Here is a 121,896-nt window from a genome sequence, read left to right as displayed (position 1 = left end):
AGTCAACAATAATACTTCAAAATCCAATGGTTCCAAATGCTTTTTTTTATTTTTATAATTCCATTGTTGATAATATCAAAATATATTTAATATATATGGCGGCAATACGGCATGTATGTCTGCTCCAAATTCTACCAGCTACCTTCGTTTCTCTCTGTTTTGTGTTTCTGTGTTCACATTTCAAGGCGGTCATGGTGGGGGGGTGTCTTGTTGAACATTCCATGTAGAAATTAATGGCAGACATTCTCTCTTATTTATTGGTAGACATGGTGAGGAAATTAAGCTAGCTTAGCTACTTGCTTAATTCTCTTTTATCATTAACCAAGCTTCAAAGTTATGTCAATATTTTTATTTCTTTTTTGTAAACAAAAGAAACGAGAACTATTAAAAAATGGGAATCATATCTGGAAAAGACATTATATGCATCCATTTTTGACAAATATTTTTCGAATACATACCTTATCTCTTTTCCTCCTTTGTATTTAAAAAAATAATCTCCATATAAATGTCACACTCTATACATATGTATTTTCTCTCCGAGCAATAGTAGTTGGAATAATTTGAAGCAACTTTCATGAGAAAAGAATATTCAACGGTATCGAAACACCGTCACATACTACAATCAATTAATCTCAAATCACTTTCAGATTAAGTTGTCGTTAAATTAATTTGCCTTGTGCAAATTGGAAAGACCATAACATAAACCACAAGCCTCCAACCACGTATATGGTGTTATCCTAGATTCCTGCTTTTACTCTTTGACATGAACTATTTGGCTAAGAGCTGGTTAGGTAGTAAGTCAAGGCTTTCATTTCCTGTCTAATATATTTGTTTAGATACCTACGTCATAATCTAATTGATTCATTTCTAAAAGACCCAAGGCAACTCGTCAGCATATGACCAAATTAAAAAGAAAAATATACAAGTTCAATCAAGAAAATGTTCAAATTTGACAAAATAAACTAAATAAAACAGTCAAACGGAGAAAAAGTTCACTCCACTAACAACGATATTGTCTTCAATTTAACCACCTATATGTTGTAATATATTTAGTCAAGTATCCGATATGGGATATTACATTATTCAACGGCTTTTACCATGTCTTTGCTATGGTCACTGGTACAAAATCCAAATGACAAAAGAAAAAAAAAAATTTAAATATTCATATACCTTTAGTGAGTCAGATCAAAGTTAAGCAAGCTTAGTTAGAATAATAGTATTAATTAATTAATTAGGCTGCTTGAAAAAGGGTCTTGAGCATTGCATGATTGAATGACCATATCTAATCGAAATGGTGATGCCTGCTGCGTATACGTGCCTTCTGAACAATATTTTAGGGTAAGCCATGGAGAAGAAAAAGAAAACAAGTTTTGACTTCACTATCCATCTGACAATTACGAGTGAATTTAAAATAACAATAGGAAAAGTTTTCCGCCATCTAAAGTGTGCCTTGACTTTCATGAACTTCACGCATAATAAAATGATTCTCTTTGTCTTTTGTTCCTTATGAAATAAGAAACTATAATAACAAAAATAGGGTAATGCTAGGCTTACCACATTTTTCATACCACATTCATACATCTCTAATAGAATAGAGGTGGAGCCCACCAATACAATGGGGCCCACCTCTATTAGAGAGGTGGTATGAATATGGTAAGCCTAGCATTTTCCATCTTGAAATGAATGAGAATCGATACTTTTCTCTACTTCTCTTACAGACATTAAATCTTAAACATATTTCTCTACTTCTCTCACGAAAATCATCCGGAAAACCTTTACTCGATGTATTGTGTTGCATTCCTCGTTCCTAAATATTGCTTGTATAAAATTAGCCTAAGTTAATGTTTGATAATTAATATATATATACTAGCCTCTCCGCACGCGCTTCTGCGCTTGCGAGAGGCTTTTTTAAAAAAAATTTAAATTTATTTTAGAAGTAAAAAAGATAATGAGTGGTTGTGTTCCATAAAAATAGGATCTATTATCTGAATTTTCTTTTAATTTTAATTTTTTTTAATATGAAAAAGTATGAATTTACCATATTATCCTCATTTAATTAATAATTTCAATTCTTAATGTTTGCATTAATCAAGGGCATTTTCTGGTATTTTGAATGTTTCACCATTCTCTGCCTTTTGCTTTATATATATAGATAGATATATTAATGTGATAGGTATACAAAATTATTCCAATTCCTTCTTCTCTTGTGTCTCTTACTAACACATGGGTATTGAAATGATTTTAGATTCCTTACTTCCCATGAGTTTACTTTCCCTTATTCTTAAGTTTCCCGATTCATGAATTCCCACATTCCTTGCAAGTAAACATGCCATTATTTTTCTCGCAAAACAAAAAAAAAAGGCCATTATTTCTTTAAAGTTAACAAATAAAATACTTCGTATTCAGTATTTACTTTTTAAAACTTTCCATAATTTATATGGCTTTTACTAAAATAATGATTTGGTAATATAAAACAATATTGTAAACCAGTTATTTCCTAAACTATATGAAAAGTAAACCATAGTCCAAACCAAGACCAAAGAGTAGTTTTACCAAGTAAACTAAAAAGTATTTGAGAGAGAGAGAGAGAGAGAGAGAGAGAGAGAGGCAGGCTGATGTTCATGTAGCCGCTAGTGTAAAAGTATAACGGTATATATGGCAGTCACAGTGCCGTAAGCCAATGAAGCAGGAAAGAGAGAGGAAGAAGCAGAACAAGATGAAGACCAGGTAAGCACTTACAGAACAGACCACACACACAACATTAATATAATTTTTATATTAAAACGCAATTCACAGCCTCACTATTCTTTCTTTTATTTCCAAACCGCGTTTTCAACTCCAACCCTTTTGAAAACCAAAAACAGATTCAAACTCTTGGACATTGATTCTAAGCTGAGAAAGACACACAGACTCTCCTCACAACCCACTTGCCTCTTCCTTTCTTTGCTTTAACTGAGTCTTCTCTCTTCAATAAATATGTTCCCATCTCCCCAATATACACATTTTCACCTGCAAACTCTGTCTTCTTTCAATTTTTTTCCGTATCCTAGAAGCTATCTCTGTTTTTTAAAGCTTTAATTGAAGTTTCCGTTTCTGGGTTTTTGTCTCCTGTGCTTATAAACCCCCTTCTGCTTCGTTTTCATTTATTTTCCAATTTGTTTTCCTTGTTTCGTTGGAATTCAAGTCCTTTATAATTGTTCTGTTTCTGGGGTTTTCTTGTCACAACCACTTGAGAATTCTGAGTTCTGATTTTTTCACATAAAGCCTTGAAATTTCAGTAAAGTTTCAAGCTTTCTGGGTTTGTTTCCAGTTTTTTCTTCTTCTAAAGTTTTCTTCATGTAGGATTTTCAAACAAGAAGAGACGATCAGAATGGTTGCTAAGGCTTCTCTCATACTGGTTCTCCTTGTAATCTTCTCCTGCACTCTAGTTGCGATTGCTGGAATTCACAACCACAACAATCAAACTCCTAATGGCTCCACTCTCGCGGGCATAGAATTGCCAGAGCATATGAACTTCAATGCTGTCTCCTCCTCATCCCACACTGGATGTAGCCTCAGCAGCTCAAAGAAAACCAAGCAATCAGATTCAACCATGGAAAAAGCAGTGTCCGATAATGAAGAATCTGACGACGACGAGGATGAAGTAGATGATGATTCTATGACAAAAATGAAACCCCATAAACAATCTGTGAAGCTCCACCTGAGGCACAGGTCACAGAACAGAGAATCCGAGCGTAAGAGTTCTGTGATTGAGTCCACAGTCAGAGACTTGGTCAGAATTCAGACCCTCCACACAAGGATTGTTGAGAAAAAGAATCAAAATACCATGTCAAGGCTACAGAAAGACAAGAAGATCCTCGAATTCAAGCCAGTTGTTGCTCCGGCAGCGTCGCCGGAGTCTTATACAAGCGAGCTTTCCGGTCAGCTTCAGGCGACTTTGAAGTCCGGGGTCAGCCTGGGTTCTGGAGAGTACTTCATGGATGTTTTTATTGGTACACCTCCCAAACACTTCTCTTTGATACTTGATACTGGTAGTGATCTTAATTGGGTTCAATGTGCACCTTGCTATGCTTGTTTTGAGCAAGATGGACCACATTATGATCCTAAAGATTCCACCTCTTTTCGAGACATAAGCTGCCAGGATCCGCGGTGTCGATTGGTTTCGTCCCCGGATCCTCCTCAGCCTTGCAAGGCTGAGAACCAAACATGTCCCTATTTCTACTGGTATGGGGACAGTTCCAATACCACTGGGGATTTTTCCCTTGAAACCTTTACTGTTAATCTCACATCACATACTGGGAAGGCAGACTTTAAGAGAGTGGAGAATGTGATGTTTGGATGTGGCCATTGGAATAGAGGCCTGTTTCATGGGGCTGCAGGATTGTTAGGACTTGGGAGAGGGCCTCTCTCCTTTGCCTCTCAGCTTCAATCACTTTATGGCCATTCATTCTCTTACTGTCTTGTAGATAGAAATAGTGACACCAATGTTAGCAGCAAGTTGATTTTTGGGGAGGACAAGGAGCTCTTGAGCCACCCAAAGTTGAGGTACACCTCATTGGTTGGTGGCAAAGAAAACCCTGCTGATACATTTTACTATGTCCAGATAAAATCCATCATGGTTGGAGGGGAAGTGGTTGACATACCAGAGGAGACATGGAATTTGACACCAGAAGGTGCTGGAGGCACAATCATTGATTCTGGCACCACACTGAGTTATTTTGCAGATCCTGCATACCAGATTATCAAGGAGGCATTTTCGAAGAAGGTTAAAGGATATCCAGTTGTAAAAGACTTCCCATTTTTAGATCCTTGTTACAATGTGTCTGGTGTTGAGAAGATAGAGCTTCCAGAATTTGCAATTCTGTTTGCTGATGGAGCAGTTTGGGATTTCCCAGTTGAGAATTACTTCATCCAGATCGATCCGCAAGAGGTTGTTTGCTTGGCAGTGCTGGGAACTCCAAAATTTGGTCTTTCAATCATTGGTAACTATCAGCAGCAGAATTTTCACATCCTCTATGACACAAAGAAGTCTAGGCTAGGATATGTACCAATGAAATGTGCTGATGTTTAACAATATTTTGTTGGAAGATCAGGAGGAGGTGAAAAACTGTAAACAATTTTTTTTCTCTCTTTTTTTTTTTTAGTTTTTCCTCCCGACAAGGATCTGAGGTAACGCACAGAAATTAGATTCATTGTTTTTTCATTTTATATTTTTCTGAAGTTCAAGTGATTACATATTGATAGCTAGACAGGGTCATAATCTGTACTGATCAAACAAGCAATCTTATCAATGCATTTTTTCAAATTTTATATTTCCTGGTGTTCTTGTTGACTTCTGATCTCTAAGTTTAATTGAGTGAATCATTCATTCATGATCACTTTATGAGTGTCTTTATGCAAATAGGGGATTTGGAGGGAGGCTGATATTCTATGACCTAATCTAATTTCATTGTTTAAGACCAGAAAGTTTACTCAAACGGCTGGTTTGAGAGTCTTGAGACCTTTGTTTATTGCTCACAGATTATTTCATTTTGGAAGGCTTCTGTGTGTGAGTTTGCACATGAATTTCTAAATCTTTGTTGCCCTTTTTTCTCCATTTGTTTTTGTTTATCCTAATTCCTTATCACTCCTTGGACTATAAATATTTATTTTGTATGCAGGTCGTTGGTTCCTGATATTGAATGTAGATTATAAAACAAAAAGACTGGTCAATTTTTAGGTGCAAGAAACTTAAACATATAGTGTGTGTATACAAACAAAGAACAAGTCAACCCTTTGGGCTGCCACAATTACTTTTTATTTCAATCTCTATATATACAGTTGATGATAAGGTTACTCCATTCAAAGGTGGGCCTAGATTAGCCTCCTAAGAATATGCTTGCTCTGGGTGTAACAAAACAAATGTGTTAAAATCATCAGCCTTTACGTTATATATTTTTTTATAGCACAAATGAAGGTGGTTTCTCACACACACACACAACTAAGATGCCATAAGCGTTCGACTATGAGATATCTGGTCTGCAAGTCAATGCCCTTTTCCATTCGGCTAGACCCTATTGGCCATTAGCCTTTACTTTTGTTCTAGTAATATTATAGTCATTCTGATGCTTTGTAAGCTATCTCATATCTCAACTCTGCTTCACAAGCTGCATATATAAGTTTATAGTTAATTTGGATAGGTTTGAGTAATCTCGTGTCTGTGTAATGTAAACATTTATACACAATGCATGTATATATGTATATGGTTAATTTGGAGTTTGGGACAAGTACTTAAAAGTGGATATGTTTTGTTGTGGACATGAATAGTATTTCTGACGTAAATGAACCACATAAAATCTTGAGACAACCATAGTTTTAATGCTTTGAAATTTCTTCTACATGATGGAAGAAATGACCAGATTCCACATCTAGAGGGGCCATAGCTAGCTCTCACCATAAGAGCCAGCTTTGTTGAAAGAAATTTCCAACATATTGCCTTGCAAGGTGGCTTATTGCAGAATATCTGAAACCAAGACTCATCTGTTTCCAATTCAATTATTCTCGTTCATTCATCCAACCCATTTAATGCACAACTTGCAACCGTATGTTTCACCGATATTATCTCAAACTTAACCAGTCATAGAGTTCGACAAGTCTAGTATATTAGGGAAAATGTTTCTGCTTCAAGGGGTGATAAATATGGATGAACAAACTTCAATGTCTAGCAATAAACTCCAGTAAATGAGCTGATTTAGATGTCTCTCAATCTCAAGTCTTTCTAATGAATCTGATTAAAGTTGATTACATGATATGAGGTGCGCACGTCTCTCTCTCAGAATAGGTAGGACTTGAATTTTCTCACTATTAATTGCAATTTGCCAAGCTTGACAAATACCCATCTGCGTCCGAGAGAACCGTGGTTCAGTGGAAGACTACCGGAATGGAAATGCAATTTGTTATCCTCACCATTCTAATTTCTTCTAACTATTTCAATGTGTTGACCTGCAGTCAAGGTTTTTGTGTGCACAAAATCACAAGTTAGACCTGCTTGTGTGCTTATTGTCACGACCCACGTGGTCAAGTTGGGTTTCTTGCAGGAACCTTTTTTTCCAATCCGACGAGAAGTCAAGAAAGGGAACTAGGAAGATAACTTATGAAGGGAAACTTGTCACAAAATGAAATGGTTTTTTTATTTTAAATAATAGTTTAAACTACAAAGGAATGAGATTTCTCTCACACACATTACCAATATGCCATGAGAGTTCGAAGTCTGCAAGTCAATGCCCTATTTCACTGGACTAGACTCCGTTGGCATTACACATTTGAAGCCCAAACCAAACAAATTCAAATTAAGATGTTTATATAAGGGGCTATGTTGATGGGTTACAATGTGGGGGTCCAATAGCTATTAAGGACCCTCTCCTTGTAACCTCTCAAGGTAGCCTCTTTGTAACATTGGACCATGCTGTTTAGTTCTAAACCGAATCAAATTGGACCGTGCCCACCGGCTTAAAGCCTTAAAAAGTTATTCATGGGCCAAACACTATGCTCTGTTGCAGTTTGAGTTTTATTGGGCTGCTTGAATGACATAGAAGTTCAACAAAATCAGCACCTTCCAGAATTTGTGATCTATCGCCCTTATTTCGTTTTTATTTTGGACTTCTTTAAAACTTTAAAAAAAAAAAAAAAAAAAAAGAAATCTAAAAATTAAAAGATCCAAATTTGTTTTTGGGCTGTATTATTTTGGCCCATAAAATGTTGGGCTTTAGTTGGACTCTTGAGGGCCCATACAGAAAGTAGAAGAAGTAGGGTTTTTAACCTTCACTTGTTAGAGCATTGGAAGAGAACCTGTTTTTGGAGACAGAGCAGCCAGCAGTCAGCAGCGGCCTCTCTCCCACATCCCAAATGGTTACCTTCAGGGTGAGTCTCCATGATATTCTCTTGATCTAGCTACCACAACCCATTATCGGTTGTTAGTTTTTGTTTCCATGGGAAACTTTTGTATGCTTTCATTTCGTTTCTCTGTACATATTTTGTGATTTTACTTTGTTTTCAATTAGTGTTTAGCTTTATGTTTTCTGCAAACATGGATTTAGGGAGCATAGAATGATGGGTTTTGCTTTGTGTAAACAGTTTCATCAGTACCAGGTGGTGGGAAGAGCCCTCCCATCTGAAAAAGATGAGCATCCCAAGATCTACCGTATGAAGCTCTGGGCCACCAATGAGGTCCGTGCCAAATCCAAGTTCTGGTGAGCACTTTTCCATGTACTATTTGCTATATTTCTTTTATTTGGTTCCTGAAAAATGTAGGGGATATGAAAAGAATGAATTTTTAATCTTAGATTCTTGGTCATTTAGGAGTTAGGACCTCAGATAAAATAAGCCCACACTTGACTGTGCGTACCAATGTAACAAATTCATATGTTTAGAATCTTCTTTGATTTCCGGATGGTGCCAATAAAAGTTAAACAAGTATAGAGTTTAGGTTCCATGAAAGAAAGAAATTAATTGCATGATTTTTATGGACCTTTCATGGTTTTCATTGGTCGCGAGTTCTTCAATTTCTGTTGTTATGTTTTCGGGTTCTCGTTCAGATGTTTTTGTCCATTCATTTGTTATGTTTTGGGATCTCGTTCAGATGTTTTACTCCATTCATTTGAACTTCTTTTTATTATTATTTTAAATTAGGTACTTTTTGAGGAAGTTGAAGAAAGTGAAGAAAAGCAATGGACAAGTTTTGGCCATTAATGAGGTAGGCATCTTGCGCGTCTGTTAACGTCTCTCTTCCACTATGAGCCAACATGAGCTGCTAATGTGTTCTTTTACCAATTGTGGATTGGCTTCTTAAGCTGTCCCTGATTCAAATTAAAATAAGGTCTAGTTTGATTGTTCATGCTTAACCAAGAGCTAAATTGAATGTTTACCCACTTTGTAATAATGTTTACTTATATTCTTATGATAAATGCTTGAGGTTTTCTGTTCCTGAAAGATTGGCACTTATAGGTGGAATCAGCATTTTAGATTTAAGGTTCTCTTTCATGTATGATTTTAGATTTTTATGTATAGATTAGATGATGTGAATTTTCTATTGTAGTGTATACAGTATCAGGTGAACACATCGTCACTGCCAAGAACTTTTTTCTTTTTCTCTTTCCAGTCTTACCGGAAAGAGTTGTTTGCTAGTGTTTTTTACTGACTATAGTATTCACAGTATTTGGGTTGAGAAGAAGAATATGATATTTTCTTATTGCAGATATTTGAGAAAAGTCCAACAACGATCAAGAACTACGGAATTTGGCTGCGATATCAGAGCCGAACCGGTTATCACAACATGTACAAGGAATACCGGGACACTACTCTCAACGGTGCTGTAGAAGACATGTACACTGAGATGGCATCTCGTCACAGGGTGAGGTCTCCATGCATCCAAATCATTAAGACAGCTACCATCCCTGCAAAACTTTGCAAGAGGGAGAGCACCAAGCAGTTCCATAACTCCAAGATCAAATTCCCATTGGTGTTCAAGAAGGTTAGGCCCCCAACCAGGAAGCTCAAGACAACATACAAGGCAACCAGGCCCAACATCTTTGTGTAATTTTGTTGCCTTGCGGTTTCCTTTCATCTGAAAGCTTCGCACTTTAATTAGCTAAACTAGTTGAACCTAGGAATGGTGATGAAAGTTTTACTGAATTTTGGTTTCTTTCGAGTATGAACATTCTTTTTCTGTTATCCAGAGTGTTTCAGTTTTGAAGATTGTGGCTTTACAAGTCTATAATGAGCTTGGTACTTTGTTTTATGCTTTTCCTAAACCTTTTGATTATGAAGATTGTGTCCTCCATTCCATCTGTAGGAGTCAAGTTTTAACAGCGAACTACTGCAGGGCTTTCAGGCAACGGTGGCGGAATTAAATTAATGAAGTGACTTTCTACAGGTTATAAAAATCCATATTTTATTTGGTGAGAGAAGTGGCAACTCTTTTTATGTCCTATCTCGAAATGATAACCTATCTCGAAATGATAAACAAGACCTTGATCAAATGGGAAAAACATGTACTATAACCAAAGCTTCTTTATGGGTTTTCTTTTAAGTATCAATGTGGAAGCTTTCGTCCAAAAAAATAATTCAATGTGGAAGCTCCCTTGGCTTCGGTTACACTCAATAATCTAAGAAACGAGAGATCACCAATCCAAGTGGGTGCATCAAAACCCCAGAATTACAATAAAAAGAGAGGTGGTAAGAGTATATGCAGTGATTAGGATGATTGCAAATTTATTGCATAAAATTGAACTAAAAGAGTAAAATTTCACTTGCAATGGTGTGATTTAGTTCATTGCAAATTCAATAGATGCAATTGCAATAGAGGGTGCCATGTGATGAACCTATTGAATCACAATAGGCTAATCATGGGATTCACATGCCAATAAAAAAACCAGCAATTAATGCATTATGCTATTAATGTATAATACCAATTAATGGAGAAATTATAGAATAGTACAATATCACCACGTTAGGTTGTAGTACTTCCATTCAAAATTTGCCATGTGTATTATTTTTTATAAGAAATTAAACTATTGTTCCAGTTGGATTTGCAACTCCAATTTTACCCTTCACAACAAAATTAAAAAAATTGTTAGAAAAACAGAGAAAATGAAAACAACCCCTACCATCGCACTGACACCATCATCCGACGGCCCTCCCTCTCTGTCTTTCCATTACTTGATGTTCATTCAAATGTCTCGGTAAATTAGTAAATTAGTATTTCAATTTGATAATTAATAAATTAGTATTTTGTTTGAATATGGACCCATTTGCAATGATTAGAGATCTTGCAGGTGCTTCCATGGGTTAAAGAGAAGTTGCTGTTTCAGGGAGAGAGACGAAGGGCCCGCGGAGTGACCAAATTCGTAATAATATCTTCATGTCTAACACATACAACGTGATTGAAAGACTTGCTACTATGGGTTTGATGCTTGCAGGACTGGGCAAATTGCTATGCACCTGATTAACAAATTGAAATGGGATTTGGGTCTTCTTCACGGTATTGTTTGTTGAAGAAAGGAGCTTTCTTGGCACAATTGGGGAGAAGGGCAATGATGGGATGTGATTTGATTGCCAAAATACAGAAATAGAGGAATGAAATAAGAGGATGGGGGCGGCAGCCATGGGAGGCAGAGCGACGGCACGATAGTGAGATTGAGGGTGAGCGATTGTTGCTGGAACATTTTCTCTTCTATTTCTTTTAATTTTTTTAATTTAAAGGGTAAATTTGGAGTTTCAAATCTTCTCTCCAACCTTCTCTTTTGAATATTCTCCCTTTTTCACATGACACGTGTCACATTTCTTACACTTAAAACAATGTCATGAATGCATAGATTTTGTTTTCCAAGTTTACCCTTATTAAATATAATTTTTTTTCCCTTATTTGGCTTCCATGTTTCTTTCAATTAATCCAAAATTTTTTTTTACAGCTTTCTTATCACCTTGTTAAAAAAATTAGGGTTATTCGCAACAATGGTCCCCCAACTATACCCGTAGTTATAATTTGGTCACTCAATTCTATTATTAGTTGCAGAGGTCACTCAAGTAGGTGTTGTGTTGCATCATTAGTCCTTCCATCAAACTCTGTTAAATTTTCTATCAAAAGTGAGGGTAAATTTGAAAATTCATCCATAACCCTCCCCTTCATCCGCAATCCTCCATTCTCGCAACCCAATCCTTACTTCTTCTCCCTTATACCAAAATCTGGGCAGAAAAAGGAAAAGAGAAAGACAACTCGATTGCTTCTCCTCCCTTGTACCAAACTCGCCACCAAATCCTTCCTCCCACCCCAACCCATCGCTCACTGTAAACCATCAACCATAAACATCCATAAATGTAGAGAGAGAGAGAGAGAGAGAGAGAGAGAGAGAGAGAGAGAGAGAGAGAGAGTGCTCGCCACTTTCTTCCTATATTACAACTATTAGTATTAGTGAGGGATATGGAGGTGGGTTTGGGAATTGTGTGTGTGTATATAAGGGGTAAGAGATTTTCACAGAAATGGGGGAGCAACAGGCTGTAGGAGTTGCTTGCTAGTTGGGTATCACATATATAAGAGGAAAGGGGTTTCACAGAGAAAGAGAGAGAAGAGAGAGAGAGAGAGAGAGAGAGAGAGAGAGAGAGAGAGAGAGAGAGAGAGAGAGCAGTGAAGGGTTCTCTATGGGTTTCTTTTGTTTTTTCCATTACAAATCTGAAACAGGTTGGGATTTTTATTTTACGATTTAAGACTGAAAAATCTAAGCTCGAAAGCTCAAATTTCAAGCTTGAAATTGTTATTAAAACTCAAGAAAGCTATGGTTTTTCATTATTAGAAGCTCAAATCAAAATCCTAATCTCACTGTTTTTGGGCGATGAAGAAGTTGTGACTCTTTCAGAGGAACAACACAAAAAGCTTTCAACTTTTGCTGAAATGTCTGTGGAGAGGTCCTTCGAAACTTGGGAGGAGGTTTAGCGCCATGGCCAGGACTTAGTGGACCGCCTCGCTGTTGCGTCGATTCAGCTGCACCAAAATGGATTCAGCTGCATCTTCAACTTGTGATACTCACAAGTGCACGAGCCGTTCGGTAGTATAAGATATGTAAGTGCGAGGTCGATTCCACAGGGATTGGTGATTGAATAATCCAATTCAGTTTTCCTACACAAAACAGAATAACAAGAAAGAAAATAAATAAAACAAGAAAGAAAGAAAAGAAAATAACTCAAGTAGATAAGTTCCCAAGTTCAATTAGATTAACGGATTGATTCTAGCTAAAGTATGATTAGGCCATGGTGTTTGGTCCTAACCTTGTGTTCCTAATTCCCTAATTTGATCATTTGTTGTCTAACCTAAAATTAAGCATTAGGAACCCATTAAGCATAGAAGAACAATTTAAACAACCAAGCATGTATCTAATCCCTGTTGTCGAATGTCCATACATACTCTTCCTATTCATAGTTCAATTCGAATTAAAGTATGGTGTCTACTCTTAATTCAAACCAAGATAGCTAACATGCAAGCCTAAATGGTGATCAATCATTCAAACTAGCATATTAACTTATAAGCATAATGAATAAGAACAAAAACCATAATTGAAACTTGGAAACTAATTAAACTTGAATACTTAAGAAAGAATGTACATTACAATAAAAGTAAAGTGGAACTAAGAAAACTTAAGGAGAATTTCAGCACAAATATTTCATTACAACAATTTAAAACTAGAAAGGAAACTAAGAGAATTTGAGGGAGAGAAGGGAATGGAGCTCTAGAGAAGTGTTTGAGAGCTCCCCCCCTTGGGGTGTGATTTATGAAGCTTGAAGGCTTCTCTATTTATAGGGCTAAGAGGGAGGAACAACATGATGGATTCCCACACCATCCTTCATCTTTTGCTGCACCTCAAGCATCTTCACATGGGTTCAAAGGTGATCAGATGTGGCTGCCTTTGCTGCCAACCCATGTGGTTGCCTTTTGGTTGCCAACCCATGTGGTTGCCTTTTGGTTGCTGAAAAACGAGTTTTCTGAACCAGTCTTGGTGTAGGAAGGCCAGAGGTTTCAAAACGTATCCAATGGGGCTCAAATTTGGATATGTTATACTAGACACCCATTGGAACAACTTCTATGAAGAAAGTATTCCTATCGGAGCAGTAGAAGTGTGTGTTTTGGGCCTTGAAAGTTGGCAGCCGAACAGAGACTGGAATTAACTTCATTTCATTTCTTTGCTTTACATGCATGCACATGCTTTCTCTATAATAACTCCAGCATGTACCAACTTGCTCCTTTAGAATTTCATAGCTGGAATGCCTCCCCACTTCACTCATTATGTTGGATCCAAAGTCAGTTGCAGCATGGGTGAGGCACATGGCTTAAAGGAGGAGACAAGGCTCAAAGCTGGCAGCTGCAAATCCTCCTGAGCATGGTTCAGTGTTGGACGGGCTAAGGACTCCACATATGTTCAATTGGGCTGAATTTTGGATATGTTATACTAGACACCCAATTGAACAACTTCTATGAAGAATGTCTCCTCATCCGAGTTGTGCAGATTGCTGAAATGAGACCTGCAAGGTGACTTACGAAACTGGACTGACAAGAAGTGTGGCCCAACTTTGGTTTTGTCTTTAAGCTCTTGCTCTTTGCCAATCAGCCCTTAACATGCATGGATTGCATCAAATGTGATCTCTTGCTATCTTAACCTACAAAACACACAAATAGAGGTAAGTGACTCAAAATAAAGAGAAACTAAGCAAAATCACTAAGTAAAGAAGGCATGCAAGTGTATGAAATTATGGACTTATCAAAACAGAAAATGGATTAAAAGCACAAGTTTAACTCAATAACATAACCAAATCATAAGCTAGAAGGGTACAAATGATATACAATTATGAACCGATCACTCGCGCAGGGCTTCACGGGTTTGATTCAATCCCACATTAGTACGCCGTCGTTCGCTTGGCCTAACCCTAACACGTCGAAGCTCTTCAATCTCGAGTTCTCGAACCAAAGTTTCGGCAAGAGAGACTTTGTTGGGTTGGTGGCCGAGAACTCCGGGATTAATGGGGTTTCCGCGATTCTCAATATTGGTAACAGGATCGGGCAAGTCGGGGCGGATTTCGGGGCGTGCTTGAATGGGATGGTTCAACAGTTCTTTAGGACCTTATCGGTACCGTTTAGGCATGATGAAAATACTGCTATAGTGGCTGTTCAAGTTTGCTCAGAGAGAGAAAGAGAGAGAGAAAGGGAGGGTTGTTGAGGAAGGGGAGGGTTGTGGATGAACTTCCAAAGTTACCCTCACTTTTGACATAAAATTTAACAGAGTTTGACAGAAGGACTAATGGTGCAACACAACACCTACTTGAGTGACTTCTGCAACTAATAATTGAATTGAGTGACCAAACTATAACTATGGGTATAGTTGAGGGACCATTGCTGCAAATAACCCAAAAAATTAAATAAGAAAAGGGTAATGCCATGCCTTTTTTCATAATTAAAAAACAATAAATAAATAAATAAAAATTATTTTTTTAAAAAAACTAAGTCTTTCTCCCTTCGTCTTCCTCTTCCTCTTCCACGTCAAACCCCCACCCCACCACCCCAAAACTGTTGTAGGAAAAAAAAAAAACCTGAGACACCCATCTCATGCGGCCAAGGCTGCCATATAATGAAGAAAAGAACAAATCCAAATCCTAAATTTCATATCATAAAAACAAATTGCACCAAGTAAATCAACTGTTACTGGGTGAGTGTGGCGCGACAAAAGGACTATTTTTTTCATCCAAATTCCAAAGATTATTTGGAAGAGTAAAATTGGGTTTCAATTGTAAAAATATTTGCTGATACATTCCTTCGATAAATCTTGGAATTGATTTTAGTAGTAATAGAGAATCAAAATGGGGCCACGCCTACACTGCGTCGAGGATAGGGTGGGTTTGGGATGAGACAGGTTGGAGAAGAAAAGAAGGCTAAGACAAGTTGGAACAGAGAATAAGGCCTGGGTTTGGTGGTTAGATTAGTTGGGTGTGGGGTAGGGTGGGGTGGGGTGGGGTGGGGTGGGAAGAGGGCGGTTGATGATTAAAGTGGGAGAGACTTGACGGGGAAGTAAAAGATCCATGTGGTCCTTTCAAATCTTATAACTTCTTATGATATAAATCTTTTAAAATCCAAACGTAAAAAATCTTGATTATAAAAATCTTATAAGTCGTTACATTCCTAAATAGTCTTTTAAAATCCACTGGACTTATTTATCTATAAATAGTCTTTTAAAATCTCAATTCAATACACCCTCTTAATGTATTATGTGTAATTAAATATATTATTATATTATTAATACATTTAATAAGGGTAAATTTGGAAAATAAAAAACTAAATTGTCTGGTGCATTAATGACATTGTTTTAAGGGTAAGTAAGTGACACATGTCATGCTAAAAAGGGAGAATGTTCAAAAGAGAAGATTAGAGAGAAGATTGCTAGCATTCCCTTTTTGAATGGAAGTATTACCAGCTCACGTGGTGATACCGTACTATTATATATTTCTCCAATTAATGCATGTGTAGCATGGATACTTGAATCTTTCTTTGCCTATATTTTTGAAGAAAATCCAAATAAACATGTTTGTCACCAAATTAATTTTTTTTTCTCTTTAGATATATTCAAAATTGGTATATTTTTGAAGATCTCTTTGATAATATTTTAATGGTACAATTTTTAGTGTTATTACGTTTATTCATTTTAATCTATTTGAGTAAACTATTAATTATTGATTTGAAGATATAACTATTGATTTGAAACTATTAAACTGTACCATTGTAACTAAAATTGCAATTCAATTCCATAGATGCCAAAATATACATTGAATTATTGAACCATGATTGAGGCATGATTGCGGATGCTTTAAGCGGAGAAATTAATGAAGCGACTTTCTACAGGTTTTGAAAATCCCAAATTTTGTATATTAGCGAGTTAAGTGGCAACTTTTCTTTGTCCTACGTTAAAAAGATGAACAGAGGCTTTTGTTCCTTGTGGGTTTTACGAACGTGGAAGCTTCCATAACTTCGGATAATCTAAGAAACCAGAAGGAAAAATCTGGTTTTGATAAAACTTCCTCATCTACCTTTCCCATAAGTCCAAAAATGAAAAATCTGGCAATCACACTGTAGCTAACCACAGTGGATCAAAACCACGGTATGTTGGTAGTTTAAACATACACGGCAAGACTTGGAGAAATTGCTGGCCATAAAAATAGAGACTTGGACGTGGATGCTCTCTCTCTCTCTCTCTCTCTCTCTCTCTCTCTAACAAACGAGCTACTTAAGTAGCTAGCAAACAGTCAAACAGTCAATAGCCAACGTTAAATACTGCACCATCATCAACCTCTTCACAAACCCACTTTGGTCGCTGCATTTTTTGTACAAGAGCTCCACGGTTCATGTAAGTTCTCACTGCTTCTTTGATCGATTTGCTGTCGAGTTAGCTCAAAAAAATTAAACTGCAATGCTTCTAATTCTACTTTGAAAGATTGGAATGAAATGGGCAAGTTTCTTGGCGGTTGCCCCACAATTCCGGAACTAATTATCTGGGATTAGTTCACTGCTCAAAAAATTCATGTTTTCCTCATTGCCCCTTGTTGTTAATTTGTTTGTGCAGCTTGTTGGCTTCTAATCCACTAGTTAATTGATCATTTAAATGGCACAAGAAGTTGTAAATTCAGATGAGGTAATCTCCTTGTGCAATTGTAATTGCACCAACCTTTCTTTGGATGTTTATATTTTTAGTTTTCTTCTTGCAAATAGTGAACATGATAACTGTCTGCTAATTAGTAATTACCATATGGGTGTTTATGTAATCTTTTAGGTTGTTCTTGGAGAAGAAATAGACCATGTGAGGTTGATCACCTTGAACAGGCCTCGTCATTTGAACGTCATCTCATCAAAAGTGGTATGCTCACAACGTCAACTAGTTTTGTTTAAGTTCTTGGTTTTTTTTTTTTTTTTTTTTGGGGTTCTTAATTCACTTTTTTTTCACTGCACTCAGGTTTCTTTGCTAGCAGAATACTTGGAAAAGTGGGAAAAAGATGATAAAGCTGAGCTTGTAATTATCAAGGTTACTTCCAATTTTTCCTGAAATCTTGAACTAGCATTGGTGGTCGTGGTTTAATAGATCAATGCACAACTTTGATGAAGTTTTCAATCCCATTTAGATATTAGCCACTTGATATGCTTTGGTGTTCTTGTATAGGGATCGGGTCGAGCTTTTTCAGCCGGTGGGGACTTGAAGATGTTCTATGATGGCAAGAACTCAAGTAAATGCTTTCTCTTGTGAAAATATTTAAGTTCTTAATATATACAGAAAGTGAAGTTGCTCTTGAACCTTCTTTGGCAGAGGATTCCTGCCTTGAAGTGGCTTACAGAATGTATTGGCTTGGCTATCACATTCATACTTATAAGAAAACCCAGGTAATGCTTGAAATAAAGTAATCCTATTGCCTGCGTTTCCATTTGAAAATGGGTTCCCTGTAGACTGCATGATTCCAAGTTTATGCCACTATTTAAGGGTATCACTGAAGAATTCATGTTATCAATAGGTGGCTCTGGTCCATGGAATTTCAATGGGTGGAGGCGCATCTTTAATGGTCCCAATGAAGTTCTCGGTAGTCACAGAAAAAACTGTGAGTATGAATATGATCCTAGTGAGATGTTTATAGAAACACCTCTATCTTTAGTGTTTACTGGGTTGATATCTATGTCTGCATAGTGACGTCAAAATTTTCTGTGGCATATTTCATGACAGGTATTTGCCACTCCGGAAGCTAGTATTGGCTTTCATACTGATTGTGGTTTCTCATATATACTATCCCATCTTCCTGGGCATCTCGGTAAGCATGCAAATATAGGGGGAAATAGTTTTTCCTGGATTTTACTGAAATTGATTGGTATCGTGTGGGGAACGCAGGGGAGTTCTTTGCCTTAACAGGAGCAAGACTGAATGGTAAGGAATTGGTTGCTGCTGGATTGGCAACCCATTTTGTCCCTCTTGAGGTGATTTTCTCATTCCTTCACTATAATTTTCTTCCTCCGAAACCAAGTCTCAGAAGTATTAGCTCACAAGATTTGCCCCTCAAGTGATCTGAAAAGCTAAGAGACTGCGTTATACACATCCATCATTATTAGATTCTTTGATATAATTCTTCTTCATAGTTACTATGTCAAACTAAAATTTGCTATTGCACTGTTTTTGTTCATCAGAAATTGTCGGATCTAGAGAAGCGTTTGATAAGCTTAAACTCTGGAGATGAGAATGCAGTCAAAGCTGCGATTGAAGAATTTGCGGTGGAAGTCCAGCCTGATGAAGAAAGTGTTTTAAACAAGTAATAAATCTTAGTTGCTGGTGTTTAATTGTTAATTCCACTTCAATCCTTAACATTAACATGCAAAGCTTCATATCTCGATCTCAGTAACCTTTCCTTACCTTTCAGGCAGTCAATAATTGATGAGTGCTTCTCCAAAGATACAGTGGCTGAGATTATAAAATCATTTGTAAGTTACCTTTTGCTCATTTCTGATGTAACAGAATAATGAACAATTTCTTCGTAAAAATGGAGATTCAGGTATTTGCTCAGGCGTAAATTCTACAAATGTGTGTTTGTTTTTCAGGAAGCAGAGGCAACCAAAGAAGGAAATGGATGGATAGGTCCAGTTCTTAAGGGCTTAAAAAGATCATCCCCTACAGGATTGAGAATAACACTGAGATCGGTATGGTTTCTCGCAGTTTGATCAGTTGCACATTAGGTTTTAAGTCCTAGTGAATACGTTTTCAAAAGGCAGTAGCCATGGTATTGCTTGTTAGTAAAGATGCCATCATCTGTTTTGGTCTGTGTCTCTCTGATTTGAACATGTATGGAAATGCAACCCGTAGATAATTCCTTCTGCCCTTTTCATGCTTAAGCTGCCTCTGACCTTGTATTCTCCAGATTCGCAAAGGCAGGAAGCAAACATTGCCTGAAAGTCTGAAGAAGGAATTTAGACTCACAATCAATATACTAAGAGCCATAATATCTGAGGATGTATATGAGGTAATTGTTGTATACCAATATTAATAACGAGAACATATAAGAATAAACAATCCCATGTTGGAAACACCCTCTTGCTCCCTGCTTCTGAAGTTTACTAATCTTCTATTTTGATATAAAGGGTATTAGAGCTCTCACTATTGACAAGGATAATGCCCCTAAGGTACCATCTTCTCTTTCTATTAAATGTTTCCAATTCTATGTGTTACGGTTTACGATCAAATTAGTTTGAGTACATATCTCTAAAGATTACATAGTCATCTCTCAAGACAAGCAAATCTAAGGAACTCCTGTTGTATTTGGTTGTAGTGGAACCCACCATCTCTTGACAATGTGGGTGATGAGAAGATAGACCAAGTGTTTCAGCTGTTTGAAGAAGATTTGGAGCTCCAGATTCCTGAAAAGGAAAAACACAGGTAAGGGTAGCTTCATAATTTATAATCTGGACAATGTTTTGGCTCAGGATAGAATCATGAACATGCTTTTTATTCAATCAAAATTGCAGGTGGGATGGAAAATATGAGAATTCACCTTATGCATCTTTGAAGGTGACTGACTAAACAAGATGCATTTCTGATCAGCTGTGAGCTTGTTCCTTGAAGTAATGTATTGTTCTCCTATGTTGTATCTCCCCAAGCCGATTTTCGTTAGTTATTCGGTTCGATGAATAAGCTTGTAACTTAAATCAGAGTTTCGGTTCTCATTGTATGCAATTATTTGCTTCAAGTTCTGCCTTTTTTTAAGATCATGTTCATGTGTCAATGTGAAAACATAATGGTGTAATAAACTATTGGGTTATTGTTTTCAAGTACTGTCTAATGTTTTCTAGTTTTATCACATCTAAATCCTTTCTTTCACGTTCTTCCATCTAAATGGAGCCTAAACGTACAAAAGCTTAACTATTTGCTAATTGAAATTACTCACAGTGGCTAGCTAATTGGTTGAATTTATCTCAATTTGGTCACAAATTATCCGTGTCTTGAGAGACCACCAGAAATAGAGGGGGAAATATCAGTAGAAACGACCAAAAAGACCCACACAAAAGATAAAATTCAGATGAGCAGTGGCATGGTGCTATTGCTCAGACAAATAGAAAATCACAAGCATTATTCTTATCTTTCAGAATAATTAAAATAAGGTCTAGTTTGATTGTTCATGCTTAACCAAGAGCTAAATTGAATGTTTACCCACTTTGTAATAATGTTTACTTATATTCTTATGATAAATGCTTGAGGTTTTCTGTACCTGAAAGTTTGGCACTTATAGGTCGAAGCAGCTTGTGGGGTAGATTTTACATTTTAGATTTAAGGTTCTCTTTCATGCATGCATGGTGGATTTTACAAAAATACCATTTTGCCCCTGCATTTAACTAAAAAGTTAACAAAATTGACAGCATGGCCATTTGTCCTAACGAAACTGAAGTTGAAGGATCACGGGAACGATTTTGGAAATTGAGGGACTCAAATGCAAAACGGGTCTAAGTTTAGGGACTAATACAACGATTAACCCTTGATTTAAAATAGTAAAATCTCACTTGCAATGGTGTAATTTAGTTCATTGCAATAGAGAGGGCTATGTGATGAACCTTTTATTGGATCGCAATAGGCTAATCATGGGACCCACATGTCAATAAAAAATATAAAAAATACAGCAATTAATGCATTATGCCATTAATGTATAATACCAATTAATGCATGTGTAGTATGCAACCTTTCTTTGCCTATATTTTTGAAGAAAATCCAAATATACAAGTTTGGCACGAATTTTTTTTTAAAGATCTCTTTGATAATATTTCAGTGGTACAATTTTTAGTGTTATTAAGTTTATCCATTTTATTTTATTTGAGTATGTAAAAAAATATGTAAGAAGATATAACTATTGATTTGAAATTATTGAACTGTACCATTGTAAATAAAATTGCAGTTGAATTCAATAGATGCCAAAACATGCATTGAACTATTTAACCATCATTGCGGAATTAAGGAAGTGACTTTCTACAGGTTTTGAAAATCACAAATTTTGTATAGTAGCGAGTTAAGTGGCAACTTTTCTTTGTCCTATGTTAAAAAGATAAAAAGAGGCTTTTGTTCCTTGTGGGTTTTATGACTGCGGAAGCTTCCATAACTCCGGTTACTCTCAATAATCTAAGAAACTACATTTAAAAGAGAAAAGTAGTAAGAAACCGCAAGGAAAAATCTGGTTTTGATGAAACTTCCTCATCTACCTTTCCCATAAGTCCGAAAATGAAAAATGAAAAAAGAGAGGAGTAAATGATGGGTGGTGTTGGTGGTAAATTGGCAACCACACTCGTAGGCCGTAGCTAATCTCAATGGATCAAAACCATGGTGTAGTTGGTGGTGGTTGGTAGATTAAACGTACACAGCAAGGCTTAGAGAAACAGCTGGACATAAAGATAAAGACTTGGACATGGATGCTCTCTCTCTCTCTCTCTCTCTCTCTCTAACAAACGAGTAGCTATCAAACAGTCAATAGCCAACGTTAAATACTGCACCATCGTCACCCTCTTCACAAACCCACTTTGGTCGCTGCATTTTTTGTACAAGCTCCACGGTTCATGTAAGTTCTCATTGCTTCTTTGATAGATTTGCTGTCGAGTCAGCTCAAAAAAATTGAACTGCAATGCTTCTAATTCTACTTTGAAAGATTGGAATGAAATGGGCAAGTTTCTTGGCGGTTGGCCCCCGATTCTGGAACTAATTATCTGGGATTAGTTCACTGCTCAAAAAATTCATGTTTTCCTCATTGCCCCTTGTTGTTAATTTGTTTGTGCAGCTTGTTGGCTTCTAATCCACTAGTTAATTGATCATTTAAATGGCACAAGAAGTTGTAAATTCAGATGAGGTAATCTCCTTGTGCATTTGTAATTGCACCAACCTTTCTTTTGATGTTTATATTTTCAGTTTTCTTCTTGCAAATAGTGAACATGATAACTGTCTGCTAATTAGTAATTACCATATGGGTGTTTATGTAATCTTTTAGGTTGTTCTTGGAGAAGAAATAGACCATGTGAGGTTGATCACCTTGAACAGGCCTCGTCATTTGAATGTCATCTCATCAAAAGTGGTATGCTCACAAAGTCAACTAGTTTTGTTTAAGTTCTTGGTTTTTTTTTTTTTTTTTTGGGGTTCTTAATTCACTTTTTTTTCACTGCACTCAGGTTTCTTTGCTAGCAGAATACTTGGAAAAGTGGGAAAAAGATGATAAAGCTGAGCTTGTAATTATCAAGGTTACTTCCAATTTTTCCTGAAATCTTGAACTAGCATTGGTGGTCGTGGTTTAATAGATCAATGCACAACTTTGATGAAGTTTTCAATTCCATTTAGATATTAGCCACTTGATATGCTTTGGTGTTCTTGTATAGGGATCTGGTCGAGCTTTTTCAGCCGGTGGGGACTTGAAGATGTTCTATGATGGCAGGAACTCAAGTAAATGCTTTCTCTTGTGAAAATATTTAAGTTCTTAATGTAAGAAGGTTTATTGCCTTAATCCTACTGAAGTGATCTCCTAATCAATAAAGGATTGCAAGAACTTATTATTCATCAAGGACTCAAATTCTATCTCGTTTGGCAGCCTGCTATCAGTATTTAAAGTGGTTTGCAAAGGCTTAAGGATTCCTAATTCTATCAGGATTGAAATACATTAATTCTATAGCATGAATGATATCTCTAAGTGTTCCTTGATGGGCAAGGACACTTAGAGAGATGCACATATAAATAGAAGGCTCCCTCCTAGAACCGATATACCCAAGCTAATCAGAAATTCACCCCATCTAGAATTAAAGCTATAAGGATCGGTTTCTAAAGGAGAAGAGCTTCTAACCTCTCTGCACAATTGGATCTGCACCAGCATCATGTCGGATACAGGTTAGTGTTCAATTTGATATGACTTTCAGAACTTACATGTGGTATCAGAGCATAGTTATATCATGTTCTACCTAACAAATTCAGTGCAGGAAAATTAAAAGAAAATAAACTGACAGTTATTTAAGTTATAAAGCATGAACATGATAACAGTATAAAGTATGAACTTTATCATGTTCTTGACAGTTTTTCAGATCTATGCTTACAGTTCTTGTGTAGTAATTGAGCAAGCCAAAGCGGCTCAATTTTTGCATAATCACTGTATTCAAAGTTTATGATCTAAAAATTTGCATCATGATACAAAACATATTGAAAGGCTTTCTGTCCAAAGATGTAAGCAGTTTGATATGTTTTTATCATGGTGGAACGACATGGGATGTGGATAGATATGGATTAGTGAGAGATCTTCTTCTGTCTAAAGATGTGGAAGTTTTTTTTGCTCAGGAAATTCACATCTATTTATATTTCAGTGTCGATAAACGTACTTAATTTACTGTCCAAAGATGTGAATTGAGTGTGTTTGATTAAAGTTTTTGGGGAAAGATGTTTATAAAGTGTTTTCTTGTTTTAAAAACATGTACAGTCAACCATAACTCGATTCGAACTCTCACTGGCTCCAATTATAAGAAATGGAGAGAAGATGTGGAAATTGCTCTCGGATTTTTGGATTATGAAATGGCTCTCACTGATGAAGCCCTAGCAGTACCTGCAAATGATGCATCTGCCGAGACTAAGGCAAAATATGCAAAGTGGATTAAAGCCAATAAGATGGCAATTCTGATTATGAGGAGGTCTATTTCAGAAGAAATCAGGGGCAGTATCATTGAAACTGAGAATGCTAAGGAGTTCATTGAAGCTATTGCAGAGAATTTTCAAGGATCCAAGAAAGCAGAAATAGGCACACTCATGAGCAAACACACAGACATGAAATATAATGGAGAAGGCTGCATAAGGACTCACATTCTGAACATGGTTGAAATAGGAAACAAACTGAAAGCTTTGAAAGTCAATGTGGATGAAACCATGATGGTGCATTTTGCCATTAACTCTCTGCCTAGCATCTTTAGACAATTGAAAACAACTTACATTGCTCAGAAAGAAATATGGTCAGTTGCTGATCTAATAGGTATATGTGTGCAGGAAGAACAAAGCATAAGAAAGGACAAAGGTAAAGAACAAGTGCATTTTGTGCAGGATATTAAGAGCAAACCTAAGGAATGGACTAAGAACAAATATGCAGGCAAGCAACAAAAGAAAGATGAGACTGCAAAAGGAACAGGTCCAGTAGGATTAAAGTGTTTTTTCTGCAAGAAATTTGGGCACATGAAAAGAGATTGCAGAAGGTACAAACGTTGGTTGGACAAGCAAAAGGCTAAAGGTAAGAGTGAAAAAGTTTCTGTAATTTATGAATCTAATACAGTTGAAGTTTTATCTAATTCATGGTGGTTAGACAGTGGTGCAACAGTTCATGTGACTAATTCATTGCAGGGGTTCAAAACAAAGAGGGTGCCAAACAAGGATGACTTGAAGGTGTTCGTGGGAAATGGAGAAAGAGTTAAAGTAGATTTTGTTGGTTTAGCTAGTCTTGAGTTGGAGTCAGGTTTTATTTTGGAATTAGTTGATGTCGTTTATGTTCCTTCTATGATAAGGAATTTGTTATCAGTTAGCAAGCTTGTAAAATCAAACTTACAGTTTGAGTTTGATGAGTCTGGTTTCTCCATTTTCAGAAATAAAATTTTTATTGGAAAAGGATTGTTGATTGATGGAATGTTTCGTTTGAACTGCAAATTGCCAAATCAAAATACAGAAATGGTAAACGTGATAAGCACAAAGCAGTTAAGTCACACAGAATCATACACACTATGGCATAAGAGACTTGGACACATCTCTAAAGAAAGAATGAACCTCTTGAGCAAGGAATCAATACTTCCTCCACTTAACCACCATGAAAGAGATAAAACTTGCATTGAATGTGCAAAAGGAAAGTTAACAAATCTCAGAAAGAAAGGAGCTATAAGGAGTGAGAAATTGCTTGAAATAATACACACAGATATTTGTGGTCCTTTTCCAGTGGACACTCATGATGGTTACAGATATTTCATCACCTTTACCGATGACTTTTCAAGGTATGGTTATGTATATCTGATAACAGAAAAATCAAAGGCACTAGAAATGTTTAAAATCTACAAAGCAGAAGTTGAAAATCAGTTAGATTTAAAGATAAAGGTAGTGAGATCAGATAGGGGAGGAGAGTTTTATGGCAGGTTCACAGAAAGAGGAAGGAATCCTGGACTTTTTGCAAGTTTTCTGCAACAAGAAGGTATTGTTGCTCAGTATACCAATCCTGGGACACCACAACAGAATGGTGTTTCAGAAAGAAGAAATAGAACCTTAGTAGAGATGGTGAGAAGTATGATGTGCTGCACAAAACTTCCTGTTTTTCTGTGGGGAGAAGCTTTAAAAACTGCCAACTATCTAGTCAATAGAGCACCTACCAAAGCTACAAACCATATACCTTACGAAATCTGGTGCAAAAGGAAGCCTAGCCTAACTCACTTAAGGACCTGGGGGTGTAAGGCAGAAGCAAAGTTATATAATCCAGTACAGAAGAAGCTTGACTCTAAAACTGTGAGTTGTTATTTCATGGGATATCCAGATAGGACAAAAGGTTACAGGTTTTATTGTCCTAAACATAACACTAGATTTGTAGAAACACAAAGAGCAATCTTCATTGAGGAGGAGAAAGAAGAATTAGACAATGCAGATTTTGATTTTGATGAAGTTTTGGAAAATCAAGAGACTGCAGAAGAAAATGAAACAACAGAAGTGACTATTTTACCTTTTGATACCTTGGAAGGAAACCAAGCCTCACCAACACATGAGGACAGAAATCATGAACAAAATCCCGTGACAGAAACTCAGCAAATTGCAGTAGAGGAAAATCCAGTGACAGAAACTCAACCAATTGCAGTAGAAGAAATACAAGTAGAACAGGTAGCACAAAATCCACACTTACAACTCAGGAGATCACAAAGGCATAAGAGATCAGCTTTGTCAAACGATTATTTTGTCTACCTACAAGAATCTGAGTTTGATATCAACACTGAAGAGGATCCTTTAAATTTCAAACAAGCTATGGAAAGTGACAAGTGTTCACAGTGGTCTGCAGCTATGGAATCTGAGCTAGAATCAATGAGCAAAAATGGAGTATGGAAATTAGTTGAATTACCACAAGGTTGTAAACCTATAGTTTACAAAACCAAAAGAAATGCACAAGGCAAGATAGATAGATTTAAAGCCAGACTAGTGGCAAAAGGCTACACACAAGAAGAAGGTGTTGATTACAATGAGACTTTTTCTCCAGTGTCAACAAAAGATTCATTCAGGGTGATTATGGCTTTGGTTGCACATTTCGATTTGCACCTTCATCAGATGGACGTAAAGACAGCCTTCCTAAATGGAAATCTCATGGAAGAAATATATATGAAACAGCCAGATGGTTTTGCCTTAAAAGGGGATGAGAATCTGGTATGCAGGTTGCAAAAATCGATTTATGGCCTGAAACAGGCATCAAGGCAATGGTATCTCAAGTTTGATGAAGTTGTCAAGTCTCAAGGTTTCATTGATAATCCATTAGATGAGTGCATTTATATGAAATTCAATGGAAGGAATTTCATTTTCATGTTGCTATATGTGGATGACATTCTTTTAGCTAGCAGCAATTTGTCCATGTTGCATGACACCAAAAGAATGCTATCAAATCATTTCGATATGAGTGATCTAGGGGAAGCAAATTATGTTTTGGGAATTGAAATCAGCAGGGATAGAGAAAGAAAGATGATAGGTTTGTGCCAAAAAGCTTACATTGAAAAAGTGCTTAAGAGATTCAATATGGACAATTGTACCGGATGCGATGTACCCTTCTCAAAAGGTGATAAGTTAAGCAGTGAGCAATCTCCTAAAACTGAGCAAGAGAGACTAGAGATGAAGGACAAGCCTTATGCTTCATTGGTAGGAAGCCTTATGTACGCACAAGTCTGCACTAGACCAGACTTGGCATTCTGCATTAGTGTTCTTGGCAGATTTCAGTCTAATCCAGGCCAAGCACATTGGATTGCAGGGAAAAAGGTACTAAGGTACTTACAAAGAACTAAAGAATACAAATTGGTTTATAAAAGAGTTGAAAATCTGCAGCTAGAAGGATATGCAGATGCAGACTTTGCAGGGTGCTTGGATACTAAGAAAAGTACATCAGGTGTGGTTTTTCTATTTGCAGGAGCTGCAGTGGCATGGAGAAGTGTGAAACAACAGTATGTGTCCACCTCCACGATGCAAGCAGAATTTCTGGCAGTTTATGAAGCCACTTCAATGGCAATGTGGCTTAAGAATTTCATGTCCATGTTAAGAGTTGTAGATTCAATACAAAGACCAATTCAGTTATGGAATGATAATTCTGCAGCAGTATATTTTGCACAAGGGAACAAGAGGTCAAGTGGAATGAGACATGTACATTTAAAGTTTTTGTCTGCAAAGGAAAAGATCCGAGATGGAGAGACTGCTCTAAGTCATATTGGTACAGATTTTATGATTGCAGATCCCTTAAATAAGGGTTTACCTAATCATGTCTTTCATAGGCATGTGGCTAGTATGGGACTGCAGTTAAGTTTTGATGCCTAAAGTCAGTGGGAGTCAGTGGGAGTTAGAGCCTTACAGTTTTGTTTTGTTTTAAATTTTGTTATCTAATTTTGTTTAGACAAATGTTGTTTTTGCAGACTTAATTGATGGTATTGTTTATTTAAGTTTTGCATATTCTGTTTTACTGAATGACAAATAGAAGAAGGCCAAACTGTGATCATGCTAGCAATTGTTTACAGTTTGAATCTATAATTTGAGTCATTAAAGTTTATTTGAAAAGAGACCTTGGTAGTCTTGAAGGGTGAGCAAGAAACTGTTTTGTTTTATCACACTTACAGAAAATCAAACAGTTTCTCGTTTTTCAATCTAGTTGGAAGCCTTATGTGTTTTGCAGATTCATATATGTGGTTGTATAAGTCTTGGATGTTATATATCCAGTGTACTTCGATAGTCCCTTATGAATTTTCAAAATGACAGTGGCTTGATAAAAGGAATAAGAGAGGATCTGAGTTCCACATGGCCATTAAGTGATGAATAATAAGTCTTAATTGATTATGTGATCAAGTGGGAGAATGTAAGAAGGTTTATTGCCTTAATCCTACTGAAGTGATCTCCTAATCAATAAAGGATTGCAAGAACTTATTATTCATCAAGGACTCAAATTCTATCTCGTTTGGCAGCCTACTATCAGTATTTAAAGTGGTTTGCAAAGGCTTAAGGATTCCTAATTCTATCAGGATTGAAATACATTAATTCTATAGCATGAAGGATATCTCTAAGTGTTCCTTGATGGGCAAGGACACTTAGAGAGATGCACATATAAATAGAAGGCTCCCTCCTAGAACCGATATACCCAAGCTAATCAGAAATTCACCCCATCTAGAATTAAAGCTATAAGGATCGGTTTCTAAAGGAGAAGAGCTTCTAACCTCTCTGCACAATTGGATCTGCACCAGCATCATGTCGGATACAGGTTAGTGTTCAATTTGATATGACTTTCAGAACTTACACTTAATATATACAGAAAGTGAAGTTGCTCTTGAACCTTCTTTGGCAGAGGATTCCTGCCTTGAAGTGGCTTACAGAATGTATTGGCTTGGCTTTCACATTCATACTTATAAGAAAACCCAGGTAATGCTTGAAATAAAGTAATCCTATTGCCTGCGTTTCCATTTGAAAATGGGTTCCCTGTAGACTGCATGATTCCAAGTTTATGCCACTATTTAAGGGTATCACTGAAGAATTCATGTTATCAATAGGTGGCTCTGGTCCATGGAATTTCAATGGGTGGAGGCGCATCTTTAATGGTCCCAATGAAGTTCTCGGTAGTCACAGAAAAAACTGTGAGTATGAATATGATCCTAGTGAGATGTTTATAGAAACATCTCTATCTTTAGTGTTTACTGGGTTGATATCAATGTCTGCATAGTGACATCAAAATTTTCTGTGGCGTATTTCTTGATAGGTATTTGCCACTCCGGAAGCTAGTATTGGCTTTCATACTGATTGTGGTTTCTCATATATACTATCCCATCTTCCTGGGCATCTCGGTAAGCATGCAAATATACTAAGAGCCATAATATCTGAGGATGTATATGAGGTAATTGTTGTATACCAATATTAATAACGAGAACATATAAGAATAAACAATACCATGTTGGAAACACCCTCTTGCTCCCTGCTTTTGAAATGTACTAATCTTCTATTTTGATATAAAGGGTATTAGAGCTCTCACTATTGACAAGGATAATGCCCCTAAGGTACTAATCTCCTGTTTCTATTAAAATGTTTCCAATTCTACGTCTTACGATTTACGATCAAATTAGTTTCAGTACATATCTCTAAAGATTACAGTCATCTCTAAAGATAAGCAAATTTAAGGAACACCTGTTGCGGTTGATTGTAGTGGAACCCACCATCTCTTGACCATGTGGGTGATGAGAAGATAGACCAAGTGTTTCAGCCGTTCGATGAATAAGCTTGTAACTTAAATCAGAGTTTCGGTTCTCATTATATGCAATTATTTGCTTCAAGTACTGCCTTTTTCTAAGATCATGTTCATGTGTCAACGTGAAAACAAAATGGTGTAATAAACTAGTGGGTTACTGTTTTCAAGTACCGCCCAATGTTTTCTAGTTTTGTAACAAATTTAGCTTAATTGTCCCATCTAAACCCTTTCTTTCACGTTCTTCCATCTAAGTGAAGCCTAAACGTACAAAAGCTTAACTATTTGCTAATTCAAATTACTCACAATGGTTAGCTAACTGGATGAATTTCATTCAATTTGGTCACAAATTATGTGTCCTGAGAGACCAGAAATAGAGGGGGAAATATCAGCAGAAACAACCAAAAAGACCCACACACACACCCCAAAATTAAAAAAAAAAAGTTCAGATGAGCAGTGGCATGGTGCTATTGCCCAAACAAGTACAAAATCACAAGCATTATTCTTATTTTTCAGAATAATTTACGCAGCAACCACCAAGATACCTTCGTTTTGCAGAATGATTTACCCAGCAGCAAACTAAACTATGCTCATACATACATGAACTTCAACAATGCTCACAATACATCAAGTATGAAAACAAAACTCATCTGCCTTTACATTCATCCTGCCATGTACAATGTAAAGAAAAATGCACACGATACACAGTTGAAAAAAAAAAAGATTTTTCAAAAAAAGGGGTAGGATGGAGGCAGGAAAACTATGAAACGCCTTGAAAAGATAACCGGTCCCTAAGAGTATCAAAAATTGATGAAGCCGCAGCATTTTGTGAAAAAGTCAATTTTAGTCGACCAAGCAATTCACCATCCTTTGCCTGGGAGGCAGCATCAGCAGCTTCCTTGGCCATGCCAATCCGAGCATAGGACTGTAAAAACATTAAAGGTGGGCTTAATCAATGAGATGTAGCAAAGTATGAAGATTCAAGCGAATGCTAAATTGCAGGGCTAAGGTTTACATTACCTCCGCTCTTTCTCGAGGATCTGTGAGTTTTGGGATATATTTCAAAGCTTCTCCTTTTTCATCTGCTTCGACGCATGCCTCTACAAATGGTCTGTAACCTATCATATGAAAGATAAAAGGGTATCAACTTAGCATGGCTGGCAGACTTCTATGGAATGTCCCCAAAAAGGGAGGAAAATAAGGCAAAAGTAGATTTCGAATGTTGCTTATTCCTCCTCCCTTCTCTCAGCAACAAAAATGTGATTGCTTTAATTAAATGAACACCTTACCAATTGGTGGTCTTTTTTCCTTTGAGAACTTCTCCAAGGCATCCCAATCTCTGATTGTAGCCAAAGCAAAAACTTTTAGCCAATACCATCTCTTCTCAGAAACCTGAGACGATTTCACAATAAAGCAGTCAAAGTCTATATTGCAGTCAATGCGAAAAACCAAATAAGAGTTTGTAAACAATCACAGAACATGCCAACTGTTTTATTTTGCATCAAACGTGAGAATAAACTCAAAGTTTTTACTTCGTTAAAAAACAGAAAAGGAATGAGGTTCGAGGAAAAAGACTTGGAAGGAGGCGCAAGCTTCAGTCTCACAAACCTTGAATTCTGTTTTCACTTTCATTGCAGCTCGATGATTTCCCAGAACAATACATGTTCGAATTGTATCACTGATACTGGAATCAACAAAAATGGCCTGCTTTGTTGACACTTCTAACTCATGCTGCATTCTGTAGAAATACAATGTAATCAAAAAAACAGTAAAAAACAAAACAAAACAAAAATCAAGTTATGAGATTTTACATCTTATACACACAAATCAATGACTAAAGAAAAAAGAAAACATCCAGTCTTGCATATACAATAGCGTCAAACACTAATCTACCATTAATAGGTAGTTATAAATTGGAGTTAATTATTACAATATACTTGTGTAAACTACAATAACATGCTATCCCTTGCAGCCTGGTTAATGCAATGAATGGCATGCACTAGAAATTCAAGAGTTCCCCCAACTAAGAGCGCAGATAAAACTCAAATCTAACCTCAACAACTTTGCATGCTCTTCAGCAGCCTTCGCCTCAAAGGTATATTCCTTCGTTTCTAAGAAAAGATTCTGGGCCTTCTCAATTATTTTTATGCGTGGACCATGAAGGGGAGATCCTCTGCTTGCCATTGGATTTTTTCCAAGCTCCCAAGATTCTTTCCACAAAAGGAAAGCCACCTCCTACAAAATACAAATTTTATATTTATAGTGAATGCTCCATAAGAGATGTTAATATTCATGAAGTGTTACATCAGACATTGGACAATTAGTTACAACACATTTTGTTCAAAGGGTAGCAACTCGAACATGGGATTACAGCTTGAATATACTTATCCCTCCAAATTTCTTGAAGATTTAAAAGAGCAGGCATTTCTATTAGCTCAACACTAGTGCGAAACAAAAGTCATGACAGAAGAGAGGAAACACAAGGGAATGGTTGCTCCAAGGACAAGAAGACTTGACTTTACATTACACCCTCTCCATACTTTAAAATTTTATCATGGGATGACTGGCGCGAATCTGATACTTAAACCTTTACTTATGAAGACTAAAATTTTCAACGTCTAGATAATGGAACATATGCGACCTACTTATGGTTTCCTTCTTTATAAAGCACACTACGTAAGTTTCAAAGTATGTATCTAACGTGCATTATGCATGTCTTTTGTCTTTCCCTAGAAAAATGCATGTCTATTGTCTATATGTATGCATAAGTATGTATACATGTACAACCAAAAGCCAACTGAAACCTACTTGAAGTTGTCCAGTTGATAGGAAAAAGTCCTTCAAGAATTCATGCTTATAGCACCTGAAACAGACACCAAACAGCTTGTTATGCATGCAATATATAGATCACTTTCCTGTGGCTTACTTTCCTTAGGATGCCTCATGGAATGGAAAGATGAAAATATTTCAGACTAGTGTGTCTATGCCTACCGTGCATAAATTATAAACAAATCACGTGCCAGTGCTCTAGCTTGTATCATTCCAAAGAACTCCAATGGTTGTCTCTGCATCAAATGGAGATTTTTTAATTGTTAAAGATGAATATTGTAGCTATGTGGAAACTTGTAACAGACACACTGGAATACATGTTGAGTTTTCTAAATGTATTACCTTTTGCCAGATATGAAAGAGAACAAGATAAACAAGGTCTGTATCACCACTTTCAATTGCCTTCATTAAAGCTGTATCTTCTTCTCCTATGCTCAACAAGAGAGGAACCTGAAGTCAAAGAATCACAACGAAATATAATTGGCTTCTTTCGCTTTTTCATAATGTGACAACATTTTTTTTTTTGTGGCTCAAAAATCAGGAAAAAAAAGTAATAATATCTTTGCATTCCTCTTTATTTTACAACTTCATAATTTTATAAAAAAGAACCTGTTTGGAGGAGCGTGGTTCATGTTCAACAAGCATAGCAGCTAACTTCCGGCGGCCATTCTTATCTGCATGTGCAGCAACTGCTGCATAGGATATTCCTTTGCATAGTTTCAACTGAAAATATATATAAACAAAAAAAATCCTAAAAGATGGGTTGGTTGCACGAAATAGAATGAGAAAACAAAACACAGTAACAAATGAAGATAACCAATCAACCTTATCAAGTAAGATCTCAAGAAGAGTGGCATCAGAAATTGCTAAGGAAGCTGTAATTTTCGAACATGCCCAGTGCATAATCACCATCTCCTACACAAAGCCAACAAGAGAAGAGATAAGTTCAGATATAAGTGGATTAATTCTACATTCAAAATGGAAAGCAGAAACTATATAGATCTTCTGAAGTACGCTAGTATTTAGTCTAAGAACAAGCATGCATAGCGCAGATAGTATCACTTTAAAAAAAAAAAAATCATTTTCCCCACCTCAACGGCATCCTCCTATCAAATTCAGTTAGACCCTGTTTGGTTCATGGGAAAGGAGGCTTGGGGATGGGAAATCAATTGCTTTCCCATGTTTGGTAAGTCCAAGCATGGGAAATGGTTGCCTGGCACATGAGAAAGTAGAGGGGAAAGTGAAGCCCTCCTTCCCCCTTGGGTTTTGTTTTCCCTCCTCATGGGAAAGTTTGGGAAAATGAGCCAACATTAAATGCACATTTTTCATGACTATTTTGTCCCCATTAACAATTTAGAATTACAATATATATCATTCAATGCATTCTTTTTTTTATATGATTTAATATGGGTATAATTGGAAAATTATACAAACTTTGTTTTCCATTCCTACTCAAAACAAACATGGGAAAGGAAATAAAGTGATATCTCCTGGTTACTTTCCCAGCATTACCAAACATGGGAAAGGAATCTTCCATTTCCCATCCCTTGGGAAATGACATGGGAAATGATTTCCCCTCAAATCCGTTCTGTGAACCAATGAAAAAGGAGCAAAACAATCACCAATGATGTAAACACTGTCAATAAATAGACTTACTTGATTCATTCCCAGGTACTCTGATACCCGTAGTGCAAGAAAGTGCTTGTAGGCATTGATCAAACGACCGATCAGAACAGATGGCGTAAGCAACTGAAAGCAACAACCTTATTCAGTATTATGTAACGAAAATAACATGCATATGCAGCAAGTTGGAAAATGAGAAAAGTTAGCTTCAAAAACCTTGTATTGTTGAATACTAAGAGGCATTCCAACGTCAGGATGCCGCACAGCATTTAAAACTCGCAAAGTTTTACACATCTCTTGAATATGATCCCGTTGAAAATTGCTGCCAAAGCCAACTGGATATCATTACCGAGACCAGAAATCAGAAAGAATGTTCTTTCAAGACCATGGAAACTAAGAACTATGTAGTTAGCATGCACTGAACGAGAATATGGACAATTAATAGGAATGAAAGTTACTGCAACAAATATATATATATATATCAAAGTCCAGTCGATGAAATGTTCGAAATGGTTAACTCTATCCTCTGGGGACATCAAATGAGAATGAAGTATGGGGAAAAGAAGATTATAGAAATCTTCTTGTGCAAAATGGACTTCATATTTAACAAACACAAACTCAACAAAGCCATAAATCCAAAACACTTGGAATACTCTGGATACAAAAGGGAAAATGTAGGAATAACTTATATACGTTTCTCCACTCATATTCACAGAAAAGTTGGATCTCCCAAATTGTATGCATTTTTTATGCACCAAGATACAAAATGGTAGCAAAAGTCCCTTTCAGTTATTGCAACTAGGTTTCAGGTTTTAATACAACCAGATAACAAGGAAGCACAATTTCCACAGCAAAGAAATTATCAGCGAGAGCTCAACATTATTCAGGCATGGAAAGCTAACTAAAATATCAGCACTGTTGCCTGACTCAAACTTGGAAATCCTACTTTCCCCAAACCATTCGCGGCAGAAGCACATAAAGGAAAGGTAAAGAGGTTAAATAATTGATAACGCAAAATGCTAACAACTTAACACGGGCGAGTTCAAATTCTACAGCAATATCAAGCCAGACAAACCTGCAAAAGGCTTGGCCATAGCTTGCAGCTCTTAGGAGCGTCCGTTGACGTAGAACATCAAATTCATGGCCAGCAGCATCAATACATGCTTCAACAGCCTCCGGCAAGGATGGGCGTATTAGTCGCAAATTCTCATCTGCCTGGTGAAACATGAAATTAGAATACTAAGAACAATTTAACCTTGTCGTTTAACTCATGAGTTTTACAGGTATAAAAAGCTGGGGTGTTTCAATAATTTCTTCTTGACTTTCTTTTGTTATGTTGCAGGGATTTGCACTTCGTTTTGATAATCCAGTGGAGGTTATCTATTTCTGTCTGATTAAGAAACAAAAAAAGAGTAACCTACCTTGGCACTTTGTCTGTCAAAATGATCCAAAGCATCATACAACAATGCTGCAGGTGACGTACTTCCAATCTTGAAGATGGATTCAGTGGAATCGGGCACCCGTTGTAGAAACTCCATGCTCGAGTTAGATAATATCCTTACTCCATCGCACTCAGGAATAAGAATTATCGGTTCATCATAAAAGTAGCGCACCGGATCTCCTCTAGGACCCATCATCAAAAGCATATCATCCCAATAGAGCAACACTGTGTCCATTCCACACCACGCTAGCTGTTCAGGAGGAAGCGCTGACTACAACACACAAAATACAAATATGCACATTACAATCTGCTATAGTGCCATAATGGACATGAAAACAACTGAGCAATTTTTACTGAGAAACATAACAAAAACTGTAATGTTGCTTCAAAATGCGAGTTGTTCATTCTTAATGACAGACATCAAATTCATGCCGTGAAATTCAAATTGAATAATAGACAAAGAAACAATTAAAATTACACATTGAAAACTGAAGAATCTGACCTCACATTCCTGCTCAATTAGGATATCGTTCAAATTCGAAGTCATGACCAACAATCGACCATCGTGCGTGAACGAAGCAAGCCACTGTCCATCTCTCGAAACAGCCATCTTCTGAATTGGTCCACGCAACACCTCAAGACCTAGCTGCTGAACGCCATCTTCCTCCACAGCCAAGACGCAAGCGTCTCCAATCCCAAGAAGAACCTCCACATTCCCGGACATCGTGTACTGAGGCTCGATCACTGCCATACAAAGCGGCGGGTCCTCGATCTCCGGGTCGGCCAATTTAACCGGGTTCGGGTTCTTGAAATCGGAAATGCAAAACAGCTGATTCGTTTCGGTGATGCAAACGAGGCCGTTTCCCCAGAAGACGCAGTCCACGACGTTTCGCTCGAAGCACTCTTGGCCCATGGAGATGCTCGATTCGAGGAGCTCGGCGTGGATGGTGTAGCGGAAAACGGTGCCGTCCTGGACGAGGCAGACTAAGGTTTGGTCGTCGGTCCAGGCCATGCCGATTAATCGGCCGCCCGGGTGTTTCCATATGGTCTCGCCCAGGAGATGGCCCGAGGAACTGAAGATTCGGAGCTTGCGTTGCGCCGATTCGCCGCCGAGTTGGACGATCTTTGAATCGTCTCGGATGACGGCGATGGGGCCGCCGAAGGGAGCGCAGGCGACCTTGTTGCGGTTCAGCTCCACGTGCTTCCAGCTCATTCGGTAGATTTCGGGCTTGCGATAGTACCGGTTGTAGAGGAGCTGCCACTCCGCGGCAACCGAGACGTTGGCCATTTCTGATTAATCAAAAGTTACAATCCTTGCTAACTTATGAGCATAATAACCGGATCGGCCGGATTGAGGACTCATATAAATTTTTTATGTCAGAAATATCCATATAGAGTGCCTGGTTCAAAACAGAAGGTTCTGACTTTTGAAAAGGACCATTCTGGAGGCTTTACTACTATTGGGGCAGTAGGATTTAGTAAGGAAGAATGCAGAAAAGCATGTCTTAGGATGGTTGTAATTGATGAGTTACCATTTAGTTTTGTAGAAGGAGAAGGTTTTCGTCAATTTTGTAGTGTTGCATGCCCTAGATTTATACCATCATCTCGTAGAACACTTGCCAGAGACTTGCTTACACTTTATTATGATGAGAAGCAACTTTTGAAAGCAAAGTTAAAGGCATATAGGGTATGCCTTACTACTGACACATGGACTTCTGTTCAAAATATAAACTACATGGTACTCACTGCACATTTCCTAGATAGTGATTGGATGTTGCATAAGCGAGTTTTGAATTTCTGTGTAATTCAAAATCATAAAGGTAGGACAATTGGGAGGCTTATTGAGAAGTGCTTGATTGAATGGGGTATAGAGAAGGTACTCACAATTACCTTAGATAATGCTTCTGCAAATGATAAAGCTGTTTCTTATTTGCAAAATAAGATGAAGGATTGGCCAAATGGTGGGTTGTTGTTAGATGGTGTACACTTGCATATGAGATGTTGTGCGCATATTGTTAATTTGATTGTTACTGATGGGTTAAAGGAGTTACATTCTTCTGTTAAGAATATTCGTGATGCTGTCATGTATGTTAGATCCTCCCCACAAAGATTGGAAATGTTTAAATGTTGCATTGAAAAAGATAAGATTGATTGTAAAGGCCTAGTTGTGTTGGATGTGCCAACTAGGTGGAATTCTACCTACATGATGCTAGAAGCTGCTTTAAAATTTAAAAAGGCTTTTGCTAGGTTGGAAGATGAGGATGGGCATTTTAAAACTTACTTTGGTAAAGGAAGTATGCCACCAGTTGAGGAAGATTGGGCAAATGCTGTTATCTTTGTTAACTTTTTGAAAAGTTTTTATGACTTCACTTTGAGGTGTAGTGCCACTTTGCATGCCACATGCCATACTACATTTCATGATTTATTCACAATTGATTGTGAACTGGCAGAATTGAGTATAATAGATAATTCTCTACTATCTAACATGGCACAAAATATGAAATTGAAATATGACAAGTATTGGGGATCACTTGATAATGTGAACCAATTCTTATTGGTAGCTGTGGTACTTGATCCTAGGTATAAGTTAGACAATTTATCTATGCATATTGCTGAATTGTATGTGGAAGATGATTATTATGTTGTCACGAAGACAGCTGATGTCAAAGCACTTTTGTTCAAGCTTTATGGGTTGTATGAGGCATGTTTTGTTAGTAATCCGACTCAAAGTGGTAGTAGTTGTAGTACACCTTCAATGGTTAGTAATCAAACTCAAAGTGGTAGTAGTTTTCAGTCCTCAAATTTTGGAGGTGATAAGAAAAAGGCTATGAAAGAAAAGTGGAAAAAGAGGCAAGAAGATAAAGAGGCAGTAGTTCTATCTCATGAGATAGATAGATATTTGTCAGATGCTGCAGAACAGGATGTTGAAGAGTTTGATATTTTAAATTGGTGGAGGGTGAATGGTTCTAAATATACAGTGTTGGCAGCCATTGCAAGGGATGTGCTTGCAATTCCAGTCTCTACAGTTGCCTCAGAATCTACTTTTAGCACGGGAGGGAGAACAATTAACTCGTTTCGTAGTTCGTTGAGTCCTGCTACGGTTGAGGCTTTGATTTGTACACAGAATTGGTTAAAGTCCACTTCAATATCTTTAGAAGTTGAGCCTACCATTGAAGAGATGGAGTTCTATGAAACAATTGAATCAGGTAATAACATCTCTTTTAATTGTTTATAACTTGTGTGTTTATTATGTTGAAACTAAATTTGTGATTGTGTTTCTTATGTAGAAATGAAGAAATCAAATGCTATGGGGCCTTTACATGTTTCTTGTGATTGAGAAAGGAAATGAAGACATGTTGCGTATTGTTTTTTGTTTTTTGTTTTTTTTAAAATTCTAGTTTGATTTGTATTAATTAGTTGGATATTGAAGTTTATTTCTATTTGTACGCAAATGTGGGATTATATGCATGTTGAACTTTGTTTTACTGGAAATTTGCTTAACTTTCCATGTTTGATGTATTGGATTTTTGGATTATTTGATGATAATTTTGTTATTTGTAGCTAGATCAGTTTCTGTTTTAGGATGTTTGTTAACAGGTTCTTTGTTATTGTAAGATGTTTTGTTTTATGTCTAAACCGGCCGAACCAAACCGCACCAAACCGATTATGAATGGTTTGGTTTGGTTTGGTTTTCATTTTGATTGTAACTAAAACCGAACCGAACCAAACCGTCATATTGTAATTGGTTCGGCCGTGATTTTGAGGGAAAACCGATCCAATCCGGACCGTGCCCACTCCTAGGTATATCCATTTAATTAATGATCTTTGGCACATTCCTCATATAGATTCAAAGGAGGTCTCATCTTTGATGCTACTTTTTAACTAAATAAGCTATTAATTATTGCTTAGAGCATTAATTAGCATTCTTTCATTCAAGGTCATGAAATGATTGTAAGATGACAAGGCTGTTAAAATCAAATGTGACATGTCAACAACATAAGGAACTTTTATGAGTGGTTCATGTGATATTGTGATGAATCCAGAAGACATAGACTTCTTTCAGTGTGTGGGTTAATAATAGAACAGCATATTTCTCATCATGGTGCTTCTTACCGATAGCCTGTTTAAGGATTTTGACATCCTAGCAATAAATGATCCGGATGTGCAACAAATTCTAGAGTGTGACGCGTAAACTAAACCGCGAAGAAACATACACACACTCAAGATGCTATACATATGTAAACAAAATTACTATCCTGTACAGTCACGAGGTTAGATGTTCTACTCTAGACGACTTTACTCAAGGTCTTTCAATAGAACCTGTCATTTACAGATGGTAATCTGATAGAGTTCAACTCATTAGGAAGTCTACCGCATAACAACCTAAATCGAGAGTCTATGAATTGTAGTTGGTGCCTGTAGCGCTATTGTTAATTTTACTATTACACTAAATTCGACAACGGGTAATATCATATTTAGTCTCAATATCTTAAATCCACAAATTTCTTAAAAGACGGTCTCTACTTCACTTCTTACAACCAGCCATCACATGAGATAATTTTATAATATATAACTTAACCTCTTCTAGTCTCTTCATTGATTTACTCATTGGGGGTGTACATAATGATCATATGATGAATCATCCAACTAGAAATTCTTTTATCCAAAAGTCATTCATAAACAAAGCTCTTGGCTTGACTAAGCCCAAAGTTTCTTATAATTACAGCTAGTCTTATTTGCTATTACTAGCATATTTGACAACTAGGAGAGCCTGAAGTTTCTACTCTTGTCATGCTATCATCAGCTTCATCCAGTAACTGTATAGGAGTTCTAAAAAGATAAATAATAATATGCATTATATTATACTGTAGTTTTCCACCCCACGGAAACATAAAGCAGAAACTCTTTCCCGGTTTAGATTGATTCTGATTAGGTGTGTGGATCACAAGCAGAACAGATTAAGGTTCTTTCTCTTTTTGCACCGAAAATTAATAGTAAAACAAAAAAAAAATTAAAGATAAGCTCTCTTTGTCAAACATGTAACAACAAGTATAAGTTACAAATGTTCATGATGAAATTCAAGGAATCAATCAAGTGCAGTATTTGAAAAGGAGAGGACCACATTTAGCTTTTTTTATGCAATCAAGATTAGATTTCCCACAACAACAAAAAGGTTGCATGAGCTACGCTGTCTTTGGTCCACCAGCTATACTGAGATGTGATATGATCCATTGTGCCATGTATAATTTTAACAGCTTGGATTGGTCTGCAGTGGTGATATTATAGAAAGAAAAAAACCCCACAAAGAAGATGGTCAAAATAAAATTCTCTCTTGTTCCAAGACTTTCTCTCTCTTCCTTGAGATTTCTATTGTAAATCGAGGTTATATTAATCCTAAAATAAGAGAAATTCAAACTTTTTAATGTTTTATGAGTAAGGTTGTGGGTTTTTCTTCAATGGGTTGGTGCAATATTTTCTGTTCAAGCATACAATACTGCACAATGGTTAGTGGGAAGGGGAAGATAATGTTTAAGTAGTGAACCCACAATGCTATTTTCTTTGAACATTGAAAACCTGACATTCTTTTTGCTCTGAAATTCCACATTCTTCTTTCCATCAACCAAAAAGCCTGTCAAAGTGAACCCCACAAGGTTGAAATATCACTTCATGCCAATTATCCTCCACTTTCTTTTCTTACTCATGTTTTCTCACTGAGACCATCAACATCCATGCAATTCCCATCCTTATTACATTAAAGAATCCCACTTCGCCTTCTTTAAACCGAAAGAAACAGAAGGGAGGAATTAATCTTGCAGCTTTTAAGCTTCTTTCTTCAACTTGCTCACTTCCATTGTGACGTATCAGTGTTTTTTTTTTGAAGTGGGGTAATTTGTCTGTGGCAGAGAGAGAGAGAGAGCATAAGCTGCCAATTCTGTAGTGTGTGTGGGGGGAAGAGACTGGCAAGGCAATCAAGTGCTGTGATGCACTAAACCTTATTGTCTGCAACTGAGGCTTCACCAGCATACAAAGCTTTTCAACATCTCATTAAGTTGGTTTGTGCTTCATTTTCATAGATAAAGCAAGATGCAGTTTCTTCAGAAATTGGGTTTCTTCTGCATTCATGCAAGTGTTCTTCTTCTTCTTGTTTCACCACTCGTCAGCTCATCTCAAGAACACACAAAAGGTGCAAGCAGTCAAGAGGACAACAATATTCATAAGGTATTTCATTCAAAACTTCCTGTATTATATTGATGATGCTAAGTGCTAACTAGATTTTGGTGCATGATTTTACAGCAGATGAGCCACAAACTATTGTTTGAAATCACACTCCATGGGTTTCTTCTTTGGGCTTCAATGGGGTTCTTGATGCCTCTAGGAATACTTGCCATTAGAATGTCACACAGAGTGGAGTGTGGAAGAAGGCTCAGAATTCTCTTCTATGTTCATGGCTTATCAGAGGCAAGTTCTTCTATGTTCTGTTATTTTATCATGCTCTTCCATAATCTAGATTAACAAAGAGAGATGTCTTTTTTTTCTTCTTCATGGTTTTGAATTTCCATCACTTGAAAAAGACTAACTAAAGTGTTTATTAAAAAAAAAAAACATAGTTTATGCTATAAAGTTTGTTTATCAGGATCAGATGCCCCACTCTTACTTCCAAAGATGGTGAAGGGAAATTAAAGCAAAATGATTTCTGATTGGCAAATTGTTTAAGTAGCACACAGTTTCCTGATAACCAATCAAAATTTTCCTTTTCTTTTAAAGAAGATTATCATGAATGCTTAGAGGGCAAGAGAAGAGTATGATCATAAGATTCATAGCTTTCTGATTATTTTATTTGAGACTTGGCACATGTGTGTGTGTAGAACATAATTATAGTGTTAGGTGCTGCATTTACCAAATCTGAAATCACATCATACACACAACACAACTAAATATATGTACTGGCTTTTGATTCAATTAATTACCACATGAGTTTCATGTCTGATTAGTTTATTATGTTCAACAGCTGCTCTCTGTACTTCTTGCAACAGCAGGAGCGGTAATGTCCTTCAGAAACTTCAACAATTCCTTCAACAATAAACACCAAAGGGTTGGGGTAGGCCTGTATGGTCTAATATGGTTGCAAGCCCTGATTGGGTTTGTGAGGCCACAGAGGTAAACTACCAAAAGTCTTCACCAAATCAATTTGTTTTTTTTGTTTTTTGTTTTTGTTTTTTGTTTCAGTATGAACTTGTGGTTGTTTAAAAGAGCAAAAGTACAGAATATTTTACTGTAAATGAAGCCTAAGTTAAGAAATTATGTAGAATGGTTCAATACTTGTATTGTTTTCTCTTTCAATATGTTTCTTTTTATTGAACTTTTGTAGGGTAGAGGGTTTAGGGGGGAGAAGAAAAGGTGAAAATGATTTCAATTATGAGTAGACTACATCTTTTTTTATGCTCTGCAGGGGATCCAAGGGAAGAAGCATATGGTTTTCTGTGCATTGGATACTTGGAACTGCAGTTTCCCTACTTGGGATCCTCAACATATATACAGGTTTACAAGCCTACCATGAGAAGACATCAAAAGGCATAAGGCTTTGGACCATAATTTTCACTGCTGAGTTCTGTTTCATTGCCTTCTTCTACCTGTTCCAAGACAAATGGGTGTATATACGAAAGCAAGGAGTGATTTTGGGTAGTGACCCAGTAAGGCCCACTATAGATCAAGTGGTTTTGCCACCAGAAAAGCAAAAGGAATTAGTGACAGAGTCTTGTTAAGAAGGCAAATCACCAAATGGCCGGTTTTAAGTTTTAACTGACATGGAATTCCTCTTCTTTTTTTTTCTTTTTTTTCTTTTTTTTCTTACTATATGGAAAATCACCAAAAGCTTTGGTTTTAAGCTTTTTCTTCTTAAACTTTTTCACTAGGAACGGTTGGTGTTTATAGCTGGTGAAGCATTGGATGTTGGGATGTGGATTTCTTCTAATAAAATAGTGATGTTTTTTGCTAATATTAAGTTATTTTGAAACACAAATTGTCATTTGAAGTTTGTAAGTTGGACTCTATCTGAGATTTTGAGGCTTCTATGAGTAACAATTAAGCAGAGTGTAAATGTTTACAAAGTGAGTGAAGAACGCAATTTCAAGAAGTTGGTGTCATTTATTGAACTGCAAGACAATTGTTGACCTATTCCTTAAGAAACTTAACTCTTAATTAAGAAATCTCTAATTAGCTTTCACACCCAACCCAAGTATAAAGTCTGCCTCAAGCCTGTTTGAATGTCAAAAGGGGTTTCGTTTTCATGGGCAGTTGCTGAAGTACAATCTGTAGATGCAATGACTATAGGAGATAACATTCTGAGCTCTTATAAGGGATGCATTACTACAAGGGGCTTGTAGCTCAAGTGGTTAAGAACATTTACCCCTACACCTGAGATTCTAGGTTCGATTTCCCCTCCCCCAATATAGCTTGTATAAAAAATAGGATGCATTACGGATATTTCCAATTATATCAAGGGGTCAAGACACCTTAACATCAAGTAAAAAGCATGCAATTGGCAGACTGATGCAGAAAATACTTGATCTTCACAAAATTTATGAAAATTAAACAAAAAGAAAAAAATGAAGTACTTGAAGCACTGCATCTCCAAATTCATATAACTTAATTTCTGTATTCTATTTCAGTAGTATAATGTCAAGGGAAAAGCTGTACATAACCTGTTAATATAGCAATTCCTAATATTACAAGAGGTGGAACAAGTACAAATGCTCCAATGGTGGCAAAGAAAACTGAATCATTCCTCTTAGATACTTCGTTTAAGTAAGCCTGTCTTTTGATATTTCTCTTCTGCGAGATGGTTAATTCCTTGGCAATCACCTTTTTAAAATTTTTACCAAGTGGAATGCTGAAATCACCGTCTCTGTCCCCAACCAACTGCGCTAGCTGGTCACGAATTGTAAGTTTCCGGGAGCTACCATCACTCTCATACCCTGGCAATCAAACATGTAATTCTTAGCATTCTCTTTCTTCATTTTCAGTGAGCAACATACGATATGTCTGTTTCAAAATGTGGACAGAAATCACATACCACCATCAACTGATGAGCTTGTTGTAGAGGTAAGTTGCTCCAGAAGATTCAGCTGTGTGCGAGCAGATGACGAAGATCCTGTAAAGAAAAATGCATATGAGAAGTGTTTAAAGTGAAGCCAATATACTCTTACATTTAAGCTGAGCTTCTTGCATCACTGAATTTCAAGTAACCAAATCCAAAATAAAATCTACTGCTTTTCAAAAGGGAACAGAACAAAAGGTCATGGAAGCCAGAACTACGAAAGATGGTTAAGACCGTGACATAATAAAGCACTGCAAAGAGTCTTAGTGTCACTCTAAAGTCCTTGCTTTTCCTCTAATTGCTTGCTAATGTCGAATCGCATCGTTATATAGCAGACAGTGAAAAAGCTTAGATTAGATTGTTTAAAGGGCCTCAGAGGTAGTTAATATTATCACTTTAAGCTAACTAAACTGATTAAATTGGACACTCAATCAGGTCTACTGATTATAACAAAAGGGTAAAAGAACATTCATAGTATACTGACCGGAGAGAGAAGCAGGAGGGTCTTCGTCTTTAACCCAGCTCTCAATTCTGTCTGACTGAGCAGAAGTTCTAAAAGTAGTATTGGACCTGAACTGGGGTTTGCGTTTTGGGTTTAGAAATGGAGGACGAGGAGGAATAGAAGAAGAAGAAGAAGAAGGAAATGGAGAAGGGTTCGGGTAGAGAGAAGCAGCAGTAACATTCAGGGCCATATTTTTATGAAATTTGTGAGTTTAGAAGGTTCCTTTTCCATGGCCTTTCTTTGAGGCTATAATTCAGTTGGCCTTCGAATTTCTGTTGCATTACGCCGACCTCAACTTATGTGGGCTAAAAGAAATGCGGGAAAAAGCTCCTCCACATATATTGCACTTAAACATACCTCTGTTTTTAGCTTTTTCTTTTTCTCCTAGGGGATAAAAAACATGCTTTTGCATATTGGAAAATAAATTGGCTATCAAAGGGATTTATATGATGCAAATGACAAAATAGTTTGGAGAACTTAATGCTAGAAAAGTTGAGAAAGATTGCATCCTTGAATTAGAATGAGTAATGAATTTTAGTTTGTTGTATTAAAGGGATGTTATTGGTGTGGGATGATATATAATAACAAATAGTGACTACCTTGAGAGTATTTCTAGGATTGTCTCTAAAATTTAGCTAAATTTGAGCTAAAATAGCAAAAAAGTTATTACAGCAAACTACTTAAAAAGTGTTTCCTCCTACAATGTTCTCTATTTTCCAAAAGTGTGTTTTTCCAATGGAGAGCCAAGTAGCAAACTTGCTGGAGTTGCGATTTTCCCTTCTTGTCGTCGAAATGAGTAAGGAGCGGAGTATAGCAACTCGGCTGAAGATGCTCTTAGTTTAAGCAAAGAGACTAAACCAATTAGCGGGACTGTGAATTGCAATTTCATTAGTTTGGTCTAAGATTATACTTCTTTTAGTGTAAAAAATCAAGCTAATTTTAATTGTAAATTGTGACTACCGAATTAAGTAGCCGGTTTGAATCGCTTTTTCAATTTTTTTTCCCCACCCCTAACTTATTGAAAAGGAGATTAAATTAAATCAATTTCTATAAATTTAATTGAATCACATAAATTTGGATTCTACTAATTATTTGAATACTCAGGTCAATGTTTGTTGTTAAATCCTAAATATTTGAAGTTTGAACTTCCAGATTACGCAAACCATTAATATCTCCGTGGCCCCCACAAACAGTGCATGGCCCCCATAATCTAACAAAGGATCACCGTTGAGGAAGGATCCTAAGGATATCCTACTGTATAAACTCTGACTTTCGTTAATCCCACGGTCCCCACCAACATAACATAATCCAACTTGCAATCTGATGCTAAATCCCACTAAATTACCAAAATAACCTCACGATTCATTGCCCTCTAAGAAATGCTTTTTTAGAATCACGCCAATAATTAATTTTGTGTTCTACTTATATCTAAATTATATAAAGTTTTTAAAATTAAAATAAGGGCCATGATGCATGTTTGTTTTGTTCTCCATTTGAGAAATGTCATCAGCAATAATTTGAACATTTTCTTTGAAATTGAAAACAAATGTTAGCAAAAAATAATTGGAGCAGGGGCGTTATGGTCATTTCGGACTGAGCCCGTCGACACGGCCAGTAATATGACCGTTGGAGCCCTGCAAAAACCAGGCGTTTCGAAGCATTAAATTAAATTAAATAAAAAGGGCAAGGAGATATATCCCAAGGTTTTCAGCGAATCAGATACCAAGCAGAAGACTTCACAAGTTGAAAACCCAAAACCTTTCCTTTTCCATAACCCCACTCAACCCTCTCTCTCTCCCTCTCTCATGGAAAGAACCCCAAAACAAAGGGAGGAAGAAGCTGAAGAAAGAGGCGGTGGCGGTGCTGGTGGTGTCGGTGTATTATTAATGGCCGAAGGTGGTGCAGAGGAGATAGCCAAGGAGATTGTGGCAGCAGAGGAGGCCCCTCATCCGTACGCTTTTCATGTATCTGGACCTCGAAATTTGGCTGCTCCGAATTGGAGGGACCTTATAAACTCTAGTTGGTCAGTACCCATTTCATTTCCTTTATGATTTTTGTAAGATTTCATTGTCTTCATTCTTGGATTACGGTGAATGGCCAATATGTTACAAAGCTCTGCTCTTAAGAGAGTTTCACATTTTTGGCAGAGGAGGTTTCTCTGTCTTTAAGAAATTCTGTGTAATGTGTTGAATTGTTGCTTAAAAAACATTATCAGAATGGGTTTCATTACAAATTTGAAAATTTGGAATGCCATGCTTGGATTTTTTTTTGAGTTTTATTGGTTGGTTGGTGTAAAATATAAAAGGAAACTACCTTTGAAACAGAGAAGATAACAGAGTTTTTTTTTTTGGGTCTAGTTTTTGTCAGTCTATGTTTTGAGCTTTTATTAAAGAGTTAATAAATTAGGGAAATGCATCTTAGATCTCAGATCATTTCAACTAGGATCAGCCGAGAAACCTGGTATCAAATTTCGCTGCATTTTTGTGGGACTTTCCTTAAGTTATGGGCTCCTAGATTTTTGAATTTTGGGGGGTGATCTCATTCCATTCTTCTAGTCTTTGATATGGAAGGTTATTATTCTATGATGATATGGATTACTTATGGAAAGTTAGTTCCATTTTAGTAAGCTCAAATTCCAATTATAGTTAAGTCTCGAATTTTTTTTTGGGGTCATATAAGTCTAATTTGTATCTTATTGTGTTTGCTTGGTTGCTTTGTTTCAAATTTAGGCAGAACTGGTTCTGGGTTAAACTTCTTATGCTTGTTTGTCTCCCACATATGACAGTGGCACAACTTTCATGTAGCATAGGGGATGAAAAAACATATCCCACTAATATTGGTAAATTCTTTCTTTTCATGCAGGAAGGACGGGAATTATAAACGAACTGTGATTGCATGCTTCATACAAGCAATATATTTGCTTGAACTCGATAGACAAGAGAATAGAGATGAAACAAATGCTCTAGCTCCTAAGTGGTGGATACCTTTTAAGTATAAACTATCGCAAACCTTAATCGATGAAAGAGATGGATCCATATTTGGGGCAATTTTGGAATGGGATCGGTCTGCAGCACTTGCTGACTTTGTACTTATCAGACCAAGTGGTGCACCAAAGGCGGTTTTAGCACTTAGAGGAACATTGCTCAAAGGCCCAACTATGCGAAGGGATATCGAAGACGACCTTCGTTTTCTTGCTTGGGAGAGCTTAAAGGGTTCTGTTAGGTTCAAAGCAGCTATGGAGGCTCTGAAATCAGTTGCTGAAAGGTATGGAAGCAGTAATGTATGCATTGCGGGACACTCATTGGGGGCTGGATTTGCTCTCCAAGTGGGAAAAGCATTAGCGAAAGAAGGGATGTATGTGGAAACTCATTTGTTCAATCCGCCTTCTGTTTCGCTAGCAATGAGCTTCAGAAATATTGGAGAGAAAGCAGGATTTGCTTGGAAGAGATTGAAGTCAATGCTCCCTTTGAGAAATGGAGCTCAGATCAGCAGTGAAGAGGGAGATAGGACTTCTGGTTTTGGACTGAAGAATTGGATGCCAAATTTTTCGGGTTTGAAGAATCCTGGTATGGGTTTGGGAAAATGGGTTCCTCATTTGTATGTAAATAACAGTGACTACATCTGCTGTTCTTATACTGAGCATGACGGAGCAGAAGTAAACAATGCTGACAAGGAGAATGTGCGTCCAACAAATGGTCAAGTAGCAGCAAAGCTGTTTGTGATGTCAAAGGGAAACCAGAAGTTTTCGGAGGCTCACGGTTTAGAGCAATGGTGGTCTGATGATTTGGAACTTCAACTGGCTATGCATAACAGTAAGCTCATTAGCAGGCAGCTGAAATCCTTGTATAGCCTTCCAGCTCCACAACAAACACTTGCTAGATAACAAAGGCCCTCTTGTTTTCTTTCTTTCTTAAATAACTAGTTTTCAACTTGGGCCTTCCATACTGTCATGTTTTTATACTTTGTCCATCAGTTCATAATGGCTATTGCCTTTGCTCATCGTTGTTTGTCACCTGTGTTTATTGTCATTTTCATTTGTTCAAGTGCTCTAAATTTTACGAAGATATCTGAAAAAGCTTTACAATTTTTCCTTCCACAGTACCTCAATGTGAAATAAGCATGAATAGGGGTGTAAAATAAATCATGTTGTGCTCTGCTTGGCAGGATATGACAAAGTCCTGCTCATGCTGTGTTCATCTTAATAATGTTCGGGCACAATTGCATCTTAATAATGTAAATACTTCTGTTTCTTCACATATCCACAACTTAAAGGAGAGTTGGAGAAACTAAAATATAAAGAAAGATATATAGGAGCTAGTTGTATGATTGGGAGTGCTTGCTTCAGTGTAATATTTACCATCACAGGGGATTTTCAAAGTGTTTGCTAAAAACTGAATAATCTCAAATTGATGAGTTAAGCAGCGAGCATCAATCAATCAAGCAAACTGAAGCCTAGACTTGCTGCTGTTGCATTAAATTTCTTACGTCTTTCAGACTAATCCTTAGCGTTTGCTTGGGAAGCACTGGATTGTGAGGAGAGATGGATACTTTTTACTGTGCAATCTGGACCAGGACCAGCAAGAATGTTGACTTGACCGTGGTAAGAGATTTCAATCTCAACCCAGTCATTAGTTGGGATATCAAAGAATCCTGATCCTTCATCAATACTTATGCTCACTGGCCTTTTTGCATCCTCTATAGACTCGAAGCGAATTCCTCGTACCTTAATTAAAAATAGCGGTAAGTTAAAAAAAAATTACATATAAGTTTATGAATCCTCTCTTTGAAATGGATGCTGCAATCTGAACTAATATCAATTCAAGATGATGTATGACCTGATCTTTAAGGGGAGCCTGGTCGGTGACCCCGTGCTTGCGACTGAAAACTTCGAGGAGCCCATCGTCTATGAAAGATGGGTTCTTGGGTGTCTGTAATTAACTCAATTTTAACATGAAAATGTTTTAGTAATTAATGGGTATATATGTATGGGTGTTGCTATTTGGACAACATTATTACTCACCACCTCTCTAATATGGATGGATCCCATATATAGTGGTGGATCCTCTTTTAGAGAGATAATCATCAATATGATCGTACAAATGAAGGGTGTTGTTATTTTGACCATATTTACTAAGGGTCATGCTAGGGATACCAACTTGGGAGACCAACTTGGGATACCAACTCTCTAATAGAGGTGGAGCCCACCAATACAATGGGTCCCACGCTCTATTAGAGAGTTGGTATCCCAAGTTGGTCTCCCAAGTTGGTATTCCTAGTATTTTCCATTTACTAATTACTTGAATCCGATATGATTTGACCACTCAATTGTGTTATTGAAATTTGAGTACTTTCTTAATGCACCGTTGTTCATTGATTTTGTAGGACATAATTGGATATCGAAATGGTTTCCGATTTGTCTAATTTTTTGTAAGGATGATCTATGAATGAAGACCTAAAAAATAGATGGTTTGGATTATTGAGAAAAAAATTGTAGGGTACCCTAAAGGGCGTCCCTCAAATAATTTATTTGAGGGATCCCTCAATAGAAGGGGACTGTATATATATGTATATATATATATATAAAGTAATCAAAACATAGCCAGTGAAGGATATAGGTTCAAAACTCTCAGGCACCCAATGAATACTTATAAATCCCCTCCCTAATAACTTGTACTCAAAAAAAGTAAACAAAACCTAAAATCAAAATTGATGACCATTATCTCTTCTTCTTTTTTTCTACTATAAATATGAAAAACATCAATGTCACTTGTACAAAGGAAACAAAAAAAAGTTTAACTTGCATACTAGTAGTGGAGGTCTTAAGTTCAAATTTTGATAACAACAGAAATTCCTGATGTACAGAGAGGATTGCCCTTTTGGTGCATTTGACACTTGCAGAATCAAGTTTTTATGAAAAATTAGTTATCAAACTAGGGTTAAAGAGAGAGAAAAAAAAATACAGAAAGATGTGCCAAAATGAAAGTGCCATTTTCCTTTTTTTGTTCTTTCCATTTAATCATACAACAAATAGTGAGATGAGAGAGAGAGAGTGCAAGCAAGGTTTTCATCAAATATTTTACGGAAATAAAAGCGCACAACAGAAAAATGATATCATCTATGAGGGAGCAATAAAAGAAGTTGAGTGTAAATTCCACGATCATTACGTACCTTTCAGGAATGTGAAGCATTTCCCACTGTCCAAGATGATTCAACACCTTTACTATTGCAACTGAGGTTAGGCTGTTAGGGAAAACAAAAGTATAAAGTACTAAAAGAAGAATATGTAATTGGCTTATTTTCACAAATGTTTTATGAGGTTTACGAAATTATCACATTTGATACTTCACGAAATTATCCCATCTATATAAAATTGGTCCCTACTGTGAGATTCCGTAAAAAATTCTGTTAAATTGATGATATGGCATGTATGTGGAACCTATGTGTCCAAAAATAGCATGCCATGTGGATCTGAATAAAAAAATTATTTTGAAAATGTTTAAAAAAATAAAAATTCAATAAAACATAGAAAACTTAAATTTAAAACTTGAAGAAAAAAAAAACTGCTGACTCCCCCTCCCCGTGCATCCCATTCTGCATTCCGCCTCCCACCTCCCCCTTCCCCTGACACCCACTCTCTCTCTCTCTCTCTCTCTCTCTCTGATTCCTCTGTTTATCTCTCCCTCTTTCCTCTTTATGCTCTCACTCCCTCTCCCTCTCTTTCTACTCTATGTCTCTCTCTCTTTGAAGCATTTCCCACTGACAAAGATGATTCAACACCTTTACTATTGCAACTGAGGTTAGGTCGTCTCTGTTAGGGAAAACAAAAGTATAAAGTACTAAAAGAAGAATATGTAATTGGCTTATTTTCACAAATGTTTTATGAGGTTTACGAAATTATCACATTTGATACTTCACGAAATTATCCCATTTATATAAAATTGGTCCCTATTGTGAGATTCCGTAAAAAATTCTGTTAAATTGATGATATGATATGTATGTGGCGCCTAGGTGTCTAATAATAGCATGCCATGTGGATCTGAATAAAAAAATTGTTTTGAAAATGTTTAAAAAATAAAAATTCAATAAAACATAGAAGACTTAAATTTAAAACTTGTAAAAATAAAAAATAAAAACATCTGCTGACTCCCCCTCCCCAGCCTCCCATTCTGCAATCTGCCTCCCTCCTCCCCCTTCCCCTGCCACCCACTCCTCTCTCTCTCTCTAAGATTTTTCATCAAATCTTTTGTATCGAGTAATTTTTTTTTATATATAAAAATGATATTCTACTTTAATATAATCTAAAGTACGGGGAGGGAGACTCAAACTCGAGTGTATAGTGGGGAGCACATCCACTATAGCCAACTTGGCTAAGCTCATATATGCAATCTTTCGTATCAATAATTAATTCACTGTAATGGTAACAAATATGTACAATCAAAATCTCCACATTGCAAATTCTCTCTCTCTTTTTCCCTCTCTCCCTCGCTTTCTCCCCCACCCCGATTTATCCCCCCAACCCTCGACATACTCCGCAAAACCCAACCCCCACAGAACCAAAAGCAACCAACCTGGCCACCATCTTCCCCAACTTAGCCACACCCCACCCTAGACCCACCGCCTAGGCCCTGCACCCAAATACCCCTCATTTTTATATTTTTTCTTGCTTTTTCATCTTTTTTCCTAATCCTTTCAATTTTAAAATTTTAAAACATATATATATATATATTTATTTAATTCGCACGTTTTTATTGGACATTTGGGTTCCACATCATCAATTTAACGGAATACTTGACGACTTCTCATGATATGAATCAATTTGATGTACGTGGGGTAACCTTAAGGACTAATCATGTCACAAAGAAACATATATAAAAGTAGGCCTGGGCACGGTTCGGGTCGGTTCAAAATTTGAGCGACCCGTGGGCCGAACCGATGAAAGCTTCAGTTCTCGGATCGGATCGGGTCTAAATGAAAACCCGAAAATGGGCCGAACCGGAAATGAATTCGATTCTCGGGTCGGTTCAGCCTTGTGATCGGTTTGGGCTTGAGCCCAATTTTACATTTTCAAAAGCCCAATTTAAATTAAATTTCAGCCAAAAAAAGCCCAAATCGAATTCTCTTTCAGCCAAAACCCTTTTTTTGTTGTCAAATTGACAAAACCTAATAAATTCTTATTAACAAGCCCAAATCACATTTTTACTTCTCTTTCAAATCCTAAAATTATGCAAATTAAACCTATAAAAATCCATCATTCCAATCTAAGTTTCTAAACAACTAAATGAATCCCACATTTACACAATCATCAACTAAGTAAGGAAAGAAAATATAACGTCTTACAACCATTACAAAAAATAACTTACAAATAAAACAAGCAATTTAAATGAAACTTATGAAATATTACAACCCATCACAAAAATACACATAAAGTCTAAAGATAATATCCTTGCAAAAAATCAGCTGCATCCATTCTTCCAAAAGCCTTAACAAAGCAACCTACATAACACTTAAAAGAATTAACACAAAGTTTCACCATAAACAAATCAGCAGCAGAGATGCTAAACAACTGTGAATGAAAACAAAAATAGGGTTAGGTTATGAACAAAATATAAACAGAGATCAAAGAAATATCAAAAGAAGGTTGTCAAAAAGGCAGTACTTCTACCCAAAATTATTCAGAATCAATACTCACACAAAGCAGTCTTATGAAAAAGGTTTCAGTTACCCAATATTGAATTCAATCCCAAAGTACAAGCCTTTTGACCAAACCACCGAAAGCCCAAAGCCAATTATTAATTTATTCACCATAAACATAGCACTAGACAAATTAATAGTTTAGAACTATATCCAATATTAACAAGCTGATTTTCAAAATTTGAAGCACTGGTAATGAATTTTTTTACACCCAGCTGTTGACCAAGAACAAAACTCTGCAGAATTTTAGGAACACTTACAAGTGAAATACCAAGTAATGGAAATCAAATAAGAACCACCAAGAAAGTACAACAGACCAAACCTTATCTCTGCAGGGAAGATAGAGAAGAAAGAAAGCAGTTTTCAATGCAATATTATATTGTACTTTGTTTTAGTGAGAGAAAAATGCTAACTACTGGTTTAGATTTAGAATGTCTATTTCTCAGGTTTGGCTCTTTGCACTTCCATGAGGCATACGGGAGTTTTTTGAGTCATTCACATATACAGTACAGTCAAGAACCATGGAAGAGGTTTGGAAAGACATCAATCTTGCCTCTCTCTCTGAGACCACCCCAAACAGGAGATCATCACCATCACTTTAACCCCAAAGTTTCACAAAAAAAATAGAACAGATAAGAGAGAGAGAGAGAGAGAGAGAGAGAGAGAGAGAGAGAAGCTGACCTACGTGCAGTGATGGAGGCGGCGCGGTGGCTGATCGACTGAGAGTGAGAGGATCGGAGATCTGAGGTGGGTCGAGAGAGAGAGAGGCGCGCCGCAGCCTCTTAGTCTTAGGTCAAAAACAAAACGAAAAATTAAAACAGAAGAGAGAAGAGAAGACTGAGTGAAAGAGAAGTGAGGAGGGTTACTGGAAAAAAAAAGGTGAGGGATCTGCTGCAAGCAGTCTCACATGAATATATTTTTGACCAATCACACGACGCCATGTGTAATATATATAGATTTATTTATTTATTTAATTATGTACCGGTTCGGTTCAGGTCCTCCGGTTCTGAAAAAATTAGACCCGAGAGCCGAACCGTGGACCTTCGGTTCGGTTCAGGTCCAAGTTTGACTTTTTCGGTTCAGTCAAAAAATACCCTTTTTCGGTTCAGTTTGGTTCGGTTCGTTCGGTTTGATCGGTTCATCGGTTTTTATGCCCACCCCTATATAAAAGACCAAAGATAATAACTTGGTGAACCTCAAAGACTGTTTGTGAAAATAAGTCTATTTAATATCAAATTACCAGGATTGGATACCAATAATTAGTAATTTCATATGCATACAGGGTTATTTATAACAACATGATGAATAATTTAGCTTGGATGAAAGCAGGAAGCTCTGCCAATAAATACCTTGAAATATATTCGTCGACTTAAATATCGGCCATTTCGAAATATTAGTAATCCCCAAATGTAGAAATTCCGACGAAAATATGAATAAAAACAATAGAAATTGTTAGAAAATTATGGAAACTTGGAATGAAACTTTGAGTCATGTTTATAAAACTAAATGTAAGTGAGATGCAATTTGAGCCATGCAAAATGCTAAAATCCAACGTTCTATAGTGTGTGTCGAAAAGTGTTAAAAAAAACCCATTAATTAAAGTTTAAACAAGGATGAAATTCTTTACCAGTCAACATGAAGTAGTACCAAAATCGTCCGGAGAATGTTGGATTGTCCTAAGAAATGTATAAGAATTGAGGAATTAATATTATCTTAAGATAAGAAGTGGTAAGAAGGAAGGAGAGATAAGAACGAATGAAGACACTAATTGCAAGAATGGAGATTGGAGATCATCCAAATATTCAGTACTCAAGGTTATCATAAAAGTGAAGTGATAGGTCCATTGAGAATGGAGAATGGAGATTATGAAAGAACACAAAAAAAAAACAAAAACAAAAACAAAATAAGAAGAAGAAGAGAGGAGTAATTCTTACCGCTGTTCCCACCTCATGCAAATAATGCCGAAATCGGTTCGTTAAAGAAAAACCTGGTTTCATCCTAATGAGACAATGCCAGCTGAAAATCCAACAAAAGAATAAATAAGATTACCACTACCTAGTAGTACTAGGCTTATTATATATATATAATTATTGTATTAATAAATGACACAAATTAATGTGCTAATCATCCAATTATAAACTAGGAATGAGTAGAATTCAATAGAAACACAATTTTTCAAACAAGTAACACACAAAAAAATGAAAGAGGGGGATTTGTCATTCAAGTGATGTAATTTTAATCCTAAACCCTTATTTATACATAATTATATATGTATGCGGACCTAACAGGCCGGGCTTTTGTGGGCGGGCCGGGCCGAGTTTTTCTTTATGGGCCAGGCGGGCCCCCGTAGGCCCATGAGCCCACGGGCCAAATGATGAGGCCTATCTAGTACCTACCCCCGCAAGAACAAATAAGCTCAAATCCAATAAATTAATGCAACATATATTAAATCTTGTTATCTTACTATTAAAAGTTAACTTCAATGTAAACTAAAAAGAAATAATATGAACATATATAATTAAGTACATATATATAATTTTCTATGAGGTCTAGCCCTAATGAAAAAAGGACATTGATTTGCATACCAATGGTCTTAGGTTCAAACTCTCATGGCACCAAATTAGTAATGTGTGTGTGAGAAACCTTTATTATTATTATTATTATTATTTTTGTAATTTAGACTATTGCTTATATTTAAAAATAATAATACATATAGATAATTAAAGAGTTAGCTATACGACAACTCGATTGAATACCTGTCAGTTCTCAACGATTTTGCCCGTGCTACGTCAACAAGTGAAGATCGCAGCTCTGATATATTCGAACTGACGTTCTGGAGGTAGTCAAGCAGGCAACATGCATAAATTAAAATAGAGAGATGCATCAATTGCCTGCCAACCTAGTAAGTAACAGCAGAATCATACATGTACATGTTGCAATTAAAATGGAAATTTAAAAGCATATACTCATATATATTTTTGGCTAAGTAATGCACACCACACACAAATATTCCAATGTGTCTTACACAAATTATTTATATTTGTCATCTAATAATTATCTATCTATAAAAATTGTACCTATTATGAAATAATAGAATAATGTACCTAATACAAATTTATAAATTCTTCGAATTGACTATCTAATACGATAATGTAATAATATTCCTATTATGAAATAATATGATAATGTACCTAATACAGTTTATAAATTCTTCGAATTATCTATCTAATATGTAGGTAAATTATTGTACCTATTTTTTTAACTGAAGTATGTATCTATCTATTTACCTATCTTGTATTAGATATGTTGGTCAATTATTTTTTGCATGTATATATTATCATTGTTTAATATTGTTATTAAAAAGACGTTTCAATATTAAATAGTTGCCAATTAAAAAGAATTAAATATAAATGCTAAACGCCCTACCCATCCAAATGAAGTACCGATTCGATAATATTCACAAGTATATACTGGTACCGGAGCAATGGAGGGTGACTCTGGCAATTTAAGATCACAGATAACTCCCAAAATCCAGTTAACAACATTATCCCCGCCAACAACCTGAGATAAAAGAAATATATATATAATTTCAAATTAAAAAAAAGATATTAAAAATGTTATTTAGAAAAGTGTAGACTACGCTTTAGCAATACGTATTAATTTAACATGTTACTCACTATAATTCTCATCTTCTTTTGAATTTCAGAAGCAAAACCACAATTACTTTGCTTAAGCTTTTCTAGAGTACCATAAACAACCTTTAGCACCGTCTCAGGATTATTATATGTATCTGCTTCTCCCAAATAACTATCATCTTTCAGTAGTACACCAAAAACCTAGAAAATAAAGGAAAACAATACAATATTATATTTACAACAAACTTTAATCAAATCCATGCATGTTAATTAGAGCTTTAATTATACATAAACTACGTTAAAATTTCATTTCACATAATATATGATCGAAGTGCATGTGTTGTTCAATGAGAAAAATACCTGCTTTGTAGTAAGTGTTGGAAAAAATGGCTCACCTAAAGGATACAAAGGTTTTGGCGCTCAAAGGGAGTATTTGAAACTGCCTAAAAGCGACCGGTCGCTGGGAAGTTGCGACCGGTCGTTTTCTGGCAGATTCGAGGTCTGGAGCTAAACCAAGGAGCGACCGGTCGCCAGTTCTTTGCGACCGGTCGCATGAAGCACGAGCGACCGGTCGCCAGACATTTGCGACCGGTCGCTGAGAAGCAGATTCGACGTCTGTAGGAAAAACTTCTGGCGACCGGTCGCCCATTCCTGACGACCGGTCGCTCCAGTCGTGCTGTGATGTTTTGCTTACGTATTTTCAACTGTCTTTTCAATGGCTATCGCTTTCCACAAGTTTGCAGGTGCTTAATGGGTCACTTCTGAGGTAAATGAAGGTTGACTACTTGCTGGATAGTTGGGAGAGCACTCATGGCTAATTGGTTATCTTGTTTTGAATAATCTCCTCTCCATTTTCTGGTTTAATGGAGGTGGCTGAGTGAGATTGTATTACCTACCTGATCTGACCCTTAGTCTAAGTGGTGACTAAAAGGAAAGAACGTGGAGGACAATCAGATATCCTATCTCTTGTCCATTGGCTTGTGTAGGTAATGGAATGAAGTAAGATAACACAAGGGAGAAAGCATGTTGAACATATGTAGTGGCAAAAGCTGGAAACAATAAGTTTTTTCTGTGAGAGTTTCAGAAAAGCCAAGGGTGAGAGCAAGAGAGTTCTCTAAGTGTATCAAGGTGTTGAGCAAGGGTGTGAGAGAAACAGATTGTGAGGGTAGTGTTGTAACATATCTTCATTAGTGAAATTTCTCAAGGTGATCACCAAAGAGGATGTAGGCAATTTGCTGAACCTCTATAAACACTTGTGTCATTTGTGCTTGGTTAATTTCTGTGTGTGTGTGTAAGACTCATCCATCATTGAGTTCTTTGTCTAAAGTCCATCAACAACAAGATCTTAAAAGGGCTGTGAGTTAGTCATTAATTCACAACAGTAAGGAGGTCGCAAAATTTCCCAATGAGTTCTTCTCCTTCTTGTCTATCGTACATATCAATAAACACAAACACTGAGGATTTTTTTTATATGGAAGGAATCAGGTAAGTCCTCAGATTTGCGGTAGGGCGGAGAAGTCCTCCTGCATGGGACATTCATATTGGTACGTAAATAATTCGAAAGACGATACCAAAATAAGGGAGTAAGTAATTAAAGTACTACTGTATGTATAATTAAGTTGAGAATAATACCTTAAATTTTGGGGGTTTTGGGACATGATTTCTGCGAGTGTCCTAGCGACAAATGGTAGACCATAACATAGATCCATAATTTCACTCTCAACCGTATTCAAATGTTGTTGATATTCTAAATCAGGAAGATAACCAAAAACAGTGTTTTTAAATATATCCCAGCACCTTTCTCTGTCCCCAGTCTCAAGAGGAATAATCAAGCTGTTATAATGCTGATCTGACCCCTCCGCGGGTACCACCATAGCTTCAACCACTTCCGATATCCTACTAGTGACGATGACCGCACCACCACTACCCTTAGGCAATCCGTGAGATAAGCGATCCTCAACTTTCTTATCACCTTCCTGAACCTGAATTTGTTGTCCTAAATCCGAGTAGAAACCGTTCATGTGGCACACATCGTCCAACACAATCAAATAACTTTTACCTGATAAATGTTGGTTGAGCCTTTCCAAGAGCGCAAGGAGATGACCAGAATTATTACTACTTATTGTCTTCTCCTCCTCCTCCTGGAGGATGCCATCTCCGTCGGCAACGGCATCATGGTCCAAATTACTAAGCATACATTTCACAATGCTGACCTCAATTTCTTCTTCTACTTGTTTATTTTCTTTGATTATATTCGACAAACATAACCAAATTATAGGAGAAAATTTACCTAGCACCATCCACGAACTCAAAACCTCGCTCACCAGAGTGGTCTTACCCGCGCCTGCCATGCCCACTATCCCAACTGCCGAAAATCCAGCAACTTCAGCCTCCAATACAGGTAGTTTGCTCTTTAAATTCTCTTCAGGATCAGGACGACTTGATGATTTTAAAAGAAAGTCCCTAATCTTCCGTAATTGCTCATCAAATCCCGCAACTTCAGCCTCCAATACAGGTAGTTTGCTCTTTAAATTCTCTTCAGGATCAGGACGACTTGATGATTCCCTAAACTCAGCCTCGAAGATGCGTTTTATTGCAGCCAGCCGCTTCTTCATCTTCAGCACGAAACAAATCTTCCTCAAACCCAAATGGTTGAAGACTACTAAATGAGTCTTGTGATGACTATGCTTCTTCCACTTATGTGAGAAGACCCGGCACTTGGTCAATGCGTCGGTGAGGTCCAGTAGCACAGAGATAAAGCGACAGTAGTAATCTCCCGTAAGTCTTCGAGTATCTATAGCTATTACAATATCTTTGATTGCTAACAAATCAGAAATCAGAACAACACCTGATAATTCAGACTCTGTCTCGCTAAGAGATGCCAGGACCTTATTCTGGAGAAATTGATGAGCAACATCCCCAGCCATTCTTCCACACTATATTTATGTATCTACTGCAATTTTAATCAGAAACTGGGGGAGTAATATGAAGAGCACGTAACCACACCTTGGCCTTTGTTCAGCGCTTTGATCAGAGGACCTGGATCTGTTATTGGAACAAAAGGTTATGTCTCTAGTTCGATCATTTGCATATTTTTAGTGTTGGGTTTTTAGGGTGAAAAGGTGAGCAACAAAGTGATTTTATTTATAGAAAATTTGGCATAAGTCCAATTATGAGGAGAGATTTTGGGTGCAATCCACTCAGAAATTGTTGTTGATCCAAGTTCTTTGACTTTTGTGCCACATAAGATTACATGCCTATTTCAATTTATTGATATTTACTTTTTTTTATTTTTTTATTTTTTATTCCAGTTATGCACCTAAAACATAAATAAGGTAAATTATGAATTCCTAAAATTGGTAAGTTATTGATTTGTAGAATATTAATTATCATATTTGATTTGAATTTAATTGCAAATCTATTTATTGAATTCTGAAATTTTCCCAAGGTATACCGACATCAAAATTTGTAATAAGAGTTCATAAAAACTTCATACCTTAATAATAGGTAAGGTACCTATGCATACACCTTGTATGCAGTATGCAGGTAATTAAACTCATAAATTACCTATGGTCCAGGTAATTAAATCCATAAATTACCTCTAGTCTAGGTAGTTATACCCTCTAGCCCAGCTAATTGAACTCATATAATATCTTGGTATGGATCTTTAAACTCAACTGAGATAAAATTCGATACAAAATTTCTATGGAAAAAAAGAAAAAACACTATTACATGAAAGACATGTACGTATGTATATAAATATGAACCTCCAGAAAAAACTGCTTAAGAAAACTCAAGGAAAAAACACTTACCTGTAAGGCAGGTACATATATACCTGTATGTATTAACATTATTTACCTGTATGTCAGGTACATAATTTAATGTGGATGCTTGTCTGATCGATTGGTATAAAATGTGAGTCTTTACTTTTTATTGATTAAATTGTATTTTATCTATATATTAGGAATATTATCAAGGAAAAAAAAAATTCAAATTTCAAATTTTGGAATTCAATTTCAAGGAAATAATGCATTAAATTTAGATTTTCAATGTGTTTTCCTTATTTACCTTAAATGGTAAAATCGACACAAAAGTAATAAATGTCAAAGGACCTACATCTAAAACCAAAAACACGAGGACTAGACCCAATGACAGCTAATCATTTTGGACTTAGATTTAAGAACCCCTTTTATTTATTCCAGAATAGATGGGTACAAGGCTTTATACAAGACTAGGCTTATTGGCCTTCAACAACTAGAAATTGTTTACTAGACTTATTGGCCTTTTTCTCTCTCTTTTTCTTACTTGAGTGCATATATAGGAGTGCTATGTCAGCAGCATGCTTTGGAAAATTTGGTTTGACTTTTCCAAAGTTGTTTTTAGCCACAATTTTTCACATGATTTTAGATTTCTCTAGTCATAGTTCATAGATATTTCTAACTTCTACTTTCTCTCAATCTTTCTTGATTTTTCAAAACATTTCTATATTATTCTAGTACAAATATGCATTAATTACTTTTAATTACTTTTTAACATTTAGCTATAAAATTGAACTGATTCTCTCACCCACGTTATTCATGCTCAGCATCAAATATATATTTTTCTTTTGTCAAAACCATATGTTGAAATTAACGCAAAATTGGCCAACATCAGATAATTGCTTAAAAGATTAAGTGTGGAGTAATATATATTTTCTTTTGCCATTGTTCTATGCTTCTAGGACTACTATGCTACAGTGCCGCCAACAGCTCTCTGCCAAGTGTCGCGTTCTGGGCTCTCCGATCAGAATTTTTCCTCCAATCCAACGGCAGCCAATTTTTGTGCAATAAAAAAAATGAAAAAAAATCGAATTTAAAAAAAAAAAAAAACCCAAAAATTATGTAATTTTTTTCTATAAATACCTACCAAAACTCTTCACTTTCAACACCAAATCCTCATACATTTTCTTCTACTTCTACTATTATTCACTTTTTACTCAAGTATTGACAAGTACGAACCCAAAAATTGTATCCGAAAATATTGTCCAAATTAATTGTTTAGGTAAACAAATTTGTGAAAAAAAAACAAAAAATTGAATAGTACTTGCCTTTTGCCCGGGCAACTGCTGAAAATGCAACTTACTTTTTGCAAGGGCGGACACTATTCATGTGAATAGTGTCAGCCTTACCCCCCTGCCATGGCAAGGTTTTGACTGATGGAAGTGCCCTAATGAGCTTTTTTTTACTTTCTCTTTTTCTTTTTTTATTTTAGTGTTACTTTTTTGAGCTCAGATTGTATTTCTTTTGTCATTATTGTATTTCTTTAAAAAATATGATCTTACGGTGATTGTTAAATGCTTTAACCGGTTTTCACATTCATGTTAATTCTATTATCTTTTTTTATTTTTTTTTAAAAAGAAAAATGAATGGTAAGTTAGTTCTAGATCTAACAAATAGAGAATGAGTGTTGTTGTTGAGGTAAACAGATATAACTTGAATAATAAAGAGGCAGACATGATAGGTTTGATTGCATCAATCTCTTGAGTTCCACAGCTACCCTCAATCTATCTGCAACAGGCTACCTCCTTTTCAGTGTAATTGCATCTGAAATGAGAAGTTCCTCAGCCTCAGCCTCAACCTCAAGAAATGCAGAGAAGTTCCTCAGCCTCAGCCTCAACCTCAAGAAATGCAGAGAAGTTCCTGCCCAAGTTATTGGATCGTCTGGGAAAAGCCAAAGCCAAGGTCATTGCCAACATAAATCCAGGTGATGATCAGGAAGTGGTTCTGAGTTGCTTCAAAAAGATTGAAGATGGTCTTCAACAAATGGAAGACTTAAAATTGCTACCTAGAGTTACGCTTTGGGAGCACAATCTGTTCAACCAATTCACTGACTTAGAACGTCGAGTTGACAAGTTTTTCTTGGGAGATGATGAGAGCAATGCTTTCATCGGCCTGGAGGCAATCACCAGCTTCCTGGCTCGCATGATTGACAATGTCAACCAAATAAAAGCCTCAATCCCTGTAGTGAACTTAATGCCGAGTTACCCTGAGCGCAGTTTAGAGTTTACGCATCGGTCTCAGCCGGAGTCGGGTCTAACAGCAGCTAAGAAGCTATCAAAAGAGTTGTCACAAATGGGCGTGGAGAAAGGAATTTATGAAAGTCGTGCCATGCTAATCTGAGGAGCAGTTACGAACAACTTGAGGGCACCGAGTTGAGGCTCTGCTTCCTCTCTTTCTCAATCTTCCCTGAGGAGTCGGTGATAAAGAAAAGGCCTCTAATTTACTGGTGGATTGGGGAGGGCTTCATCACGGCCACCCAAGATAAGACAGCCGAAGAGGTAGGAGAAGAAATCTTTGGCAAACTCATGAAACAGCGCTTGATTCAACCACATGGAAATGTTAATTTATCCACTAGTTGCACGGTGCACCCTTAGATTCGTTGTATGCTGGTAGGCTTGGCCAGGGACGCCCAACTCTTCAACTTTGATTCAGACTGGCTGTGGATGCCATCTTGTAAAACGTCAATTTGCAGGCGCGCGTGCTTAGTTTTTTATCAGAACCCGACTTCTCCGGGTGAGGAAGATCTGTTTACAGTATTCAATGTGAACAGCAACTATCTTAGCTTCAAACGTGAATGGCTTAGCAAGTTGAAGAAAGTTGTTGTTCTTCAGCTGGGACGGTGGCAGAGCTCACCCACGCATCACATTGAAGTGGATGATGAAGGATTATTTTTGAAAGGTATTGGGGCTCAGCACTACTTGAGCTTCAAGTATCTTAGTCTCCGAGGAATATCAGGAATAACAAGGATTCCTTCTTGTATCTTTAACATCATCAGCCTTGAAATTCTGGATCTGAGAGCATGCCACAATTTAGAGACATTGCCTTCAGATATCTCATCGTTGAGGAAGCTCACTCATTTGGATATATCAGAGTGTTACTTGCTAGAAGGCATGCCAAAAGGGATTGGCAAACTCTCTTCCCTCCAAGTACTTAAAGGTTTTCTCATAGCCAATTTGAAAAATACTCCCTCAAGACTCGGTGATCTTGCCAAGTTGAAGAAACTAAGGCGGCTAAGTATATACATAGGGACTGAGGCTGTAATGCATGACAAGGAGTTTGAAACTCTGAAGGAAATTTCATCTCTTCGCCGCCTCAAAATATCATGGGCAGTTGTTTCTCCAAAGTTGAAAGAACAAATTGCCCACCAGTCCCTGGATTTCTCATTCCCACCGGATTTAGAAAAATTGGATCTGCAAGGCATCCCTGTAAAAGAAGTACCACCATGGCTGAATCCGAGGCAACTGACAAATATAAAGAATCTCTACATAAGAGGCGGGGAACTCTGTAGCTTGGACCATGCAGGGGAGGAGAATGTCACTGAGTGTAAGTGGAGGGTGGAAATCTTGCGTCTCAAGTACTTGAGTAATATGAAAACAGAACTTCCAAAGGTGGAGGATCAGTTTCCTCATCTGTTGTACTTGGAGAAAGTCAAATGTCATGAGAAAGACATATTTTGGAGCAAATCTCAAGGTCAGAAATTAAGCAAGTAAGTTAACGCCATGATAAAGTTAATCCTCTGTATATAGTTCATGTCTGCAGCATGTTATCCTATTGTTATTGTATGCATATATACATCAATCCCTCTGCAATATGCAAGAACAGAGAGGAGTTTTCCAACCCCACTCCTTTTCTTAAATAATTAAATTTATATTGTGAAATTTAAGCAAACAAAAGTTTTACTAATCCTCTCTTTTTACAGCTGTTGATAAATGTAGCAGGGCTTATCATTTTCTTTAGTAGCGTCAAGCTGCAGTGATTTGGCATCACAGTAAAAGCAATCCAACATTGCCTTGAGGGACCTTATTTTGTAAGAAACTCATGTCATTTGGCTTCATATACATAATGCATATTGTATTGGTTGACAGAAATTAAGCTTTTTTATTCGTTTCTTGTCTAATGGTATCAGAGTTGTAATTTTAAGTTCGAGACCTCCGATCCTCGTGTGCTCCGGGGAGTTGTCCTTTATTTAATAATTTGGTTTGTTTTAGCTCCCCCGAATTGTCTTAGGCTTGGGATTGTGAACATGGATGCTCTTTCAGAATCTGATAATTCATAGATTAAAGTGGTGCTGCTTCGTTATTAGTTATGCAGATTGTTCTAGTGATAACCATCCATTTCACGATTTTCCTTTGGCCTAAAGATTTTATTTCCATCACATGTAATAGAAATTCTTCGATGTGACCATCACATGTAAGTATTTTCTATGTCCTTAAGTTATATCAGTAATGTAATTTAATCCGAATTTGGAAGAACAATCAACGAAATGAGGTTTTGTGAAAATAAACCGAAACCTCAAGGGGTGTTCATGTAATTTTTGACACCTGAGGGAGTTTTGTGAAAACATAAAAAATCTCAGGGAATGTTAGTGTAAATAACTCTTTCATTATCACATCTACAATCTCAATCCATATATATTAATGCATTTATAGGGAAATATACACGGGGTGGTACTTTTGAAAATATTTTTGCTCACCACTTTAACCCAAGGTGTATGCTTACCACTTTTCTTAGTACTTAACACGTGTTCATAGACATAACTATGGTTGACTTTTTACTTTGATTTATGTAATCATGGTTATGTTTATGAATACATGTCAAGTATTGAGAAATGATGAGCACACACCTTGAGTTAAAAGTGGTGAACAAAAATGCTCCTGATACTTCTTATCTATACAAATTTCCGTAGTATTTCTACGAATATTTTCATCTCAAATGAAAATAATTTACCTATCCCTTTTTATATGGGACATAGGTAAATTATATTCACAATAGGCTAATTAGATTCGAAGTATTTCTACGAATATTTTCATCTCAAATGTAATGTTCTTGTCTTGTTGAATAAAATCCTTTTTCTTATGTCATCAACAAAAAAGAATCCCTTCTCTCTTCAGCAAAAAATAATAATTTCCTTTTTCTCAAATAAAAAATAAAAAATCGACAACATAAGGAAAGTTGAAAGAAAATCAATTGAGCCTTTACCACTTCTAAAGCGTTGATTAGGGGTACTTTTGGAATCTAAATCTATAATAAATAATATTTTAAATTTAATTAGGTAAGTTGCTCAGTTAGATCCTAATCGTTGAATTTTACTCATAAAAAAAATAAAGTGATGGAGTATATAAGAAAAATATAATTTTAAGGGAAAACTCCAAATTAATTTTTGAAAAAAGTGCGTATTATACATTATTTTCATACAAACTAGAAACCTCCGCACATGCATAAGTAAGGGAAGTTGCTCAGAGAAAAGAAAGAGAGCGAAAAACTTTAGTAAAAGAAATTAAAAGTTAGTAACCATATTATCCTTTCATTTTAAATATAATATTTTGAGTTATTTTGCTTTAAAAGGGACATAAAGGACGTTTTATCTTCTCTAGTTGACAATTAGGGTTCTCTTAAATAATAAGAATAGATGTCAATATGGTCTAGCTAAGTGGAAAATGGACTTATTTGCAGATAAAAGATCTCATATTCGAACCCCATGACATCTTATTTTGTGTGTATGAGAAACCATCTCCCTTATAATTTAGACTATAGCTTGTATTAAAAAATTATTATTATTATAAAAATAGATAGATACAAATTTTTCTTTATAATTGAAAAGTGCAAATAAGCATGATGGGCCATTTGCCTCAATAATTGTTCCATTTTTCCGATCCCCTGCTACCACTTGCGTTGAGACCACGACAAGCATATTGTTGATGATCATGCAGGGCAGGACTGGTGGAGCTTTTTTCTGTGGATGTTGCAGGTTGGTCCCATTATTCTTCTTGCAATTTGTCTATTTTCCTCTCATATGCTGTCGTCCACAATTGATTTTCTTGTCTGTCGTTATACTCCCACTTGAATTTATGCTTTTTCTTGTGGCAAGTATACGGAAGTTTTAAAGGTCATGCCTATTTTACTTTTTATCCGGTCTTTTCTCAAGCTTTATCATGTTTCTTTAACCTTAGTTGTGTCAAGCTGCAATCAATTGAAACATGAAAGGTAGTGATCATTGCATCAAAATGAAAGCAATCCACTGCCCTGAGGAACCTTATTATGTGAGAAACTCCTGTCATTAGCATCATATACCTCGTGTTGATTCATTTTATGATACTAATACGCTTAAGTTTTTTTAGGTTTAGTGATTATCTTACCTAACATAGTATTGTGTTCGTTCATTTTATAATCCTAACAAGCTTAAGGGCCAGCTTATATTTTTCTACAGTTATTATTATTATTATTATTATTTTATTTGTTTAGAAAATAGATAGTATTTAACTTTAAGTTTCAAATTTTAATTTTTTTTTACAAGTGTAAACTATATGTTTGTTGTAAACAAATATACATTTTTCTTCAAGTGTAAAGAGGAAAAAGTCAGATTCCCTTTCTTCTCTTTCTTTTTTATGACCACAAAAGAAGAACTTTTGTTTCTACTTTTGTGTTTTCCTAGCTTTATTCGACATGCAAATAGAAAGCAGGGGAGTCATTAGTCATATTGGGACCACGAGAAGCACAATAATTGTTCATCTTGCAGGAATGGGAGAGCTCTATTTCTTAATATTATCTCCTCAAAATCTAATGATATAATTGTATATGCTTTTCTTGTTATGTATACAAAAGTTGAAAGATAATATGTACGTCGGGTCTTTCTCAAGCTTTATCATGTTTTTTGGTCCTGTCAAGCTGCAATTATTTGAAGGGATGTGATCTTGGCATCACCATAAGAGCAATCCAAATGTGCCTTGCGGGACCTTATTTTGTTAGAAGTTTACATCTTTATTGGTTGTGGCACAGGAAGGGAAAGCGAAAGCTGTTCAACACCAATGCCCCGGATGTGTGATGATGGCACTGCTCTGGCAATGAGGGAACTGTTTGTTGGAAGTCTAAAAGCAAACATCGGAAACAAAAGGTTCCACGTGCTTTATAAGCATGAAACCTTAATACTAATTAAATAAGATTGGTGGGTTGATGGGCTTGGTAGTAAAGGCTATACTTGATGTCTTTGAAAAATAAAAGAAATACACCCAGCCAGAAAATAAAATAAATTATTTTATATTATTTTTGGGATTTCCTTTAGCAGAAGTTAAATTCAAACCAAAAGTCTTATCTTTTCGTTTGAATTTGAATAGGTGTAACTGATACTAACTGCTATTTTGAAGGGGTGCAATTCTGTTATAAAACCACAAGTCTATTGCCATAATACGTTCATCTTTTTTCGAACTATTTCATACTTCTTTAAAATTACATACTTTATTGTAACCAAAAAAAAAAATTACATACTTTATTGGAGAGAGATGCACACCAATGTTCACCAGAATTCAAGGATCCAGTGCTGGACCCTCGGGTTATAGATAGTTGAATCATGGGAGATAGACGCATGTTGAACTTCAAGCACTGAGAAGAGGTGAAATTCTGTCTTTAGGACATTGCGAATATGCAAGCCTCTATCTTCAATAAAAGTCAGTATTCTGTACTTTAATTTATACTTACACATTTATACAATTTTCGTATTTTGCTGCTGTCTACATTTTCGAATTGTGTATTAATATTAGGGGTGGGCTCGGTTTGGTTTGGTTCGGTTTTGAGGTCAAACCGTGCGCCGAACCATAAACTCCGGTTTGGAGAAAATTCAAACCGTGAGCCGAACCAATGAACCGGTTAACCGATCATTTCGGTTAACCGGTTAGCTCGGTTTGGTTTGGTTTGGTTTGGTGAAAACCTGCTTGGAAACATGTAGACTCTAAATTCATTCACCATTCACATTACAACATATTCAAATTCATTAATTCAATCAATCCTTTCAATTCAAACTAAAACATATGCATTGTTCATCATTCACATCCATCTAAAGTTTCAAAGTAAACCATATGCATCATTCACCATTATGTAAAAATATTGACTAAGTATGAAAAATGGATTTTCGGAATAATCATTTTCTCAAGATAATTTTTGGCGGCTTTTATTCCTCACACATCAAATAAGAAAACTTGATTTTATGGGATTTTAGTATGAAGTATATATTGACTTAATGAGCCATCATTTTTAGCCTAAATCGTATTTTGCACTAAAATCGATTTTTCATAATTTGATTTGGTTGGAATTTGATTTTCTAGTATTTTTATTTGAATCCAAATGGGGGGTACTTCCTTATTTACATTGTAAACTTAAGTAAATGGAGTAATATAAAAATAAATAAAAGTGAAATGACAGGCATTTACTTAAATGTTGAAAATGGAAATAAGGTTGTATTATAATTATTTAATTGCATATAATTTAACATACCCGGTTCACCAACGGTTTCTGAAATTGGAAACCGGACGCCGAACCATGAAGGCCGGTTCGGTCCGGTTCATGCACCGTTGGCCAAAAAAAGAAAAAAAAAACTAAACCAAACCAGACGTATCGGTTTGGTTCGGCCGGTTTGGCCGGTTTTCGGTCCCATATGCCCAGCTCTAATTAATATAGTGATCCAATAATATAAGATATTTAATGATTTTTCCTAACACTGTTCAAATGTGGGTTCAATTGAAAGTTGAGTTGGGCTTGGTTGACAAACGAAAGAGGATTGACTCCCGTGAGATTACTTCGCCCAACTAGTTGTTTGTGTAGGTGTGCCATTATTGGAATTGAGACCAGCCCAATTGAACTGATGTATGTGGTGTAAAATACCTTGTGGTATGGCTTTGCACTGCTCTTGACTCCTTATCAAGCCATTGTGCTTCGAGGAGTGTACTGGCTCAGATAGGTTATGCCTTAGTTAAGAGCAAGGTCTTAAATATCGATAGTTTCGGAAATATCGGTGGTTCAAAAACACGGAAATATCGATGGAAATATCGGGAAAATATCGATATCGATAAAAATTGAATAAAAACCACGGAAATTGTGATAAATACATGGAAATTTTTAATGAAACTTTAGAAGAAGTTTATTTAATCAATCATCCATTATTTTGACACAAAAAATTGGAAGGAAATGCATTGCATAGTGGGTTTGAGTGATTTAAGTTGATTATATTACGAGCTGACAAACTCTGTGACTTAGAAAATCTGGAGTAATTAATGAAAGAGAATTAAACACCCCCTAGTAATTTATTTATCATTTTTTTGTACAATATTTTACATGGTAAGATACATGAGTAACCTTATTTCACATTATTCACTGGACATGGTTCACGTTCTTATATTTATTATTTATCAAAAATTAAAAATAATTAAAGATGTAAACCAACTTGATTTTTCATGAAAATTAGGCACTTTACCATGCTTAAAAAATAATAGTGAAGATTGAAAATTAACTAAGAACATAAATAAATTTATCCAAGGAAGAATTAAATAGTAGATAAAGAAAATAATTATAGAGATTTAAGTAATTAAGCATCAATTTGAAGGGAAATTTAGTAATGTAAGTACTTATAATGAATAATAAAATAATCAATAACATTAAATGGATTAAAGATTCATTCTCATGTGAAAATTTGATTCTTGCAAAAAGAATTCAAAACAAAACAATATAATATAAATATTTTAGCATATTATCACAAAAACATAAGTGATATAGTGGTTAAGGTGTTGAAGGAGTAAAATGAGAGGGGTTCAAATTCTCTTTGTGTTTTTTTTCTACCTTTTTTTCCCTTCTTTTTTTTTTTTCTTCTTTTTCCTTTTTTTTCCCCTTTGCATCGATATTTTCGATATTTTAGCGATATTGCACCGATATTTTGACAAAATATTGCTGAAGTGTGAGCGAAATTATCGACATCAATATTTTCCGATATTATCGTCGATATTGTCGATATTTATACGATATGTACATGGATATGTTTCGAAATATCCATGATTCGAAATATCCGAAATATCCTCGATATTTCGTCGATATTATCGATATTTCATACTATGGTTAAGAGGACTTTACTATTCTTTCACTCGTGCATTTGTGGCTTGGAAGATACAAAATGGTACCTAGCCAAAATAGAAAAACCAATGTTATGATTAGTGCTCCCTTGATTGGGCTCATATATTTAATGAAATCAGGCCTAAGATTATGATTCGGGCCTATGGGAACCCAATCGAGCCCAAGTAAACGCCCTGTTTTGGGGCCAAAATGCCCTGAATCAGACCTAAAAACCCTATTCGGGTCTATCAAGCAATAAACAGTTATAATACTTGTAAAGTAAATGACAAATAAAGTAGATTACTGAAATGTAAATGACATTAAAATAAAACTCTCAAGACTAGAGATTTCTCAATCTAATATGGATATGATACGAATATTTAAACAAAATGGCTAAAGATTTCTCAATGTAGCTGTTAATGAACATATTGAAATAATAGAGAAGACTCGAGATTTCAACACACAAAAAATAAAATTAAGGTCTATTTGGATGAAATCATATCTTCTCCGAATTTAAATATTTTTAGGTCTATTTGTTTGAAAAAATAAAATTAACCTAATACACAAAAAATTAATTTTATAAAGTTAACATAAAATAAAATTTTAACACAAAAACGAATTAAGACAAAAGAATCAATTATACATCTTTAGATTTACATCTTCCCCATTGGAGCAAAAACTACATTTACAACCCCCGAGATGTAAAGAGAATGTAAAAGTGGCTTCACATTCCAAAAAATACAAACCCCCCACTGTTGATGTTCTAACCGGCACGGGATCAAATGATTTTTGATAAGGACATGTTGGTTAATGAACTGCAAGGGAAGAAAAATAGGCCCTCGAGTGCTTCAATCCTTGGGTTACTCCGGAATGGCTTGATGGTGGCTGTTGGGCGGCTCTTGCGGTCCAAATCACATTTATGCGGTTGCTTAATCATTTGAAGTTTTCCAGTTGCCGAAGTTGCCATCTGGTCCTTTGTTTGAGTCTTCGCGCTTTTGTCTGGGTGAGAGCATGTTTGGAAGTTCTCCGTTTGAGTTAAACAGGGGTGTTTCCTGATTTTATCAATTGTTTAAGCTGCAGATCCGGCCCTAATTATTTTATTTCAACCTTTTCACCAATCCACGTGTATTATTTAAAAAAGACTATTGACTTCCTGGCTTTGGTGTGGGCTACGGCCAAAATAGATAAACGAGAAATGGGCTTAGTATTTAAACTAAGATGTGGCCCGATTGCAAAATTAAAAGCCCTTTTGTCGTTTACAGGAATTGAATGGGCCCGATAGAAGAAATATCCTAAATATATATAATGTCAAATTAAAAAAAGATATTAAAAAAGATATTTAAAAAAGTTCAGACAATACCATAACCTTTGAGCTTAAGCTTTTCTAGAGTACCATAAACATCCTTTAGCACCGTCTTAGGATTCTTATATGTCTTGGCTTCACCCAAATCAATATAATCTCTCAGTAGTTTGTGAAGGTGTTTGGCTCAGAAGAATTCTTGCAGATTTGCAGCAGGAGATCAAGTCTCCAAGACAACCATATATTGTGACAACATGTTTGCAATTGCAATGACAAAAAATCTAGTCTTTCAAAGCATGACTAAGCGCATTGATCTCCGTCATCACTTCATCCGTGATATGGTTCAACGAAAGGAAGTTCAAATGGAGCTTATCAATACCAACGAACAACTTGCTGATATGTTCACGAAGGCTGTCTCCTCTTAAAATTTTGCACAAGCTCGTGATAAGATGAATTTGTGGCAACTGGCAAGGCATTAATTTCAGCAAGAAAGGAAAGCACAGAAGCTCATGATTTTCAAAATTAAGGGGGAGGGTTGAGATTAATTTGAAAACTTCATTACTAGTTTTATAATTTCTAGAAAAGTCTTGCTATGTTAATGAGTGTTTAAGAGTTGGATAGCAGCTGGAGGTTGAAATTTCATTCTTGTTCTAGGGAGTTCTATGTCTTGCTTAAATATGAGCTTCTGTATCTGACTTTAAGTACAAGAAAACAAAAACAGAATTGCAGCCAGAAGTATCATCGTAATCAGCCTCTCTTATCAATCAAAGAAAGAATATTCAGCAATCTAAATCCCATCCTTGTCCCACCTGTTCCGCTGCTTTCAAACCCAACAGTTTTTGCAGATTTACCGTATCGTGGTGCCTTACGTTATGTCACCCTGTAACCCTCGATTTTTATATGTCCAGTCATGGATACTTTTGCTGGGCAGAATGAACGGGCCAGAATGTTGACTTGACTATGGTAAGAGATTTCAATCTCATCAGTTGGGATATACTCCCATGGTGCTCCATCATCGATCTTCATGTATACAAACTCTGCTGCTCCCTGTATAAACTCGAAGCGAATTCCTCGTAACCTAAAAGTAGCAGTAAAAACACATAAGTAGTGTTCTCTTTGATACGGATGCATGCATGGCAATATGATCATGTATCACCTGATCAAGTACACTCCATCTTTTGCTCGAAGAAAATAAACCAATAACTTCAATCAGTCCATCCATCTATAAAAGATGGCTCAATGGCTGACTGTAAGTCAATTTTTAACCAAAAAAACTTTAAGCTACCTTCGAAACAGAGAAGATAGCAGAGTTTGAGTTACCTAACCATTGATTAATTTCGATTTTGATTGGTTGGTGTAGAATATAAAAGGAAGCTACCTTTGAAACAGAGAAGATAGCAGAGTTTTTGTCACTCACTACTACAAAAAAGGCAAAAGACGACGGGAATTCACCGTCGTGAATTTGGTTTTCAAACCGTCGTAAAATCGAGCGACGTCTTTTGCAAAGTAAAACCACGACGCGAAATCACCGTCGTTGTTATGACAAACAACGTCATTAACAAAAAACAACCGACGTCTGTATACTGAAAAATGAACCAAAAAATTGTCCTGGAGAAGAATAGACGACCTATTTTATACAACATCCGTCGTGTAAAAGAATACAATACGTCTTTAAATAAATAAAATATGACGTTATTAAACCATACGACGTCTAATATATTTATATAACCGTCATGCAATAGTAATGCCACTTCGTTTTTTCCATTAATATTGACGTGGAAATAGCGCTTAGGGTAAATCACCGTCGTTGTTGTAACAAACAACGTCATTTACAAAAAAAAAAACCGACGTCTGTACACTAAAAAATGAACCAAAAAATTGTCATGGAGAAGAATAGATGACCTATTTTATACAACATACGTCGTGTATAAGAATACAATACGTCTTTAAATAAATAAAATATGACGTTATTAAATCATACAACGTCCAATATATTTATATAACCGTCGTGCAATAGTATTGCCACTTCGTTTTTTCCATTAATATTGACGTGGAAATAGCGGTTAGGGTAAATCACCGTCGTTGTTGTAACAAATAACGTCATTTACAAAAAAAAACCGACGTCTGTACACTGAAAAATGAACCAAAAAATTGTCATGGAGAAGAATAGACGACCTATTTTATACAACATCCGTCGTGTAAAAGAAAACACTACGTCTTTAAATAAATAAAATATGACGTTATTAAACCATACGACGTCCAATATATTTATATAACTGTCGTGAAATAGTATTGTTACTTCAGTTTTTCCATTAATATTGACGTGAAAATAGCGGTTAAGGTAAATCACCGTCGTTGTTGTAATAAACAACGTCATTTACAAAAAAACCGACGTCTGTATACTGAAAAATGAACCAAAAAATTTTCATGGAGAAGAATAGACGACCTATTTTATACAAACACAGTCGTGTGTATATATACTACGTCTTTAAATAAATAAAATACGACGTTATTAATATTTACTACGTCTTATATATTTACATAACCAACGTGGAAAATATGATAGGCTCATGACTTACGACATATTTATTTCTATAAACGACGTAGTATGTGATATACAAAGTCGTGATCATGTAAAAGACAGCCGTGTTTCTCTATTTATACGTCGTCTTTAGTAAAATAATAGTCGTCTAATCCATCCAAGACGTCGTCTTTTGTAACGTTCAGGTTTTGTCCTTTTAGACGTCGGTATTATTGTACTGAAGTCGTGTTATTTGTAATTACATGTCGGCTCTTTATCCTTCTCCGACGTGATATCGTTAATAACTGTTTCACAATAACGTCGTCTTTTTTCACTTTTAGTTCGCTTTTAGACGTCGGTAAATTCAATGCCGTCGTTGAATGCTCCAAAACGTCGTTTTTTATTGACAATTTTATGACAACAGACGTCTGTTTTTCACAGTTTTATAAGGACCGTCGTTTTATAATACTGAACCAGTATTTTATGTACTGATTGTTTTGTGTCCAAAACCTGCATAATGAAAGTGAAGAAAACACATTACAATTTATTACAAAATTAATGTCATACAGTAGTGCTGTTTAGGGCATAAATAATTTCATAAATTACAAGAGCATCATTCAATCCATATATCTTCACACCCATCTCGAATATTTTGACTCCCAAACTCACCCACTAGTTCATCAAATGTGTCAACATTTGGCATCCCTCTAGTAAATGGCTCACACTCAATTCTCACATCACCTAAGACATCATCACCAATAACATCATCATTATATTCTCTATTAGGTGCTGATAACACTACCGACCAACCATGATGCATCGGGTCGTCAACAAAAAATACTTGTTTGACTTGAGAAGCCAAAACAAATTGGTCATTCCTATGTCCAATTTTACTCAAATCTACAAGGGTAAATCCAAGTTCGTCGACTACAAGGCCAGAAGTACTATCTATCCAATCACACCTAAAGACTGGGATTGTAAACTTTTGATAGTCAAGGTCCCAAATTTCTTGAATGACACCATAAAAACCCATATTTGAGAGAATTGGGTTTTTATCCTTGGCACTAGCAACTTGCATGGTATGAGCAAGTAAATAAACTCCACTATTTTGAACTGTCCGCACATCATCTTGTGCCTTGATGTTAAATTTAACACATTTAATAAGATAGCTCCTATATAATGGCACTGCCATGTTTGGACCAGCTGCTAGCCACCTTAAATTTTCTAATACCCCATGATTGCCTCCTTCATCAAGTTCACTTTGAACCTGCAAATTAATCATATCTTAATTCAATCTAACATAGAAAGAAGAAAATTAAAAGTCCAATATGTTATTGAATAACATATACCTTGAAGTGTAGCCATTGAATGAAAGTGCTATTGTGCTTATCTTGCAGCCACTTTGTTCTCTTTCTAAATTTTGGATAAGCGGCCTTGATGTGGATCATATGTTCCCTACATGACACGAAAAATTCAAGCATTACGGTCCCAAACATATAAGATAAACATAAGGAATAATTTAAAATGGAAACTTAAGGAATAAAACTCATACTCGATATAAGGTAGAACTTCCTCCGTATTCTCCAAGACATATAGATGTGCTTGGTTCAACAGGTCCCGATCAACTAAGCTCACTGTGCAACCTGATAATGGCTTTGAAACTCCTATCTTCTGACTTGATGGCACTCCAATTGTACTAATATCAGATAAATGTTCAGTGCAATATTCTACGGCTTCTTCAGCTATATAACGCTCCGCAATGCAACTTTCGGGATGAGTACGGTTCTAAACATACCCCTTTAGAACTTTCATATATCTTTCGAACGGATACATCCATCTAAAATAAACTGGCCCACATAGACGAACTTCTCTGACAAGATGTACTACTAGATGAACCATGATATCGAAGAATGAAGGTGGAAAGTATTTTTCAAGCAAACACAAAGTAACTACTACATCTTCTTCCAACTTATCTAGCTTGGAAACATCAACCATCTTTGCACATATAGCATTGAAGAAGAAGCACAAACGAGTTATTGCATACCTTGCAGGCTTCTCCAAAACAGAACGAATTGCCACAGGGAGCAATTGTTGCATTAAGGTATGACAATCAAGTGATTTAAGGCCAAGAAGTCTTGAATCTTGTAAAGATACAAGATTTTTTATATTTGAAGAATAACCTTCAGGGACCTTCATACCATAGAAAGAATTGCAAACCGCTCTCTTCTCTGCTCTTGACAAATTCCAAGGCCCTGGAGGCAAACGAGTACTTCTTTCTCCATACTCGGGTTGCAAATCAGTTTTGACCCCCATGTTCCATAAATCTAACCGAGCAGCAATCCCATCTTTATTTTTTCCAGGGATCTCCAGCAATGTACCAATGATACTATCACAAACATTCTTCTCAATGTGCATAACATCGAGGACATGCCTCACTGGAAGGTATTTCCAATACTCAAGATCAAAGAATTTTGACTTCTTCTTCCAACAAACTCTGTCACCATCATTTTCACCTCCACCTCCCCCTTTTTTCGATCCCCATATGTAATTAATATCTTCAACCATATGCAGCACTTCTTCTCCCCTTAATGGCTCCAGAGGCGTGCCATATTCAGGTTTCCCATTAAAAGCTGCACGTTGCCTCCTATATGGATGATTAATTGGTAACCATTTTCTATGCCCAATGTAACAAATTTTGTGGCCATTTTTCAACCTGTGACTAGGTGTATCATCGCCGCATATTGGACAAGCTTTATATCCTTTAACAACACAACCAAATAAGTTTCCATAGGCGGGAAAATCATTAATGGTCCACAGTAATGCAGCTCTGAGTGTAAAATATTCTCCTATGTGTGCATCATACACTCCTCTAATCCCATCCCACAAGGATTTTAAATCATCAATCAAAAGCTCCAAGTAGACGTCTATATCATTTCCGGGTTGTTTAGGACCGGAAATCAATAAAGTCAACATCATGAACTTTCGTTTCATGCACAGCCATGGTGGGAGATTATATGTAACTAAGATAACTGGCTAGCAACTATATCTGCTACTTAGATAACTGTGGGGATTGAATCCATCAGATGAAAGAGCCAATCTCAAGTTTCTCGGCTCATTACCAGACTCGGGCCATTTATCATCAACAAGTTTCCAAGACGGGGAATACGCCGGATGAGACATCTGACCGTCAATTGATTTTCTAGCAGCATGCCAAGTCAAATTCTTAGCTGTCTCATGTGATTGAAACATCCTTTTAAACCTTGGAATTGGAGGAAAATACCACAATACCTTCGCTGCCACACCCTCTTTCAAGAATCCATCTTTGGTTTCCTTCCACCTTGAGATACCACAAGTAGAAGAATTAGTTGAATCTTCATACTCCTTCCTATACAAGATGCAATCATTGGGGCATGCGTGGATTTTCTCATAACTCAGCCCCAATGCACACAAAGTCTTTTTTGCCTCATACAAAGAGGCCGGTATTGTATTTCCTTCTGGAAGCAACTCGCCCTGAAGTATCAATAATTCTGTAAAACATACATCACTCATCCCATGTTTTGCCTTCAAATTATACAACTTCACTAATGCCGATAACTTGGTGTACTTTCTACAACCAGGGTACAATGGTTGATCTCCATCCCCAATCACATTAGCAAACTTATAAGGATCGGATCCAAAATCACCAAAATCATTATCATCCATCTCTATTTCTTCAGACACAAAACTGTACCTACTATGGTCATCATCTTCTTCAACATTTCTACTAGCATTACTAGTTGCAATTGGTTCCCAAGGTTCTCCATGAAATGTCCAATTCTTATAGCTTTGGTCAACTCCATTAAAGTATAAGTGATCCTTTATAATTCCAACCCCAAACAATTTCAAATTCGCACATTTAACACATGGACAACGGATATGCGTTGTAGTTAGAAGATTTTCTACAGAAAATTGCAAAAATGCTTCCACCCCTAACTCATATGCCTTCGATCTTCTATCCGAGTGCATCCATGACTTATCCATCTTGGACACTATATCCTATTATCTATAATAAGGTGAAAAGACAAGCAATGACTATCACTATAGCAGATTATATAAGGTTTTAATAGCAAATAATATAGTATACAGACGACGGTTTTAAACAACAACAGACGTATTACACATATATAGACGACGGGTTTTAAAAAAACGTCGTCTAATGCTAGCAAGAAACAGACGCCAGCGAACTTGAACCACTACGGTAGTTAAAACAAGCGTCGTGGTATATTTTTATAGACGACGGTTTGTTAAAAAAACCGTCGTCGTATGCATAAAAAAGATTTCGAAATCCCAGTTTATTTTCAAGAACCCAAAATATATTCAGAACACAACATATACATTAATTTTTATGTAGGGTATTAAGAACACAACATATACATTAATACTAAGCACGAAACCAACATATACTAAGCATGAAAACATTAAATCCATTCCCGATTCATAATAATAGAGAGTATTAAAAGATCCGACAACATTAAACCCTAAACCCGATTCATGAAAACATTAAACATTAAATCCATTAACCCATACCGTCGACAACATTAAAAAATCACAAAACCCTTTACCATAGAACTGAATATGATTCAATGAATTTACAAGCATGAGATTAGGGTTTGCACTTACAGGTAGGCAGAGCTCACAGCTTATGGCCAACTTGGATTCGACGGAGTTGTAAACTTGGCCAACTTGGATTCAACGGAGAGACCAACTTTGAATTAGAGTTGAAGTGAGAGAGCGGAGCGAAATGTTTTAGGACACAGACTATGGTCAACTTGTATAAGAGTTAGAGCGAAATTTGAAAAATTTTGGTCGAGGTGAAATTTTTAGAAAGCGCGCTTTTTAAAAAACATCGACGGAAACAAAAACACAATCGTCGTTAAAAGTTCAACCTAAACATGACGCTTATTTTAAAAATAACGTCGTTGTAAATATCCGTACGACGCAAAACCAAACTACCGTCGTTAAACCCTAATAGACAAATATAACCTAAACCCTAAACCTTAATAAATAAAACCACAATTATATATATATTTTTAAAAATAATAATTTCTCCAAAGGGATTAGGGTTTTATGTCCTAAAATATCTCGTCCATAAAACCCTAAACCCTAATCCCTTTTCTAAATTTATATAAACCCTAAACCCTAAACCCTAAACCATGAAAGTATAAGTGATGTTGTGACTCATGAAAACATTTCTCTTTTTGGTTTTAATTTTAAATTTGTATAACTCAAACATAATTTTTTAAAGCTTAAGGGGGAAGAAAATATCTCAATGACTTCATAGGAGTTGACGTTGCATTTTTTGGATTTATTTTAAATTTATTATGAATATTTCGAATTAAATAGAATAAAATATTATTTTAAAAACCCACAAACCAAGTCGTCGTTAATAAATTAACGACGTTTTAAATTATAATAAACAACGTAATTTTTAAACAAAAGTCGTTTAAAGTTAAAACCATGGCCATTTTTACACAGAAAACGACGTACAAATCATTTTCCACGACCTAAACGTGTATAATGTAATTAATACACGTCGGTATATTACAAAAAACGACGTGTTAAATAATATACCATGACGCGAGAGATTAATTTATCGACTTATTATTTTGGAGTATACTACGACGGTACCTACAACACTACTGTCGTGTTTATTTACCACGTCCTAAGTTCAAATTACCGTCGTATTTTTTCAATTTATACGTCTGCCTTCTCTGTAAACCGCCGTCTTATTGTTATAGCTTTTTAAAATTAATTAATTTTTCTTTTATTTTGGTAATATCTTTCTTAACACAAAACAAAATTTAATTCTCAATCCTCAACAACATTTTCATCTTAAAAGGCAAATTTCTTCGTGTTAAATATTGATCAATATTTACACAATATATGTACACAAATTTGGCAAATACATCGTGGTTTCTTTTCTGCCTTCACCCTCAGCTTGTTCAACTGTTTCTTCCTCTCATATGCAAGCTGGGCCCTCTCCTTCCTCTTGTTCTCAAGCTCCTGCACAGCCACAGATGAATATCTAATAATTTCAGAAAATCAAAATCAACAAAGTGTGAAAAGCTCACTCCTCGATTCCTGGTTACATTGTAGTCCCCTTTTCCACAGTGATACAGTTCAAAACTCCTGTGTAGCAGGGGGGAACCAGCTTTAGAACCTGTTGTGGGTTGTGCGGCTGCAAACCCATGCAGGTTCTAAAGCTGGTTCCACCCTTGCTACACAGGAGGATGTAGCAAACCCATGCTTGGTCTTGTGAGGAATCATTCTGCAAACCCATTTGCTTTCAGAAAGACAATTTCTTGTGAGGAATCATTCTGCAACCCTAATTGAAAACTGAGAGTTAAAAAACGCGTGAAAAAAATCATATTTAAACAAAATATCGTAAATATCCACGTCGGTTCTAATATACATAGCGACGTCATATTTGACTAATCAACGTCAGTTTAGATAAACAAGCGCCGTCATAACTACATCGGAAATCCAAAAGTCATTTGGCGAGTATTAAAAAGAGAACGACGTCGTTTTCAGAACCCCAAAGTAACCACGTCGGTTTATTAAAATACACAGTCGTTCGGCAGTTGTGATAACTATGTCAGTTATGAATTATTTACCGTCGTTATAACTTTATAATACGACGGTTTGAAAACCCTTTTACGTCGCTTTGTAAAAACTATGACGTTGTTATGTGTGTACAACGTCATTTTAAAGAAACCACGGTTTAGAAATGCGCCCTTCGATAATCATCGACGGAAAACAAAAAAAGCGTCGTTAACAATATAAATAAACATGACGCTTATTACATCTATACCCTAAACCCTAAACCCTAAACCCTAAACCATAAAATATAAACCCTAAATTATATATATATGTTTAAATAATTTTAGAAAAGGGTTTATGGTTTTACTGCCTAATATATATTAACCATAAACCTTAAACCCCAAAAATAAACCTTTATCCCCCTAAACCCTAAACCCTAAACCATTAAAGTATAAGTGATGTTGTGACTCATGAAAGCATTTTTCTTTTTGGTGGTAATTTTAAATTTGTATAACTCAAACTTAATTTTTTAAAGCTTAAGGGGGAATAAAATATCTCAATGACTTCATAGGAGTTGACGTTGCATTTTTTGGATTTATTTTAAATTTATTATGAATATTTCGAATTAAATAGAATAAAATATTATTAATAAAACCCACAAACCACGTCGGCGTTAATAAATTAACAACGTTTTAACTAATAATAAACGACTAAATTTTAACAACAAACGTCGTTTACAGTTCAAACCATGGCCATTTTTACAAAGAAAACGACATACAAACCATTTTCCACGACCTAAACTTTTCACCTCTCGCCGTCTAATGTCAAGAAAACAACATCGTCTATATAACCAATAGCGTCGTTTTAATAATAATTTACGTCGCTTTTTTAAAAAAATATGACGTTGTTATGTGTGTACAACGTCATTTTAAAGAAACCACGGTTTAGAAATGCGCTCTTCGTAAATCATCGACGGAAAACAATAAATCCGTCGTTAAATATGACATCTATACCTTAAACCCTAAACCCTAAACCATAAAATATAAACCCTAAATTATATATATATTTTTAAATAATTATAGAAAAGGATTTATGGTTTTAGGGCCTAATATATATTAACCATAAACCCTAAACCCCAAAAATAAACCTTTATCCCCCTAAACCCTAAACCCTAAACCATTAAAGTATAAGTGATGTTGTGACTCATGAAAACATTTTTCTTTTTGGTGGTAATTTTAAATTTGTATAACTCAAACTTAATTTTTTAAAGCTTAAGGGGGAAGAAAATATCGCAATGACTTCATAGGAGTTGACGTTGCATTTTTTGGATTTATTTTAAATTTATTATGAATATTGCGAATTAAATAGAATAAAATATTATTAATAAAACCCACAAACCACGTCGGCGTTAATAAATTAACTACGTTTTGAATTATTATAAACGACTTAATTTTAAAACAAAACGTCGTTTAAATTCTAAACCATGACCATTTTTACACATAAAACGACGTACAAACCATTTTCCACGACCACAACTCTTAACTTCTCGCCATCTAATATCAAGAAAACAACGTCGTCTATAGAACCAAGAGCGTCGTTTGAACAACCTTTTACGTCGCTTTTTTAAAAACTGTGACGTTGTTATGTGTCTACAACGTCTTTTTGAAGAAACTACGGTTTTTCACAACATGAAAACCTCAACAAATTTGGTTCAGCATGATCTTGGGTTTTTCACAACATGAAAACCTCAACAAATTTACAGGGACGTTGACGCCAACAAAAACTTGCTAATTCTAACCAATTTTGTACAAAAACTTGTCTAATTCTAACAAAATTTGTACATTTTATAAAAATGTTTAAGTATGCTAAAATTCCTCTGCTCCATATGAACACACACAAACTCTGCCCATTCTTTCCTAACTTCTTCAATGGCAGCTTGGGGGTATGGCGCTTGATCCTTTCCTTTGGCAAACTGCAGTCCATAAACAAAGATTAATCTCACAGACGACGCTATTATTCATTTACCGACGTAGTATATATATTCAACGACGGTATTTTTAATTTACCGTCGTTGATAATATAAAAACCCACATAAAAATAAATCTGAAAATTTTCTTCTTACCGTCTTCTCAAATTCTAGGGAAGTATCCTTTGTGATGTCTCTCATAAAGCGCATGACATAATACCCGCATTCTACACTGCTTGGTTGCTTTGGAGTGCCGGGCAGAGTTTTCCAAAGAGGTGTTTTACGGCCTACTCTGCCTATGTGTGTATTATACATTTTTAGAGCAGAGTTCACTATGTTTTTCCCGTCCTCATCCACAACGCGATTTTCAGGCAGTGGATCCAGAAAATAGACGGTCTCCTTCTTTGCTCTCACAATGATCAAGACCCAATAACGGCTGCACAAAATAAATATAAAGGTTAAATAGTTTTATATGCAGAGCATCATACAAACAAAATCCTGTTTTTTGTTTGGAGACTAACCCTGGATTGTAAGGCATCAGGAAAATCTGTTCACCATCTGTTTTTTGAAGTCGACTGGCTACAATACGTGATCTTTCAGTTAATGAACCAACGTCGGCACTAACTCCAGCAGGGTCTATAAAGCCAACCATATTCACCATATTTGCAGCTTTCAGATGATCAAACAGGCACCTAAATATATGAATTGAAACCATGAGTGTTTTTTTTTTAAAACATAAAGGAGAGTGTCAAATGAATATTTGATAAGGACAAACCTCATATATACTGCAACGACAGTAGCCCCAATTTCTTCCATGCCAGCAAATTGGGTAATATCTTCATGCAAGACGAAGGTGTTACGATCTATGCCAAACACCTCCTTCTCAATAGTAAAGGTCATAGCCTTCTCCTGAGGCTTTAGTGTCGATTCAACATAACTACAAAGGGATTGTAAAGAAGATGGCAACTCCAGCTTTGAATAATCTGGTACTTCAGTACTCTGTTTGAACAAATAAAGCAACATAAAGTGACGTGGTAAATAAATAACAACGACGGTTTAAATAACAAAACGTCGTCTTAAAATGAGTTACACGACGGTAAAAAAATACCGTCGTAATGAATACTTTATTACGTCGTTTAAATAAAACCGACGTCTAATTCAAATGCAAAATTCATAATTAATGAATTTACCTTTTCAATTTTCTTTTCTCCAACACTGGATTGCTGTTTTAATAAATAAAGAGATATATATATAAGAAAGATTGTACAACAATTTAAACATTCAACTAAATAAAAAATGGCGTGGAAATTTAAAACAAACGACGGTTGAAAGAAAATATAGACGTCTGAAAATTGAAAAACAAATGAAAAAGACAAAGTTAAGAGAATTTACCTTTTCATCTTTCTTTTCTTCAATCTTTTCACCATCCCCAGATTTCTGTTATAAGAAATAAAGAAATATATATAAGACATAGTACAAAAAGGGCAAAAAAAAAAGAGTAAAAAATTAAATTAAACCATCGTGGTAATAATAACAAACGACGGTATTTAAGAATTACAGACGTGTATATTTAATCAAACGACGGTAAATAATAAACGTCGTGGTATTTCATATACTACGACGGTATCTAAGCTTGTACAACAATTTAAACATTCAATTAAATAATTGCAGACGTGTAACATTCATTAAACGTCGTGGTAATTCCTTTATTGAAAAAAAAATGAAAAAAGCAAAGTTATGAGAATTTACCTGTTCAACTATCTCAAGTATCTTTCCTTCTACTCTCTTTTCTACTTCCCCTTATTTCTGTTTTAAGAAATAAAGAAATATATAAATGACATTGTAGAAAAATTAAAACAAATAAATAAACCGTCGTGGTAAACATTAACAGAAGACGGTATGAAATAATTACAGACATCTGAATAACATCAAACGACGGTTTAATAAAAAGCGTCGTGGTATAACTTTAACACGGCGGTAAATATAAACAGAGAAACAGAGAATTCAAAGTTCAAAGACGTTACCATTTCCTCCTGCTTTTCCCTATTCTTGGCAGTATCCTCCTCAAATTGTAGGGCTCTAACATCAAGTGCCCCAGAGCAGCTTGCTTTGTCCGACATTGGATTTTTGGGACTTTGCCCTTGGATTTGGGACAATGTATTCAGTTTCAGCACGCTTGGATCAAAATTGGGGATGATTTTTGAAAGCTGACTCAGCAAATTTTCCCTCTCAGCTTCTACCAATTGCTTGGTCCTAGCCTCCATCTTTAAACTCCCTTCCCTTGATCTAGCCTCCATTTTCAAAGTCTCTTCTTGAAGGACAAGTCTTACACTTTCCTTCAATTGATCAGCAAACCTTACCTTCTGTTGTCTAGGTAAATTGAAGTATTGCTTAGGGGAAACCCCAGCCCCTACCCCTCTAACTCTTCCTGGATGCTCGGGACCCAAAGCCAATGTCAAAACATCATTGGTTCCTGACAGAGAAAGAGTGCCTTCAGAGACTTGCTTTTGCAAATCATCCTAACAAAAAGACATAATAAAAAGTCAGAATAAGGAAACAAACGACGGTTATTTATAAAAAATAGACGTAATATAATATTTCACACGACTCAATAACATAACAATCGACGTAATATAATATTTCAGACGACGCTAACTAAATACCGACGTTATTAATTTATTAACACGAAGTCAATAATAATCCACCGACGTCTTATGATATAATTACAAAAAACAGAGCATGGATTCCAGATTCAGACCTTTAACGAAGCGTTTTAAAATATTTCGACGTAGTAAAACTTTTCACACGACGCAAAAATATGACAGCAGACGTAATAAATTTTTTAAAATAGAGTGAGTAGGCTTACAATTAATTTTGCTTTCTCTGCAGTCTTTGGATCCGGGATGTTACCATGTTTGTCTTCTCTTGCTTTTTTCCATAAGGTAGATCGATCAATATCTACCCCAGGCATGATTTCCTTCAAGTCCTCCTTAAAACCAACATATCCTTTTTGAGACAATCGATGATTGTACTCGAGTTTCTCCCTCCTCTGTGATTGTTCTTCATGCACAGCCTCAAATTCTTTAGATAACCTTGAAGCTACAAAGGCATCCCATTGAGCTTTCTCTATGAATTTGTATGTTTCAGGGGGCTGCCTTAATCTATCCTGCTCCTTGATGAATGGAAGGATATGAAACCTCGTTAGTGTAGACTTGAAATCCTTCCATTTCTTGGCAGCAGAAGATAGCACCATTTGCTTGCCCCCTTTACCAACCACAAAAGCCATGTCAACGGCTTCCCAAATCTGCTCTTTTATATCCTTGGATATTTGAACCCATTTCTTGTCCACAAGTGGGACTCTGGAGCGTGCCAACACACCAATGTAGGACTGCATCTCATTATGTGCACGGCCATATGGTTTCCCTTCTTCATTGTACTCAACAACAGGCTTGATTTTCTGAATTTATCTCTGCACAACACGGGGCATTGTGCTCATACCCCGACCTGACTTTGCCTCCTCAGAAATAGTTGTCGTGCTGGCTGGTTCTGTCTCAGAAGATGAAACAAACTTCATCTTCTTCGAGGACTTGGTTTGAGGATTTACAACTCTAAGCTCCTTACTTTGGGATTGAGAAACCATGGTTACAGACAAATTAAACCTGCAAGTGAAAATATATCAGTGAAATTAAGAAAAACCACGACGATTATTTATAAACTACGACGTATTATAATATTTCAAATGACGTAAGAACAAAACAACCGACGTAATAATAAATTTACACGACGGTAATTAATCACCGACGTGATAAAATATTACAACGACGTCAATAATAAACAACCGACGTCTTATGATATAATAAAAAATAGAGTATTAAATATTACAACGACGTTAATAATAAAAATTCACCGTGGTATTGAAAATAAAACGACGTAAATATTAATATATCGTCGTCTATACCACAAAAACAAATTAGGAACAACGTAAAATATTTTCAACAGAAAAATAATTAAAAAGATTTTCGAAACAAAAACCATTGTTCAGAGAAATCAAACATGCGATGAATATATCCTTAAAAATCAAAAACAAAAAAAGGATATCATTTTAAAAAACAACGACGAACACTTTCACACGACGCTAGGGTGACTGACGAACCGTCGTGGTCTATAAATCTAACCACGTAAATAACAAGCCACCGTCGTCTTTGTTGTGTAGATACAGCTGCACCAAAATGGATTCAGTTGCATCCTCAACTTGTGATACTCGCAAGTGCACGAGCCGTTTGGTAGTATAGCATATGTAAGTGCGAGGTCGATCCCACGAGGATTGGTGATTGAATGATCCAATTCATTTTTCCTACACAAAACAGAAATGAAAAAGAAAGGAAATAAATAAAACAAGGAAGAAAGAAATAACTAACTCAAGCAGATAAGTTCCCAAGTTCAATTAGATTAATGGATTGATTCTAGCTAAAGTATGATTAAGCCATGGTGTTTGGTCATAACCTTGTGTTCCTAATTCCCTAATTTGATCATTTGTTGTCTAACCTAAAATTAAGCATTAGGAACCCATTAAGCATAGAAGAACAATTTAAACAACCAAGCATGTATCTAATCCCTGTTGTCGAATGTCCATACATACTCTTCCTATTCATAGTTCAATTCGAATTAAAGCATGGTGTCTACTCTTAATTCAAACCAAGATAGCTAACATGCAAGCCTAAATGGTGATCAATCATTCAAACTAGCATATTAACTTATAAGCATAATGAATAAGAACAAAAACCATAATTGAAACTTGGAAACTAATCAAACTTGAAACTAAAGAAAAGAATGTACATTACAAGAAAAATAAATTACAACTAAGAAAACATTAAAGAAAGCTAGAATTGAGAACTAGAAAGCAAAACTAAGAGAATTTGAGGGAGAGAATGGAAGGGAGCTCTAGAGAAGTGTTTGAGAGCTCCCCCCCTTGGGGTGTGTTTACAAGCTTGGGAAACCTCACTATATATAGGCCTAAGGAAGCTGAAAATCTAAATTAAGTATGGCTAATGCATACAACACTTGTTTTATAAAATCTGAAATGGTTGATGCACTTCACTAATGCATACAACACTTCCATTATAAAATCTGAAATGGTTGATGCACTTCACTAATAAATCCCACCAGCAGCCCTAGCTCATCTTCATGTCACCATGACCAAGCTTCCAACCAGAAATGATAGCTCATACCTAGCTCACCATGACCAAGCATCCAACCAGCACATGCTGAGGTCAGCATGACCAGCAACTTCAAGGGCTTACAACTTGGGCTTCTCTTAATCAAATTAGGACTTTAAACACTCGAAATTGAAGTTCAGAATGTCTTCTTTCCAGCCATATATCATTTGGGCCAATCCAAGGTCGGAGGAGGAAGTTAAGGCCAAAACAAATTGCTAACTCATTTTGCGCGCTGATAAAATCCATCCTGAGCATGGCACTGTGTTTGCTAGGTAACAGACTCCATATTTATCCAATGGGGCTGAATTTTGGATATGTTATAGTACACACCCATTGGAACAACTTTCATGAAGAATGTTGCATCATCCGAGCTATGTAGGTTGCTGAAACAAAGCTTGCAATATGACCTACGAAACTGGACTGGCAGGGGGCTGTAGCCAAAATTGAGTTTGTCTTTAAGCTCTTCATCCATTCATCCAAATTAGGCCCTAACATGCATGGATTGCATCATTTACTATCCAAAGCCCTCATTATTACCTAAAGCTCAATGAACTGAAAGATAAACACAAAAAGGATTAAAAGCACAAGTTTAACTCAAAAACATAACCAAATCATAAGCTAGAAGGGTACAAAATGATATACAATTATGAACCGATCAAATACCCCCAAACCTAGATTTTGCTAGTCCTCGAGCAAAACAACACAAAACAAAGTTAAAAACAAAACAAGAAGTTAACTAGACCACTTTCGTAGGTAACTCGATTGCATTGAGCGAATGCAACAAGCCTTTAAACCTCTAGGCATCCCTAGTAGGAGGAGTTGTGTCTCCTGAGGGTTTAACAGTTACGATACCCACAAACGTTTTTCTAACTCTACAAAACAAAATGGTTAGAAAACTTATTAGATTTGTTAGTTCTTAAGCAAAACCAAAACCAAAAACAAACATAAAAATAAAAACAAAACACAAAACACAAAAAAAACAAAATCAAAATAAAAACTCAAAACAATCTTTCCGAACATTTTGTGAAGAGAAATGACTCATGCACATGACTTAAACGTTTTGACAATAAAAGCTCAATTTTAGACATTATTCACAAAGCGGCAAAGTTCAAAACATAATATGCTCAAAGTGTAGTAGTGTGATAGCCAAATGCAACAAATTCCCCAATCTTAGTTTCCACACAATTTCAAAAACCATACCAAGCACAAATGCAACTTCAAATCTCACCAAAGTTGTCCTCTCACAAATGAATCACTCAGAAGAGGGCTACAATGCAACACTCAGTTATAGACATGAGATTAGAGTTAAATCATAAGGTACTTAACTCAAAAATAGGAAGATGAAGAACTTGCATTAATATGATCTCAAGAAGGAGGCCAAACACTTAAAAGTAGAAAAATGAATGCAATTCAACCACATGACATTTAAGATCAATTTAGGTCTTTATTATAGGTTGTAATGGGGCCAAGGGTGTAAGGTGAGTGAGAAATGAAAGGTATGGATAATACAAAGTCCAAGGAACTCACAATGTAAGAGCATAAAAAAAATTGTTTAGAAGACTTCGAATCATCACGATTAGATTTTTTTTCTTTTACATGATCAAAACTCCTTATACCTTCATTTACAATGATTTAAACTCCTTTCCAAACACCAATGAAACCCAAAAACAAAATTTCATTCAACTACCATTTAATCATAACTTTTTTCTTTTCTTTTCTTTCACCAATTGTGTGATTTTCTTTTTTTTTCTTTTTTTTTCTTCTATGTAATATCCCTTCCCAAACTTAGCATGAAAAACACATCCGAATTAGAGCTCATGAGTTCCTTAGAAAGGTAAATATTTATTTTTCGGGCTAAGGCGAGGAAATATAATTGGTAAAATGAAAGAAAAGGTTTACATGTAGGCTCAAAATGGTTAACAATGGAAAATCATGCTTAAGCATGCATAAGGTTAGCTTGAAAGGCACAAACGATCCAAAGAAGGCCTTAATATCATTTCTTTAAATGTCATGAAATCAAATTGCATAAGAATGAATGACTTTTAAGTGTTCAACCAAATCAATGAATAATGAGATCAAACAACAACTTTGATGACAAGAAAATAAGAGTATGTGTATAACACTCATGAAATGAAGCACAAGGCTCAAAAGCTCACATTATATGGTTATATAAGTCTAATTTATGCTTGATACAATTCTTTGGGTCATGCAAATCCTTTAATTGGAAAATTATGAAACAAATGGCAAGTGCAAAGAAGGTTTCGAACATATCATGCTAGAACGATGCCAAATTAATTAATTAATTAATTATTTTATTTTTTTTATTTTACAAGAAGAATTTACAAGGAACAAAAAAAAAATAATAATAATAATAATAATAAATAAATAAAATTCAATTTTCATTTAAGTCATGCAAACATTTATCACAATCTCATCAAATGTGTTCGGAAAGTGACTCAAAACAAAACAAGACTCAAAATATAGAAAAAGAAAAAAAAAACAAGCAAGAAATATATATATTTTTTTAAATAAGAGAAACTAAATTTACTTGGTAAACTCCAATACCCCCAAACCTAGATATGAACATTGTCCTCAATGTTTAAAAATTAGGAACAAGCAATGTCATAACAAGAAATGAAAGGTACTAAAGTAAATATAAAATCACAAAACACACAAGAATTGAAATAAAATAATTACAAAATAAAAATTACAAACAAACAAAAAAAATAAAAATAAAAATAACGAAACAGTAAAACACTCGAAACAGAAAACAAACAGTCTTACACAAACCAAAACCCAAATGATTGAAAGCCCAACCCAAAAGAAGTTAACACACTTTGAAACCTAACAACGGTGAAAACCCGAAGCCCACAATGAAGTCCGAAGCCCACATGTTATTATTAATTTATTTTAATTTAATGAAACGTGAATTGGGAGTGCGAAGGCGGGTATTTACGAAACAGAAAAAGTGTGGTCCTTGATGCCTTGGTTCCTGGGAAGTCACGGGGAAAATAGGTGAGGGACGTGTCGGCGTGCAGAGGCCGCTTTTCACATCCCCCAAGCTAGAATTATTAGACTCGTAGGAAGGCGCAACGACTTTTTCACTTGAAGGTGGTGAAAGGTGAAAATGCAATTAAGGGGGTTGGGAAACGGGTGCGGCGACATATAGAGATAAGCCGTAAGGGCCGCACAGAACTCAGAACCGCAATGGCTAGGGTTAGCAAAAACTAAGTCTATAAAAGGTAAAAAAAAGAAAGGGTAAAAAATACAAACTCAGAAACACACAAAAGAGAAAAGAAAGAAAGAAGATAAGAAGTGAGAAATCAAATGGCCTCTTCCTACCCCTTTTCGTTGGATCTCAACCTAGCTCCACCGACTCAAACACGTGGCCAAGCAGCAGCACCAGTATGGATGCCCTACTTTGCCTCCTCACGGGGGCATGTGACTGTCAATGACTCAATACTCCTGGACAACGATGTTGCCATTGGAGTTGGCAGAAATTTAGTGACTCCCAAAGATATACATGTGTTCAGGACAAGGGATGACAACCAGGTCACGAGTGATGCCCTGGCACTGAGCGTGCAGAGTACAGCATGTGTCGCAAGTTTGGGTCATCGCCTACTTGCGAAGTCCCATGAGGTAGAGGTGCTTAAAGCTCAGTTGGCGGCGGAGCGAAGTATGGTTGAAGAGTGTCAGACTGCTATAAAAAGCTTGAAAAGGGAGAGGTCAAGGATAGTGGAGGTGAATCGACACCAGCTAGAAGTATTGCGGGACGAGAATAGAAACCTATCAAAGATGGTAGAGTTGTACTCTCGCGACATGCGAAAACAACTGGAAGACCTAGACCGACCGGGTAAACGCAAGCAAGCAGATCGTGAGAGTAGTTACGCTCAAGCTAAGATTGCGATCTTTGGGAGCTCAAGTGGTGAGCCCCAAGAGGCTGTGCATGAAGCCCAGGAAGAGGACAGCCAGAGGGCCAAACTCAAAGCTCCAATGGTCGAGACACCGAGCACTGTGAAGAAATGACTTCTACTGCATTATTGATGTTTTTATTTTAATTTATTTTATTTTTTTTGGTTGTTTTTGTCTTTATTTTGTTTTGGAAATAAAAGAGTAAATTTGCAGAAGGAAAAAGAAAACGGAAAAGAAAGCACACTTTCCAAACTTAAATCAAACGAAGACGACAAACGGAAATGGAAGCACAGTTCCCTAACTAAAATAAAATAAAGATGATAGCCGAAAGGGAAAGGCAAAAACACAAAGCTCTAGAAAATGAAAGTAACGGGCAAAACAATAAAACACCAGAAAACACGGAAAAAAGAAAAGTAAAGTGAAAGTAAAGGTGCTCCCCCTTGAAGCGATTAGGTCGAGCATGCCCGGGAAATCCGAAATGGTGTTGGCACCTTCATCAGCATATGTCTATTTAAAGCACGCCTCTACAAGCGGATGATACCCAGCATTTCTTCCTGCAAACTCAAGGAAAAACATCAAAAAATCCAGAAACAAAAAAATGGCATCCTCATGCACTCACCTTGATGATCTCGACCTTGAGCTGTCCCTTGCACCTCCGAATGCCCAGATAAGGGCTCCTCCAAACCGTGTCTTCCCAAACTCCATATATCATCACGGTACGGCCTCAAACTTTGCTGAGGCAATACCGAACTTTTCTGAGGCACTGCCGAACAGAGCAGTGCTGCTAGGAGGCATGATTAGCAGCAAGCTCACTCCGACAGATCATCTGCATGTGGCACAGAGGTCTGACAAGGCAGCGGTAGAGGAGTCCCACAATTTAACTGTGCTCCACGCGGTCTCCGCTACCAATTTGGGCATGCGCCTACTAGCGAGGACAAGGGAGTGTGCCGCGATGAGCGAGGAAATAGCTTCCTTGAAGGCTATGGTGGCGGACTTGCAGAAGCGGCTCTACTGTGCCAATCAGCACGTGGAAGCACTGCAAAGAAAAAATGAGGACCATGTGGAGCTGCTGCAGATTCTACAAGTGCGAGAAAATAGAGGCAAGCCATGATGATGAAGAAGATGAAGAATATTTCTTTTTTTTGTTTTGTTTTGTTTTTTTTTTTTATTGTTTTTGTTTTTATTTTGTTTTTGTTGTTTTGTTGTTTTTTTTTTGTTGTTTTTTTTTTTATGCAATGTTTGAAATAAAAATGTGTTTTAACACTCAGAAATAAACTAACCAACCAAACCACGTAAATAAAAACATAAACTAACTTAACGAAACAAAAACAAAAACAAATCAAAAACAAAGACTCAACAGAAAAGAAAACAAAGAAAATAAAAATAAACTTAATTTAAAAACACACGAATATACAAGCAACTCACGGATGACCAGTTAAGGGCCTCAGAAAACACAGCCAGGGGATCCGGGAAGGTTGGAGGGGTCACAATGGTCCCGCTTAAAACCCAAACTTCTTAGACACCGAAGGTGTCGCCTATAGAACTCCTAGACACTGTATTGACGGAAGTGCTCACTGGAGTTACCATAAGTCAGCTCATATGAAAAATCTTTTTAAAATTTTTAAGATAAGAAACAAAAACAAATTAAGATAAAATGGAACAACAAACCATAAACGAAAATGAACTAAGTACTCTAAACAAATTCAAACAAACAACATAAATTGTTGTACTAAAAGAAACAAACCAATAAACCAAAGAAAAACACAAACAGCACTTTCTATCACCCGTTTATCACCATTTGGACAGATTCGTTTCTCTGTTTTTCAGCTTCGACCTGTGTTCAGTTTTTAGGCTATAACTTTCCAACCGTAAGTCCAAATTTCACGTTCTTTATATGGTTGGATTCAGCACAGAAAAACAAAGAACTCAACGCGGACCAAAAGGTAAAAACAATGACGTAAATAAACATAATTCAAAGAAGAGAAAGGATTGAAATGCTCCCCCTTGAAGCGATTAGGTCGAATGTGATGCACTTGGAGGTCGCGACTTCTCCCATTGCTCCACACTTCCCATTCTTATGATTGAGGTTGCCATCTCTCTCCATTTTTATTAAGCTATCATAAATTGCTAAAACAAACACACAAACTTGAAATGGAATTAAAAGGATTAGGAAATAAAAACTAAAATGAAAAGGAAAATTAACACACATCTAATTCCATGCTTCAAAGCAACAAGCACCAATGGTTTGTGTAAGCTGGGACTTAAACCCAGTTCTCTTGCTTGTTGGGCAATTGTCCTTTTCTGTTGGACTACAAACACAACTTGTCCATTAACGTCATTAACTTTAAAACTTGAAATTGTCTAGAAAAACATGAAAATGAAAAATAAAAATAAAACAAGTAGGGAAAAGAAATAGAACCAAACTATGTTGCCAATCCCCGGCAACGGCGCCAAAAACTTGTTGTGTAGATACAGCTGCACCAAAATGGATTCAGTTGCATCCTCAACTTGTGATACTCGCAAGTGCACGAGCCGTTTGGTAGTATAGCATATGTAAGTGCGAGGTCGATCCCACGAGGATTGGTGATTGAATGATCCAATTCATTTTTCCTACACAAAACAGAAATGAAAAAGAAAGGAAATAAATAAAACAAGGAAGAAAGAAATAACTAACTCAAGCAGATAAGTTCCCAAGTTCAATTAGATTAATGGATTGATTCTAGCTAAAGTATGATTAAGCCATGGTGTTTGGTCATAACCTTGTGTTCCTAATTCCCTAATTTGATCATTTGTTGTCTAACCTAAAATTAAGCATTAGGAACCCATTAAGCATAGAAGAACAATTTAAACAACCAAGCATGTATCTAATCCCTGTTGTCGAATGTCCATACATACTCTTCCTATTCATAGTTCAATTCGAATTAAAGCATGGTGTCTACTCTTAATTCAAACCAAGATAGCTAACATGCAAGCCTAAATGGTGATCAATCATTCAAACTAGCATATTAACTTATAAGCATAATGAATAAGAACAAAAACCATAATTGAAACTTGGAAACTAATCAAACTTGAAACTAAAGAAAAGAATGTACATTACAAGAAAAATAAATTACAACTAAGAAAACATTAAAGAAAGCTAGAATTGAGAACTAGAAAGCAAAACTAAGAGAATTTGAGGGAGAGAATGGAAGGGAGCTCTAGAGAAGTGTTTGAGAGCTCCCCCCCTTGGGGTGTGTTTACAAGCTTGGGAAACCTCACTATATATAGGCCTAAGGAAGCTGAAAATCTGAATTAAGTATGGCTAATGCATACAACACTTGTTTTATAAAATCTGAAATGGTTGATGCACTTCACTAATGCATACAACACTTCCATTATAAAATCTGAAATGGTTGATGCACTTCACTAATAAATCCCACCAGCAGCCCTAGCTCATCTTCATGTCACCATGACCAAGCTTCCAACCAGAAATGATAGCTCATACCTAGCTCACCATGACCAAGCATCCAACCAGCACATGCTGAGGTCAGCATGACCAGAAACTTCAAGGGCTTACAACTTGGGCTTCTCTTAATCAAATTAGGACTTTAAGCACTCGAAATTGAAGTTCAGAATGTCTTCTTTCCAGCCATATATCATTTGGGCCAATCCAAGGTCGGAGGAGGAAGTTAAGGCCAAAACAAATTGCTAACTCATTTTGCGCGCTGATAAAATCCATCCTGAGCATGGCACTGTGTTTGCTAGGTAACAGACTCCATATTTATCCAATGGGGCTGAATTTTGGATATGTTATAGTACACACCCATTGGAACAACTTTCATGAAGAATGTTGCATCATCCGAGCTATGTAGGTTGCTGAAACAAAGCTTGCAATATGACCTACGAAACTGGACTGGCAGGGGGCTGTAGCCAAAATTGAGTTTGTCTTTAAGCTCTTCATCCATTCATCCAAATTAGGCCCTAACATGCATGGATTGCATCATTTACTATCCAAAGCCCTCATTATTACCTAAAGCTCAATGAACTGAAAGATAAACACAAAAAGGATTAAAAGCACAAGTTTAACTCAAAAACATAACCAAATCATAAGCTAGAAGGGTACAAAATGATATACAATTATGAACCGATCAGTCTTATTTAGTTGAAGTAAAAGAACCAGAGTAGTGTTCAAACTTGGAAACTTTTCGTCTTTGTCTGCAAATTTTATCAAACTTGGAAAGAAAAAATGTAAAAAGATTTAAAAAAACGAAAATGATATGCGCATGCAAAACAGGAACAAAAATCCTTCCAGAAATGCTTACCCTTTGCTTGCGATGAAAGCTTTCTTCTGGAGTTTGGTGTTTCAGTTCAGAGATGAAGACGAAGAGGAGATAAGCTTGAAAGTTTGAAACAGTTCTTGGAGAATGAAAAATGAGAAAAGCTTGAAAGTTTTTCTCGGGTTTGGAAACAGTGCAAGTATGGGTCAGGAAGGCGAAAAGTTTAAAATAATAAAAAACCGTTTCATAAAAACGACGCTATTAATAGTATGCGCCCTAGTATGATACATTATACGGCGCTATTGTTAACACTGCCCTATAATATTACTTTAAACGACGGTATGTTTTAATGAAACGACGTTTTTAAATCGAATTACACGACGCATGTTTCTTCAAAAAAGATGAATCGTCATTTTCCAATTTACCCAACGACCTTATATTCAATAATAACGACATGAAAAATTAATACCACGTCGTTTTAATTACTCATACCGACGTGTAAGTTTTTTAATTACACAATAAATTAATTTTCCAAAAAATTACAGCGTCGTTTTTATATAGCGTCGTTGTTAAATAATTTATACGACCTTATTTTAAATTTAAACGAAGTGTATGTTATATATAAACGTCGATAATTTAAAAAACCGACGTGGTATATAAGATTTGTTTATAAATTTAATAATGGGTTTTCTGTCTTTCTGTCGTCTACATTTTTCAATTAGGGTTTCAACTTTTTCTCAATTCTCTGGAGGCACATCACCTCTCTGTCTCATCTCGCTTTCATTTTTCGGTTTGGATGTTGATGTGTGTGCGTGTTTGTGTATCTGAAAGACACAAACACGCACACATCATCTAAAAAATTGTCTTTCTGCACAGAAGGAGAACAAGGTCTGCATCAGCCCTCTTTCTCAGCTCCTTGATCGGTTCATAATTGTATATCATTTTGTACCCTTCTAGCTTATGATTTGGTTATGTTTTTGAGTTAAACTTGTGCTTTTAATCCTTTTTGTGTTTATCTTTCAGCTTTAGGTAACAATGATGGCTTTGGATATGAAATGATGTAATCCATGCATGTTAAAGCCTGATTTGGATAAAGGGAAGAAGTGCTTAACGACAAACTCATTTTGGCTACAGCCCCCTGCAAGTCCAGTTCCGTAGGTCATATTGCAAGCTTTATTTCAGCAACCTACACAGCTCGGATGAGGCAGCATTCTTCATGAAAGTTGTTCCAATGGGTGTATACTATAACATATCCGAAATTCAGCCCCATTGGATAAATATGGAGTCTGTCACCTAGCAAACACAGAACCATGCTCAGGATGGATTTTTGTCAGCGAGCAAAACGAGTTAACAATTTGTTTTGGCCTTAACTTTTTCATCCGAGCTTGGATTGGGCCAATACTTGTGTGGTTGGATCAGACACATTCTGAACTTCAATTTGGAGTACTTAAAGTCGTCATTTGCTTAAGAGAAGCCCAAATTGTAAGCCCTTGAAGTTGCTGGTCATGCTGACCTCAGGATGAGCTGGTTGGAAGCTTGGTCATGGTGAGCTAGGCATGAACTATTGTAGCTGGTTGGAAGCTTGGTCATGGTGACCTGAAGATGAGCTAGGGCTGCTGGTGGGATTTATTGGTGAAGTGCAGCAACCAATTCAAATTTTCTAATACAAGTGCATCAACCAATTCAAGATTTTATAATACAAGTGTTGTATGCATTAGCCATATTGAATTCAGATTTTCTCTTCCCTTAGGCCTATAAATAGGGAAGTTCTCTAAGCTTGTAAACACACCCCAAGGGGGGGAGCTCTCAAACACTTCTCTAGAGCTCCCTTCCCTTCTCTCCCTCAAATTCTCTTAGTTTCATTTTCTAGTTTTCAATTGTTATAATGAGATCTTTGTGCTGAAATTCTCCTTAAGTTTTTCTTAGTTCCACTTTACTTTTCATTATGTAAATTCTTTTCTTTAGTTTCAAGTTTGATTAGTTTCCAAGTTTCAATTATGGTTCATGTTCTTATTCATTATGCTTATAAGTTAATATGCTAGTTTGAATGATTGATCACCATTTAGGCTTGCATGTTAGCTATCTTGGTTTGAATTAAGAGTATACACCATGCTTTAATTCGAATTGAACTATGAATAGGAAGAGTATGTATGGACATTCGACAATAGGGATTAGATACATGCTTGGTTGTTTAAATTGTTCTTCTATGCTTAATGGGTTCCTAATGCTTAATTTTAGGTTAGACAACAAATGATCAAATTAGGGAATTAGGAACACAAGGTTATGACCAAACACCATGGCTTAATCATACTTTAGCTAGAATCAATCCGTTAATCTAATTGAACTTGGGAACTTATCTGCTTGAGTTAGTTATTTCTTTCTTCCTTGTTTTATTTATTTCCTTTCTTTTTCATTTCTGTTTTGTGTAGGGAAACTAAATTGGATCATTCAATCACCAATCCCTGTGGAATCGACCTCGCACTTACATACGCTATACTACCAAACGGCTCGTGCACTTGCGAGTATCACAAGTTGAGGATGCAACTGAATTCATTTTGGTGTAGCTGTATCTACGCAACAAGTTTTTAGCTGTATCTACGCAACACTCCTCCATGATGGGGTTCTCTGGGTTGATCTCCATGGTCTTCTTGCTCGACATGTACCCAGCCGCTCTGTTATCCCTCAAGGCCTGAGCCTTCAAGATTCTTTCCATGTTGGCAGTCCAGCACGGTCAGACGGTCAGACACCACAACCTTCTCCACTCTGTCACCCAAAACATCCTTCACAACCTTGCAGAGTCCCTCAAACTTCTCCTTCAACTCTTCCTTCTTCTTTGCCTCGTCTTCACTCTCATCAAGCTTGAGACCTTCCTTGGCGGCTGAGACAAGCTTCTTGCCCTCAAACTCCTTGTGAGAGTAATTGGCACATCATCCACTTCTAAAACATTGCCTTTGTTCATTCTGGTTCGATTATGATGAGGAACAGAGTTCATTCTGGTAATGATAGACGAATAATGGCATAAAATTTGTACGTCGTTAATTTAACAAATCGTCGTGGTTAGTACAATTATGCGACAGTAGAGTTATGGATACCATCGTAGTATAGTATAATTAAAAAGTCGATAAATTTATATTTACAGTCGTGGTAACTTAATTTAAATCGGCGATTTTTTTGTAATTAACCGTCGTAGATTCCTTTGAATTTATGCGTCTCTGACTAAGAAAATTGGGTCGTGTTTATTAATTAATTAACACGGCGTCTTATTTTTTATATCGTCGTCTTTACTTTCTACGGCGGTGATTTCATAGATGCAGTCGTTGTTTTTAGGTTCAGATTTTAACTCTGAAAATACCTTTGTAATAAGACGACGCTTTTTTAATTTGGTGCGTCGTGGTTTCAAAATATCTCTACGTGTGCCGTTTTTTAGGTGTTTAAAGTATGTTTCTACGACGGGTTTCTATTATCGTCGTCTTTTAAAAAACAACGACGGTTTTTTGATCTACCGTCGTTGTTTACTGGTCATCTTTTGCCCTTTTTGTAGTGGTGACTCCATGTTTTGAGCTTTTATTAAAGAGTTAATAAATTAAGGAAATGCATCTTAGATCTCAGATCATTTCAACTAGGATTTGCCACTAATTTTGGTAAATGACTAGACTTCTTTTCACACATGCTTCATTCAAGCAATATTTACCATCAAGGGGGATTTTGAAAGTGTTTGCTGAAAACTGAATAATCTCAAACTGATGAGTTAAGCTGCGAGCATCAATCAATCAAGCAAACTGAAGCCTAGACTTGCTGCTGTTGCATTAAATTTCTCATGTCTTTAAGACTATAGTAAATTGAGCTTAGACCCATAAAATTCATTTGTAATCACCTACAACCCTTTCCTTTATTTTTCTATTTAAAATACCCAATTTTTTCAAATAAAACCCGATGACTATGATCCAAGTAAGCAAGTTACCTAATCTAGCTTCAAATCTGATTTATTCTATTTTTTGGATTCCAAAACTACCCATATTTACAAGTTAACGTGTTATGTGGGGTGTAACTAATGGCACACGTTGAATTTGGAAAGATTTTCAAATGGTTGTAATTAATGGATGTAGGAATTAATTTAGAAACTTATTTGAAATTAAATATTAAATTCAACATTAAAGTATTAGTAACGTTTTTGTTTGTTTTGTGATCCCAAAAAAAACGTTTTGGTTTATATAATAATTTTTTGTTGTTGTTTTCCTTTTATGCATTATACTACTAGTAATCTATTTTATTATAGTTTTATGAATAATAGTGTACATTCTAATTATGTTAAAAAAATATTTTGATAATCTATTTATTGTTTGTTTTATGATTTTTTTTTAAAGGTACTTATTTTTTCTCTAAATAATGTACCTATTTTTTTCTTTGAATAAAGTACCTATTATTTGTTTTATGAAAAACAATTTTTTTAAATGAACCTATTTTCTCTCTCCAAATAACGTAACTATTTTTTTTCCTCTAATAATGTGCCTAGTAAAACAATGTACGTATTTTTTTTTAAATGAACCTATTTTTCCTCTCCAAATAATGTACCCATACACATTTATAGGTTTATTGTAAAATAATTTACCTATGGGTAAATAATGTACCTATATTTTCTATAAATTATTGTGTACCTATTTTTAATTTATGAAAAATGTACAGAAATTTCAATTACAAAGTAACTCACTTAGTTTTTTTTTAAAAGTTTTGGTAAATAATATACCTATATTTTATTTAAATAATATATTTATATTTATATTTTTCATAGGTACATTATTTTTTTTTTTTGGTGCAAAGGAGGGCTAACGCCCAAAAAAAGAAACAGCAACTATAAGGGAATTAAACGAGGACTAGCCACATTGCTAGTATCAGCAGCAAGGACAGTACTAAGAAAGGCAGGCTCCGAGTCAAAAATATGAGGTCCAAGAGGGAGATCATAGCTTTTGGTAGCCAGAAGATCAGCAGCACGATTTTGCTCACGGTAGATATGGGTAAGAGAGCAAGTCCAGTCATCATGAAGCTTCAGATGACAGCAGTTTAGAAGACTAAAAAGAGGATGATCATACATAGGAGCATTCTGAAGGAGGGCCACCACAGAGCTAGCATCACATTCAACTTCCACAACTCTGAAACCCATATTCCAAGCCAACTTGAGGCCCCAAAAAACACCCCACAGTTCAGCCTCTAGGATTGTCCCAACCCCAAGATTCACAGAAAAACCATTTAACCACTTGCCAGTGGAGTCTCTCAAGATACCACCAGCACCAATACAACCCGTTTCAGTTTTCCTGCTACCATCAGTATTGATTTTACAGATCCCATGCCTGGGAGCAATCCAATGTAACTGAATCAGACGCATCACAACAGAATCAGGAGTATGATTACAAACAGTAAACCAGTCCATAGCATAATTCAAAATTATTTGACGAGAGTTAGGCGGAGTCGAAAAATTCTGTTCAAAGACCACCTTACAATGCCATTTCCAAACAAACCAAATATAAACTGTGAAGACCAACGACCAAGGAATACTATGAAAGGTTCTGTGGGATTTTAAGTTTTTAAGAAGCCAAGAATCAAAGTCAACCATTGGGAAATTAGGAGCCTCAACATCCTCCCAAAAATCCTTCCCAATTAATTGAGTAGTAGTGCAATCAATAAACAGATGATCAAGGGATTCCACATGAGAGGAGCACCTCGGACAGGAAGTGTCCTGACCAATCCCCCTCTTCTGTCTTTGAACATTGGTAAGAAGTTTCTTATGACAAAGAACCCAAAGGAAGGTTTTAATTCTAATAGGAATGTGAAGCTTCCAAATAAAGTTCCAAGACCACGTCAAAGGATCATCATTAATGGTGGAAATGTCATAGGCTGTTTTAACAGAAAACTTACCATTAGTAGTGAGATTCCAGATGCATCTATCAGGACCACTGTCTTGAAAACCAGCATGCACACAAAGGATCAAGTGGACAATATGAGCAGGCAGACGCTCCAGTAAGCAATTAACATTCCATGTGTTGTCTGCAAAAAAGTCACTAACCTTAAGAAGGAGCATATCTTCAGAAATGTCAATAGTAGCATATTGGATCAAAGGCCCACAGCTAAGCCAATTATCAGTCCAGAATCTGATAGTATCACCAGAACCCACCCTCCATTTGGTACCATGAGGAATAATCTGAGCACCAAAGAGGATACCCCTCCACGCACTAGAGCTACAAGAAGTATAGCTATCATTGGCAGCCAGAATATCACAATTCCTGAGATATTTGGCTTTAAACACTTGAGCCCAGAGACCATGATCATCTTGATGCAGTCTCCAAGCATTTTTAGCCAGTAAGGCCTTATTCATCAAGGCAGCACTTTTTAGACCCAAACCACCAGTGGCTTTTGGATTACAAACAGTCTTCCAATTGACTAAGTGAACCTTGGCCTTATCATCAGTATGACCCCAAAGAAAGTTCCGGTTCAACTGGTCAAGCTTGTTACACACCGACATAGGCAATTGAGCAGTTTGCATAGTGTAGATAGGGATGGCTGAGGTGACAGATTGCACTAAGGTAATTCTGCCAGCCATGGATAGAGTGTGACTCTTCCAGGAAGAGAGCCTTTTCTGGACTTTATCAAGGATCTCATGATAAGTGTCTTTAGTAACTCTTTTATGGATAAGAGGAACTCCAAGGTACTTACCAAGACAATCGGTAAGGGGGGACCCACTAATGGTAGCAATAGAATGAGCCAAATCAGCAGAAACGTTAGGAGAGACACAAATAACAGACTTTTCAAAGCTCACCCTTTGGCCAGAGAGATGACAAAACTCATCCAAGCAGTTCTTCATTAAAAAAGCTTGATTAGTGGAAGCTTTACCAAACAAAATAAGGTCATCAGCAAAGAAAAGGTGGGAGATAAAGGGTCCACCCCGACTAACCTGAAGAGGCTTCCAGTCATGATCATGAATCTTCTTTTGGATGATATGAGAAAGCTTTTCCATGCATAAAACAAAGATGTAGGGAGAAAGAGGATCTCCTTGACGAATGCCACAAGTAGGAGAGAAAGCAGCTGTTAATTCACCATTAAGGATAGCTTTATAATCCACAGAGTTGATACATTGCATTATCAACTCAAGGAATCTGCCTCTCAAACCAATCTCCCACAACACATCTTTGATAAACCTCCAACTTAGACGATCATAAGCCTTGGAGAGATCAACTTTCCAGGCAATGAAGCCAGTTTTTCCTTTCGTCATTTTGAATTTATGCAAGACTTCCTGAGCAACAACAATATTATCAACAATTTGCCTTCCCGGAACGAAACTCACTTGGGTGGGGCTAACCAATTTGGACATAAGAGGTCTGAGCCTGGCAACGAGGATCTTGGAGACTACCTTGTAAAGGGTGTTACACAGACTAATAGGCCTCAGTTGAGACATAGTCACAGGTCTTTCAACTTTAGGGACCAAGGCAATTAGGGTAGAATTCAATTGGTCAGGAAGCGAGGCTGTAGCAAAACAATCCTTAATGAGGGAAGTAATGTCATTAGAACAAAGGTCCCAATAAGTTTGATAGAACACCGCAGGAAAGCCATCAGGACCAGGAGTTTTTAAGCCACCAATAGTAAACAAGCTATCTTTTATTTCAAAATCAGAGACAGGAGCATTCAACCCCACCAAAACAGTTTCATCAGGCTTCAGGAACAATTGCGGTAACAAAGAATAATCACCAATCTCGGTATTTCCACAGAAAAGGTCTTGGAAATAATCAGTAATAATTTGTTTCATACCAGATTTTTCAGTGATCCACACACCATCAGCGTTATTCAAACCCTCAAGTTTGTTTCTCCTCCGACGGATAATAGTTGACAAATGAAAGAATTTGGTGTTCCTATCCCCTTCCTTAAGCCAAGTATTTCTCGATTTCTGGAGCCATAACAATTCTTCCTGTTCAAGAATGGTGTTGTACTCTTTCAATAAATCAGATTCAAGCTTACTGAGAAAGATATCAGCACCCAAACAGAGGTTCCTTTGAATACCAGCAAGTCTAGCCATTATTTTTCTTTTCTTTTGAAATAAACAACCAAACACATGTTTATTCCAGGCATGTAAAGGGACAACTAGACTAGCAGTTTTTTGGGCTGCATGACCTTGCCCCGACTGCCAAAGGTCAGTAATAAAATCAGTAAAATTGGGGTGGCTTAACCACATGGCTTGGAAACGGAACGGTGCAGAATCTCTGGTAGGTACATGATGAGAGAATAAGTTGACCAAAATAGGGCAGTGATCAGAGTTGATTTTCGGCAAATGAGAGAGGTGGGCCTCAGGAAAAAGAAGAGTCCAAGCAGTGTTACTAAGACCTCTGTCCAGTCTCTTCCATATAAGATTTTCCAAGTTCCTCTTGTTGCACCAAGTAAACTTAGGCCCAGAAAAACCCAAGTCAACCAGATGATTACGATCAATCCAATCAATGAAGTGTTGGCCACCAAAGCTGGGAAGACCCCCACATTTTTCAGAAGCACACACAGTATCATTAAAATCCCCAAGGATCAACCAAGGCAGATTAGAAGCAGAAGCCAGACCATCTAAATAATTCCAGAGAGATTTTCTAATGCCCGGGCACGGATTAGCATAAACAACAGTGAGGATCCAAGAACCTTCATCCATAGTTACCAAGGCTGAGATAGTCTGGCTGGAATGAGAGATAACCTGCAAAGAAACAGAGGGACCATTCCAAAGCAACCAGACTCCTCCTGAGAAACCAGTGGCATCAACAATATGATAGCAAGAGAAACCCAAACTTTTAGCAATATTAAGAGCCCTAGAACCACCGATTCTAGGCTCTAAAACAGCAAGAACATCAATAGCATAGATCTTCTTTAAATCCTTGATAGTACAAGCACATTCAGTTTTTCCAGCACCCCTAACGTTCCAAGAGACAATAATCATTGGATAAAAAGATGGTGGGACAGACCAAGGAAAACCCTTAACAATCACCTTGCTGAGCTCCACACAAACGGGGAGCATCATTGACAACAGGCAGATCAGCCCCCATACCAACATCATGAGCATCATGAAAAAATTGTTCCTCACTAATCTCCATAGTGTCACAAGATAGCATAGGAGGAGAAGACTCATAAGATTTGGTAACATTGTTCCCAGGGTCTGGAGGTATAAGTACAGAAAGATTGGTACCCTTATCCATAAGGTTCCCAGTAAAAGGGTTTGTCACATTAAAGGAGAATTTACCTGCAATATCATCCTGAACATCAGCTCCAGGAACCTGCATCCCTACCGAGCTGAGACCAGCAGCAGCAAGAGGCCGAGCTCCAAAATTGTTCTTCAGGTGTCCCCAAGTACCAGAGCTGGGTGGCTTGCCATCACCCCCAAGAGTGTCTTGGTTAGAGATGTCTTTGAGGGGTTTCTTAGACATCCAACCTTTCGGGTCTCGACTAGCCAAGGTTTGTTTGCCTGAGCCACTCAACTTAGAGTTTGCTGGTTGGAAAGGACGGTTGGGCTTCCTCATGCTTGCCTTTTGGTCTGCAGAAGGAGGAGAGATTGCAGCAACAGGCTCCTCAACTGCCATATCATTATTATCTCCATTATCCAACACAGAAAACCTGGATCCAGAAGCACCAAGATTGGGTTCATTGCCATCACGCTTAGAGATTTTCTTTCTAGTATCTGCACCTCGCCCCTGATCACTAGGATTCTTCTTTGTGGAAATCTTTGGCTTCATTAGCATCCATTGGCCGTGTATCTTAGCTGGGTTTTCAGCAACTAAGTTTTCAGGACTAAAACTATCCACACCAATTTGCTTGACTGGAGTAGTCTCCTCCTTACTCTCAATAATTTCCGAAACTGCTGTTGTATTCTCCTTCATGCTTTCAGTATTTGCTGATTCAGAATTTGCTGATTCAGTTTCTTGCTTTTTAGTTTGTAAGATAACAGGGCAAGAATCTCTACCATGCCCATAACAGCCACATTCAAAACAAACCAATTGAATTCCTTCATAAACAACCCCAAAAGTACGCCCTTCAACAACTATAAAAGGAGTGAGCGGCTTAGCAAGATTAAGTTCAACACAGACCCGAGCAAATTTACCTCTGGCTTGACTCATGGTATGGGCATCCACTTTCACAGTTTGGCCAACAAGATTGCCAATTTTTTCCATTATATCTGTTCTGAAGTATTCCACATTTAACCCATTAATCCGAACCCAAGCAGTCATATGGGTGATCCGTTCCTCTTTAGGATTGAAACCAGGCTTCCACCTTTGAGTGGCCAAATACTGGCCAGCAATTTGCCATGGTCCTCCAGTAAGCACATAATTCATATCCTCCTCTAATAAGAATTTCACAATGAAAAAATTATTATCCAGGTCGATGAGGCTCATCGGACCCTTTAGAGCCCAACGTTGAAGGAGACGATTCCGCAGGAAAGTATAGCTCAATGGGCGACCCATGAGCTTAATAATCACTGCTGTCCGCCAAGGTCTGTAGAGGCAGTCTTTCACCTTCTCAGAGAAATCAATTGATGGAATTGGTCCATTTTTTATTACAAAATCATCTTCCCCAAAAACAAAATTATCTTGGGCCAAACCAAAATCCCCTGATACCTTATCTTTGAAGCTCATCGAAAACGGAGGCAGAGCAAGGGGAGGCTCAGGGGACTCAGATCCACCAACATCAGCCATTTCCTGTGTTCGGGCTCTCTTCTCACCAGTGGAAGGGCCATCTGAAGTAGATCCACTCACTCCTGCTTTGAAAGCAAAATCTGGCATCTCAGCCAGCCACCAGGGACGAAGGAGATGGCCAAGGGGTTGTAAGGACAGCCTGTAGCAAGGAGCTACAGTAACAGCAGCCGACACAGGACAGCCTTAAACAAACTCTTCCAACTTTTCATAGGTACATTATTGGATATGTAATTTACAGATATTTTTTGGTTTGCAATTTTAGGGGGCGATATGTGAGAGGGAATGTCAACCAAAAGAAATGGGGTGATTGATATGCTATTAATAGGGAGTGCTAATTACAATTATGACAGTTAATAAAATGCTTGAAATAAATTATAAATAAAATATGAAGTTTGGTGGCAACGATGTAAAAACATAGGAATACTACGACCTCTTATATCCTACTGGTCATTTAAATTTGAAATTGGGTTTTACACATAGATTTATAGAGTGATGGGTATATGTCTAGGAAATAGAAAATGTAGGAATCTATATTGGACAAGCCCTTAAGACTAATCCTTAGCGTTAGCTTGGGAAACACTGGATTGTGAGGAGTGATGGATACTTTTTGCTGCGCAATCTGGAAGGGCAAGAATGTTGACTTGACCGTGGTAAGAGATTTCAATCTCAACCAAGTCATTAGTTGGGATATGCCACATCCCATTTACTCCACCATCAATAATTATGTACGCTGCTGACCCTTGTGCACCCTCTATAAACTCGAAGTGAATTCCTCGTACCTTAATTAAAAATAGCGGTAAGTTAAAAAAAAATTACATATAAGTTTATTAATCCTCTTATTGAAATGGATGCTGCAATCGGAACTAATATCAATTCAAGATGATGTATGACCTGATCAAGGAGAGCCCAGTCGCTGCCCCAGTCCTTGTGACCGATAACTTCGAGGCGCCCATCGTCTATGAAAGATGGAACGAAAGATGGGTTCTTGGGTGTCTGTAATTAACTCAATTTTAACATGGAAATGTTTTAGTAATTAATGGGTATATATGTATGGGTGTTGCTATTTGGACAACATTATTACTCACCACCTCTCTAATATGGATGGATCCCATATATAGTGGTGAATCCTCTTTTAGAGAGATGATCAGCAATGTGATCGTACAAATGAAGGGTGTTGTTATTTTGACCATATTTACTAATCACATTGTTGACAACCTCTTTAATATGATAGATCTCACATACATTGGTGGGGTCACCTCTGTTACAGGGATCCACATCCACTGATTTGAAAGAATATTTGTAAAGGAAAATCAAAGCAATCCTAACAAAAAAAATCAATATAAAAGGCCCATAGGTGATCTAGTGAATAAATATGGTATAAATAACATTAAACCTGATTGCAAATGCCAATCATAGAAACATTAACCCGTGCATGCATATCTCACGAAAATAAAAACACGTGTAAAGGAAGAAGAAGGAACCTCACTTTTCCATCTTCCATCGTATTTTTTGTCACCCAACGATGATGTATTGTATGATCAAACATAGGCAAGTTAAGACAACAAATTGAATTGATGCTGTACATGTATACCAAAGAGACATAAAATTAGAGTATGCTTAAGTCTGCTCGCGTGCATGTGTGTGTGAATGATAAATATATATATATATATATATATATATATATATAAAGTAATCAAAACATAGCCAGTGAAGGGTATATGTTCAAAACTCTCAGGCACCCAATGAATACTTATAAATCCCCTCCCTAATAACTTGTACTAAAAAAAAAAGTAAACAAAACCTAAAATCAAAATTGATGATCATTATCTCTTCTTCTTTATTTCTGCTAGAAATATGAAAAACATCAATGTCACTTGTACAAAGGAAACAAAAAAAGGTTTAACTTGCATACTAGTAGTGGAGGTCTTAGGTTCAGATTTTGATAACAACAGAAATTCCAGATGTACAGAGAGGATTGCCCTTTTGGTGCATTTGACACTGACAGAATCAAGTTTTTATGAAAAATTAGTTATCAAACTAGGGTTAAAGAAAGAGAAAAAGTTACAGAAAGATGTGCCAAAATGAAAGTGCCATTTTCCTTTTTTTTTTTCTTCTCTCCATTTAATCAAACAACAAATAGTGAGATGAAAGAGAGAGTGCAAGCAAGGTTTTCATCAAACATTTTAAAGAAATAAAAGCACACAACAGAAACATGATAACATTTTAAAGATTCCACGATCATTACGTACATTCCAGGCATGTGAAGCATTTTCCACTGTCCAAGATGATTCAACACCTTTACTATTGCAACTGAGGTTAGGCCGTTTCTGTTAGGGAAAACAAAAGTATAAAGTACTAAAAGAAGAATATATAATTGGCTTATTTTCACAAATGTTTTCTGAGGTTTACGAAATTATCACATTTGATACTTCACGAAATTATCCCATTTATATAAAATTGGTCCCTACTGTGAGATTTCGTAAAAAATTCTGTTAAATTGATGATATGGCATGTATGTGGAGCCTAGGTGTCTAATAATAGCATGCTATGTGGATCTGAATAAAAAAATTGTTTTGAAAATGTTTAAAAAATAAAAATTCAATAAACCATAGAAGACTTCAATTTAAAACTTGTAAAAAATAAAAATAAAAAAAAAACCATCTGCTGACTCCCCCTCCCCAGCCTCCCATTCTGCAATCTACCTCCCTCCTCCCCCTTCCCCTACCACCCACTCCTCTCTCTCTCTCTCTGAGATTTTTCATCAAATCTTTTGTATCGAGGATTTTTTATATATATAAAAATGATATTCTACTTTAATATAATCTAAAGTACGAGGAGGGAGATTCGAACTCGAGTGTATAGTGGGGAGCACATTCACTATAGCCAACTTGGCTAAGCTCATATCTACAATCTTTCGTATCAATAATTAATTCACTGTAATGGTAACAAATATGTACAATCAAAATCTTCACATGCAAATTCTCTCTCTTTTTCCCTCTCTCCCTCGCTTTCTCCCCACCCCGATTCATCCCCCCAACCCTCGACATACTCCGCACGACCCAACCCCCACAGAACCAAAAGCAACCACCCTAGCCCCCGTCTTCCCCAACTTAGCCACACCCTACCCTAGACCCACCGCCTAGGCCCTGCACCCAAATACCCATCATTTTTATATTTTTTCTTACTTTTTCATCTTTTTTCCTAATCCTTTCAATTTTAAAATTTTAAAACATATATATATATATATATATATATATTTATTTATTTAATTCGCACGTTTTTATTGGACATTTGGGTTCCACATCATCAGTTTAACAGAATACTTGACGAATTCTCACGGTATGAATCAATTTGATGTACGTGGGGTAACCTTAAGGACTAATCATGTCACAAAGAAACATAAAGGACCAAAGATAATAACTTCGTGAACCTCAAAGACCGTTTGTGAAAATAAGTCTATTTAATATCAAATTACCAGGATTGGATACCAATAATTAGTAATTTCATATGCATATATACAGGGTTATTTATAACAACATGATGAATAATTTAGCTTGGATGAAAGCATGAAGCTCTGCCAATAAATTGTTAAAGTGAGTCTCCTAATTAATCAAGGAGATTTATTTCCTTGATTAATTAAGGGATTTACTTTCTTATTTTATAGATTTATTTCCTTAATTAATTAAGGGATTTACTTTCCTATTTTATATAGTTGTCAAATCATTGTATAATTAGGAGATACTTTCCTAATCCTTTACTATATCTAATTCCTTGTAAAGCACTCATGTCAACTCTTATATATACCTCCGTATGAATAAGAATAAAATAAGAACCTAACATATTCAAAACCAAATATTCATATTTTAGCATGGTATCAGAGCAATCGATCTTCGGTTGTCTCTAAATTCTCATATCAAAATTTCTCCTCCCCTCCTCTTCAAGGGGGGGAGGGGGAGTGAAAAAGGATCTGTTTCTCTTTATCATGGAGATTTTGCCTCTTTCTTGACTCCGACATACCCTTCTCTTCAGGGGGAAAAGAGAATTGAAGATAAGTTTCTATGTTCTTAAGCCGTGTTCACAGGGTTTCTGTGTCCTTAGCCGTGTTCACAGGGTTTGTGTCCTTTAGCCGTGTTCACAGGGTTTCTGTGTCCTTTAATCGAATTCACAGGGTTTCTATGTTCTTAGCCGTGTTCACAGGGTTTCTGTGTTCTTTAAATTCCTCGTATCGTATTCCTCATATCCTCGTATCGTATCCTCGTATCCTAAATCAAATTCCTCGTATCCTCGTATCGTATTCCTCATACTGCCTTGTTCAGATTCAGATCTTTATACCCACATCCTCATCTACTCTTATCTCGAAACCCTAAACACATCTTTTTTCTCTTATTCTTAAATCCTTCCGCTGCCATGGATATCTTTTCCCAACCTTCCAACCTGAATCTGAATCCAAATCCAAATCCAAATCCGAATCCGAATCCCAACCTTCCAACCTGAATCCGAATCCAAATCCAATTCCTACATCAAATTCATACATCAAATTCCTCAAATCAAATTCCTAAATCAAACGGTCGGTCGCCAGTGGAAAGCGACCGGCCCCCTCTTAGTTCTTCGAAAACGGAGAATCTGCTTTAAAACTACCAGTCGCCAGTGGAAAGCGACTGGTAGTCAAAGAAGTTATTTCAAACCGACCGGTTGCCAAAATCCAGCAACCGGTCACCATAGGAAAATGATCAGTTTTCTCCACGCTGTCAAAATCAGGAGGAGTAAATTGAACCGTCTTATGAGATTTTGCCTGTTTCAGCTCCAGTACCACACCAATCACCTGCTGAGGAAGTCATTTAGTGTGTCGGCTGACACACCCATTGAGATGAATCACAAGTTGTGTGAAGACATGCACCAAGAACCAACCAATAAGGAACAATATCAAACGCCTTGTTGGAAGGTTGATATACCTGGCACACACAAGACCAGATTGTGCATATGCTGTGAGTGTGGTTAGTCAGTTTATGCATTCACCCAGTGTTTCTCATATGAATGATGTTGATCGAATCTTAAGATACTTAAAGTCAGCCCTTGGAAATGTTTTAATGTTCTCAAAACATGAAGATCTTGAAGTTTTCGGATATACATATGCTGATTGGGCTAGGTCCATTACAGATAGATGCTCTACTTCTGATTACTTTACATTCTTGGGAGGTAACCTAGTCACTTGGCGAAGTAAAAAATAAAATTTGGTTTCTCGGTCTAGTGCTGAAGCAGAGTATCGAGGAATGGCTCACGGAATTTGTGAAGATTGTTGACAGAATTGGGTTTCAAGCCAGAAAAACCAATGGAGTTACATTGTGATAACAAGTCAGCCATCGATATTGCCCATAATCCAGTTCAACATGATCAAACTAAACATGTTGAGGTGGATAGACATTTTATCAAAGAAAAAATTGAGAAAAAGATCATCCGCCTACCATTCGTAAAATCAGAAGATCAACTGGCAGATGTCTTAACAAAAGCTGTTTGTGGAAGAGTATTTTATGACTCACTCACCAAGTTGGGCATTGGTGACGTATGTGCACCAACTTGAGGAGGAGTGTTAAAGTGAGTCTCCTAATTAATCAAGGAGATTTATTTCCTTGATTAATTAAGGGATTTACTTTCTTATTTTATAGATTTATTTCCTTAATTAATTAAGGGATTTACTTTCCTATTTTATATAGTTGTCAAATCATTGTATAATTAGGAGATACTTTCCTAATCCTTTACTATATCTAATTCCTTATAAAGCACTCATGTAAACTCTTATATATACCTCCGTATGAAGAAGAATAAAATAAGAACCTAACATATTCAAAACCAAATATTCATATTTTAGCATAAATACCTTGGAACTGAAGTGGTCCCCAAATGTAGAAATTCCGACGAAAAGATTGATATTTATGAAAATATGAATAAAAACAATAGAAATTGTTAGAAAATTATGGAAACTTTGAATGAAATTTTGAGTCATGTTTATAAAACTAAATGTAAGTGAGATGCAATTTGAGCCATGCAAAATGCTAAAATCCAACGTTCTATAGTGTGTGTCGAAAAGTGTTAAAAAATGTACCCTCCCGACCCATTAATTAATGCATGAAAAATATGGAAATGAAATGATTATAGGAGTATGAAGGAAAAGAAATTAAAGTTTAAACAAAGATGAAATTCTTTACCGTCCAGCCTGAATTCGTACCAAAATCGTCCGTATAATGTTGGATTATCCTAAGAAATGTATAAGAATTGAGGAATTAATATTATCTTAAGATAAGAAGTGGTAATAAGGAAGGAGAGATAAGAATGAATGAAGACACTAATTGCAAGAAAAGGGAGATCATGATATATATCATAAAAGTGAAGTGATAGGTCCATTGAGAATGGAGATAGGAGATTATGAAATATATATAAAAAAAAAAAAAAAAGGGAGCAATTCTTACCGCTTTTCCCACATCTCCAACCTCATGCAAACATTGTGGTATTCGGTTTAGGGAATATGGTTTTCCTTGTTGACTTGTAGAAGATTGACTGTGTTTCATCCTAATGAAACAATGCCAGCTGAAAATCCAATAAAAGAATAAATAAGATTACAACTACAATAAATTAATGCAACATATATAATCCAGATTAATTTACCCATTAATTCTTGTTATCTTACTATTAAAAGTTTACTTCAATGTAAACTAAAAAGAAATAATATGAACATATATAATTAAGTACGTATATATATATATATATAAAATTGTCAATGAGGTCTAGCTTTAGAGGAAAAATGACATTGACTTGCATACCGATGGTTTTAGGTTCAAACTCTCATAGCACATAATTAGTAATGTGTGTGTGAGAAACACCTTTTTTTTTTTTTTTTTTGGTAATTTAGACTATCGCTTGTATTTTAAAAAAGTACATATAAATAATTAAAAAGTTAGTCATACGACATCTCGATTGAATACCTGTCAGTTCTCCACGGTTTTGCCAGTACTACATCAAGAAGTAACGATTGCAGCGGTGATTTATTCAAAATGTCCTTCTGGGAGCAGTCAAGTTGGCAAAATGCATAAATTTAATAGAGATGCATCAATTGCCTCCCAACCTAGTAAGTAACAGCAGAATCATACATGTACATGTTGTAATTAAAATGGAAATTTAAAAGCATATACTCATACTCATCTTTCCATGAAGAACAAAGACGTACAGGGGATGGTACATATATATGTCATGAAAATGGAAGAAAATAAAGTAGTAAATGTGGATTTTTCCCTTCAAACTAATGTTTTCTTATTTACAACTAACTGTTTTATTTTTCTATGAAGAAAACCCAATTTATTATAAGTAAAACTCGATAACTAGGATCTAACTCAGCAAATTACCTAATTAAGCTTAAAATTTGATTTATTGTACTTTTTATATTCCAAAAGTACCCCTAATTAGAATATACCCTATTATATGGTTGTATTAATTGTTAGTTCCTTAATTTATTGTGTTGATTTCATTCCTCTTAAATTTGAAATTTATTACAAATTTGACTAACCACACATTGTTTTAAATTTCAAAATGTTTGGCACATGAGAAAAACTTGCCTGGCACGGGGATGCCAAGTTAAGCTTTCCATCTCAGTGTACCTAGCCAATTACTTCCTGACAGCTGGATACCACTTACGCACTTAATATATATATATTTTTTTCCAACTCAAACCACTCTTCTTCTCTTTCTTCAATTCCCACCGACTATCTCTCAGCAACTCAGATCTGGAGGAAACACCAGATAAATTTGTTCTCCCCCAAACCGTACGCTGTTCTTCCACAGACCCGAAGCCAACTCAAAGTCCACCATTTCCAAAATTTTCAGAACTCCACAATAAATAATTCAAATAAAATTAAAAATAAAAAGGAGAGAAATCAATATCTAGTGTGTGGGGTGATGAATGATGAGTTATTGAAGAGGAAAAGAGGAAGGGATGGGTGGGTGATGATGATGGAGGAGGAGTGATTTGAGGAAGACTAAGGAATGGAAGAGAGAGAACGGGGAATGGGGGATAGAGAGGGAGTGAGCCGGTGAGAAGGACAAAGACGATGCCGACGACAATGGAGGAGGGCAAAGTGAAGCGTAATATGGAGGATGGCGGTCAATGTTGACGCCGAGGCCGGCTGTTGTGGCGGATAGCAGCGGTCGGCAAGAGGCAATTGGCCAAAAAAAAAAAGAGATTCTGACCAAATTTTTAAAGTGTGAGAGCTATGTCCAGCTGTCAAGAGGCAATTGGTTGGGGATATTGAGGTGGAAGTTTTCCTTGGCATCTCCATACGATCCCATGAGAATTAAACGTTAGTGCCTATATATTAATGCACACCACACACAAATATTCCAATGTGTCTTACACAAATTATTTATTTGTCATCTAATAATTATCTATCTATAAAAATTGTACCTATTATGAAAAATAATAGAATAATGTACCTAATACAAATTTATAAATTCTTCGAATTGACTATCTAATACGATAATGTAATAATATTCCTATTATGAAATAATATGATAATGTACCTAATACAGTTTATAAATTCTTCGAATTATCTATCTAATATGTAGGTAAATTATTGTACCTATTTTTTTAACTGAAGTATGTATCTATCTATTTACCTATCTTGTATTAGATATGTAGGTCAATTATTTTTTTGCATGTATATATTATCATTGTTTAATATTGTTATTAAAAAGACGTTTCAATATTAAATAGTTGCCAATTAAAAAGAATTTAATATAAATGCTAAACGCCCTACCCATCCAAACGAAGCACCGATTCCACTGGAGTAGAACGGTATTGGTACCGGAGCAATGGAGGGTGACTCTGGCAATTTAAGATCACAGATAACTCCCAAAATCCAGTTAACAACAGCATCCTGGCCAACAACCTGAGATAGAAGAAATATATATATATAATGTCAAATTAAAAAAAAGATATTAAAAATGTTATTTAGAAAAGTGTAGACTACGCTTTAGCAATACGTATTAATTTAACATGTTACTCACTATAATTCTCATCTTCTTTTGAATTTTAGAAGCAAAACCACAATTACTTTGCTTAAGCTTTTCTAGAGTACCATAAACATCCTTTAGCACCGTCTCAGGATTATCATATTTCTTTGCTTCTCCAAAATAACTATCATCTTTCAGTAGTACACCAAAAACCTAGAAAATAAAGGAAAACAATACAATATTATATTTACAACAAACTTTAATCAAATCCATGCATGTTAATTAGAGCTTTAATTATACATAAACTAGGTTAAAATTTCATTTCACATAATATTTATCAAACTCAAAGTTCGTTGTTCAATGAGAAAAATACCTGCTTTTTAGTAAGGAGGTCGCAAAATTTCCCAATGAGTTCTTCTCCTTGTTGTCTATCGATCATGTCAATAAACACCAACACTGGGGATTTTTTTATATGGAAGGAATCAGGATCAACATCCAAATCAGGTAATTTAAGCAACTCCTCAGATTTGCGGTAGGGCGGAGAAGTCCTCCTGCATGGGATATTCATATTGGTACGTAAATAATTCGAAAGACGATACCAAGATAAGGGAGTAAGTAATTAAAGTACTACTGTAAGTATAATTAAGTTGAGAATAATACCCTAAATTTTGGGGGTTTTGGGACATGATTCCTGCGAGTGTCCTAGCGGCCAATGGTAGACCACAACATAGATCCTTAATTTCACTCTCAACCTTTTCCAAATGTTGTTGATATTCAAAATCAGGAATATAACCAAAAACAGTGTACTTAAATATATCCCAGCAGTTTTGTCTGTCCAAAGGCTCAAGAGGAATAATCAAGCTGTTATAATGTTGATCTGACCCCTCCGCCGGTACCACCATAGCTTCAACCACTTCCGGTATCCTACTAGTGACGATGACCACACCACCAGTACCCTTAGGCAATCCGTGCGATAAGCGATCCCCAATTTTCTTATCACCTTCCTGAACCTGAAGTAGTTGTTGCCTATGTCCTAAGTCCGAGTAGAAATCGTTCATGTGCCACACATCATCCAACACAATCAAATACCTTTTATCTGATAAATGTTGGTTGAGCCTTTCCAAGAGCGCAGCAAGGAGATGACCAGAATTATTATTACTACTTATTATCTTCTCCTCCTCCTGGATGATGCCATCTCCATCGGCAACGGCATCATGGTCCAACTTACTAAGCATACATTTCACAATGCTGACCTCAATTTCTTCTTCTACTTGTTTATTTTCTTTGATTATATTCGACAAGCATAACCAAATTATAGGAGAAAATTCACCTTGCACTATCCACCAACTCAAAAACTCGCGCACCAGAGTGGTCTTACCTGCGCCTGCCATGCCCAGTATCCCAACTGCCGCAAATCCAGCACCTGACGACGGCGATGATTTTAAAAGAAAGTTCCAAATCTTCCGTAATTGCTCATCAAATCCCACACCTTCGGCCTCAAATTTTCGACCGCGATCTATTAATACAGGTAGTTCGCTCTCTAAATTCTCTTCAGGATCAGGACGACTTGATGATTCCCTCAAGTTATAAATTCTTTCTTCCTTTTTCATAAACTCATCCTCGAAGATGCCTTTTATTGCAGCCAGCCGCTTCTTCATCTTCCGCACGAAACAAATCTTCGTCAAACTCAAATGGTTGAAGATTAAATGAGTCTTGTGATGACTATGCTTCTTCCACTCATGTGAGAAAACCTGGCACTTGGTGAATGCGTCGGTGAGGTCCAGGAGCACATAGATAAAGCGACGGCAGTAATCTTCCGTAAGTCTTCGCGTATCTATAGCTATGACAATATCTTTGATTGCTCGCAAGTAAGAAATGAGAACAGCACCTGATAATTCAGACTCTGTGTCCCTAAGAGATGCCAGGAACTTTTTCTGAAGAAATTGAGCAACATCCCCCGCCATTCTTCCCCTTCAACACTATATTTATATATCTACTGCAATTTTAATCAGAAACTGGGGGGAGTAATATGAAGAGCACTTAACCACGCCTTGGCCTTTGTTCAGCGCTTTGATCTGTTAGTTTTTTTTGGTAAGGCGATCTGTTAGTTGGAACAAAAGGTTATGTCTCTAGTTCGATCATTTTCATATTTTTAGCTATAAAATTGAACTGATTCTCCCACCCACGTTATTCATGCTCAGCATCAAATAACTGTTTAAAAAGTTCTTTGCATCAAATAACTGTTTAAAAAGTTCTTTGCTTGCATGAGTATAATGAGCTTTTTCTTTTCTTTTCCCCTTTTTTAAGTGTTCGGTTTTTGCTTGCATGAGTATAATTATACGAAGGTGACGAAGCTTATGTATTATCGGACTTGTATCAGTGAATAAGAAACTGTCACATTATTAGTTGGTAACAAAAAGTTCGTGTCTCTAGTTTTGATTCAGAATCCGCACTGTGCCATTTGGACTAGTTTTTCTTTTATTTTTTTTAGTTTCAGCTATAAAACCGAACCGAGGAGTTTAACTATACTTACCGAATATTTTCTTGTTTAAATAAAACACATATTTTGTCCATCACATACCATCTTATGTTCATTGAGATTAAGACTGATCGAAAAGAACGGGGAATCATATATATATATATATATATATATTTTTTATCATTGTTCTTTGCTTCCAAGGAGTATATGTAATGAGCTTTTTCTTTTCTCCTTTTCTTTTGTCTTTTCTTTAGGTGTTGTTTTCGAGTTGTGATTGTTAGGAAAAACCTTTCGACAAGTTACCTTGCTGGTCCTTCGCACACCATCTTCTTTATGCTCATTGAGATTAAGATTAATTGACATTGAATAATTGTTTGAAAAGAGTGGGGAATTATATATATTTCTTTTGCCATTCTTCTTTGCTTCCAGGACTACCGAGGAGTATAATGAGCTTTTTCTTTTCTCCTTTTCTTTTTTTTATTTCTTTTATTTGCCTTTTGAATTGTGATTGTCAGCTAAGAGCATCTCCAAGAATAATAGTAAAAAAATTTGTTTCTTTTTATTAATTAATTTTGGCGATTCCAATAGAGGTAGCAATTTCTGAAGCTACACGATCGTTTACCAAAATTTGAAGGTTTGATGTCGTTTCACCAATCAACGCTATGTTGGAAAAAGCTTGCCTCCTTAAAACTGAGGAGGAGTTCTTCCTCCAAATAAATGAGATTTTGACCCTTGTCAAATTCCTTCTATTTTTTTGGATAATGCTTCCCTCCTTGCCTACTGATGTGCCTCCTTAAAACCAAGGAGGAGTTCCTCCTCCAAACAAATGGGGTTTTGACCCTTGTCAAATTCGTTCAATTTTTTTTTGGATAATGCTTCCCTCCTTGCCCATAAGTAGGAACTCCTCCTTGCCTAATGATGTGGTTTAGCCACAATCTAACACGTGTCTCTTTTATTAAGAATAATTAAAGTGAAAAATAAATGCACCTTTGAGAATAAAAAGAAAAGAAAAAGACAAGTGTTAATTTGTGGTTGAGCCACATTAGTAGGTAAGGAGGAGTACCTCCTTACGGGCAAGGAGGGAAGCATTATTTATTTAAATGACAAGTGTCAAAATCCGATTTGTTGTGAGAAGGAGCTCCTCCTCTGTTTTTCTTTTTTGTTTGACATTTTAGCTATAAACCGAACTACTTCTCCTCCCTCGGTTGAATTGAACTGATTGAAAAATTACCGTTCTTTAATAAAACATGTTTAATAAAACATATCTTTGGACATGTTACCCTACTCTTGCACCACCCATCTTCTTTATGCTCAATTAGCAGGTTAAGATTGGCCAACATCAGATAATTGTTTAAAAGATTAAGTGTGGAATAATATATATTTTCTTTTGCCATTGTTCTTTGCTTCTAGGACTACTAAGGAGTATAATGAGCTTTTTTCCTTTCTCTTTTTCTTTTTTCTTTCAGTGTTACTTTTTTGAGATCTGATTGTTAGCGTTGAGTCATTATTGTATTTCTTTAAAAAAGATGATTTTACTACTTGTTAATTCTATTATCTTATTTGTTTTTTTAAAAGAAAAATTAATGGTGGGTTAGTTCTAGAGGACTCACTAATCTGCAACAAATAGACATGATAGGTTTGATTGCATCAATCTCTTGAGTTCCACAGCTACCCTCAATCTATCTGCACCAGGCTACCTCCTTTTCAGTAATTGCATCTGAAATGAGAAATGTCCCCTCAACCTCAGCCTCAACCTCAAGAAATGTAGAGAAGTTCCTGCCCAAGTTATTGGATCGTCTGGGAAAAGCCAAAGCCAAGGTCATTGCCAACAAAAATCCAGGTGATGATCAGGAAGTGGTTCTAAGTCGCTTCAAAAAGATTGAAGATGGGCTTCAACAAATGGAAGACTTAAAATTGCTACCTAGAGTTACGCTCTGGGAGCACAATCTGTTCAACCAATTCACTGACTTAGAACGTCGAGTGGACAAGTTTTTCTTGGGAGATGATGAGAACAATGCTTTCATCGGCCTGGAGGCAATCACCAGCTTCCTGGCTCGCATGATTGACAATGTCAACCAAATAAAAGCCTCAATCCCTGTAGTGAACTTAATGCCGAGTTACCCTGAGCGCAGTTTAGAGTTTACGCATTGGTCTCAGCCGGAGTTGGGTCTAACAGCAGCTAAGAAGCTATCACAAGAGTTGTCACAAATGGGCGTGGAGAAAGGAATTTACG

At 36.3% G+C, this 121,896-nt stretch overlaps 12 protein-coding genes and 1 pseudogene across 20 annotated transcripts in view; 9 read left to right on the top strand and 4 right to left on the bottom strand.

The window, feature by feature from the left end:
• Window positions 1-3,226: 3,226 nt before the first annotated feature.
• LOC148295919 (aspartyl protease family protein 2-like) lies at window positions 3,227-5,312 on the top strand. The gene has a single exon (XM_088250442.1). It carries the CDS (start codon window positions 3,371-3,373, stop codon window positions 5,069-5,071), a length of 1,701 nt encoding a protein of 566 aa, XP_088106568.1. The 5' UTR covers window positions 3,227-3,370; the 3' UTR covers window positions 5,072-5,312.
• A 2,457-nt stretch (window positions 5,313-7,769) lies between these two features.
• Window positions 7,770-9,775, top strand: LOC110765941 (large ribosomal subunit protein eL20y). Its single transcript, XM_021969188.2, has 4 exons — window positions 7,770-7,899; window positions 8,113-8,228; window positions 8,668-8,731; window positions 9,233-9,775. Exons 1-4 carry the CDS (start codon window positions 7,885-7,887, stop codon window positions 9,572-9,574), a joined length of 537 nt encoding a protein of 178 aa, XP_021824880.2. The 5' UTR covers window positions 7,770-7,884; the 3' UTR covers window positions 9,575-9,775.
• Window positions 9,776-16,638: 6,863 nt separating this feature from the next.
• Window positions 16,639-20,359, top strand: LOC110765937 (ATP-dependent caseinolytic (Clp) protease/crotonase family protein). The gene is made up of 16 exons (XM_088249985.1): window positions 16,639-16,913; window positions 17,130-17,198; window positions 17,337-17,420; window positions 17,517-17,585; window positions 17,721-17,784; window positions 17,865-17,938; window positions 18,067-18,150; window positions 18,273-18,357; window positions 18,435-18,520; window positions 18,728-18,849; window positions 18,958-19,018; window positions 19,136-19,234; window positions 19,453-19,554; window positions 19,673-19,714; window positions 19,861-19,967; window positions 20,057-20,359. Exons 2-16 carry the CDS (start codon window positions 17,169-17,171, stop codon window positions 20,109-20,111), a joined length of 1,164 nt encoding a protein of 387 aa, XP_088106111.1. The 5' UTR covers window positions 16,639-16,913; window positions 17,130-17,168; the 3' UTR covers window positions 20,112-20,359.
• Window positions 20,360-21,775: 1,416 nt separating this feature from the next.
• On the top strand, window positions 21,776-30,225 carry LOC148295918 (3-hydroxyisobutyryl-CoA hydrolase-like protein 5). The gene is made up of 10 exons (XM_088249987.1): window positions 21,776-22,128; window positions 22,345-22,413; window positions 22,552-22,635; window positions 22,730-22,798; window positions 22,934-22,997; window positions 29,125-29,198; window positions 29,327-29,410; window positions 29,533-29,667; window positions 29,786-29,827; window positions 29,974-30,225. Exons 2-10 carry the CDS (start codon window positions 22,384-22,386, stop codon window positions 30,043-30,045), a joined length of 654 nt encoding a protein of 217 aa, XP_088106113.1. The 5' UTR covers window positions 21,776-22,128; window positions 22,345-22,383; the 3' UTR covers window positions 30,046-30,225.
• Window positions 23,028-25,191, top strand: LOC110757071 (uncharacterized). Of its 2 annotated transcripts, XM_021958599.2 has the most exons (4): window positions 23,028-23,435; window positions 24,016-24,461; window positions 24,573-24,810; window positions 24,921-25,191. In XM_021958599.2, exons 1-4 carry the CDS (start codon window positions 23,423-23,425, stop codon window positions 24,953-24,955), a joined length of 732 nt encoding a protein of 243 aa, XP_021814291.2. In that variant the 5' UTR covers window positions 23,028-23,422; the 3' UTR covers window positions 24,956-25,191. The 2 variants fall into 2 exon arrangements, with proteins under 2 accessions (XP_021814291.2, XP_088106112.1); XM_088249986.1 differs by having other exon boundaries at window positions 23,032-23,435; window positions 24,016-24,810.
• A 350-nt stretch (window positions 30,226-30,575) lies between the features above and the next one.
• VCL1 (vacuoleless1 (VCL1)) lies at window positions 30,576-37,399 on the bottom strand. The gene is made up of 15 exons (XM_021969182.2): window positions 36,408-37,399; window positions 35,886-36,176; window positions 35,540-35,679; window positions 34,681-34,786; window positions 34,498-34,590; window positions 33,667-33,756; window positions 33,451-33,564; window positions 33,184-33,291; window positions 33,004-33,077; window positions 32,821-32,875; window positions 32,066-32,247; window positions 31,621-31,750; window positions 31,302-31,404; window positions 31,033-31,130; window positions 30,576-30,937 (listed from the first exon to the last, which is right to left on the bottom strand). Exons 1-15 carry the CDS (start codon window positions 37,191-37,193, stop codon window positions 30,773-30,775), a joined length of 2,535 nt encoding a protein of 844 aa, XP_021824874.1. The 5' UTR covers window positions 37,194-37,399; the 3' UTR covers window positions 30,576-30,772.
• A 3,847-nt stretch (window positions 37,400-41,246) lies between these two features.
• Window positions 41,247-43,901, top strand: LOC110765913 (cytochrome b561 domain-containing protein At2g30890-like). The gene is made up of 4 exons (XM_021969155.2): window positions 41,247-42,124; window positions 42,200-42,364; window positions 42,915-43,063; window positions 43,356-43,901. Exons 1-4 carry the CDS (start codon window positions 41,990-41,992, stop codon window positions 43,666-43,668), a joined length of 762 nt encoding a protein of 253 aa, XP_021824847.1. The 5' UTR covers window positions 41,247-41,989; the 3' UTR covers window positions 43,669-43,901.
• A 601-nt stretch (window positions 43,902-44,502) lies between these two features.
• LOC110765944 (myosin-G heavy chain-like protein) lies at window positions 44,503-45,795 on the bottom strand. The gene is made up of 3 exons (XM_021969191.2): window positions 45,487-45,795; window positions 44,979-45,056; window positions 44,503-44,880 (listed from the first exon to the last, which is right to left on the bottom strand). Exons 1-3 carry the CDS (start codon window positions 45,692-45,694, stop codon window positions 44,585-44,587), a joined length of 582 nt encoding a protein of 193 aa, XP_021824883.1. The 5' UTR covers window positions 45,695-45,795; the 3' UTR covers window positions 44,503-44,584.
• A 1,388-nt stretch (window positions 45,796-47,183) lies between these two features.
• LOC110765910 (GDSL esterase/lipase At4g10955) lies at window positions 47,184-49,503 on the top strand. The gene is made up of 2 exons (XM_021969151.2): window positions 47,184-47,527; window positions 48,367-49,503. The coding sequence occupies exons 1-2, from the start codon at window positions 47,310-47,312 to the stop codon at window positions 49,385-49,387; spliced, it is 1,239 nt and encodes a 412-aa protein (XP_021824843.1). The 5' UTR covers window positions 47,184-47,309; the 3' UTR covers window positions 49,388-49,503.
• A 4,274-nt stretch (window positions 49,504-53,777) lies between these two features.
• Window positions 53,778-60,972, bottom strand: LOC110765950 (diacylglycerol kinase 5-like). Of its 5 annotated transcripts, XM_088249910.1 has the most exons (9): window positions 58,191-59,266; window positions 57,873-58,031; window positions 57,622-57,756; window positions 56,952-57,028; window positions 56,130-56,211; window positions 55,823-55,871; window positions 55,545-55,563; window positions 54,877-54,982; window positions 53,778-53,997 (listed from the first exon to the last, which is right to left on the bottom strand). In XM_088249910.1, the coding sequence occupies exons 2-8, from the start codon at window positions 57,882-57,884 to the stop codon at window positions 54,877-54,879; spliced, it is 480 nt and encodes a 159-aa protein (XP_088106036.1). In that variant the 5' UTR covers window positions 57,885-58,031; window positions 58,191-59,266; the 3' UTR covers window positions 53,778-53,997. The 5 variants fall into 5 exon arrangements, with proteins under 5 accessions (XP_088106036.1, XP_088106038.1, XP_088106037.1 ...); XM_088249912.1 differs by lacking the exon at window positions 55,545-55,563; XM_088249911.1 differs by lacking the exons at window positions 53,778-53,997; window positions 54,877-54,982 and adding an exon at window positions 54,991-55,355.
• A 2,300-nt stretch (window positions 60,973-63,272) lies between these two features.
• On the top strand, window positions 63,273-65,950 carry LOC110765949 (uncharacterized; annotated as a pseudogene). Its single transcript, XR_015834778.1, has 2 exons — window positions 63,273-65,338; window positions 65,568-65,950. The product of XR_015834778.1 is annotated as an uncharacterized LOC110765949 (transcript).
• Window positions 65,951-108,537: 42,587 nt separating this feature from the next.
• On the bottom strand, window positions 108,538-119,344 carry LOC110754925 (uncharacterized). Of its 3 annotated transcripts, XM_088250333.1 has the most exons (11): window positions 117,845-119,344; window positions 117,558-117,735; window positions 117,239-117,397; window positions 116,989-117,120; window positions 115,165-115,241; window positions 114,652-114,769; window positions 114,391-114,439; window positions 110,437-110,514; window positions 109,674-109,764; window positions 109,079-109,180; window positions 108,538-108,966 (listed from the first exon to the last, which is right to left on the bottom strand). In XM_088250333.1, exons 1-8 carry the CDS (start codon window positions 119,146-119,148, stop codon window positions 110,504-110,506), a joined length of 2,028 nt encoding a protein of 675 aa, XP_088106459.1. In that variant the 5' UTR covers window positions 119,149-119,344; the 3' UTR covers window positions 108,538-108,966; window positions 109,079-109,180; window positions 109,674-109,764; window positions 110,437-110,503. The 3 variants fall into 3 exon arrangements, with proteins under 3 accessions (XP_088106459.1, XP_088106460.1, XP_088106461.1); XM_088250334.1 differs by lacking the exon at window positions 117,239-117,397; XM_088250335.1 differs by lacking the exons at window positions 108,538-108,966; window positions 109,079-109,180; window positions 109,674-109,764; window positions 110,437-110,514; window positions 114,391-114,439 and having other exon boundaries at window positions 114,700-114,769; window positions 115,165-115,304.
• A 1,901-nt stretch (window positions 119,345-121,245) lies between these two features.
• The window catches only part of LOC110754916 (uncharacterized), a 2,855-nt gene continuing 2,204 nt past the window's right edge, over window positions 121,246-121,896 (top strand). Inside the window, exon 1 of the mRNA XM_021956040.2 lies at window positions 121,246-121,896. This exon is cut by the window's right edge and continues 1,423 nt beyond it. Within this exon, the coding sequence (XP_021811732.1) occupies window positions 121,386-121,896 (511 nt within the window). The 5' untranslated portion in view covers window positions 121,246-121,385.

Source organism: Prunus avium, chromosome 3, assembly GCF_965620075.1.
Source record: "Prunus avium chromosome 3, drPruAviu1.hap1.1, whole genome shotgun sequence".
Taxonomy (NCBI): Eukaryota; Viridiplantae; Streptophyta; class Magnoliopsida; order Rosales; family Rosaceae; genus Prunus; species Prunus avium.
The sequence above is the reverse complement of the archived record's forward strand: the minus strand, read 5'-3'. Positions and strand labels throughout refer to the sequence as shown.

Bases quoted from the DNA above. Each gene is read 5' to 3' on its own strand.
- LOC110765937 (XM_088249985.1), top strand. From the start codon at position 17,169: ATGGCACAAGAAGTTGTAAATTCAGATGAG. The intron at 17,785-17,864 runs GTAAATGCTTTC...CTTCTTTGGCAG, and splicing joins CTATGATGGCAAGAACTCAA to AGGATTCCTGCCTTGAAGTG. The intron at 18,521-18,727 runs GTGATTTTCTCA...TTTGTTCATCAG, and splicing joins CCCATTTTGTCCCTCTTGAG to AAATTGTCGGATCTAGAGAA.
- LOC148295919 (XM_088250442.1), top strand. From the start codon at position 3,371: ATGGTTGCTAAGGCTTCTCTCATACTGGTTCTCCTTGTAATCTTCTCC.
- LOC110765910 (XM_021969151.2), top strand. From the start codon at position 47,310: ATGGAAAGAACCCCAAAACAAAGGGAGGAAGAAGCTGAAGAAAGAGGC. The intron at 47,528-48,366 runs GTCAGTACCCAT...CTTTTCATGCAG, and splicing joins GACCTTATAAACTCTAGTTG to GAAGGACGGGAATTATAAAC.
- LOC110754925 (XM_088250333.1), bottom strand. From the start codon at position 119,148: ATGGCGGGGGATGTTGCTCAATTTCTTCAGAAAAAGTTCCTGGCATCT. The intron at 117,398-117,557 runs GTATTTTTCTCA...TTTATTTTCTAG, and splicing joins ACCTCCTTACTAAAAAGCAG to GTTTTTGGTGTACTACTGAA. The intron at 117,121-117,238 runs GTGAGTAACATG...CTTCTATCTCAG, and splicing joins AAAAGAAGATGAGAATTATA to GTTGTTGGCCAGGATGCTGT.
- LOC110757071 (XM_088249986.1), top strand. The intron at 24,811-24,920 runs GTAAGAGTGAAA...AATTCATTGCAG, and splicing joins GGACAAGCAAAAGGCTAAAG to GGGTTCAAAACAAAGAGGGT.
- LOC110765913 (XM_021969155.2), top strand. From the start codon at position 41,990: ATGCAGTTTCTTCAGAAATTGGGTTTCTTCTGCATTCATGCAAGTGTT. The intron at 42,125-42,199 runs GTATTTCATTCA...ATGATTTTACAG, and splicing joins AGGACAACAATATTCATAAG to CAGATGAGCCACAAACTATT. The intron at 42,365-42,914 runs GCAAGTTCTTCT...TATGTTCAACAG, and splicing joins ATGTTCATGGCTTATCAGAG to CTGCTCTCTGTACTTCTTGC.
- VCL1 (XM_021969182.2), bottom strand. From the start codon at position 37,193: ATGGCCAACGTCTCGGTTGCCGCGGAGTGGCAGCTCCTCTACAACCGG. The intron at 32,876-33,003 runs GTAGGCATAGAC...TGTCTGTTTCAG, and splicing joins TTGTTTATAATTTATGCACG to GTGCTATAAGCATGAATTCT. The intron at 31,131-31,301 runs GTAAGGTGTTCA...TTCATATGATAG, and splicing joins GGAAAAAAGACCACCAATTG to GTTACAGACCATTTGTAGAG.
- LOC110765941 (XM_021969188.2), top strand. The intron at 8,229-8,667 runs GTGAGCACTTTT...ATTTTAAATTAG, and splicing joins CGTGCCAAATCCAAGTTCTG to GTACTTTTTGAGGAAGTTGA. The intron at 8,732-9,232 runs GTAGGCATCTTG...TTCTTATTGCAG, and splicing joins AAGTTTTGGCCATTAATGAG to ATATTTGAGAAAAGTCCAAC.
- LOC110765950 (XM_088249909.1), bottom strand. From the start codon at position 60,757: ATGGCTGGGGATGTTGCTCATCAATTTCTCCAGAATAAGGTCCTGGCA. The intron at 59,354-59,462 runs GTATTATTCTCA...TGTCCCATGCAG, and splicing joins CAAAACCCCCAAAATTTAAG to GAGGACTTCTCCGCCCTACC.
- LOC148295918 (XM_088249987.1), top strand. From the start codon at position 22,384: ATGGCACAAGAAGTTGTAAATTCAGATGAG. The intron at 22,414-22,551 runs GTAATCTCCTTG...GTAATCTTTTAG, and splicing joins AAGTTGTAAATTCAGATGAG to GTTGTTCTTGGAGAAGAAAT. The intron at 22,998-29,124 runs GTAAATGCTTTC...CTTCTTTGGCAG, and splicing joins CTATGATGGCAGGAACTCAA to AGGATTCCTGCCTTGAAGTG.
- LOC110765944 (XM_021969191.2), bottom strand. From the start codon at position 45,694: ATGGCCCTGAATGTTACTGCTGCTTCTCTCTACCCGAACCCTTCTCCA. The intron at 45,057-45,486 runs GTCAGTATACTA...TTTTCTTTACAG, and splicing joins CCCTCCTGCTTCTCTCTCCG to GATCTTCGTCATCTGCTCGC. The intron at 44,881-44,978 runs GTATGTGATTTC...TTTGATTGCCAG, and splicing joins AAGCTCATCAGTTGATGGTG to GGTATGAGAGTGATGGTAGC.